A 105034-nucleotide genomic window follows, 5' to 3' on the forward strand; every position below is an offset into this window, starting at 1 on the left:
TAACAGTGTGTTGCTCTGGCATCAAGCTGGCCTCACTCCTGGTAGCTCAGATAGTATTTAAATGCTGGCTGAGTGGTCTGCGCTGGCCAAGGCACAAAGGAACATGTAGTCCCTGTCCCCAGGATCTTAGTTTATAAAACCACAGTCATTTTAACCATTCCAATCAAAATCTTGGGGCCTCACAACCACTCTCAGGGTGGGGGAGGGACAGAATCCAGCAGAAGGGTTGGGGAGTAAGCGGGGAAGAAACAAACTGGAAGATGGAGGCTACTGAAAAGCTGAATCTGAGAGAGGGAGAGGGTTCCTGCTGAAAGGTCATAACCTGAGCGCCTTTCTTCCAAGCATGGGAGGCAGGCTCATTCACTGACTGCAATCTGCCACTTGTTGGACCTGCTTGAGTTAGAATGTGTGAGGGGGTTTTAAACACACTCTGCACAACACACAGTGCAGCAACTTATGGGCTCCATCGGGTCAGCGCTTGGCTTTGCTATTTCCCTCAAGACTGCCCCATCTTCCAATAATGATTAAGACGTGCAGAGATCGTGGAGGGATGTGACTGGAAGTAACAGTGAAGTGTGAATGAGCTCATGGAGTGATTCATTACAAAGCACCTCATCTGTCATGTGCACAGCAAGTGTGCTAAAACTCAAGGAAATGTCAACAACGAACGATCCTGAACTAACAGGGGGAAGGTTGGTTTTTATTGCATGCAGTGTTGTGTCAATACTTTGCAGGAGACCAGTGCCATCTGCCTCTTAACTACAGGGAGCAAGCTCATTCTCTGTGCCTTGAAGCCTTACCCACACGGACCCTGTCTATGCTTCATACTTAAGACCCTACCAAATTCACGGCCATGAAAAATGAGTCATGGATCATGAAATCTGATCTTTTGTGTGCTTTTACCTTATACTATACAGATTTCACAGGGGAGACCAGCATTTCTCAAATTGGGGGTCCTGACCAAAAAGGGAGTTGCGGGGGGAGTGGTCCCACAAGGCTATTTTGGAGTATTGAGATATTGACACCCTTATTTCTGTGCTGCTTCAGAGCTGGGTGGCCAGAGAGCAACAGCTGTTGGCTGGGTACCCAGCTCTGAATGCAGGGCCCTGCCAGTAGCAGCGCAGAAGTGAGTGGCAATACCATACCTTGCCACACTTACTTCTGCGCTGCTGCCTTCAGAGCTGGACAGGCAGAGAGTGGCAGCTGCTGACTGAGGACCCAGCTTGGCAGGTAGCAGTGCAGAGGTAAGGATGGAACGGTATGTTATTGCCACCAGTGGCGTAGCCAGGTGGAGGGAACAGTGGGAGTGATTTAAAAAAAAAAAAAAAAAGTGCCACCCGCTGTGGCACTTTTACTCACCCGGCGGCGCTCCAGATGTCTTCGGCGGCACTGAAGGACCCGCCGCCAAAATGGCACCAAAGATCCGCGGAGCAAGTGAAGGTCCCGCCGCCAAAGTGCTGCAAAGACCCGGAGCACCTCTGGGTGAGTAAAATAAAAGCGCCTCAGCAGGTGGCACCTTTTTTTTTTTAATCGTTCCCCCGGGTGAGTACAAAGGCGCCAAGAAATTGACAAGGCGCCACTTGTGCTCAGTGGGGGAGCAGCCGCTGCCCCGCTCCCCCCTTAGCTACGCTACTGATTGCCACCCTTACTTCTGTGCTGCTACTGGCGGCAACTCTGCCTTCAGAGTTGAGCTCCCAGCCAGCAGCCGCCACTCTCCAGCTACCCAGCTCTGAAGATAGCGCTGCTGCTAGTGGCAGTGCAGAAGTAAGAGTAGCAGTACTGCAACTCCCCTATAATAACCTTGTAACCCCCCACAACTCCTTTTTGGGTCAGGACCCCTACAATTACACCACCATGAAATTCAGATTTAAATAGTTGAAATCATGACATTTACAATTTTAAAAATCCTATGACTGTGAAATTGACCAAAATGGACTGTGAATTTGGTAGGGCCCTATTCATAGTGACACTCAATTAGAACCCACCAGCCCTTTGGCTCTAGCACAGTTAAAGCTCCTGTAGTGCAGCTTCCCCAGAGTTTATCTGTGTCTCTAGATCATTCTACCAACTTGGACGCAGTTACAACACCCTTGAACTATGGGTGGAATGATGAGAGAAGTTACTGTTGCTCAGGTTTGAATACAAATCACCCTCTCCAGGTTGGGTTTTATTGCAGGAGTTCTAGCCTGACCCCAGATTGATACTAGCTGGGCATAGTCCTCCAGCTGCATTCTTTCCATGCAGTTTTAATGCAGCTTAAGGCCAGAAGGGATTAGCATGATTCTCTAGTGTGACCTCCTGCGTAATCTCTTTCTTATAAGAAGAAAACTCAAGAAAAAGGGTACAAACTATATCGTGTAGCTCCTGTTTCCCCACAGTGGATTCTGCCTGTACTCAGCATATTTTTCAAGATTTTTTTCCCCCCTCCAGTGCTAACATCTGGTGGTATGAGCAATGTTGGGAGCATTAGAGGCTGCCAACTGCAGATGGTACCAAATCCTGTAACCCTGCTCAGGGCAGGTGTTTAAGTCCCTGGCAGCAGCCACCAGCTCATGTACACTAGACCTAGCTCTGGTGGAGCTGAACTCTGCTTTCTCAATGGTGGGAAATTTTCCCTAGTGTAGAGAGGGCCCTTTTGTCTCTCTCCTTTCAAAGTAACACACCCTAATAGGCTTAGCTGTGCCTAATTAGCTCCCAGCTGGCAGGGCCTCTGGGAGCTGCCTCTGAACCCTGGCTGGGAATTACCACCCAAATTACTAAGCACTGTCTGTCTCAGCGCAGCCGCCTCCTACAGCCTGGTGGGGCAAGGCCTTGGGGTCCCCTCCAACAGAACTGTACACCCTGTTACAGTGTAAACAGGACCTAATCCTATGTAAGACAATTGTGTTTGAACCCTATCTGGCAGAGCCAGTGCTAGGCATAAGCAGACTAAGCAATTGCTTGGGGGCCCTCTATTAATTATTAGTATGTGTTGGGGGAAGGGCAAAAATATTCCTGCTTAGGGCCCCAGTGGGTTAGCCCTGGCACTGCTAGCAGGCAACTACAAAGTTGTGATGGGACCAGTAACACAGCGGAATTTGTAATGCAGCTGAGACAACTGGGGTCAAAACTGTATTAATCCTTACAACCTTGCTTAAATGCAGCTGTTACCCACAGGGTTCATGGAGTGGTTTCCCTGACATGGCTAGTTATTCCCCGGCCCTTCTTTACAATGATATAACTCTGTTAAAACACCATGGCTATGTCTACACTACAGACCTTACAGCGGCACAGCTGTATCACTGCAGCTGCACCACTGTAAATTCTCCTGTGTAGCCGCTCTGTGCCGACAGTAGAGAGCTCTCCCACCGGCATAATTAAACCACCCCCAACAAGCAGCAGTAGCTATGACTGTGGGAAAGTGTCTCCCGCCAACATAGCGCTGTCCACACCGGCACTTTTGTCAGTGAAACTCATTGGTCGGGGTGTGGGTTTTTCCCACATTCTGACCGATATAAGTGCTAGTGTAGACAAAGCCTATGCTATAGACTATGGGGCTATGTATTATAGAGTGACTAGGATAGTTTTATAACATAGTTACAAGAATGAAATCCCTGGTCAGACAAACTGCGCTAGAATGCTGTTAGCAATATCTTATTTAAGATACAGTCTGTAGCATGGCTCTGATCTCATAGTAAGAAGCAAAGAGCTGCCCCATCCTGTACCTGGGAACTTCTGAAACCTGCTGACTCATGTGCACTAGAGGCCAGACAAGAGTTCCCATGATATAAATATGGTATTGTACTAGTGAAGACCTATTGCACAAGAAAGGGGGAGATGATTCAGCCTCTCCCTTAGACAGGTTCCTTTTGCTGCCACATCATGTGATATCAGTTCCCAGGGTGACATGATGCCCTTTCCTTTCGGAGGTCTGCTCTGCTCTGTGTTCAAACAGGCCTAACTTGTTCTGGAAGGGCAGGGTGAGATATGGGCCCTCTCCTCCTTTCCCCCACCACTGCCCCAGGGCTGTGTTGTGCTCTGAAATACATGGGTTTCTTCTCATACGGCGATGCATCAGGTGCAGGAAATTTGGCTCAGAAACAAGTTTCACCACAAGTCACTGAGCCAGGGTTTTCTTTCCCATGAGATAATCCTGGGCGGGGCAGACAATCTATTAAAATTAAAATACAATGAAAATAAATGGCTTCCCAGGGGTTAGCGTAAATCTCCCTTTCTTGTTTTCTCAGGAAGCTGGCCGGGTTTTGTGAAACCGGCTCCAGGTTTGTGGCACAGAAGGTAACCCTGCAGTCTCGGGAGCTGCTCAGCATCTGTGCCAGGTCTCTACTTCTCACCATGGGGGGAGGGGGGATGTCTTCTGCACTCCTCCCACTGTGTGTCAGCAGCATGAGCCACCCTGTAAGAAACCCTGTGGTTGCCAAAGGAATCATACTTGATGCTGGCAGTGGGAAGGGTGAGAAATCATCCTTTTGATGGAGGGACCTCCCAAGATCAGTGCTGGATTGAGGATAAACAGGGTTCTGATGAGCCAATAGAGCAGGGCCTCAAACCTGCCCATTTATCTGAAAACTTCAGTATTGAAGACAAGGGGCAACTCCTCCTTCAGCACTAGTCCCTGCTGTGCCCAGTCTGGGATGTGTGGGGCCCAGCTCTGTTCAATCCACCTCGCACAGCTTCTGCTTAGAGTGCAAATAGTGTACATCTGAGCTATAACCTATTTATAGCCCATTGGTTGGGACATGCTCTGAATTCAGTGGCTCTGATTTTGCTCTTGTTTTCACTAAGTGATGTCATTGGAATGACACCCTTGCAAATCAAGAATAATTGAGAGCAGAGACTGGTCTAGTAGAAAGAACTAAAAATATAAAGCCCAGGTGGATGAGGTAATGTCTTTTATTAGACCAACTTCTGTTGGTGAAAGAGACAAATTTTTGACAGGTTTCAGAGTAGCAGCCGTGTTAGTCTGTATCCACAAAAAGAACAGGAGTACTTGTGGCACCTTAGAGACTAACAAATTTATTAGAGCATAAGCTTTAACAAATAAATTTGTTAGTCTCTAAGGTGCCACAAGTACTCCTGTTCTTTTTACAAATTTTTGAGCTCTTCAGAGCTCTGCGGGAAAGGGCCGATTCGCCCGATTCCCCGGAATTGGGCCCCGCACCTAAGAGGGCCCTGTGCCTTAGGCGCCTTTTTAATTTTTTTTTACTAACCCAAGGTCCACTCTGGGGTCTTCAGTGGCCCCACTCTCCTGGCTGGAGCTCCAGCCAGAGCGCGGCAGCCATGCGACCCCGGCCGGAGCGCTGCAAGCCCTGCGGGCCCACTCTCCTGGTTGGAGCTCTGGCCGGAGCTCCGGCCAGAGCGTGGCAAGCCCCACAGCCCCACTCCCCAGGCCGGAGCACCGGGCGGAGCACAGCAAGCCCCGCGGCCCTGCTCCCCTGGCCAGCATCCGAAGTGCCGCCGAAGACTGGGAGCACCGCCTGGTGAGTACAAGCCCCAGGAATTGGGCATCGCACTTGCTAAAGCCGGCCCTGCGGGAAGAGAGCCAGGTTGGTCCAATAAAAGATGATATCTCACCCACCTTGTCTCTCTCATCACCCAGGACCAACATGACTACAACAACGCTGCAAACAGTAGTAAGTGCAGGTTATTTTCTGTCCCATGTTACAACTCTCCTGAACATAATGCTATTACATTATTACGTGGTCCTGCCTTGAGTGCAGGGGCCTGGACTAGATGACCTATTGAGGTCTCTTCCAGTCCTACCCCTCTATGATTCTATGCCACTGAGGGCAGAGTTTGGCCCATGCTGTCTAACTGCTCTCTTTTGCCTTAGGCATGCCTTGGCATCTTACATCAAGTACAGCTATAGAGGAGCCTGATATGGACATGCTGTTTCTTTTTGTCAAAGATTTCACAGCATTGCTCCCAATGGTCCACTCACCAGTGGTGGCAAAGCACTAGTGTAGACAGGACTCCAGGCAGCTGCTGTCATTTTAAGCACTGTGTGGTCTAATCTTGCTCAAAGCAGGTCTCTACAACACAGGGACCACTGGCACCTTAATCTAAATGGAGGCTTCCATGATAGTACCCCAGGCACTGAACTGCTAGTGGCAATGGTGTGAAAACTTAGACATAAGAATAGTATAGACAAGGTCACTGCGTGGGGAAAGGCCAAGATTTTATTCCCCTAGGACAGGGTGGGACTTCCAGGGCTGGATTCCACTGGCCCAACTGCCTGAGAATGCCAGACAGCATGAAGCTGGAGACTGAATTCCCCTCTCATCCCAGGAGAAAAGTCAGTCCTGAAGTTCTGTGCTGGGCCTGTGTGTGGAAGCCAGGTTTTCATGAATAGTGAGACTGGGTTCCTCTCTGGAGAGGGTGATCCCTAAAAAGCTTGGTGGGAACATTTCTCTATACCTTTGGAAGAAGTCTTTGAATGAAGACAATATTGCAGAGCACACGATAGTCCCCTGCCAAGAGCAGTTAACAGTGGCAGGGAAGTTGTCGCCCTCTGTGTCTCTGCACCCAGAAGCTGCAGGTGGCTGGAAAATTGTGGGTCTGTGGTCCTTTGCAGGAACTGCATGAGATGGTGAAGATATGTCCCTGCAGTACTGCAGGGGCTTTGAAAGGCTGTAGAAGTAAGAATTTACATAGGATTCCAAGATTTGCAAATTCATCTTCACCTCAAGTCAGCCAGTAATGCCTTGGGCAGTACTGACATGCTGCATGCCTAAATCATCATTTTCATGGGAACAGATTCATGAGAGAGAGATGGAGAGAAAGAGTAAGGGAGGATCTCCCAGCACTTCAGTCATTGTCAGCACTCACAGTATGGATTTCACAAGATAACCAAAAGCCTTTAATAACCTCAGTGGATCTAGGCTTTGAAACCCTGCCAAATCCTTGCCAAGAAACAAGAGCAACCAAGAGACAGAATCCCAGGCCAGTGCCAGACCCACAGGTTAGTTAGATACTCAGCTGCTTTCAGTGAACAAGTTTGAGGGGGGAGGGAGTCTAAAAATTCAGATATTAATTGATTGTAACCAGGGCCGGTGCAAGCCCCTCACCCCCCTTCCTTCACTTCCCCCACCCCCGCTTACCCAGCCCCACCGTCAGCACTAACTATTGCACAGAAAACAGGAAGGCTCCCAGCACACAGAAGGGAGCACGACTGACACTAGGATCCACAGGGCAGCATTCAGCTGCAGAGGCAGCGGAGGCCAGAGGCAGCCTCCTTCAGCTGGGCAGCTCCACACTTGCAGAAATGAGGAGGGGGCAGTGGCATGTAACCTCATGTCCCCCCTGTTAGGGGGCTTATTCCTTCACCCTCTCACTTCCCTGGTCCTTTTCGCATGAGCAGAGAGCAACACTACCTGAAGTCCAAAGGCGCAAACAAGTCAATGTTTATTGGGGTGACCTTCCAGCAAGCATAATTCCAGTTTCCTTCCTCAGTGTCCCCCTTCCCAGCTCTGAAACCACAGAGCCTTGCCTGTCTCCCTGTTCCCATTTCCCACCCCACCCCTTTAGCAAAACGTGATTCCAGTTCCCCCACCCCTAGAGTTACCATACATCTGGATTTTCCCGGACATGTCCGGCTTTTTGGTCCTCAAATCCCCATCCAGGAGGAATTTACAAAAAGCAGGACATGTCCAGGAAAATCGGGAGGCATGGTAAGGGAACCACCTCCTCCCCGGGTTCCAACTTTCCGGGGCCAGGCGACAGCTGTTCGTTCTCCCCACCTGGACAGCTGGACTCGGGAGCAATCGCTGCTGCAGCTCCCACTGCCGCGGGGGGAAGCAGCCAAGCATGTGGCGCTCGGTGGCCGGGGCGTGAAACCCCTGAGCCCGGGCCTGCTGCGGGGACCCAGCTGGTGCAATCCTGCGGGCGGCCCCGGAGTGGGGGCAGCAGGCCCCAGCCCCCCTGTCCCGCTCGGGTCCCGCAGGGGAACAAACGGGGCTGCCCGCGGGATTGCACCAGCTGGGCAGCCAGCCCAGACACGACTTGCCAGGGACTGGGCGCAACGTGCACGCTGCTGGGTCCCCACAGCAGGCCCGGGCACCCAAGTCCAGCTGCCCAGGTGGGGAGAAGGAACAGCCACCGCCTGGCCCCGCGGGCCGCCCCCCTACTCTCCCTCCAGGTACCGCGCCCGAGTCCTGCCTGCGCTCGGGGCTACTCCGAACTCACTCACCCCTGCGTCTCCCAGGCCTCCCTCTGCCGCCGTTTTTTTTTTTTTTCCTCCTCTGGTCCCCCGGGGCCCCGTGGAGTGTCCTCTTTTTACAGGATTGAAATGTGGTAACCCTACCCACCCCCATTCCCTGTTTCCATTCCCCCCCTTACTTCCTGACTGACTGCAGACTATATAGTAAAACTTGAGTTCTGCTTAGCTATACTTTAACCAATCATTTTACTGAAATTTAACTAACCAATCCTGACACATTGTAACATGGTTATTTAACTAATTATATCCCACCATCTTAATTGGTTTACACCCAACAAAATTAATTATATAGTAGGGTTACCATACGTCTGGTTTTTCCCGGACATGTCCGGCTTTTCGGCAATCAAACCCCCGTCCAGGGGGAATTGCCAAAAAGCCGAACATGTCCGGGAAAAATACGGACGGGCACTTCCTCTCCCGCGACTGCTCTGCTCCTCCCCTGACTCAGACTTCGGCTCTGTTTAAGAGCCAAGCTGCCCGAGCCAGCGCTACCAGCTTCAGGCAGCCCCCTTGCCTCCGGACCCCAGCCGCGAGCCGGGCATTTCTCCTCCCCGGCTCCCTGCTCTGCTCCGGCGGCGCAGGGTCTGGAGGCAAGGGGGCTGCCCGAAGCCCATAGCGCTGGCTCGGGCAGCTTGGCTCTTAAACAGAGCCGAAGAGTCAGGGGAGGAGCAGAGCAGCCGGAGCCCGGGAGAGGAAGTGCCCGGCTGGGGGCGCAGGGTCCGGAGGCATAGGGGCTGCCCGAAGCCCGAGCGCTACCGGCTTCATGGTTTGCCACGCAGCCTCCAGACCCTGTGCCCCCGGCTGGGCGCTTTCCCTCCCGGGCTCCAGCTGTGCTGGGGAAGCGCCGGCAGGGGGCACAGGGTCTGGAGGCTGCCTGGCAAACCGTGAAGCCAGTAGCGCTTGGGCAGCCCTTTTCGCGTGGCTGGGAGGTAGGAGAGGGAGTTAGGGCGGGGACTTTGGGGAATGGGCGGAGTTGGGGTGGGGAAGGGGCGGAGTTGGGACGGGGACGGGGTGGGAAATGGGCGGGGCCAGGGCCCCGTGGAATGTCCTCTTTTTTTATTTTTTAAATATGGTAACCCCTATATAATAATATAACAGACAGAAACAATCACAGAGCCAGACAGAGATTATACAGGTCTGTCGCATCTTACGTGCATTTAACATGTGCAAATTCAGCTTTACGCGGTCGGCAAAAAAAAAAAGAAAAAGAACAATTTAAATACTGTTCCTTAGTGCGGGCAATTCCGCCCGCCATTACACTCAATGTAATTTTGACTATACGCGGTTTTCGCTTTACGCACTGACTGCGGAACGTAACCCCAGTGTAAGATGAGACAGACCTGTACAGACAAACAATAGGGAAGTGAAGACTGCAGTGATAGAAGAATACAGAAATGAGGATTTCACATCTCAGCTATTGATAAGTGAGTTCTTGCCAGACAGGATGCTATCAAACTAAGTTTCCTTTTACATCTTCTAGGCTCTTCCCTTTCTCTGGAGGGGATAGGAATAGCAGGACAGGATTGTATTCCTAACAGCTCAATAGCACCTTGTTTCAATGTGACTAGTTTGGAATGTGAGGATGTGACCACACGCTTCCCAGCTTATGGCTGCCTCTGCTGCTTAGCCTTAGCCTAAGAACCAGGCCTCAGACTGTCCCTTACACATACAGAGAGTGATTTTGATTCTCTTTTATATCTCTATAACTAGCTAAGTGATAAGAATACACCTAAATTCTTAAAGTATAGGCTTTTGCAGACAGGCTTGAATATCTATATCCTAACACTCCACCCCCTTTTTTTTCCCCTCTTTTTCTTTTGGGATCGTCCTGCCCAGGTATCCCTGGAAAAGCGTAGGGCCAGGCATCAAGGTGGAAGATATCGATAGTCCATTTGTCCCACTGCCCCTTGTATAGTACAGTGCTCTGCACCTTCTCTCGTACGGGCATACCACACCTATTCCAATTAGTGTTCCAGACTTCCCATTATAGTGGGCCCGAGAAGGTTGGGTCCGGGTTGTTTAGTACACTGCGGTGGGAGGAGGGCTTACCCCATTACTTATAGGTTATAATTAGTGACTGTTTTCTAAGGAGTTGTGCCCCCCGCTCGTTTCCATATGCAGCGTAACACAAATACAGTTAATAATACACCAGCTGCTATGACAATCCACAGCAACACCGAGTCCTGACCACTGCAGTATGGTCCAATATCCGAGCCACCACCAAACCACTGCCTCTCCTCCTTCCACAGGGTTAAAATCTTAATGTGTCCATTTGCTGGCAGTTGCAACAAGCTGCTCCTGCAGGTTTTGCATGCTTTTGTCCACATTATAAGTTCATTGAATGTTCACAGAGAAATGGGTTATTGTTCAAACCAACTTAACCACGTGGTATGGAATCAGGCAGTATGCCCTGGTTCGATTATTTACAGCAATAAGATTTACAGATTCATTTGTGCACCAAAGTCCAGATAGCAGCATATAGATGTGTATAGTTTGGTTAGGGGCTGGTGTAATTGTGCCCCCTAGTAATATGTACATTTTCAGCAAAACACCTTATACACAATACACCCAATTGTCCACCCCTTGCCATAGGCCATTGATTCTACTCCTCTATAGTCATAGGAGAGGGGCACATTCAAACATCATCTTTGATTTACACCATTTTACACACCCCTCCATTGATTCCCAGTGAGCTCCTCCCCTTCTCATTATTTCCATAGGGCTTGTGGGGCCCACCTTAGTTGCCATTCCATTTCCAGGTACCATGGTAGCTATTATACAGGTGCTGGCCCCCTAGTTGAGCATTTTGCATTCCCATACACATCTCCCCCCCAGGTCAGCCTTCTGAAGCCATCCCCCACCCACATCATGCTAGCAACAAGACAAACACCACAGACAAACAACACAAAACATAGATCCATGGTATTTTGGGTTATTCTTTTGCTGGTGCCAGCATGGTTGTAGAGTGTCTGAAAAACAAAAACAACAATTTCCACCCCCTCTGGTGGGGACAGATTATTGCTTAATGATAATAATACCAATTCCTTTTACAAATTTCCTTGCTAATTGCAGGAAAAACAGAAGAATTACCTCCAGGCTGTCCTTATGTTGTTCTATAGTCAGGCTAGTAAATTACCCCACTCACTGGTCATTTATGAAATTCATGAGGTGGTGTGCCTCAGTTTCCTCTCTTGTACAACAGACCAGATTTGCAATAGTTTCTCTGCTGTACCAAGCTTTAAGTTTATTCTCAGGTAATAGCTGAGAGACAGTTTCAGATTTCAGCTTTGTACACACACACACACACACACACACCCCCTCTTAGGGTTAATCTGTCCCCCTTATTTTCAGGCTTGATTGTTTTTTCACCTCCCTTTCCTGGAGGGCCATAATCTGAGTCTTCTAGTAGCTTGTTTGCTGACCAGATGTATTTATTATTTGCAGGTTCTTTGTGCTGCTACTTATGGGTAGTTTCCTCCTTCCCCCATCAGCTAGGTAATTTGCATTTACACAGAGGCTTTCTTGGGTTGCCTCTGGATCCAAAGCTATTAGCAGCTCAGAGACTGTCTTAAAAGGGACATTCCACTTCCACCAGAGTTCTGATTACTTTTTACTTTCATCTCCTGTTCCAAAACACACAGAGATCTGAAAAAGAAAACACAACCTATTGTGGCTTCTTTTGGAGCCCTAATAGGATTTTAATTAAGTACCATGTTTTGTTTGCTTTTTTTTTTTTTACCCCTTTTCCAATATACACTGCACATATCCTGGGAAATAGTTTAACCTTCATAACATTATATTAGCCATATTAATTTTACACAAGGTGTAACTGCCTCCCCCATGCCCACAGAGTTTTCATGCACCCCCAAAGTGACAGTTTGATCCCCCAGAGCCACCCCAAGGCTCAGTGTTCCCATCATTGCTCCTCTTTTCCTTTTCCTATGCGCACACACAAAATTATTTTTTGCCTAACATCCCTTGCACTGTGATTACTCTTTTTTACACAACTGTACCCCCGATTACACTCCCATCTTGTACAACCAGGGGCAGTAAAGTTAAGTTCCAATAGAAACCCCTGACATTCCTTTAGTGATTTTGATTACATTACCCAATAGTCAAATAATTTTGATCAGATTATTTATCCACCTGCTGCCTGCAGCAGTCCCTTATAGACCATTTCTGTGGGAAAAGGGCTCATTTTCCCTCAGAATAGCTGTAAAGGCTTCTGGGGACAGAAGCATAGTGGTGGTGGCAGCCACTTTTCCTGAACCCCTGGTATAATTTAATTACCGAGCTTCCATCTAATGTGACTGCACAGAGTTGCACATACATGGTGTCAAGTATCAGGGGTAGCCATGTTAGTCTGTATCTACAAAAACAACAAGGAGTCTGGTGGCACCTTAAAGACTAACAGATTTATTTGGGCATAAGCTTTCGTGGGTAAAAACCTCACTTCTTCAGATGCATAGAGTGAAAGTTACAAATGCAGGCATTATATACTGACACATGGAGAGCAGGGAGTTACTTTGCAAGTGGAGAACCAGTGTTGACAGGGCCAATTCAATCAGGGGGTGGATGTAGTCCACTCCCAATAATAGATGAGGAGGTGTCAATTCCAGGAGAGGAAAAGCTGCTTCTGTAATGAGCCAGCCACTCCCAGTCTCTATTCAAGCCCAGATTAATGGTGTTAAATTTGCCAATGAATTTTAGTTCTGCTGTTTCTCTTTGAAGTCTGTTTCTGAAGTTTTTTTGTTCAATGATAGTGACTTTTAAATCTGTAATAGAATGACCAGAGAGATTGAAGTGTTCACTTACTGGCTTATGTATGTTACCATTCCTGATGCCCGATTTGTGTCCATTTATTCTTTTGCGGAGGGACTGTCCGGTTCGGCCAATGTACATGGCAGAGGGGCATTGCTGGCACATGATGGCATATATAACATTAGTGGATGTGCAGGAATTTGTTAGTCTCTAAGGTGCCACAAGTACTCCTGTTCTTTCTTTGAACCCTTGATGGTGTGGCTGATGTGGTTGGGTCCTCTGATGGCGTCACCAGAATAGGTATGGGGACAGAGTAGGCAACGAGGTTTGCTACAGGGATTGGTTCTTGGGTTGGTGTTTCTGTGGTGTGGTGTGTAGTTGCTGGTGAGTATTTGCTTCAGGTTGGGGGGTTGTCTGTAAGTGAGGACTGGCCTGCCTCCCAAGGTCTGTGAGAGTGAGGGATCATTTTCCAGGATAGGTTGTAGGTCATGGATAATGTGCTGGAGAGGTTATAGCTGGGGGCTGTACGTGATGGCCAGTGGTGTTCTGTTATTGTCCTTGTTAGGCCTGTCCTGTAGTAGGTGATTTCTGGGTACCTGTCTTGCTCTGTCAATCTGTTTCCTCACTTCCCCAGGTGAGTATTGTAGTTTTACGAATGCTTGATAAAGATAACCTCTCCAGCACATCCACCCTGATTGAATTGGCCCTGTCAACACTGGTTCTCCACTTGCAAAGTAACTCCCTGCTCTCCATGTGTCAGTATATAATGCCTGCATCTGTAACTTTCACTCTATGCATCTGAAGAAGTAGGGTTTTTACCCATGAAAGCTTATGCCCAAATAAATCTGTTAGTCTTTAAGGTGCCACCAGACTCCTTGTTGTTGTTGCACATACAGTTACATTTACATAACTGGGCTTTATTATTAAACCAAAAACTTGCTTTTTGTAACACCAAAACTGTTACCTGTACCATTTTTACAACTCCCAAATGTTTACTTTTCTTTAAACCCTGTATTATCAATTTTTGCAAAAGGTATTTGTAACTTTTTACTTACTTCTTTAAATTACCTACTCCTATATTTAGTTCTTTAAGTTAGTGCACTTTGTTTTTAACAACTTAGCCACCAAGTACAATTATTGCCACACAGCTGCCTTAACCTATGCTGTTTTTACCTTGAGACTGTTTAAAAGGCAGTAAAACATTTGTCTCCATGGTTGCCCATGGATCTTTTACTCCAAAAATTCCAGTGGAATACAGCAGACCTCCATCATACTTTGTCCCAAACAAAACAAAACACCAAAAACATTTTACATAAGTATCCCTGGCTCTGGGAGAAGAGTGGGGGTTGTTACCTGCTCCTGCAAACCCTGCCATTTTTCACTTTGAAACTTTTCCCCCCCTCCCCCACTCTCCCAGGACCAAGTCCCAGCTCCTGTCTCTAAAGGTGGTCTGTTCACTCTGCTTCTGACTCTAAACCCTATTGTGCCAAATCATTTTTAACCACCCCTAACTAATTTACAACCCTTCAGCAGCCCTTGCTGACACAGCACCAAACTTGAAAGATTACTGTCAGCTTCCCATAATGCTGCTCTTACTTCAAACCTCTCACAAGTGGACTGAGTGCCTCCTTTCCCTGGAAGGCATTCAGTCCCAGTGGGCAGAGATCTTCTTCCACTACCCACATACCAAAGGAGGGTGGGCTCCTCAGCCACCCCCCCTCCCTCTAGGTCTCCTAACACTTCCTCCATTTCCTTTTTAATCTCATCCCAGGCTGACCGCTGCACCTGGTATGGGCCCTGGTTCTTCCTTATCCATTTATCCAAAAAATCCTTTACCCTGGCTTGCCAGAACCCACAACTAACATCACAAGGGTTCACTATACCCCCTCCAAGCAGCCACACGGACTGTTGGGGAGGGGGACTTACAGGCTGCCACTCACCTATCCGATGCATCCGAGTCACGGCACCAAGATGTTAGGGGCCTTATTCCTTCACCCTCTCACTTCCCTGGTCCTTCTCGCATGAACAGAGAGCAACAATACCCAAAGTCCAAAGGCACAAACAAGTCAATGTTTATTGTGGTGAACTTCTAGCAAGCATAATTCCAGTTTCCTTCCTCAGTGTCCCCCTTCCCAGCTCTGAAACCACAGAGCCTTGCCTGTCTGCCCGTTCCCATCCCTCTTAGCAAAACATGATTCCAGTTTCCATTCCCCCCCTTACTTCTTGATTGACTGCAGACTATATAGTAAAACTTGAGTTCTGCTTAGCTATACCTTAACCAATCATTTTACTGAAATTTAACTAACCAATCCTGACACATTGTAACATGGTTATTTAACCAAGTATATCCCCCCCATCTTAATTGGTTTACACACAACAAAATTAATTATACAGCAGACAGAAACAATCACAGAACCGGACAGAGATTATACAGACAAACAATAGGGAAGTGAAGACTACAGTGATAGAACAATACAGAAATGAGGATTTCACATCCCAGCTATTGATAAGTGAGTTCTTGCCAGACAGGATGCTATCAAACTAAGTTTCCTTTTACATCTTCTAGACTCTTCCCTTTCTCTGGAGGTGATAGGAATAGCAGGACAGGATTGTATTCCTAACAGCTCAATAGCACCTTGTTTCAATGTGACTAGTTTGGAATGTAAGGATGTGACCATACATTTCCCAGTTTATGGCTGCCTCTGCTGCTTAGCCGAAGGCCTTAACCTAAGAACCAGGCCTCAGACTGTCCCTTACACATACAGAGAGTGATTTTGATTCTCTCTTTTATACCTCTCTAACTAGCTAAGTGATAAGAATACACCTAAATTCTTGAAGTATAGGCTTTTGCAGACAGGCTTGAATATCTATATCCTAACACCCCCCATGCCTCAACTCTGTTTGGGGGGGCAACCCCCCCCCCAAAAAAAAAGGCACCCATGGTCTCACCCATCCCCCATGTGGCTTCCCTTTGCTTCCTTGCCATTTTTGGCAGGGAAGCACAGGAATTCTGCGGGGGGTGTTCTTTGGGCTTGCAGTCATGCAGAATCACCCCAGGAGTAAGCACCAAAGGTATGTCACCCTAAATTTTAAGTGTAGGCCAGACCTCAGCTTTCATTTAAAACAGAAAGTAAGGGGTTATGTACACTTAAAACGCTACAGCAGCAGCAGTGACACTATCGTTCTTCAGCGTAGATGCTACCTATGATGACAGGAGGGATTCTCCCGTCCGTGTAGGTAATCCACCTCCCTGAGAGGCAGTAGCTATGTCGGCTGAAGAGTTCTTCTGTCGACCTAGCTCTGTCTATAGCAGGGTTAGGTCGGTATAGCTACATCTCTCCAGGGTGTGGATTTTTCACATCCCTGACAGCTATACCAATGTAAATTCATAGTGTAGATCAGGCCTAAGTTTCTAACCCTCATCCAGAGCCGATGCTAGGCATAAGCAGACTAAGCAATTGCATAGGGCCTTGGGCAGTTCAAGGGGGCCCCTCTTCACTTTTTAGTATGTGTTATGGGAAGGGCACCAAAAAGTATTCCTGCCTAGGGCCCCTAATGGGCTATCTCCACCTCTGCCCTCATCATTGCAGAGGAAAAACCTTGAAAACATGAATCCCAAAGGTTCAAAAACTCAGAGGCAAATAAAAAGAAACCCTGAATGTATTACTTTTTAAAAACTCACGATTTTTAACCTGGTTGAATGATTTTTGGGGGCCTGACTGATGATTTTTGACTGCGTGAGGTTGGCAATAAGTGCAGCTGTGAATAACTGATTATCGAGTCACAGAGTAAATAAATAAAATCCTGAGCCTAGCAGATGTGTCTCCAGATCACAGATGCCAGAGACATGCCAGAAGGATTTGAAACCCTCCCACTGCCACTTGCTGAGGGCTCTGCTCAGATACACCTTTGCTGGTTTTAATCTTTAATTTTTAAAAGGGAGCTCAGTGCTGGTGGACAGGGTGTTGGTTGGTAGCAATAGAGGAGGGGGGTTTCCACGTTCTAGGACTATGTCTCTCATCTCAATTAACAACCTGCACAGAGACTGCTCCTGTGCCAGACGAGTACCCAGAAGTCACCTCCTACAAGACAGGCCCAACAAAGAAAATAACAGAACACCACTAGCTGTCACCTTCAGCCCCCAACTAAAACCTCTCCAGCGCATCATCAGAGATCTACAACCTATCCTGAAAGATGATCCTTTACTCTCACAGATCTTGGGAGACAGACCTGTCCTCGCTTACAGACAACCCCCCAACCTAAAGCAAATACTCACCAGCTACCACACATCACTGAACAAAACCACTAACCCAGGAACCTATCCTTGTAACAAACCCCGATGCCAACTCTGTCCACATATCTATTCAAGTGACATCATCATAGGACCTAATCACATCAGCCATACCATCAGGGGCTCGTTCACCTGCACATCTACCAATGTGATATATGCCATCATGTGCCAGCAATGCCCCTCTGCCATGTACATTGGCCAAACCGGACAGTCTCTACGCAAAAGAATTAATGGACACAAATCTGACATCAGGAATCAAAATACTCAAAAACCAGTGGGAGAACACTTTAACCTGTCTGGTCATTCAGTGACAGACCTGCGGGTGGCTATATTACAACAGAAAAACTTCAAAAACAGACTCCAACGAGAGACTGCTGAGCTAGAATTGATATGCAAACTAGACACAATCAACTCCGGTTTGAATAAGGACTGGGAATGGCTGAGCCATTACAAACATTGAATCTATCTCCCCTTGTAAGTATTCTCACACTTCTTATCAAACTGTCTGTACTGGGCTAGCTTGATTATCACTTCAAAAGTTTTTTTTCTCTTAATTAATTGGCCTCTCAGAGTTGGTAAGACAACTTCCACCTGTTTATGCTCTCTGTATGTGTGTATATATATCTCCTCAATATATGTTCCATTCTATATGCATCCGAAGAAGTGGGCTGTAGTCCACGAAAGCTTATGCTCTAATAAATTTGTTAGTCTCTAAGGTGCCACAAGTACTCATGTTCTTCTTTGTGCTTACTCTGAAAGTCAAATGTCAGTGCTGACCTCAGTGCTGCTGCCTCTCCCTTTCCACATGTTTTTATAGTTCATTGCAAATCTTGTGGCACAGCTACATTCTGAATACTTACAGCCTGCTTCCAAGATAGGATCAGGGTGCAGCATACCTATCTATGTTCAAAAGCTATAAATAGGCACACTTGGGTGAGGGTCTCATCTTTAAACGTTATCAAAATACATCACAATGGAGGAGTATGAATAGGCTGAGTCCTTAGCCTATCCTCACCAGAGTTCACCAACAACTAGTTTTAATTAGTTTCCACCACTCACCCCCTGTAAGGGTTTGGCTTTATTGATAACTTCAAAAGAAACTTCAGCCTAAAGTTTCCTCCCAAACTTGGCTGAACTTAGGGTTTTTCCTACAAGCTCTCCTCTGTCCTAGTCCTCTCTCTGAGAGAGAGAGAGGTGGCAGATCGTCTCACATCCTGGTTGGAGCTAACAAGAGCTCGCCAACATTAATCAGCAGCAACTACTTCTGTATCTTTGCACAGTGTTCCCACATCTGAGCTAAGGGTGACTCAAGCGAAGAGCTCTGCCTTCTTGTTATAGAGTTCCATAGAATCATAGAATCATAGAATATCAGAGTTGGAAGGGACCTCAAGAGGTCATCTAGTCCAACCCCCTGCTCAAAGCAGGACCAATTCCCAGCTAAATCATCCATGAAGTCTCCTTCCCCATCACGAAGATCTGCAGCCACTGCAGGTCATCCCAAGTCTTGAGAACAATCTGATTCCCACCACTTTTTAGCTGTGGGTCAGGCTCCAAAGCGCCACTCAGCCTTGTGCTCTTCTCTGGCAGAATAGCATGCCACCATGGACTCTGCAGGTGCTAGATGCAAGAGCCTTCCTCAATTTTATCTAGGTCCTGGCTCTCTGCATAGATTCTCATATGAACCTTAATCACCTAAACAGCACATACTTCATATACCACACGGAAGTTTTTCAAAAGCTACAGCACAAACTTTCTTGCTAGCCAAGAAGCAGAGCATTCCATAGGGTCTTCTCTATGTTTGCAAGCAGGTTGGACAAGGTGCCAGCACTGATGAGTTCTGGAATCTCTCTGTAAGGAATTGGAGTTTTCCAGGAGAGAGTGGGAGTTTGATTACTCCTCCCATAATTCTCCTGCATCCATAGAGATATTCCACTATGCTTATTGTGATGGATTTGGAGCTGCTCTGTAATAATCTATGAAAACTGTATGTTGACCTGGCTCTTGAGATGTATACTATATGAATATATTGGTTTAATTTATTAGGGGGCTGTAAGGAAAAACAAGTATAAAGGAAAAAGAATGACTCTAGATAAGCTCCTTCTCTGCAAACAGCTAAGGGTTGTTGCAGGGTAATGCATGAACTGTTAACTTTGAAGATTTTACTCTTTTCGCAACCACCTGCAAAACTAATTCTGTCCAGAATGGCCAAAGCCCAGGAATGCAAAAGAACGCTGGCCGTTTGAAAAGGGTCTCTCCCAAGTGGGTAGTTGTTTGAGGAAAGCAGGCTGAGACCCAGGCACCTGGAGAACGTAGGCCTGCCTAGGTAACCCTCAGGGCAGGGGCGATGGAACAGGGGGACCAAGGGGCCATGGCCCTCCCACTTTTCGCCACAGGCCTGGCCCCCTGCCCGTCCTCTTTCCCGCAAGGCACTGCCCCCCCGGCCAGGCTAGAAACTGGAGCCCAGCCTGGGTAAGAGCAGCCCAGGGAGCCCAGGCAGCTGTGGGGAGCCTGGGGCCTTCCACCTGCCTGAGGTGGGGGGGCCCAAGAGCAGCCCCCAGCCCATGTCCCCGCACCCCGCACCCAGGGCAGATGGAGGGTCCACAGCTCCCCACATCTGCCTGGCCCTCTCTTACCATGGCCCAGGTGCAGCTTTTTGGCCCCCAAGGGCCCCACCCCTAGGCCAGACTGGAAGTTGGATCGGGGTAAGAGCTCTGCGAGCAACTGTGCGGAGCCGTGAACCATCCACCTGCCCTGGGTGGGGACACTGGCCGGGGGCTGCTCTCGGCTCCCTCACCCTGAGCAGGTGGAGGGGCCCAAGCTCCCCTGCCCGGCTCCAGCTTGGCTGGTGGGCAGGGCCTTGGGGGGAAGAGGTGGGACCACAGAGGGGGTGGGGCCTTGCCCCCCCCCCCCCCCCCATGCACGCATGCATGCACACTTTTAGGAAGAATCCGTCACTCCTGCCTCAGGGAAGTCTTTAGGTAAGAAACATGCTTGTAAACTGTTGTTTGAAAACCCTTTTCCCCTCAGTCCTTTGTTCCTACTGCAAAGTAAACTGGGGGGAGGGATAGCTCAGTGGTTTGAGCATTGGCCTGCTAAACCCAGGGTTGTGAGTTCAATCCTTGAGGGGGCCACTTGGGGATCTGGGGCAAAATCAGTACTTGGTCCTGCTAGTGAAGGCAGGGGGCTGGACTCGATGACCTTTCAAGGTCCCTTCCAGTTCTAGGAGATGGGATATCTCCATTAATTTAATTTAATTTATTTATTTATGTTATTGTTTTAAGAATGCAGTCTGATCACTGAATACTACTGGTCACAGACTCCCAAACGGAAAAACCACTGGTGTCCAAAATCAGTCAGACCTGCTGGGTAAGCACAGTTGATGCACATGGTATACTATAGGCCAAGCTGAGAGTGGGAGAACTGCACTATTCCACCCAAGGAGAGGTAAAGGCAGGAGGCCTAAGACCTGTGAGTTGCTCTCAGAAAGACCAGAAAGGGAACAGAGGTGCAGCCAACTCTGTAGCCATGACAACTATCAAAAGTCTCCCAGAACATACTGAATCTGGAAGCTGTGCCAGGAATGGTGGGATATATAATGTATCCAGAAAATATTGGGCTTCAGATGGATCAGCAGAGCGCTAGAGTAGATGCAAGGCAAAAAAGCAGATATCTTTTAAATTTTATTTATAAATAAAATATATTAATTATATTTATATTTAATTTATTATAGCAAGGACACGTTCAATTGTTTGTGCTTCAATCAGTGCAAAACAATTGATTCTTGTATGGAGAATTGATCTCCCCAGTGAAGAGGAGGCCAGGGTTTGCTCAAGGGACAAAATAGAAAAATGAGAAGCCTTTTGTTAATAGGAACACTTCTTCCTAAATGTGGATTGCTGGATATGGAAGTGTTTTTTTTTATCAGATTAGACCAGGGGTTCTCAAACTGGAGATCGGGACCCCTCAGCGGGTTGCGAGGTTATTACATGGTGGATCTCGAGCTGTCAGCCTCCACCCCAAACCCTGCTTTGCCTCCAGCATTTATAATGGTGTTAAATATATTAAAAAGTGTTTTTAATTTAGAAGGGAGGGGGTCACACTAGAGGCTTGATATGTGAAAGAGGTCACCAGTAAAAAAGTTTGAGAGTCACTGGATTAGACCTTGTTCCTTGCAGACAAGATCCCGATTTTCATCTCCTTCTCCGCTGTTGCTTTGCTAAATAGGCATCAGCCACACTCTCTGCTCCTATTGCTGGATTTTGGGAACTACCTGCCCTATTTGTATTGAGTTATAAAGGAGGTAGTCCTGTGAAATCTAAGTTTGTCTTTACATCACTAACGCCTCTATCATGACAATACTCGGATATGTCACAACACATTGCAGTGATGTTTTGGCCCAACATCATTGTGTTGCATCAAAGCATCATTGCAGTGCAGATGGATAATGTTGCATCAAAATGTGATCATGGTGCATTAAAGGCCCTGTTAACAGAAAATGTTCATGCCATTGCGAACACCAGTTCAAAGGAACCTGAGTTAGCAATGATGGGAACCCTGTTGTAGGCAGTTCCCCAACCACAGATACTGTTATCTGCACTGCATCAGGTAGACTTGCTCCCCATAGGGTTAGGGGATACGGTGCCATATTTGTCTTATACTTATGCTGTTAAGCTCTTTGGGGCTTTTTGTTCTATGTTCATACAGCGCCTAGCACAGTGGGGTCCTGGTCCATACCTGTGGTTCCTACACACTACTGCAATACTAATAATAACAGTGTCAGCAACCAATGGGCTATCTGCACTAGAGATCCTAATACTGGTTGTGTAACGTGCAGCTGAACCTGACAAGATGTTTCACAGGCCAGTGATTTGGGGAGCTGAGGGAACTTTGCCTGAGGGCAGAGCTTCCTGCCATTGTCAGGAGGTTTCAGCAAAACTCTTTTCAAACTACATGAACAAACAGGTCCAACCAAGCTAAGAAAACATCTTGCTGCTGGAGTTTGAAGGTTTGTCTTTCCTTCATCCTGTTTGTACTACAGCTTGAGCAGTGCGAGCAATTGACCAGCAATTCAAAAAAGGCTATCAAGCGTGCTAGAACCGTGCTCAATACCTGCCTCTGCTATAGGAGGAAGCTGTGGTTTCTTTGAACTTTGTCATTTTGTTTTTGATGACTGCGATACTCCAAACCTTACGCACACAGAGGATTTTCTCAAATCTCCCAGCCTGTGTTACAAACTGTGAGAGTGCCAGACTGCTGTCTTTTTACCACTGCGTCATCTAACCTTGCAGGGTTAGAGGACTTGGGGGCAAAACACCAGGGGCCTGTCTACACTAGTCAGCAGCAGAGAAGAAACTGAACTGGTGGGGAGAATTTGAAAAAGGCTTCAATGCAGACATAGCCAATGACTATTTGCAGTAGTTGATAGTGTGGTCTTGATAGTATGGCTTCTGACCATGTAAGATGTAGGACACAAACTCTGTCTACATGTTTGAAAATGGTTTCGAAGGCCTAGTCTACCTTACAATTATAAATGAGTAGGGGACACACCCAAGGTGTTAGCCCACTTATGCAACACTTAAGGTCCTACTACATTACAAATTTGAACCATGTTGTAAGTGACATCCATGACTTCATTGTAATTGCAACATAGACAAGCAGAAACTTGATTACAAACCCTAATATGGATTAGTTCACTGCTAACCTCTGGTCTCCAACTTTCAGTGGCTGGTTGTATAAAGCTCCCATGTGAAAGCTCTTGGTTCCTAACTGAGACCTTAATCAGGAGCCTAGTGTCATTATCCTGTTTTCACCTGGGTGGGTGTGGGAAGCAAGCAAGCTGAACAGTGAGTTAATTCCCTGGTTGCGGGGCCTAGGGCAAGGGCTCTGCTGCCATCAGTCACTCAGGGACCTTTAGGCACCTAAAAATTAAACTTAGTCTTTAATACAGTCTGACCACTCAGTCCAGCAAGTAATGATTTAGGGGAGGTGGGAGCAGGGCCGGCTCCAGGGTTTTGGCCGCCCCAAGCAGCCAAAACCAAAAAAAAAAAAAAAAAGCCGTGATCGCGATCTGCGGCGGCAATTCGGCGGGAGGTCCTTCACTCCCAGGCGGAGTGACGGACCCTCCGCCGAATTGCCGCCGAATACCTGGAACTGCCGCCCCTGTCCGGAACGGCTGCCCCAAGCACCTGCTTGAGAAGCTGGTGCCTGGAGCCGGCCCTGGGTGGGAGTGGCATCTGAGCAAATGTGTGTCTCATCTAATAGCCCTGGAATCAGGGACCACAGGCTGGTGTTTTCAACTCCCTTGGAGCATGCATGGGAATATTTGGAACGTGCTAGGATTCTGTTCAGCGAGTCACTTTACTCTCCATTCCAGAGAGCAGGTGTTTTCTATCCCTCTGAGAGCTTGTCTACACTGGCACGTTACAGTGCTGCAACTTTCTCGCTCACAGGTGTGAAAAAACACCCTCCTGAACGCAGCAAGTTTCAGCGCTGTAAAGTGCCGGTATAGACAGTGCCCCAGTGCTGGTAGCTGCGCCCCTCGTGGAGGTGGATTTTTTAGAGCACTGGGAGAGCTCTCTCCCAGTGCTGTGCCGCGACTACACAAGCCAAGTTAAAGCGCTCCCACGGCAACACTTTAACGTTGCCAGTGTAGACTAGCCCTGAGTCAGCCTTGAACCAAAGCCCCAGCATGGGGCTAAGGGGCTGTGCTGCTGAAGGTGCAGTCTGTCACATGAGACATAAATCCAGGCTCCTCACTAGAGCCGGGCAAAAGTTGGTGGTTGCTCTCCATGTTTGATTTTTAGTTTCTGGCTCAAACAATCCCCCATACTCAAAGTGAAACTCAGCTGAAGTCACCAGAGTTTTATCCTGAACCATAATTTTGGCCCGGCTCATCCAGAAGGTGTCTGGCCTTTTGAATGAATGTAGGCCGAGTTGCAGATTGATACAGAACCCCCTGTAATGCAACAGGGTTTGGTTCTGAAAGGTTCATGCACAGTTAGACTTAGCCTTCACAGCAGACAAAAGTGTGTTTTTTACATCCAGTTAGCTCTTGATGTCAAATCCTAACAGAGACAAAGCACTGTAGTTTTTACCTCAGTGTAGGCAAGATCCCTATACCTCCCACTTGGGATCAACCCCAACTACTTACACTGAGGGAGAAATTATAGTGCCTTGTCTCCAGCTGGATTTTACACTGAGATAGCTAACTCCAGTTAGCTCTCCTGATGTAAAGCAGTGAAGAGACAGCCTCAGTCTTGCGGTTATTAATGCTCCCAAGGCCTTTTTGCAAGGATAGCTAACCCAAGTGCCCAGTTTGGGTTAATTGCACTATGACAAAATTCCCCTACCAGTTCAAACTGGAGAAATTAGTTTTCACTTCCCCTCCTGAAACCCCTACATAGCATTACTGGTGCAGAAAGTCTGCTGGGTCCCAGCCCAGTGATGGCTGCACTTCAGTGGTGTGTGAATTGAAGACGCTACACCCTCTAATGTTGGTGGGATCCTTCAGAATGAACGGTGCTACACAACTAGATGGTGTTATTACACGTTTGATTGTACTGCACACTATCTGAACACTTTCAGACTTCTGCCTGGCATATCAAAGCTCCCTCCTCCCCTGGGTAAAAACCCAGGCACATGGGAAGGGAAGGGAGTGTGCAAGTCAAACAAAGGCCGAGTACATGGGAAAGTGAAGGGGAGAGGGGCAAACAAGAGAGATAAGAAACTATACTTTGAACAAGCCCAGTCATGCTCCAGATACCTGTTTTACCTGCCCTAAGTGTGACCACAGCTCAGTCTGCCCAGCAACTGCTGTAAGAACTGGGACAAACCAAAATCAGGAGAACAAGGTTAATCTGCTGGGTGATATCACTGCAGAGCTGAGCTGGCCAACCCCTTGTGTGATGAATGCATTAGTCATCTAGCAGCCTTCACCAAAAATCCCTGGGTTGGCATTACAGGAAGGAAGCGCTTGTTTACATATGACGTCTACAGGAGCGAAGTCTTTGGAAATGACTGATTATGGGAAAGTGAGAAGAGAAAAGTCACTGCTCAGCATCCAATCTACTGGTGCATCTGTCTACACAACCCTACAGGCACAGCAAAGGGGTTTGTGCAATGGGGCTGGCCAATACTGTTTCAAGACCTGGGTGACCCATTAGATCATTACCTCTATCCCCACCAAACCTCACCCCGAGGAAATACAAGAAGATAAAAACCTGTGCACAGAAAATCTCCTTCCAATCTCTCCTCAAGCCTCTCCTCTACCATGCAGTCTGTAAGAAATTGGCCAGTTAATTATGGCTAGGATGAGGGACAGGTGGGATTGTATTGCAGTATCTATTTATCATATTATTTTAAAATAAGTGTATATAAAATGGTGTGTATTTGATTATATCTCTCTCCCTCCTCTCTTCATTTGTTACTTCTCTTCATAGATCATACTGTTATGCTGAAAGATCTGGTTACAGCATGGATCAACAGATCTTTTTAGGACCTGGTGTGAGCACACCATTCAATTAGCATAACTGTCAGGATAAATGAATCACAAGCCCCTCACCTAAGACAAAAGGGAGTTGTGAACCTATCCTGGAGTTTTTGGACTGAGTAGTCTCACTGGATATTGGGAGGGGACAGAAAACATAAAGGCGAGACAGACAGACACCCTGACAAAGCAGCTGAAAGCATAGTGTCTGACCCTGAAAGAAACATGGATAGAGATTTTTGGGTCGGGGGTGCAGGCTGAAAAGAGCATTCTTGGTCATGTGAGCAAATGAAGCATTTTTCTGCTATTTGGTTCCTTCTGTGTTCAGAGATACAGGATTTCGTACATTCTTTCTAAATAAACAGAACTGTGGCAAAGAAATAGTGGACTACCTCCAATTTCTACTCCCAGCTGAGACACCCCCAGGGCCCTAAGTTAACAACAGGAAGTTATTTGAGGAGAGGACTGTGTCTTTATATGTGTGTATTCAGCTCCTAGCAAGGAAAAGTTGGGGAGGAGACTGAAGACCCTACATTCTAAGGGTCTTCCTAGAGCTGCAGGATACTTCTATTTCTAGCTATCAGCAATAAGAATCTCTGCAGAGACATTACTATAGTCTAGTGATTAGCACAAGGTACTGAGGGCCTGATTCTCCACTGCCTTGAACCTTAATGTAGTCATTTATAGCTATATAAACTGCCACTACCAGTATAAATAAGGGTGAATTCTAACTTGGTAGCATTTCATACGCACTTTATACAGGTGCAAGTGACTCTACATGGTACAAATCAGAAGGGAGTCAGGCCACTGGCATGTCAGGACACCGGGGTTCTATTCCCAGCTCCACAACTGACTCAGTGTGTGGCTTTCATTTAGGCAAATATGTTCAAAGGTGATCTTTGATCTTGGTGTCTCAAAGTTGTGCACTGCAAAATTGTGACACCCGGAACCAGAGACCACTTCTGAAAATGTTTGCTTTAAACCTCACTGCACTTCACTTTTCCCATCTGTAAAATTGAGATACTATAAATCATTATTACAAGAACACCCAGAAATGCTGAGTACAAAGTCTTATTTATCTATCGGTGTAAGGATTTCAGTAATAGCTCCATCTCAAAGTCATTTAGATCCATTCTTTGGGCTGTGATTCCTTTTGCCCTTCCGGGAGCAAGGGAGACTGCGTGGCTGGTCTGTGCCCCAGCTCCGAGATGCAGTTTCAGTCTGCTGTGTCTCATTTTTAACTTCATGTCTGTGTGTCCTTCACACCCAGCTGTCCTTTGCTGTGGAAATCCAGGCTGCCAATGAAAAGCTCCCATGTGTCCCTAAATCAGCAGATCTTTACCTCCATCTCCACCATCATTTCCCAGATATTTCCTCACACCTCTTTTGGGACTGGCTTTAATAATAGGTCCAGCCCATGGAAAATTAATCACCGAACAAATCAACATAAACCAACTGCACTAAGGAAAGTGAAGGCTGGGAACTCCCCCCCCCACACACACACCCTTTCCTCACAGCTGGATCAGGCAATTTACAGAAAGTTCGGGGGATTGGGGAGGGGGTAAATCCTTCCTGAGGTTGTTGCTGGACTCCATAAGGAAGGAGCGGACCTACAGCAATTTCAGAAAAGTTTCCCAATGTTGCTAAGGCAGTTTCAGCTCCACTGCTATTGGCAAAATCAGGAATCTCCTAGGGCAGACATCCTGCCAGCTCTCACTACTGTTTTAAACACTGGGGAGGATCTCAAATACAAATGTCAGTAATAATAAATACCTAGCTATTGCATAGTGCTTTTCATTCCCTAGAGCTCAAAGCACTTTTATCCCTATTTTACAGATGGGGGAACCGAGGCACCACAGGGAAGTGACTTGCCCAGGATCACCCAACAGGCCCCTGGCAGAGCCAGAATTAGACCGCCACTGTCCTGAATCCCAGTCCACTGCTCTATCTGCTAGGCCACACTGCCTCTCTGAGTTAGGCACCTAACTCCCACCGACAGTCAACGAGAGTTAGGTGCCTCTGAAACTCACCCCATCTCACTCAGACCTGTCTGAGCAGGGTTACATGATGTGGTGGTAAAAAATGCTGTTGATAATGGATAGCCACTCTGTACTGCGGGCAGGGGGGCAATGTGCTAACACTACGGGAGCCAAATTACAGTTAGCAAGGGTGGAATGTTTTAGAAATTTTCCCTCCCTTGTTAGACAAGGCCAGTGTGTCAGTGGTTGAATGGGAGATGCCAATACTCCCCTCATTGTCTATTTGGTTGGAGTTTTCTTCTCTGGGTCAGAGATTTAAAAATTTTATTAAGATGATGTTTAAAAAAAGTGAACGGTACAGAGTTTAAGCATAGAAGTTTCTGCTTATCAGGGAGTAACATACAGATTATTGTCCCTGACATCTGATTGGCTAGCTGGGTGTCCAAGTTTCTACAGCACTTGGGGGGGGGGGCTGGGGACATAGGCATAGTTTGACTTTGATATTTGGGGGGGCAGCTCCAGTCAGGCCAATAGGGCCATGCGTGGCGGGGGGACAAATTCCATGCCTGCCTGAGGCTTGCAGTTTGGGGAGGTAAACTACACCCATGGCTGTGGGTTCAACAGAAAGTGAGGAGGGGGGTGGTTTGATGGCTGAGTGCGTATGAGAAGTATCAATGGGGGTGCACACATTATGGCAGCTGTTCACTTTAAATAGCTCCTTGCTCTCTGAGCAGATCCTAAGCTTCTAAGAGAAGCCTATCCAGCTGACTGGATAGAGAGAGAAATGAAGAGGGGGATGGAAAGTGTATGACTGGACATGGGCAGCAGGTATAATGGGCCAGGGGAGGCTAAGCCTCTTGTGCATCTCTGCTGCTTCCCCCGCAGTCTCCAGGCAGTGAGCAGGGGCTTAGGGGAGGGGGCCAAGTGGGACCTGGGCCTGGGGTGGAGCATGGGCAGGGCCTCAAGGGGAGAAGGCAGAGTGACAGCAGGCCTCTGGGCGGAGCAGGGGGTGGGGCCACAGTCCAGGCACTGGTGGCCCTCCCCACACTTCCAGGGAGCTTCCGGCACTCAGGCCCAGCCTCCCCAAATGTGGGAGTCATGCACCGCCCATGTGGCTGGATGAATAAGTTAACAATGGCTGAATGGGTATGGACTCTGCTTGGGCAGACTTCTGCGAAGGTTCAGACTTCAAGGAAAGGGAAGAGAAAGAAGCAGAAAATACAAGGCCAGCTAGAGAAGGGAAGAGACAGATTCAAGTACCTATCTTTGCAAAGGGGAACAAAGAGAACCCTGGGAATTACAGACCAGTCAGCCTAACTTTCATACCTGGAAAGATACTGGAACAAATTATTAAACAATCAGTTCGTGAGCACCTGGAGGATAACAGGATGATACAGAAAGCCCCATGTTTTTTGCAAATATGAAATAACACAAAATAAAATGAAAAACAACATATCAAATGAAAAATTCCCCCCTCAGTGGCAGTTCCCATCCCACAAGGCTGGGCCTGGCTGGCTTCCTGCTCTGGACGTTGTGACCTGGTGCACAGAGTCGCAGAACCACTCAGGTTGGCACAGCTGCCTCTGTATCACAGTTGGGTCAAGCATGAGTGACGTTGACACCCTGAGTGCCAGGGCACGATGCCTGGAGTGGGAAGCTGGGCCCAGCCCTGCAGGACAGGAGCCGTCACTATATGGTGAGCGCAGGGAGGGCTCATTCTGCAACCCCCCAGCTTTGAGTGCATCCCGCTTCTGTGGGGGCAGCCTGGATAAAATGAAATAACACAAAATTCCCCAAAAATAAAATGGAAAATTAAAAAAGAATTTCACAGGGCTCTAGTGATAAGTAAAAACCAACATGGCTTCGGCAAGAACAAATCATGCCAAACCAAGCTAATTTCCTTTTTTGACAGAGTTACTGGCCTTGTGGACGTGATATATCTCATTTTTAGTAAGGCTTTTGACACACTCCCGTGTGAGATCTCATAAGCAAACTGGGGCAGCGTGGTCTAGATGAAATTACCATTGAGCACTGGTGCACCTCAGTGCCTCCTGTTCTCTGGCTGTGGCACATAATAGTCTAGTCTCCTGTGAGTTTCATTTCTGTTGTTGGGTTTACTGGGCGGGTACTGGGTGGTGTTGGTGGCCTGTGATATACAGGAGGTCTGACTAGGATGAACTAATGATCCCTTCTGGCCTTAAACTCTATGACAGGCGTCGGCAAGCTTTCAGAAGTGGTGTGCCGAGTCTTCATTTATTCACTCTAATTTAAGATTTCGCGTGCCAGTCATACATTTTAACATTTTTAGAAGGTCTCTTTCTATAAGTCTATAATATATAACTAAACTATTGTTGTATGTAACATAGATAAGGTTTTTAAAATGTTTAAGAATCTTCATTTAAAATTAAATTAAAATGCAGAGCCCCCCGGGCCGGTGGCCAGGACCCGGGCAGTGCGAGTGCCACTGAAAATCAGCTCGCGTGCCGCCTTTGGCACGCGTGCCATAGGTTGCCTACCCCTGCTCTATGACTTAATCATCTGTGCCTCAGTTCCTCATTAGTAAGATGGGATAATAACACTTCCCTACCTCACAGTGGTGTTGTGAGGAGAAATACATGAAATAGAGTGATGTGCTCAAATATTATTGTGAAGGGGGCCACATAAGTACCTTGGGTAGATAGAAGGATGCATTAAAGGGGATGGGATGGAATGAGAGGCTGTGGCTCCTTGAGCCTGAAGAGAGAAAAGGCTCTAGTATGTTAATTTCAGTACAGTACTGGTCTTCATTAAGCCAGAAGTCGCTGGGTGGAGAAGTGAGTTTCCCACAGGGGTAGAATTGGTGTAATGAATGGTTGGCTGGAAGTGTGTTCACATACAAATTGCTGTAAAGAGCAGAATTTCTGGTTCAGGGAGTTCAGAAAGCTCCAATTCTCAGGCTAACAGAATAAAAGTTTCTCTTCAGAAATGTTTGCAGGCATTTTTCAACAGACCAGAGCGCCTGGGTACTCCTTGGGCGTGTCAGGGCTGAGAACAAAGACGCAGACACCTTGTCTACATGGTGAAATTTGTGAAAATATCCCTATCATATGTGGCTCCACCAGCAATTGTGGATGGGGGAGGGAAGGAAAGAGCACCAGTGTCCAATATTTGCTGGCATTTTAAATATCATCTTGTCTAGATCTGCTGCGGGCAGCTTAGACAAAACCATGGTAAAACTGCCAGTGGCTAGTCAACACCAACGCTCCCAGTCTCGCTAGCATCAGTGCTCCAGCAACAAGGGGAGGTTTTTCATGAAAACCACATCATGTATACAGCCAGAAATGGGCAAAGGCATTTCTGAGTGCCGATCAGTGACAGAGACTCCACAGGGACTCCAGTCTCACCTAGGCTGGCTTATGAGCAAGGAAACCCAGAGTCATATTGCACCAAGTCATACCCATAGTCAACCAACTCCTTCCTTGTAAAAAGATACTCCAGTACTTTATATGGGCCACATTACAATAGTGATACTGTACTGCAGAATACTGTAACTTCTTTTTAATAAGGGCTCTAATACCCACAGGGAAAACCCATCCTATATTATATCTCTGTAATGACACTCAGATCTATTCCTGATGACCAGGGGTCAGTATTTCCAAGCATTCTCTCATTGCTCCAGCCAGGGAATAAAGGCTTGTCTTCATAGGGAAATTGACCCGAATAGCTCCCTGTCTTGACACTTTTTCTGGAATAAGAGTGTCCGCACAAGAAGCTATTCCAGAATAGCTCTAGCATTTTAAATTCACACCATACCTTATTCTGGAATAACTGCCGCATGTAGGCAAGCCCTAAAACAAAGGTCCAAGAAATAAGGGGTTTAGGGTGCAAACTGTAGCATCAAACCACTCCTTCAGCATAATTAAACCCCAGGTCTGAAGTCACTGACACCCACCTATTAAGCCATGCCCCATGCAGTAACTTCCCAGATACACCTCATTTAAACACCACACTACTGAGTTACAGAGAGGTGGAAGAGAGAGAAGAGCAAAGTAATGGGAGGAAGATGCTGGGTCTGCCAGATGAGCACCACACCCTGAAAAGGACTTGTCCAAATAACTGAGTCCCTACCTTGTGCCCAGACTCATGAGTGTGCATTCTACATGTTACCACAGCTGAGACTCAAACAGGATCATGATGATTCATAACTGGACATATTGGCAAGTGAAAGCAGACCAGTGTCCTCTAGTGGTTGGAATCAGAAATACATAAATGTGGCATAGGCCCTATACTGCTCACCAGTAACAAAGATTCTTCTTTAGCTCCAGTGATGGATGCCTGTGCTTTTGGAATACATTATCCGGGAGTTCCAAGTAGTCATGGAATTGATACAATAAGGAGTGAATTTAAGAGATGAGCCAAAAAGGAGCCTCTCCCTGGCTAAGCCAGCAATAGCTGGGCCAAACTGGAAGTTGTTTTGCTTTCCTTAGCGAAGAGTGCAGAGGAAACTAACAGAGAGCTACCTTCATTACAGTGCCCAAGAAGTTAGCTCCCCATCCCACACTGGGTATATCTACACTGCAGTGTAAGCCCAGGGTTCAAACTCAGGCTCAAACCTAACCCCCCTTCCATTTACACACAAAACTTGCTAACCCAAGGCTTAAACACACAGTCCCAGGGCCCCATGGGGGCAGAAGGTCTGAGCCTGAGTCAGGCTGGAAGCCAGAGTTCAAGCCCTATTGTTTCGCCATGTAGACGCAACCCCACTGAACTCATGCTCTGGGAGTCTGCCAAAAGTATTCCACAGTCCCACTGGCTGACTTTCATTGTCCTCTGGACAGTCACATTTGATAGACATTCAGTTTTCCCCACACTGAACCATGGAAAGGGCTAGAGTAGCAGGGCCGGCTCTAGCATTTTTGCCACCCCGAGCACCAAAAAAAAAAAGCCGCGATCGGCAGCAATTCGGCGGCAGGTCCTTCGCTCCGAGAGGGAGTGATGGCCCCGCTGCCGAACATGCCACCCCGCTCTTCATTGGCCGCCCCAGGCACCTGCTTGCTAGGCTGGTGCCTGGAACCGGCCCTGAGAGTAGCCACCTTTTGGGAGGGTGCCAGGAAGGCTGGGATATGGCTGGTTGGATTCAGGCCTACATAATGCAGTGTAGGTACTAGTGCCCCAGGTTGGTACCCAGGTTTAAACAATTCCTAAGCTCAGGTTACAAATGAATGTAGATGCTTAAGCACTAGGTTAACGACCCCAAGGTCTGCTGACTCAAGTTCTAACAGGTTTCAGAGTAGCAGCCGTGTTAGTCTGTATCCGCAAAAAGAACAGGAGTACTTGTGGCACCTTAGAGACTAACAAATTTATTAGCGCATAAGCTTTCGTGGACTACAGCCCACTTCTTCGGATGCATATATCACACACACACAGCTGCTTTCGTTGACACCTATTTAACTGCAACACTGTGACAGATTTAACACCTATTTCCCTTCAGCCAAGGGCTAAAAACTTTCTCTGCTCAGATCTGAGTCATCCAAGGAGTCCTTCATCAGAACAGGCAAAATGAGCTTTTGCATTCTTAACATTCCTAAAGATAAAAACACAAGCAGAGTTTAAACAAACACAACTTTTAGGCCTTCTACAAAGAGCCCCAAAGGGCAAAAACCTATTCCCCCCCCCTTGTACTGGTCAGCTTGCAGTCTCACTAAACTAGCATCCAACTTGAAATGACTATTCATTTAAACAATGAGATGGCTGAAAAGCTAGAGTTATCATTACCTTAAAGTACCACATCAGCCTAGTTCTTTGCCCACAGAGATAATAGTCTACCTATTGCAGTGTTGTTGTGGCCATGTTGTTCCCAAGATACTAGAGAGACGAGCTAGGTGAGGTAATATCTTTTATTTTTCAAAAGCTTGTCTCTGTCACCAACAGACCTTGGTCCAATAAAAGACATTACCTCACCTGCCTTGTCTCTCTCATATCCCACCTTGTCAAGGTGGAGCCATCCCATTGTCATGTGATGGTTTGCTAGTTTATTTATTTACATAACATAGTCATTGTGCCATAGGGAACCCAGACAGACCTGATATCATTTAAGTGTGAGCTAATGCTTCCTGGCTTAGGCACAGGGACTTGCACAGAGAACATGTGTTTCTCCTCAAGCAAATTGTGACTTAACTCACCCTCCCCAAGTGGGAGTGGGACTTCTCTCTTGCTCCCAGCAGGGTGGGCCCTGCAGGACAGGGTTAGACTGCTTTGGTGGAGCAGTATAAGCAAGGAGTTTCAATTCCTCTCATTCCATGAAGGCACAATGGTTCTAGGAAAGGGTTGAAGTCCATTAATGGAGCAGAGTAGGGAAGTCCAGGGTTGACTGAACAAACAATTTTTCCTCACCCCAGCAGGGTGGTGAGATCATATTTATAAAACCCTGTTACATACAATACACAGTGGTTTCTTTAAGACCAACTGGTGCCCTGACCCTGCCTAGGGCAACAGTGACAATCTCAACTCACAATGCATATAGGCCTTCATTAGCCTGTGAGGACAGGAGGCCCAGGACAGGCTCTACCACCCCCTCCAGAACCATATTAAGCATCACAGGCTGCAACTCAGCAGAGAGGATTCCTTAAGACACTGTTCTGTTTCCACAGCAGTATTAACACAGCTCAGTCTGAATAGGAGCAACTCAGTCTAAAAAGTAACATGAGAGAGACAAGGTGGGTGAGGTAATATCTTTTATTGGACTAACTTCTGCTGGTGAGAGAATCAGGGCCTGCAGCGGAGCCAGTCTCCAGGCAACCTAATAAGTGCAGCTGGCCTGCAATAAGCTGCCTGAGAGATGGGAAGAGTCAACAGACCGGCTCTCAAGCCCAGCAGCAGCAGGCGGTTCAAGTGGCTGCTTCTCAAAGCATTTGCCCAATGTCCATGGCTGCGATAACCCCTGCCCCGCCTCACTCCTGGTAACCCAGTTCTGACTCTTGGCTCTGACACTGGCCTCTGACACCAGCTCTGCCCACTAGGGATGACCACCCAATTCCAGTCACTGACAGACGCTTCCTATGTTGACGGAAGGGGTTTTCCATGGATGTAGATAATCCACCTCTCCAAGCGGCAGTAATGAGTGGGACACCGGGGGTTAGGTTGGCTTAACTAGGGTGCATGGGTGCCAAGTTTGTAGAATTTTTGGTGGTGCCCAGAATGGGTCCAAACAGAGATTGGCACCACCTGGACAGGACGGCTCTGAAAATATAAGCCCAAACATTGATGGAGCTGGGCCCACCTTCCTGAATATTGGTGGAGCATGGGCACCACAGGCCTATATAACTTGCTGCTTATGCTAGGGTGCTCAGGGATGTGAATTTTCCACACCCCGAGTGATGTAGGTAGATCAGAGGATTCTCAAACTGTGGGTTGGGACCCCAAAGTGGGTTGGGACCCCATTTTAATGGGGTCACCAAGGCTGGTGTTGGCCCTGGGCCCTACCAAGTCTGAAGCCCAAGCCCAGGCCCCACCGCTCAGGGCTGAGGTTACATGCCCCCTGCCCAGGGCAGAAGTCTGGGGTGGCGGGGCTCAGGCAGGCTCTGTCTTCGGTACCCCCTCCTAGGGTCATGTAGTAATTTTTGTTGTCCAAAGGGGGTCATGATGCAATGAAGTTTGAGAACCACTGAGCTATATTAATCTATGCTTAAAATTTAGACCAAGGCTCAGCAACTCCTACCAAATATTAGAAGCTACTAAGCCTGTCTTTACAGACAGTAACTACGTGAGAGCCACCGGTGACACCACCTGACCAAACTGGGAATTGCAATTTTCTGACGTGTATTATATCCTAAAGGTACCATGCCTGGAAACCTGTGCATGGACCAGTAACAGTGCCTGCCCGTTTCTGAATTCTCATGGGGGCTGGTTTTCACGTGCTGAGCACCCACAGCTCCAGCTGAAATAATGGGAAGTGCAGGTGCTGAGCTCTGCTAGTTCATGTATCTTGCATGCTCTATAAAATTCAGTGTACCACAATTATTTTGTGGCCCTTCCCCCTTCCACAACATGCCCCCACTCTCACCTCCTAGCTGCTGGGAGGAAATGGAAAGGATGTCTGCTGTCCAGGAGAAAGCACTTTTATGAGTGCAACACGAGCGGTCTGCCTTAACCTGCAACCTCCATGAAGGCCACCTCAGGTGCCCCCAGACATGCGAATTTGTTTTAATTGAAAGAAGACTGCTAAATCTAGGCAACCTTTGCCTTATGAAGTGCCCCCAGAGAAGCTGCTTTGCTTGCCTACAATGCAGGTTCTCACAGTGGATTAGCTGCTTGCTAGTCTGACTAGCAGAGGTCTCAAACTCAAATGACCATGAGGGCCGCATTACTGACACCCCCCCCACCCTGCCGCCCTCGCCCCCACTTCACCCCTTCCATGAGGCCCCGCCCCCGCCCCGCCACTTCCCTGCCCCCATTCCAACCCCTTCCCCAAAATCCCCACCCCAACTCTGCCCCCTCCCTGCCCCCAGGGGTGCAGGAAGGGTGTGGGGTGTGGTGGGGGCTCAGGGCAGGGGTCAGGGTGCAGGAGGGGTGCAGGGTACGGCAGGGGGTTGGGGTGCAGCATGGGGCTCAGGGCAGTGGGTTTGGACGCAGGAAGGGTGAGGGGTGAGGCAGGGGGTCAGGGTGCAGGGTATGGCAGGGGGTTGGGGTGCAGGGGGCTCAGGGCAGGAGGTTCAACTGCAGGAGTGGTTTGGGGGGCAGGATCTGGCCCGGCGCGTACCGGGGGCAGGGCAGGCTCCCGCGGATCCTTGTTCCCGGCCAATGGGTGCTGCTGGGGGCGCTGCCTAAAGCAACAGAAACACACAGCCCCTCCACCCTCCCTTCCCCACGTTCCAGCCTCTTCCCGGAGCTGCACAGGGCTCGTCCAGTGCACGTCCGGCCGCCACTCTGGTAAACACTGTGGGAGGGAGGCTGCGAGGGGCTCGCGGGCGGCCCGCGTGTTTGAGACCCCTGGACTAGCACTTCTAATGTACTGCACGAGCACGCATTGTTTGTGAGCAAAGCAGCTTCTCCTGAGAGCTCTTCATAAAGCAAAGGTTGCCTAGATTTACCACAAAGGGACATTATGCGCTCAAGAGCAGGACATGGCAAAGCCAGAGGCAGCGTTAACACTGGGGGATAGACCTGCAAAACACTTTGGGCTGATGCCATCTACCCCCATTCCCACAAAACCAACTCCTTACCACCTGCGTGCACAATTTCTCACCCCCATGCCCAGGTCTGGTCTGAGCCTTTCAAGAAGGGTGAGCGACACTATTTGGGGGGCTCCTCTCAGACTGACCCATTTTATACAGGCAATGTAGATGTAGCTGTGTCAGTCCCAGGATATGAGAGAGACAAGGTGAGTGACAGAATATATTTTATTGGACCAACTTCTGTTGTTGAGAGAGACAAGTTTCCAGCCATACAGAGCTCTTCTTCTTCCTGCTGAAGAGCTCCATGTGGCTTGAAAGTTTGTCTCTCTCACCAACAGAAGTTGGCCCATTTTATATATTTAACATGAGGGTGCAAGAAAGAAGTTTAGCTTTACACCACACCGTTTTTAATGTATATTTCCTCATTGATTTGCCAGAGTCCCACAGACACTCTGTGGTAAAGCAGAGACTTGAACCCAGGTCTCCAAAACCCCCGCCTAGTGCCTTACCACCAGTTCACCCTTCCTCTTATTGCCTACTGGTGGTGGTGTCTGTGCATAGTGGGCAAATTAAGCCTCGCAAGGGAAAGCTGTTCAAATGAGCCAGGGGTCTGCATGCTGCAAGGGACTCTGGGCGCCATGCTGAATTACAGCACTGCTGCAGGGCTTTACAAACATTAACTAGGAACCACAATGTGGCAGGTACATTTTGTTATCCCCACTTTACACATTGCGGGAGGGTGTAATCCCAGCACTGAGCCTGACTGCCCTGTCGCCTAGGTTAGCATTCACTCATGACAAATTTCTGCCTCCACTATCCAAAGCCAGCACCTAGGCTCCCCAGGATTGCTGGTAATCACAAGGACTCCCCAGCATAGGTGGATGGCTTTGGTTTGCCAGGCCTTTTTTATGCTACCGCGTCTCTTATTAAAACATGAATGTCAAGAGAGGGAGGGAGAGAAATAAAAAGGATCAGTTTCTCCTAGAGGAAAGGAATTGAAGAGTGCACTTTGCTGGGCTGGCTTCCAGCTTCCTCCTGGCACAGCTCTGCTTCCCCAATGACAAAGGAAGGAAGAAGACGGGAGCACAGCTGTCCTGGGAGGGAGAGCCCAGCCATTGACATGTGATGAGCAAGCCCTACTGAGAAAGCCAGCGCTTTGACCGGTGACTATTACTGTTCCCCAGGCTGCGGGTGTGAGTGAGGTAGGTACAGGCACAATGTCTTGGCAAAGTATAGGCCCCACTGAAAAGAGTTGTTTAGGGTGGTCTGGGGTGGGAGGAAAAACAGTGGGAAGAATAGGTTGAAACTGAACAAAGAAGAATTGGAAAGAGAAGGTGGGTGAGGTAATAAACTGGCAGTGGTGCGAGGAGCACCAGGAGCTGGGAGTCTGAGTGCCTCAGATCAGGTCGGACGACAACACCATCGTCATCCCGACGGCCAGGGGCTTGCTGGAGAGGACTCTGAAGGCCGCCATGCTCGCTGTACGTGGAAACCCTGAAGCGTAAACCGGACCCGGGTAAAGCCTTTGAGTTGACCAGCAAGTGGGACGCTAGCAACTACTTCCTTAGGGTTACCATACGTCCTCTTTTTCCCGGACATGTGCGGCTTTTCTGCACTCAAACCCCCCTCCGGGGGGAATTGCCAAAAAGCCGAACATGTCCGGGAAAATGGCGGCTCTGCTCCTCCCCTGACTCTTCGGCTCTGTTTAAGAGCTGGACATTGGGGCTGCCCGAAGCCGGTAGCGCTCGGGCAGCCCGGCTCTTAAACAGAGCCGGGCTGCCCGAGTGCTATTGGCTTCGGGCAGCCTCCATGCCTCCGGACCCTGCGCCGCCGGAGCCCGGGAGGGGAAGTGCCCGGCTGGGGGCACAGGGTCCGGAGGCAAGGGGGCTGCCCGAAGCCCAAGCGCTACCGGCTTCACGGTTTGCCGGGCAGCCTCCAGACCCTGCGTCCCCGGCTGGGCGCTTCCCCTCCCGGGCTCCAGCTGCGCTGGGCAAGCGCCGGCCGGGGGCGCAGGGTCTGGGGGCTGCCCGGCAAACCGTGAAGCCGGTAGCGCTCGGGCAGCCCTTTCCCCGTGGCTGGGAGTGGGAGGGAGGAGGGGGCGGAGTTAGGGCGGGGCCAGGGCCCGTGGAGGGTCCTCTTTTTTTATTTAATAGATATGGTAACCCTACACTTCCTCGCTGGGGGTGGCTTCACCCGTTTCGCCAACTGGCGGTTCATTCACCGTGCCCGGCTCAACTGCGTCCCGCTCAACGGAGCCGTCCGCCACGGGAACCGAGACAAGCGTTGCAGGAAGTGCGGCTACCCCAATGAGACCCTGCCCCACGTCCTGTGCAGCTGCAAACCCCACTCCAGAGCCTGGCAGCTGTGCCACAACGCCATCCAGAACCGCCTGGTGAAAGCCATCGCGCCACGCCTAGGGGAGATCTCCGTGAACTGCGCCATCCCCAGTACTGACAGCCAGCTACGACCTGATGTGGTCATCACCGACAAGGCCCAGGAAAAGATCATCCTCGTCGACGTCATGGTCTCCTTTGAGAACAGGACCCCGGCATTTTGCGAAACCCGAGCTCGTAAGCTGGAAAAATACGCCCCCCTGGCTGACACCCTGAGAGCGAAGGGCTATGAGGTGCAGATGGACGCCCTGATTGTCGGAGCCCTGGGCGCCTGGGTCCCCTGCAACGAGCGTGTGCTGTGGACCTGCGGGATCGGTCGACGCTACGCGCGCCTCATGGTCTCAGATGCCATCCGATGGTCCAGGGACATCTACATCGAGCACATCACCGGCCACCGACAGTACCAGGAGGCGTGAGCCAGAGTGACATCGTTCTCCCACTATGAGAAAGAGACCAAGTGACCTTCTCCGTTGGATCATATGAACTGGAACCATAAACTCCCGGACCATTAAATCTCACCAAATGAGGATCAATCCATCCTCATCATCATATCCACTCATTATTATCCACACCCGAACATAGCCACTTTATGAACTTCATACCCTCATATCTCAATGTCTGTACTTTGACCCATCAACCTTTTACCCCCAATCGGGGATATTGCAGATTATGTATTCCTCATGCCACTTTATCTTAAACCAAACTTTGCACCCTCGATAATCTGTATGTTATTCCCTGATAACCAGAAACTTCTATGCTCAAACTCTGTTCACTATTTTTTTCTTTAACATCTTAATAAAATTTTTAAATCTGTTGGTGAGAGAGAAGTTTCGGCTTACACAGAGCTCTTAGAATTGGAGCAGACTAGCAGGAAACATTTGGTAATTAGTGCAGTCTACTGAACTGCACCATGCAAAACATTTCCTGGCTGCAGAGTTACTGAACCTTTAGAGCCTAAGGAGATCAGTGTGTGAGGAGGTGGGGGAGGGTTATCCTGGTTTTCACACACATCCGTCAGGGATATAAGCAAAATTTCCATTACAGTGGCTGACTGATCAACAGCCCCAAGGTATAGAAAGAACTACACGTGGGAAAAGAAGAGCATGTTTGTGTTTGGTTTCAAAGACCCAAAACCAGTCTGACTAGCTGGAAGCCCAGTTTCAGGCTACACCCTTCCCTTGCTTCCCATTAACACACACAGGGAGCAATCTCATTCCCAGAATGCCTCACATCTAGTCATTATCTATGTAAATCAAGCATTTCTGCTGCATTCATCACTATAGTATTTTGTGCTTAACAACTCCCCCCACCCCAACAGGGTGGGCTCATTCCTCTCCCCTGAGGCAGATACCACAGAGCCACTTCAGCCCCATCCCCCAAGCCACTACAACCTGAGCGGGGATGCTGGTGCTGGGGGAAGACTCCTCACTGACATGGAGGACAACATTCCTCAGACACTTCTCTCAAGCCAAATAAAGACGAACAACATTTTATTAAAATCTGCATTTACAGAGGGAGCAAAATCAAGAGTTACACAGGCATGGGGGGTTGTAGAAAAGCGCAGGAGGCTGGGTGTGGAAGAGGTGATACAAGGCAGACCAGAAAAACATAAGAGAGCCTGGCAATGGGCAGGTGCTCAGGCAGGCGTCTGCATGCCCTTTGCCATCCCTTCAGGGGGCATCAAGCCTGCAATCAGAGCACCAGCAGCTTGGGGGCAGTCATCTCTCCCCACTCATCATCCTCCCAAGAGAGAGACAGCCCTGTTGGACTCACACCTGAGGGGTCCGAGCATCACTCCATTAGAGAAGAGATTATAAATCACTTCATAACCTTCCCCAGGACATCCACCAGTGCCAGCCCACCACAGCCACAACCCTCTAGGGACGGGTCCCACACGCTTGTGTCCAAACATAAAAAAAAATAAAAATAAAAATCCTGTACATTTAAAATTTTTAAAATTCATAAAAGAAAATGATCCAGGTTATCACTTCATAGTGGATATTTCCAAAGCAGCAGACATGGGGAGTACAGGCTCCAATCCCAGTATTAACCCAATGCTTCAGAAGCATTTCACAGATGACAACTCCTCACCCAACTAGAGAAAGTTGGGTTCTGTTCTAAAAGCAGCAGTAGCCTGGACTATTAGGTGCATGGCTGGGGTGACAGGCCCCATCACGGTCACTGAGAGAAGCAGGAGTGCAGAGTAAAGGGCTTAGTCTCTGCCTGGGGTTGGGACTTCGTACTCAGCTACTCAACAAGAACGTGAGTGAGTACAGGGACTAGTGTCTGGGCAAGTTCTCAGAGCCTCATGTAGCTAGACTTCAATGATAGCAGCTGGGCTCATCTTGTTCCAGTCAGAATAGGGATGGGAGAAAAAAGTGGCATGAATAAGAAAACCAGGGCGGTTCGCTTTCCTCTGCACAGCCCGAATTGGGGCTCTCTCAGGTATGTTGATCAGCAGAGGGGCACTCTGGCACTGCGTAGGATTGTCAGCCTCAAAATATTAAATAAAGGAAAATTTACAAAAAAAGGTTACAAGCTAACCACACTGGGCTGCTCCAGACAGCCGTCCCCAACTGCAGAGCCAGGCCATCACCTGGGCAAATCCAGAGGCCCATGAGCAGTTTCACCAGAGCTGGGACTAGTACACCCTGTGGTTTGGGACATGAGACAATGGACCAGCATGCTTACTCACCCTCCCTCCCTCAACTTCACCTCTATCCATCTTTGGAGCATGGGTGGGAAGCTGCTCATTTCTCCATATGTGTCCTCTTCCTCCAAAAAGCCAATCAGGGTCCTTTTGCCAGGATACTACCTTGTTCCCATGCTGTGCTGACTGACCCCTTCCCTATGGCGGAACTTACCATGAGCAACCAACAGGTGGCGCTAGTTCAGCACAGGTGAAGCAAGGGTACTGACTGAACCTGCCAGGGTGGAAAGGCAACTCTTTCCATCTCCCCCTAAGACTAGCTAGAAAACTAGGGACACAGCCTTCCATTCACTTTAAGTAAGAATATGCACATTTGCAAAGAGTGTTCAGAGACTAGACTGTCATCCTGAAAAACAGACACATGGCAAGCCTTGAGAAGGGGAAGACAAAGGAGGGCGCATGTAAAACTCGTACTGCAGATCGTTTGGGGAGATAGTAGTTGCACATTTATGTAATATCTGTTCAAAACTCAAACAGCAATCAAAATGTAGACAATCCTGTCTTTCCTGTCATAGGAAGAGAGATCATTTGAAAGACTGGCACATAGTTCACAGCACTGACTGAGCCAGTCACGTGAAGCATGCAAGCCCAGACAAATTCTCACTGAGACCCCCAAGTTTGGCATTGGGACAGGACCACCTAGGGAAGGTGGTTTGGGGACAGGATGGATATGAGGAGATGGTTGGATAGACCCAGAGTGGGCAGTTTTACATGTCACAGGGGAAAAAAAAAAAAAAGCTGGCTCTGGTGGGCCTGCAGAAAAATTAATGCCACATAAAAGTCAAACCACAGCCCCTTCAGTAGGTACAGCAAATCCTTCTGCCGCTCTTGCTTAGAGTGGAAGGCACTTAGAGTGGAACCATTCAGAGCTGTGATTAGATTGCTCGAGATGAAGAAGGGGAAAAAGTCAAGAAATGAACTAAAATCCTTCCCCATACCTTCAGCTTCAAGAGCAACCACGAGCACTTGGGACATGGCTAGTGTCTACTGCCATGCTACAAATATCTTCTAACAGAAAAGGAGGCAAAGAGTCCTTCAGGCATAGGCCTTTGTTTCTAATACAAACAGTACATGGAACTGTGCCCAATCTGAGGGAAGTGCTTGGGGTCAGATGGGTTTGGTTGTACTGTTGTAAACCAGGTGCTCAGTATCCTCTGTGGTGGAGAGGGTTGAGTTGGTAGCAGTGGTAGGTTGGCGTCGCCGGCTGTTCTTCTTTCTATTCTTCAGGAAGAAGTAGCCAATGATGACCAGGACTACCATTATGCAGATACAAAGGAGCACTGCAATAGCCACCTCGAAAGCACCTGTAAGGGGGACACACACAGTTACAAGGGCTGCTCTGCTACTTCTGTTGCGGCATTAACAGGCAGGAAAAAGCAAGAGGTACAGAGCTGGGTCACCACCTGGTGCTGGCAAAGGACATCGTATGAGCTTTCAACAAGGACTAGTGACTGGACAGCGGGATGTTTAGCTCAGCAGTTGGTGGAGATGAAGAAAGAGCATGACTGGATGACTCAAGGAGCTGGTAAGGATATACAGAGCCTTTCACTTCCAGGTCATGATTCAAGTTCCACTCGAGTCAGTTCTCAAAGTTATTACCATCTGAAGGCTGTTCAGCTACTTGGAGGTTGGACATCTGTATTAAACATACAACCTTATCCCCAACATCAAGTGGAGTCTCTGCAGCATGGCCAAGAGATGGCTGAGCTTAAAGGAGGAACTACTTAGGGGTAATTCCTCCAGATAAGGTAGATTAGCAGGGGAGTGTCAGGAAACTCATAGTACTACTGCCCAAGCTATTGCTGTTCTGCGCATCAGTCTCCAGTGACGTTAATCGGGCGCCTGTCACCAGCACTGAAGTCATTTAAGTTTGGCACATTTGAGGACCGTGGCAAATCTGAGAGGAAGGTTCAGTCTCTGGGACATTGGGAATGGAGAAGAATCACCTTAGGAGCAGTTTGCTCTGGGAGAAACTCTCTCTCAACACAGGTTTGAGATGAATGGTAACTCACGTTAAAATGTGAGTGTTGTATGTTTAAGATCATTAACTTCAGGCCCATTGCAATTGTAGCTTGGAGCATTAGTGTTGTTAAACACATACAACCCTGCTCCCATGTGAACCAACATTATTCAAATACCCACCTGTGTCTAGCCTATCCTCAGCTATCCAGGTCAGTGGGGGACATGCCAGCCTGGCTATGAGGGGAGAGTGTCTTCCCCACTGTTCTTTGATGCCTACAGATTATAGGGCTCAATTCTCTTCTCACTTATACTAGGGTGAATTAGGAGTAACTACAGAGGTTAACTGAGTCACACAGGAGTGAGAGATGAGAAGGAATCGCACAGATCCATTTCCCTTGTCCCATGAAGACCACATTACTTCCTGTAGTTAGATGTGATGTTCCTTCCCCCCCCGCCCCGCCGGTTATGAAGTGCAATACATTCCACGAGACAGGGAAGGAGAGGTCATGACAAACATGTCACTTGAGTAGAATTCTTACTTACTCAAGCCAGCTTGCTGGGTCCCATATGCTCCCCATCTCTGGCCAATCACATCTGCCTCTGCACAAGGTACAAACAAAAACACAGTCTCATGAGAGAGCTGGGAACAATGGAGTGAGGCGCCAGCCTCCCAGGACAGTTTCATGCTGGAGTCAAACTGCATACCTGGAATTAACCACCAGAGTATTCCCTTCCAGCATCCCCTCAACCCATCCAGGGCATTATTGTCCATTTCTTTAATTCTGGCTTCTCTCTTTCTCTACAGATACAGGAATCTGGGGAGGGGAGAGTCTCCCTTCTGATAGCCCCAATGGGGGGAAAATGTGCTCTTGGGGCAGGCCAGAGAGGGATGGTATTGATCCACCCAACACTTCAGAGAAAGCGTCAGAGCAGGAGTCTCTCTGCTTCCTTACGGACGCAGCTCAGTGAAATCCCTTCTTTGGGACCTCCTCCCCACCCACTCAGACAAGACACAATCTGCACTAGATGATGTAAAACTAGTTTCTAGATGCATGTTTTAGCACATTTGAGTCAACAGTCCTGACAGAGAGGACCTACAGGTTTGGGGGCATGTGTCTCCCCACCACCAAATATCCAGTTTTGCCTCCTACATTGTTGTACTAATGTGATGACCCTGAAAAGGGCAAACAGATACCCGTGGCCCCTAAACTGGGCCATTTCACTCCAGTGTCAAGAACTATTGGAATTCTCTCTGGCTGGACAGCCAAGAACCAATGCCTTGCACATCGATATCCAAAATGCTCTTCCAGTTCACAGCAGTAACGGAGCTCTAGAAACTCCCAAGAAAAGTAGGGTGGCCTGGGGGAAATTGTACTGCAGAGTGTTATTTTCTGGGTGCTCCACGTGAGCAACCAGACAGAATGAGGAGCTTTGTGGAGAGAGGCCGGGGTTAGAGAGCAATGCTCCATCTCATGCTTTGCAGAGCTCTGGCCTATTTGGAGCCAGGGAATTTAACTTGGAGGGTTTCACTGTGGTAGAGATGCTGGCCCCCTCACTCCACAGCCCTGCTGCTTACTTGTGATGCCTGCACATGATTTCAGACACTCTTCTTCTTCCTCAAAGTTATTTCGGTTGCCTTCACAGCCCCCATAGGTGAAGCGGTCACATTTCTCGGTGAATGGGTTGTAGTACCAGCGGGGGATGCTCTTTTGGCACATGCCAGTGTCTGGTAAATCCACACAGTGACCTGGCAAAGCAAGAGAGGTGTTCGGGCTCAACCAGCACATTTACACAGCATCCGCGCTTTGTAACTCCTCTAGTGCCCCGTGTGCCACTCTTCAGTCTCCAAGCCACTTTGTGGCACCTATTTCCTAGAGTTAGCAAAGATTATCAACATCTGATTGACATAACTGCCAACCAATTGCGACGCACTGGCAACAATCACCCTCACAGCCCCGAAAGTGCATGGGGGGGGGGGGTGGAGGATGTAGCTAATTAGGGCATTTTAGCAGAGGCTGGAAGAGGATAATGCTGTTCCCATCAGGAGAGAGAGAGAGAGAGATCAGTGCCCCCCAGTAAGGGCTTGTCTACAAGAGGAATTAACTGCAATAGCTACTCCACCAAATAGCTCTAGCATGTTAAATTCACACCCTACTTTATTCTGAGTATATTCTATACTTCCCTGTGTAGACAAGCTCTAAGCATGGCGGCTTAAAAGAAGGGAAAGTCTCCCCTCTCCACAGAGCAGGGAGAGCACTCCACCAATCATTGCAATGAGCAAGAACTAACGAACCCAACAGCTGCCGTTGGTCGGTTAGAATGGATATTTGAACAGAGAGAGGGTGGGGTAGAGTCCAAAGTTAATCCTGAGGTTCTCATCCATCTAACATTACACCAGTGCCTGGCTGCCAAGGGTTCAAAGTTCACTTAACAAACAGGACACTGACAAGCAGAACTGCCACTTATCCATAAATTTCCCCAGAAGGCATCCGAGTGTGGTCTAGGCATCAGGTCTGGCATTAGAACCACACACTCAAATCCTTGCAAAGTTGACTGAGCAATTCATCCTCCCATGTTTAGACAGATGGATGCAGTGAGTGCCATGCAATTTACTGCCTGGGGGAGGAGGAGGGTGGGAGGAGCTCTCTGGAAGAGCATGGCACTACTTACCGTGTTGAAGCGGTTTTACTCTGGTTATCCCTCCTCTATACTATTCAGGCAATCAAACAGTGTTGAAATAGATTCGGGAAATGCTTTTAGACCCAGTGTCAATGGGATCAGTCAGGCACTGACTGGCTTATGCTAGGCAAGAGTCCTTTTCTGGGATAGGCAATTTCCCACTATGCACTACATGGAAGAAGGCTAAACTAGCCTTTCAGGATTTGTAACATACATACTGTGACAGACCCAGACCAGTGGGGTACAGGAGTCTGGTAGAGGGCAAATATACTGGTCACTGGATGAGTAGTTTTCTGTTCCCTTAGTGACCAGAGAAAGGGCTGCACTAGAGTAATCAGGAACCTGCTAGAACCAGTTAAGGCAGGCTAATCAGGGCACCTTGGTTTTAAAAGGAGCTCACTTCAGTTTGTGGTGAGTGAGTGTGAGGAGCTGGGAGCAAGAGGCACAAGGAGCTGAGAGGGTGATGGTGAGTTGCTGGAGGACTGAGGAGCACAAGCGTTATCAGACACCAGGAGGAAGGTCCTGTGGTGAGAATAAGGAAGGTGTTTGGAGGAGGCCATGGGGAAGTAGCCCAGGGAGTTGTAGCTGTCATGCAGCTGTTACAGGAGGCACTATAGACAGCTGCAATCCGCAGGGCCCTGGGCTGGAACCCGGAGTAGAGGGCGGGCCCAGGTTCCCCCCAAACCTCCCAATTGATCTGGACTGTGGGTTCTTCTAGAGGGGAAGGTCTCTGGGCTGTTCCCCAACCCACATGGTGAATCTCTGAGGCAAGAAAATCTGCCAATAAGCGCAGGACCCACCAAGATAGAGGAGAAACTTTGTCACAATACCTTGTGTGGTTGTAACATTGATTTTCCGTAGTTTATTGAACTCTATTGCATCTGCAAAAAGAAACAGCTCATAGGATAGAAATGTACAATCCCCAGCTCAAGTATGAAACTCCTCCACCCATCCCAAGGTATGTGGAGAGAGAGGTCTTTGTGGGACACTCCCTAACTACTTTCTTCTCCCTTCTGCTAGTATCATACATAAGGCAGGGAAAGAAGCTATAAATCAAGGTCCACAAATATTTGAAAGTAGTTAAAAAAAAATCAAGGTGGAAAAGGAATTACGTATGGAAGTGTGACTAATAATAATGGGATGAAGTTAAGGAAGGGAAAGTTTAGGCTCCTTATCAGGAAATACTCCCTGACAGCAAGATGTATTTGACTGTGGAATAGCCTCCCGGGGGGGGGGGGGGGGGGAGTCATGTCACTCCAGACTTTTAAAATTAATACTGGTTTGATGCTCAAGAGAAGAGAGAGGGGAATCACAGAATATATGCAGGCTGTAGGATCAGAAAACAAAGGATCCCAGGAATTATCTGTCATGACACAGAAGCGAGGAGGTGGTTAAGTAGTTCAGCTTTTTGCCATGTCAGGTGCAAGCTGTTAGCAGGACATTCTTGTAACGTTTAAGAGACTGGGAGAAGTCGAGGTGGCAAAAAGTATTTGGAGGTGGTACATGAAACCATGAGACCAGGTAAGGTCACTCAGGGATAAGATATAGAGGGAGAAAAGGACAGAACCCTGAGGGTCACAGACAGAAGAGTAGACTCCAGAGGAGAGAGAGCGGAGAAAGAATCCAGGAGGTAAGGGAGAGTCATGAACAACGTGATCAGCAGTGTTGGGCCTCTCAAATGCTAGTGACAGGGCAGTGCTGTGGAGATGCTTATGTGTGAGAGATACAACTGGGTTAGGAGACCAGAGTACTATGCTACAGTGAGATGTATCCATCTTCAGGTACTAAAGTTGGAAAGTTTAGGACCCAGACTCTAAGTACTTACACAGCTCACAATACGCCTCATCTGATCCATCTGCACAATCTGAAGTTTCATCGCATTCCAGGAAACTATCAACGCAGCAGCCATCTCTGCATTTGAAGTGGAAGGACTCACAGTTCCCATTGCACACTGTAATAGAAAGACAGATTATGGGTTTTTTGGGGTGGAGGAAAGGGTGTTCACCAGAAAACCCTCTCCTCCTGGCACCCAGATACGTCGTGAAAGGCTTGTGCCTCCCTGTGAGCTTCCTGGGGCATTGGAAGCCTGGACAGGACTCTCTTCAGAGTCCATCAGTGCCACTCCGAACTTGGTCCAAGGAAGTCAGTATGGAATGAAGCAACGTGTCTCCTTTCCCCAGGGAGTGAACATGCTGCCTCTTTCATGACTTGGAAGTGCAGAGTGCTAGCTATAAAGCTACAGAGATTAGATTTTAGTCTCTATACACCCCTTTCTCATTCACACTTACTGGAGCACACTGCATTAGACAGAGAGGTATGAGACGCCTACCTGGCTTGGCCCGCCTTCCAAAAGAACCTCGAGAAAAGACATAAAAAAGCTACATTATTTTGGTGAATCAGAGTCTGTTCTATACTGTCACTATGCCTCCCCCAATAACCAAGGCTACCCTAGCACAACGGCTACCCAGGACAAACATTTTGATTGTTTACCAGAATCCCATATTGCATTTTCCAGGAAGTCTATACCCTGTGTGGGGAGGGAAGGTGGGAAAGATACTGACTGCTCTGAAGTCCCTCCCATCTCACCCCTCCTAAGCCAGTCAAGCTATTCCAAATTGTCTTTCCTGTCTCCATTCCTCTGCCCCCACCATAAGCTCAATATGAAGCACAGTGGCCTGGAAGAGGCCCCATGAATTCATCACATTGCAAGCTTTGCTGATTGGCTCTTAACAAAGGCTCAGCTGTGCTACTGCTAACGAGTGTAAGGAGAAAGCTGAATTTCAGGCACCTCCAGGGCAAGACACCTTGTTCTGTGGCTACATTTATAGGTAGCAGGAATAGGATTTTGAAAGTAAGTCTGTGGCCACTGAAGTGTAGTAAACACCAGTTCCTGAATGAACTTCTTTCACACCATGGTGAGGAACATTGATTAGACAGAAACTTCAAACTAAATACCAAGTATATGCCAATCAATGGAACCATGAGATCCCACTGACCCAGGGGTTTCCTCTATAGATGGACTCACCTTGAACATTCTTGCAGGCAAGTTTACACTCTTCCTCCCGTACGTAGTTATTCTTGTTGGCCTTGCAGCCCCCAAAGGTGAATTTCTCACATTGCTGAGACGCTGGATTGTAGAACCAGCGGGGAAAGGACCCACGGCACCGACCCACCTTACTAGGAGCCAAGCAGAACTCTGGAATGTAAGAAAGGTACCCCAATGCAAAAAGTCTGCATACGAGGCTGGAGCTCATTTTACTTCAACTCCACAGCTGGGGTATGGATGCTTGGCCTTGCTGAAATATCAGGAGGTGAGCTGGATCAGGAGCAATGACTGCAGCTTGCTACCAAGGGCGGAATCAAGCACTAGCTAATCTGGCACCAATTCTCCCATCTTTGTAGCTGCAAAGGGAGGGCAGGAGCAGGCACTGGTGGCTTGTGGGAGGGCTAGGGGGAGTTCTCCCAAAGGCTACACATATCTTGAGCTCAGTCCAAGGAGGTTCCGCCTAAAAATGTTTTCTTGTCTGCATTCTAGGGAAGTCTATTTACCGTGGGGAGGGAGGACACCTCTGCTTAAGGCACTGGTGCCAAATGGCCACCAAGAACCCACACTGCCTCGTTGATGCATAACTCTGAACATCTTGATTGCCAGGCACAAGTCCTTTGTAACAAATTTGATAATCAAATCCATGGCAATTTAGGATTTCACACTGACAGCTGTCACTATGCTGCACACCATGGTTATTTGGCACTTTACAGTGTAAGCAAGGAATTAAAAACCACACACACACACACACACACACACACACACACACGTACTGCTTCTCCAAAAGCACAAGCTCTTACCGGAGCTAAAGGACAATCGTAAGGTCTATGATATAGAGCTGATCAGTTTTGGTCCCATCCGATAAAGGGCAGAGTCTCACACACACAGTCAGTTCATTACCCATGTGTTAGTTCTGCATGGGGACTGGAGAAACTGAGACAGGCAGTGGTGGGCGGGGAGACTTTATACTTATAAAATTTAGGCATGGTAGGTTGAATTTTCATCTCGAGAAACTTCATACAGTTATCCTGCCTCCAGTCCCTCAACATATGGTATTCCCATGCACCATCTCCCAGAAGAGTGCTGGTAACATACTTTGTTGCTCTAATAGGTTATTAGCAAGCTCTCTTAGCTGGGACCCCTGAAGATTCTAGTTCAAAGGTCTATCTGGGTAGACTCACCTTCAGTCTGTTCAGCTGTCAGGACCATGATCGTGATGTTGGTGGAGTCCTGCTGGCCAGCACTGTCTGTGACAGTGAGCTGGACGACATACTGCCCCTCCTGCAGGTTGGAGATCTTGGCTTGATTTTCCTCTTCCTTCGAGAAAGCAAAACAGTCATAGAAGGAGCTGGCATATCAAACCATAGGGGGGTATGTGCATGTGTGTGTGTTGCATCAGGAGGAGAGCCGCTGAGCTAAACCTGGAATAGGCTTCCACCCATTGTCATTTTGTAAAGCACTCTGGGATTCTTTACAACTATGGGCTAGATTCTGGCTGCCCATGCCCAAGTGGGCTAAGGGAGGCAGATAACACCACAGCCTCAGCACCGTAGCATGCTCAATCTAGATACTGGTGGTCTTTGGGGCACTACACTTTGGACTAGCCAATAAGCCCAGTAGTGCTACAGGCCCTGATGATCTTACAGCCAGACAGGAGTCAGGAGGCATGGGTTGTATTCCACACTCTGCCACTGATTTGTTGTGCAGTTTTGAGAGTCACTTAGCAGCTTTGTGCCTCAGTTTCCCCATCTGTAACATGATGATAAAACCTTATGTAAAGAACGCCTCAGTGACAGGCGTTCTAAGTGTGTTGCTGTTGCTTACTAGTCTTTGTGTACACTAGCCATGCCATCTGACAGCAGGCATCAATGGGTCCTGAGTCTTGGCTTTAATTAGCTCATAGGATTCTATGATTCTATGTAGCCTTTCAGGCATGTAAGGATTGCAGGATTCGAACAGGGAGAAGCAACTATCCAAGACAATGATGAAATCAGAGAACATCCCAATGAGAACAGGAGCAGAACTCTAGGGACAAGCCACAGGGATAAGAGCTAGCCCATTTGCAGAGGAGAAGGCTAGCAATCAGAGCATAGCAGAACCAGAGTATGGGTCAGTTACCTCGCTCAAAGACACGCACTAAGAAGCAAAGATGGTTATAGCAATTTATATACTGTTTTCTCTCTCTTCCCCCTCCCGTAGACCACACAGGGGATGAGAGTCTAGGAGCATTCACTGGATTCTTGACTTCCTGTGCTGCAAGAGTTTCCTGATGGAGAGGAGGAAGGTTAGCTCACTAAGCAATGACAGCACCACTGAGTGACGACAGCAGGGAAGTACACCAGACCCTCGCTAGAATGCGGGATTTGGGATCCATGCGCAATACTGCATTAACACGGGGACTGCGTTATAGCGGGGACCTCCTTAAAATGAATTGCAATTCAAGTAATTACATTTGGGATCCATGGCCGCGACCGTGTTATATGCGAATTTGCGCTATATAGACGCGCGTTCTAGCGAGGGTCCAGTGTATAAAGTATGGAAGATGCATGGGCGAGAGCGGAAGAGACAGAAAAAGGTAGCATATGATAGGAAACTGTCATTCTAGCCCAGCTTCTTCCCTCAACTCCTCTGCCCTTAACTCACTCTAAAGAGGGGCGAGATAGAGAGCAGACGCTTGGCTGCAACAACATGAAGAGGGAAGGACAAGGTGACCCATAAGATATTGATCACTTGCAAAATATTTGGTGTAGACAGCATGAACCTCTGGGCAAGCAAAGCAGCAGGCATTCCGCTCCCTACCTCCAGCACCGCAGAGGTGTCACCACGCAGAAGTTTCCAATCATAACTGACAATCCCATGGTCATCTGAGCTCTCTGTGCCTCTCAGTAACACTGGCTCCTGAGGCTGCACCTTCATGTCCATCCCAGCACGGGCTTTGGGAGGCTTATCATCTGGAGAAGAAAGGCAACAAAAGGCTTAGGTAAGAAGCAGAAAGACTTGGGTCTTGTCTCAACCAGGAAGAGGGTGGGATTCCCCCAGACTGAATACATGTGGGTTCCAGTCAGTTAAATAGGAAGATGTTTCATCATTCTGTGTTTGTAAGCAAATCACTCTGAGACAGCAAAGTGGTGCATGAGGAATGCTGGGTCAGTTTCAAGGGTCTGGAGCAGAATTATTTCTCTTACCTCACCCATCTCCTCCATTATTAAATGTGACTGGTCAGTAATCCATACTGCAGCCAGTCTCTTTGAGCCAATTGCAACTACTTAGAGATTTCACCTGTAGGAAGAAGTATAAGTGACAAGGGAACACCTTGTTCCTACAGCTGTGGACTCCTAACACTCATGAATTTCACATAAACCACACACACACACACACACACACACAATTTAATGTTGGTGTTAGACAAGGAATCAGTTCAACATCTTCTACCAATTAATTCCCTCCAATACCCAATTTAAGGAGACACTTTTGGGGAGGAAGTGGGAGGCAATACAATTCACTTATTCCATGTTTCTATTCCAAACTCATATTGTCTCTGGAGAATATAGCCCCTCCCTTGAAAAAAAAAATCTTGCACAGCATTCAAATGCCATCCCATGGACCACACCCCTCCCTTTGCACCACTAACACAATCTGGATCAAAAGGTCACTCTGGAAAATATAAAAGGCAAAAGTAAATCCTCATCATGGGAACAGGCCAGTGAAAACAGAATGCAGGCCATAAAACTTCACCCAATAATTTCTGCATCAAGCTCAATAATGTATACTCAAATTCAACCACATCTTTTAAGAAGTCATCCAGTCTTGCTTTATAATCCAGCTATGAAAGCCTTATACTGTGCTATAAATGGTTACTATAGAGGGAGGATCAGAATCCAACAAATCTCCAAACTATTCCAATGGTTAATTACCTTCACTATTAAAAACTTACACCTTATTTTCAATTTGAGTTTTTCTAGATTCAAGTTCCAGACATTAGATCTTGCTGTGCCCTTTGCCTACTAGATTAAATAGCCCTCTGGCATTAGGCATCTTCTTCCTGAGTAAATTCTTCTAAGCCATGATCAACTCACCTCTTGGCCCTCTCTTCAATAAACTGAATAGACTCAATCTCCTTAAGTCTCTCATTGTGAGATGCATTTTCCAGACCACAATTCTTTGCAGCTCTTGTCTGAACTGCCTCCTATTTTTCCCCTCCCCAAATCCTTTAGAGTATTGACACAAAAACTGGACAAAGTATTCTAGTAGCTTTGTGAGATCCTACTACTACTCTATATCACCTCCCCACTAAACAATCCTGTTGATACAGCCAAGCATCACATGAACCCTTTAGCCACAGAATTACAGTGGATACTCAAGTTCTTTCCATGGCCACTGCTTGCCAAACCTCAGATCCTGTAATTATGGCTTACATTCTCTGTTCCTCGATGTAAGACCTTGCATTTGGCTGTATTAAAATGTTTGATAGAAAACTGGGCACAAAAGCCATCCAGAGCACTCTGTATAAGTGACACATCCCTGTAATCAAATGTACTACTCCAGTCTTTGTCTCACTTGCAATCGTCATCAGCAATGATTTTACATTTTATTCCACAGAATTTTTGATCAAAATCATTCATAAAAATGTAGGGCTGGAAGGCACCTCAAGAGGTCAGCTAGTGCCATCCCCCTATGCTGAAGCAGGACCAAGTGTACCTTGGGCACCCCATCTGACAGGTGTTTTGAATCCCCATCTTTGGGGTTTTTTTAAAACAGTTTATGCAAAGCCTCCCTTGGAAGCTTATTCCACTACTTAACTATCCTTATAGTTAGAATGTTTTTCTTAATGTCTAACTTAAATCTCCCTTGCTGCAGATTAAGCCAACTACTTTTTGTCCTACCTTCAGTGGACATGGAGAACAACTGATCTCCATCCTCTTTATTACAGCCCGTAACATATTTGAAGACTTATCAGGTCCCCCCTCAATCTTCTTTTCTCAAGACTAAACATGCCCAATTTTTAACCTTTCCTCATAGATCATGTTTTCTAAACCTTTCGTCATTTTTGTTGCTCTCCTTTATACTCTCTCCAATTTGTCCACATCTTTCTGAAAGTGACACACCCAAAACTGGACACAGTACTCCAGCTGAGGCCTCAACAATGCCAAGGACAGAGGAACAACTACCTCCCTTGTATTACATAGGACATTCTCATTAATACTCCCCAAAATGATATTAGCCTTTTTCACAACTGCATCATCTTGTCTGCATCATCTTGTTGGCTTATATTCAATTTGTGATTCACTATTGTGATTCACTATAACCTGTAAATCCTTTTCAGCATTACTACCACCTACTCAGTTATTCCCCATTTTGTAGCTGTGCATTTGATTTTTCCTTCCTAAGTATACTACGTTGTGCTTGTCTTTACTGAATTTCATCTTGCTGATTTCAGACCAATTCTCCAATTTGGCAGGGTCCTTTTGAATTCTAATCCTTTCCTCCAAAGTGCTTGCGAACCCTCCCAGCTTAGTGTCATCCACAAATTTCATAAGCATATTCTGCCCTCCATTATCCAAGTCATTAATGAAACTATTGACTAGTACCAGACTTGGGATAGACCTCGGGTGGACCCCACTAGATACGCCCTCCTAGTATGACAGTGAACCACTGGTAAGTACCCTTTTAGTTCAGCCTTTCAACCAGTTGTAAACCCAGTGCCCCCTTGGGGACGAATTAGCGCGACTCCTGAGCGCTCAGCGGGCGGCTGTTGAGGGGTCGTGGCGCGTGCCTCTCCCGCTGCTGCCAGCCATCTTCTCCCCCTCGCGCTCCTCCTGTGTCTGGGCTCAAGCGGTAGTGTGTGCCCTGTGGCAAACCGCGGTCTGTCGCCCCATCTCCAGCACCCAAGAGTTCGAGGAACGTATCCCTGTCTCCGAGTGCTGCTGCTGGAGAGGAGGGGAGGAGAACGAGACTGCCCCTCTCAGGGCCCTGTGGCCTGTTGGGACTCCTGTGCTGCCTCCCCGCTAGGGTCCCAAGAAAGCGTATGAAAAAAGTGTCTCTGTTAGGCAACTGTGTGCATGCATGCATTGTATGTGTAAGGAGGGGCATGTATTGCCACATGTACGTATACCTGTGTGAATGAAATTTTCAGCCTAACTCTGACTTTTATTCCTTTTGCTGGCTTGCACACAGAAAAATTGATGTTATGAAATGAATACACAAGTTTTATGTCAAGTTTTTAAAAGAGAAGGGAACGCTAAAAGAAATGTATTATTTCTTAAAAAGTGAATGTTGTTGACTAGTAATTGTGAAGAGCCAAAGTATCAGACATTTCTCCCCACCTTTGTCTAGCTACATTATAAATTCTTTGTTGCAGAATCTCTTTTTACGTGAATATCCAGCACCTACCACCCTGGAGCCTTGATCTTAGTTGAGGCGTCTAGGCACTAAACAACAATTGTAATACTAAATAATGTGGAAGTATATTTGTTAGTGCATGTTAGATGCGTACAAGAGAATACACGTGTGTATCTGCATGTAGGTGTGGGAGTCAGTTTCTACACGGGGCCAGCTCCAGGCACCAGCTTGGCAAGCAGGTGCTTGGGGCGGCCACTCCGGAGAGGGGCGGCACGTCCAGCTATTCGGCGGCAATTCAACGGACGGTCCCTCACTCCGGCTTGGAGCGAAGGACCTCCCGCCGAATTGCCGCCGCAGATCACAATCGCAGTTTTTTTTTTTTTTTTGGCTGCTTGGGGCAGCCAAAACCCTGGAGCCAGCCCTCTTTCTACAGCTTTAATTATATAGGTATATGGACAGGTGCACATTTCTGTAGTTGTGCTCTATGGATTTGTATTTGGGTTTCAGGAGTGGGCCATTAATGGACCCATTGCAGCTGTACAGGGTTGCCAGGTGTCCGGTTTTTGACTGGAATGTCCAGGCAAAAAGGGACCCCGGCAGCTCCGGTCGACATCACTGACCGGACCATTAAAAGTCCGGTCAGTGGCATAGCGGGGGCCCAGGGCTAAGGCAGGTTCCATGCCTGCCCTAGCTCCGCGTGGCTCCTGGAAGCAGCCACCTGCTCCCTGGCTGCCCGTGCCCCGAGTGCCAGCTAAGCAGCTCCCATTGTCTGGGAATCGCTACCAATGGGAGCTGCGCAGGCAGCGCCTGCAGATGCAAGGGCAGCGCTCAGAGCCTTACTGGCTGCCCATGCATCTAGAGGCTGCAGAGACCTGCCAGCAACTTCCTGGGAGCTGCAGTAAGCACCTCCTGGACTCCTCACCTGAAACCCTCTCCCATACCCCAAACCCCCTATTCCAGCCCTGAGCCCCATCCTGCACCCCAAACCTCACATCCCCCACCCCACCCCAGAGCCCTCACCCCCAGCTGGAGCCCACCCCTCCCCACTCCAAACTCCTTGGCCCCAGCTCAGAGACCCCTCCTGCCCCTCAAACCCTTCATCCTTGGCCCCACCCCAGATCCTGCACCCCCAGCCAGAGCCCTCACCCCCTCTCAAACCCCTGCCCCAGCCCGGTGAAAGTGATGGAGGGTGGGGGAGAGCGAGTGATGGAGGGAGGGGGGATGGAACAAGCGGGGATGGAGCCCTCGGGGAAGGGGCAGGGTAGGGGTGTTCGGTTTTGTGTGATTAGAAAGTTGGCAACCCTAAGGTCAGCAGGAGGTGACATATCTCCAAAATGTTCCCTTCAGGCAGAACACAACAAAGACCTAGCTTCCTGCCTGGCCATTTGTGTATCAGATGCCTCATTATGTATTTGCATATGGAGCCACAGGCAAAAGGAGAGGAAATCTACAGGACTAAACAAACAGTTTATCACTACAGACAAAGGATTGTTCTGGTCTATCAGAGTGCAAAGTGACACACTGGGTCCTTCACCAAGGAGTAGGGTGGCCAACTTTCTAATTTGTGAAAAACGGATACTAAGCGCTGGAACCTCCCCCACTCCGTCCTGCCTCTCCCCCTCAGGCCCTCTCCCTGCTCTGCCTCTCCCCCTCCCCGCCCATCACTCACTGCTCTCTCCACCTGCCTCCCTCCGACAGCTGAGCAGGGCTCTAGGGGTGGAGGGGTGACCAGGGCAGAACATTCAAAGGGAGAGCCAAGTTCTAGGGTGTGTGACTGGGGCAGGAAGAGCCATGATCCAGAGGTTGGGGGATGGGGCGACTGGGGGTAGCACTCCAGGGGCGAGGCACAAAGGAGGCTGAGAGAGGGGCCCGGGCAGTGAACCCAGCCACCAGCCCCACTTCTCAAACATCATGTGCTTCAGGATCCCTCTCCCTGGGGGCTGGCCGCTGGTACCTCTCCCCGCTGGACAGGGCCAGTGCAAGGATATTTCACGCCCTAGGCGAAACTTCCACCTTGCGCCCTCCCTCTGGCCCAGGGAGCCAGGGCCGCCCTAGCTATTTTGGTGCCCTATGCAGCCCCCCCGGGCCTCCACGGGGGGGCTGTGTGGGGCCCAGCCTCAGGCCTCCATGGGAGGGAGGCTGGCCACTTCCTGCGGGAAGTGGAGTGACCCGGCCCCAGCCTGCTCCGCTCCCCTGGCTCCCAGCCACGCTACCGGCGAGTGGGGGGGGGGGGGGTGGTTCCCCTCTCCCACCTTCCCCAAGCCTGGGAGTCAGGTGAGCGAACCAGGCTGGGGCCAGGTTGCTCCACTTACCATACGAGGTCGGGCCTGGCTGCAATCTTCAGGGGAGTGGGGGTGGGGCGGGGGCGGGGCAGGGGTCATGGGGAAGAGCCGGGGAGCCCCCTCCGCGGCAGCTCCCCTATGGCAGCTCCCAGCCCTGTGGCTCCCCCCCCCCGCCACCCCGCGGCAGCTCCCTGCTCCCCCTCTGCCTGGGCAGCCCCCCCGAGGCAGCTCCCTGCCCCAGCTCACCTCCGCTTCGCCTTCTCCCCTGAGCACGCCGGCGCTGCTCCACTTCTCCCGCCTCCCAGGCTTGCGGCACCAATCAGCTGTTTGGCACGGCAAGCCTGGGAGGGGAGGAGAATTAGAGTGGGGGCTGCTGCTCAGGGGACAAGGTGGAGCGGAGGTGAGCTGGGATGGGGAGCGGTTCCCCTGCATGCCCCTCCCCCCGTTACTTGCTGCAGGCAGCCCTCCCTGCACTCCCCTGCCCCAGCTCACCTCCACTCCACAGCCTCCCCTGAGTGTGCCTTTTTGGTGCCCCCAACCACTTGGCACCATAGGTGGCCACCTAGTTTGCCTAGTGGTTGCACCGGCACTGCCGCTGGAGCCAGGCAGTTCCAAAGAGCTCCTCCAGTTCCAGCAGCAGCTGCTCTTCCCACTCTCCCAACGGTAGAGCAGAAGCTGACTGCGGATGGTTACTCAGGTAACCAGACTTTTGATGTCTGGTCAGTAGTACTGTCAGGTCCCCTTTTCGATCAGACTTTCCGGTCAAAAACAAGACACCTGGCAACCTGACCACAGAGGCAAGATGACAGCATGCTTGTCTCATGAAAGAAGGGACATAGCCAGCCTGGCTGTAAAGTGCTGCAAGCATTTTGAGTGAGCAATATTTGGTTTGTTATACTTGATTTCACTGTAAACATATCCAAGTGCTGTGTGTTCAGCAGAGCGGTGCTCTGAAGTGGAACTGGTAAGCTGGGGTGTACTGTGTCTTTGGAAGCAGTGAATCTGGGAATGCTGGGAGGGTCCAGTGGACAAGGGACTGAATGTGCTAATCGCTAACCTGTCAAGTGACAGCAGAGCCTGTGAGGCCTAGAGGGGAGTGCTCGTATTGCCTGTGGAGGTGGGGCGCTGACCCACAGCAGGCACAGACAAGGCTTCCTCACGCTAAGGGCAGGTGAACTAAGGTGCCACACAAGGCTGGGTATCCCTGGGAAGTGTCTCACCCAGGTTGTAGCAATTTCACCTAGACTACATTTCCCTAGTTTGCTTATGAGAACATCATGTGGGACTGCATCAAAAGCCTTCCTTTAAAAAAAAAAATCAAGATATAGCACATCTACTGTATTGTGTCCAGTTCTGGGTGCCATATTTCAGGAAGGATGTGGACAAACCAGAGAAAATCCAGAGAAGAGCAACAAAAATAATTAAAGGTCTAGAAAATATGACCTGTGAGGGAAGATTGAAAAAAATTGGGTTTGTTTAGTCTGGAGAAGAGAAGACTGAGTGGAGACATGATAACAGTTTTCAAGTACATAAAAGGTTGTTACAAGGAGGAGGGAGAAAAATTGTTCTTCTTAACCTCTGAGGATAGGACAAGAAGCAAATGGGATTAAATTGCAGCAAGGGCGGTTTAGGTTGGACATTAGGAAAAACTTCCTAACTGTCAGAGTGGTTAAGCATTGGAATAAATTGCCTAGGGAGATTGTGGAATCTCCATCATTGGGGATTTTTAAGAGCAAGTTGGACAAACACCGGTCAGGGATGGTCTAGATAATATTTAGTCCTGCCTTGAGTGCAGAGGACTGGATTAGATGACCTCTCGAGGTCCCTTCCAGTTCTATGATTCTACTGCTTCTCCTCTATCCACTAGGCCAATAGCCCTGCCAAAGATGGAAATTAGGTTGGTTTGGCATGATCTGTTCTTGACAATTCCATGTTGGCTATTATTTAGCATCCTATTATCCTCTAGGTGCCTCCAAATTGATTGTACGTTAAATAGTATTGGGCTGAGAACTGGTACATGTGGGAACCACTAAAAACACCCCCACTGTTGATGATTCCCCATTAACAAGTCATATGTAAAAGATATTGGACTCTCAGCTAGACTGAACAGAAGGTAGCCAAGATTAATATATTTGTATCATAAGGCAAAATGATTTTTGAGTTATTAGCCAGGTTGGGCAGGGATGGTGTCAAAAGCTGGGAATGGGTGACAGGAGATGGATCACTTGATGATTACCTGTTCTGTTCATTCCCAGAGGGAATACTGGGCTAGATGGATCTTTGGCCTGATCCAGCATGGCCATTATTATGTTCATATTGTGGGAGTGCACCAGAGTCCTTCCGTGCTGGCAGGAGACACAGCCACCTACAGAACTTTACACTGGGCTCCATACCAGAAGATCTGAGTCTTTCCAACTGAACGTTTAGTTTATTCTAGCAACTATCATTCCCCCAGAGACATGAATGCTGTCAAGGAATAGATAATGGTGCATGGAGGTGCACAGCCACTTCAACAGCACAGGTCCCCATGTACAATTAAAACTGGCATTTCATTTGCAAGCTGTACACAAAATAGCAGCACCGCGTACCCCGCACACAGCACTTAAAGCCACTGAATAAGAGGCATGTCACTGCCAGCACTCCCATGCTCACCGTATGAATTGGACACGCTTATTTTGAAGACTCTTTCCCACCACCTCCCCTGTCAACATAAAGGTCTGGTTGATACCATGACACACCTATCAGTAACCATTAGGATAGAATAATAGACTTTAAGGTCAGAAGGGACCATTATGATCATCTAGTCTGACCTCCTGCACAATGCAGGCCACAGAATCTCACCCACCCACTCCTGTATCAAACCTGTGTCTGAGCCATTGAAGTCCTCAAATCATGGTTTAAAGACTTCAAGATACAGAGAATCTTCCAGCAAGTGACCCGTGCCCCACACTGCAGAGGAAGGCAAAAAAAACCCCAGGGCTTCTTCCAATGTGCCCTGGAGGAAAATTCCTTCCCGACCCCAAATATGGTGATCAGCTAAACCCTGAGCATGTGGGCAAGACTCACCAGCCAGACACCCAGGAAAGAATTCTCTGTAGTAACTCAGATTCCACTCCATCTAACATCCCATCAAAAGCCATTGGGCATATTTACTGCTAGTAGTCAAAGACGAATTAATTGCCTACAGGACCACATCCATGGCAATGGGCTATGAACTTGCAACAAGTCAAGTATTTTCAGCTGGCATTTCTACATGTTTCCACAATTAATGAGAGCCTTAAATGACCTCCGGAAAAGTATGTGCTGCTACTTATAAACCAGCAAGGTTAAGGGCACTCAGTGTAGTGCCCAGACACCCAGCGTGTAGCATTCAGGCCAGGGACCGAACTCCCCCCACACGAAATGAAAAGGCCTAAACCCTGTGGAAGTGCTGTGGGGCTATTTCACGGGCTGAGGTTGGGGCAGGCAGAAGGCTGCACGAGAAGATCCCCCCTTGAGAGGAGAGTCATGTTGGCATGGCAAAGGCACTGCAGGGAGATTTGCCACTCTGTGGATCAAAGGCCTGAGTAGGGACAGACAGGAGGCTCCAGCTGCTATATGATCAGGGCCGGCTCTAGGATTTTTGCCGCCCCAAGCAAAAACAATTTTGGTCAACCCCCCCCCGTTTTTTTCTTACCCCACCCCCGCCTCAACTCCGCCCCTTCCCCAAATCCCCAGCCCTGCCTCCTCCCCCCAGGCTCTCAAGCCTAGGAGGGAGGGAGTGGGAGAAGCAGCGCGCGCGCCGCGGCCACTCGGGATCTCCCCCTCCCTCCCAGGCTCTCAAACCTGGGAGGGAGGGGGAGCAGCGGCACGCCAATCAGCTGTTTCGCGCGCCGCGGCCGCTCGGGATCTCCCCCTCCCTCCCAGGTTTGAGAGCCTGAGAGGGAGGGCCATCAGCGGCGCGCGAATCAGCTGTTTCGCAAGCCGTGGCGCACGAGCGGCAGCAGCGGAGGTGAGCTAGGGCGGCCGGGGCACATTTTTAGGGGCGGCATGGCCGGTGCCAGAATGCCACCCCTAGAAATGTGCCGCCCCAAGCACCAGCTTGTTTTGCTGGTGCCTAGAGCTGGCCCTGTATGTGATGAGTTGTCAGGGTTTGGTTTGTTTGCAGGGCAAGGAAGAAGGATTCATTTTCCCTGCACAGCCATTTGGGCTTTGCATTTGCCAGGGATAGTATGGTTTCCAAGAAATCTAATGAAGGCCATTCACATGCCAAATATTTCACTGCTGATCAGTTTATCACTTATATCCATCTCCCCCCCCAGAATTCTGGGTAGAGAGGCAGCGCTTTCTCCTCTTTGGGTCACCCTGACTAACAGGTCAGTTCAGTTCTAGATTCCATCTCTAGGATTCAGTAAGTTCCCCCATCACCATCCCCATTCAAAAAAAAAAAAAAAAAAGAGGCCAATCACTTGCACACAAGCAAAGTCTCTAACAAGGAGAGAAGGAATTTTACCAAACATTCAGAGTCTGGTTTTCAGAGTGCTGAGAATCCTCTTCCTTCCTCCATGGACCTCAGCTGGAATTGTGACTACTCAACATCTTCAGAAAGAACAACAACAAAAAGAACAGGTTTTTTTATTTATTTAGAGAGAGCCCTTAATGTCAACCCAAGTCATTCAAGTAGGAACCGGCTCTAACTGGCACTCGTACAAGCTGTAACATTCTTCACCTGCAGCTGGGTGAAATTCATTTTCCAGCTAATCTTTACAACCAAATGCTCCTTGGACTGAGACAAACCTCAGCAACAGGAAGTGGCTTTTGGACGGTAATTTTCCTATGTTAACCCATCAGCAAACAGAACTCCACAAAGTTAAGAGAATTTGATACTTACATCTTCGAAAAGTCTCCATTAAAAAGGAAGACAGCCTGGATTTTTAGTGCTCTTTTGAGTATAGAAAGTTTCAGTAAAATGTACATAAACAAGGTGATTAAAATGTTGTCAACTTTCATGATTTTATGAGTCTCGTGATATCTGATGTTCTTCCAAAAGGTCCAGCCTCATGGAGCCATGCAGTTATGTTAGAATCAAAGCTTTCATTAAAATAATAATAAGCCAGTCTCATGATTTCTGAAAGTGTGAGACTGGCAATACGGAGATTATAAAGCAGTATTTAAAGAGATACCTGAAAACGATTTGAAATCTGCACTGATCAGAATTAGGAAGTTTTCCCACTAGAAATCTTAAGAGTCAAAAGCCACCCAAACAAACATGCTGAAAAACAGACTAGCAAGGTAGTTTTATACACATAACCAGGCAGGGACCAACAATGAAGTTGTGTACCACTGCTAAACAAACAATCCCCATACAAAGTACACTGCTCTTTCATCACTTCCCCAAGGAAGGTACTCAGAAGCAAATAATTTCCTGAGAGTGTTTATTCAGCCTCCCCCATTAACACTAATTCTCTCTTCATAGTAACACGCCAATGTCATGAATGGAAACATTGAGGTTGCCAGGTAGAAGGGAGTTGAATTTCTCTAAGGAAAAAAAATGCTTCTGAAGGAGGTGGGGAACACAAATCAAACTGGGTGGGAGAGAGAGAAAATGCAATATTTCCTTGTTTGGAAGCAATTTCTTAGGAATCCCTCCTATTGACCATATCAGAGATGAAACAGAGTTATTATAAAAAGCACATAATTTAATAGAGAACGATCCCCACTATAGAAGCATTATAAAGGTTGGTTTAAAAGTTCTGAAGAAAAGTTTCAGAGGGATAGCCGTGTTAGTCTGAATCTGTAAAAAGCAACAGAGGGTCCTGTGGCACCTTTAAGACTAACAGAAGTATTAGAGCATAAGCTTTCGTGGGTGAATGCCCACTTCATCAGACGCATCTGATGAAGTGGGCATTCACCCACGAAAGCTTATGCTCCAATACTTCTGTTAGTCTTAAAGGTGCCACAGGACCCTCTGTTGCTTTTTGAAGAAAAGTTATTACCGAATGAGAACCTATTAAGGATTTTTCCATAAGAGTTTTTAAAAGGGTGCTCACTGCAGTTCAAGCCAATCTCATTATAACCATAGGGGCAACCCAACAGGACTCTCAGTGCTTCCGCCTTGTTGAAGTGTTTCTCAAGGGTCACTGCTTTAGAATAAAGCAGCTTGCCACACCGCTCAGGGTTTGTGAGAGGCAAACATTATTTCCTTGAAGCTTAGAGAGGATTCCCAGGGGAAGGTTCTTCTGCTGATCTTTGTTTTTGCTTGTTTCATTAATTTGGAATCAATTTGCTAGCGTGGTTTGAGTCTTAAAACACGCAGGACCTCAGTCAGATTCACTACTCCCAGCATGGTCAGTCAATAGTGACCATGCAAGTGTGCGGAGAGGTCAATCTGTGTACTGCACCTTTAATTATAGAGCAGCCGCCCCACCTGATGCAGGGGCTCTTTCAGCTGAAAAAATGCCTTAGGCAACAGGCTTAATGAGCAGTCTGGCTTGTAGAAGCCAGCAGACTCCATTAGGGCAGCATGATGTATCTCACATAGGGTTATTCACTAGAGGTAGGAGAGAAGGCCCTGTTAGATAGGCATAACTGTGCTGTATTTATTACAAAATGGAAGCTAGTCCAGAGCATCTGGGCTGGGTGTCAGCTCAGAGAAGTATCCTACAGTTTGGATACATAGATGAACCTTGAATCTGCAAATCTGGGTTGGAAATTTGGTGAAAACAAGCATTTCCAGAGTCCTGCAGGTTAACAGTCATGAGCCACAAACTGGAAGCAAATCAAGTGTAACCAAGTATTTCACAATATTAACAAAAGATTCAGTTCTAGAAATGGGCAAAGTTTCAGGGAAGTTATTTTCCACTCCCAAACTGGTTTGCCTAGATCCAGAATAAACCTATGTAGTAGTTACTTAAACTTTGCATGCTATTATTGCTAGTAAAACTCACGGTGAGCCCGGCCTCAAGAGCCAGAGAGAAACCTTAGAACAAAGTTTGTGCTTGAAATGGCAGAGGAACACATGCTGTGCCTTCAAGGATAATACTATGACCAGAGACTTAGGAGAGCACTTAGCTTGTGTGTCAGAGGGAGCAGATGATGATTGTTGCCTTGATATGGGACCTACTTAAATCAGAGCATCCCCCTAGCACAGTGAAAACACTCTTAGATGAGACCCCAAAGTTGTATTTTAGACTCAGTGTTACCAACGCTTGCAATTTTATCCTGAGTTTCATGATTTTGGTGTTTTTTCTAAAAGTCCCAGCAGCTGGAATCACAAGTTGGCAGGAGAAACACAGCTTTCATTTTGAAAAGTTTCTCGCCTTCATTATTGCGAGGGGACTAGAAAAATATAACCCAAATGCTTAGTAAAGGCTCAGAATCCAGAAGAAAAAGAGACCCCCAAATATGGTTTTTAAATCTCATGATTTTTACATCAGTCTCCTGATTTTATTAGGGCCTGACTCATGATTTTTAAATGTTTGGGGGTTGGCAATAGTGTGTAGTCTCAAGCAGTGCTGCATTCTGGAGCTTTAGCATGATAACTGTAGTACAACTTGTGAAGACTGTATGGTCTGTCTAGTCTCTACTGCAAGACTAAACCGGGAATGTCAGTATTATTTAGGGTTACCAACTTTCTAATAGCACAAAACTGAACACCTCCACCCCTTCTCCGTGGCCCTGTCCCCACTCACTCCATTCCCCCTCCCACTGTTGCTCGCTCTCCCCACCCTCACTCAGTTTCACTGGGCTGGGGCAGGGGGTGATGGCTCTGGCTGGGGGTGCGGGCTCTGTGGTGGGGCCAGCAGCGATAAGGAGTTTGGGGTGCAGGAGGGTGCCCTGGGCTGGTGCCGAGGGGTTCAGAGGACAGGAGCAGACTCAGGGCTGGGGCAGAGGGTTGGGTGCGGGAGGAGTGCAGCCTCCAGGAGGGGGCTCTGGGCTGGGGTGCAGGCTCTGGGAGGGAGTTAAGGTGCGGGAGGGGGCTCAGGACTGGGGCAGGGGGTCGAGATGCAAGAGGGGTGAGGGCTCTGGAAGGGAGTTAAGGTGCGGGACGGGATTCCAACCTGGGGCAGGGGATTGGGGTGCGGGAGGGAGATCAGGGCATGGTCTCCAGAAGGGCGGCACTTACCTCCAGCAGCTCCGAGTCGGTGGCGCAGCTGGGCTAAGGCAGGCTCCCTGCCTGCCCTGGCTCCGTGCAGCTCCCGGAAGCAGCTGGCACATCCCTGTGGCCCCTAGGCTGCTCTGCCCGTGCCCATAAGTGCCACCCCCACAGCTCCCATTGGCCGCCCAATGGGAGCTGCGGAGCCAGCACTGAGGGGTGGGGGGGTGCAGTACGCAGAGCTTCCCTGATTATCCCTGCACCTAGGAGCAGGACATGCCATTCGCTTCTAGGAGCTGCACGGAGCCAGGGAGCCTGCCTTAGCCCCGCTGTGCCGCCAACTGGACTTTTAACAACCCGGTCAGCAGTGCTGACTGGAGCCAGCAGGGTCTCTTTTCAACCAGGGGTTCCTATCGAAAACCGGACACCCTAACAGTAGTATAAGTAGTAATACTATGATAGCTTCCCCAAAAAGTCTTAAAGTAAAAATGACTAATTTCTTTTTCAGCACCAGCAAGGTGCAGTCATTGCCTAGAGGCAATCTGCTGTCCTGGAAATACACCCTTGCAAACTTGCTCCTCTCTCCCATACAGCGGAAGTGATGCACTCACCTCTCCTGCTAAAACAAGCCCTTTATTTTATGCTGAATTCCTCTTCCGCTGACCTAGTTATGTCATCATACTGTGGAATATTTTTTGGCTCTGAACCAAAAGTTCTAGAATGTCCAAACAATCCTACTGTAAACTAGGGACAATCTAATATAGTTTGATTGGTCATCCTTTATTTTTCACCCCTCTTCTCAGGCTTGGAATGTTAGTCAGTAATCATCCTGTGTCTCTTCTCAGCAACCCTTCTGTTTCACATAAGGTAAACTACAAAGGTTTTGCTGCAAGTTAAAAACTAGTTTAAGAGGAGGAAAACATGCTTTCCATCCAAGAGTGTCATGAGCATTGTAGTTTAACAAAGTTGTCTCACTAGGATGCTGAGAAAATAGGAATTGCAAACTTCCTGGTTTCTGTGCTATGGTATGCTGTCACAAGTACCGTACAAGAAGGAAATGAAGACAGGGGATGTTGGATGGAATGAGTCTTTTCAACATCCATGTGGTGTAAATCCAGCATGAGAGAGGAGCTGAACGCCCTATTAAGCAGTTTTTGGGTGGCATTCCCAACAGAACCTTTCAATGATTTTCTCTCCTCTGATTAGTCTCCTTAGTACTTCCTGTTGCAGTGGAGAAATCCCAGAATGCATTGTTCTGTGATTTCTGAACTACCATAGAGTGCGGCTTCTGGCATTGCTTATTTTGGGATAAATTTGTTGAACCAACAAGACTTAAGTGCAGCGGGAAAGAGGATAGAACATAACATTTAAAAGTTAGTTAAGATTAATGTCTGTGCCCCACACCTTGGTTTGTAGGATATCGATTACAGAGTAACGGGTTTAACTCATCTTTGTTTTTGAGAAGGAGGCCCTCAGCCTACAATCAAGGCATAGAAGAGATCCAGCAGAGATGAACAAGAGACATATTACAATGAGAGAAGATACACATCCCAGCAGTGGTGTGAGAGAAGCGGTGAGAGGCAGTAACATTCAAGGCTCAGCATGGGAGGATTACTAGGCGTTGTTTCGGTAGCTACACCCTCTTGAACTTCCTCCTTTGTGTTGTCTTCTATAAATAACAGAACTAATCAATTCCACATTTCCCTGCTCTTGAACTTATGTTTCCAGCACATGGGGTCTTTTTGGTATTCTTGCAACTTCCCATAGAAATCATGGCATCAGAGACCTCTCATCTCACCCAGGAGAGCCTATAACTACCTGCCCATACACCTGCCACACTGGTGTCCTTAGTAGCTGGTACTCTTAATAGAACCATCCCCGCCATCCCACAGCTGTTTTGGGAGGAGAGAAAAAGATCGGCATATTCAAATAACCTCGGAACAGCCTCTTGTAACTACCAACTTGTTGGGTCCAAACCACATAGATTCAAAAAGCCAGTAGTGACCAGAGACCTGATCCAACTACAAAACAGGCTCCAGTACTGCAAGACATTTTGGGGGTGAGAAGGAGAAAAGTTGGTGCCAGACCCATAGCTATATATCTTAATACTTTGCATGTTTACGGTACCATTCAGCTGGAGACTTCAAAATGCTTTACAAGAGGTCAACTACAGGTGATTTTACTTTCTGAAAGTGCTTCCCATCCAGTGCCCTACACACAGATGCAACCTTTATAAAGTTTTCACTTAAACAGTTATGATCCAAAAATCCAAATAAAAGACTCCCTGAAACCCATTCAAAAAACTCAAGTTCTCACATCCAACCCATTCAAATAACAATTCATTCCTGCCCACAAAAAGCCAAAAGCCTAGCAAACCAAAGGCCTTGCCACCTAAGTGGATCCAGACGTTGGCACACCAAGAGGGGAAATGGATTCCATACCTGAGAACCCCCTCACTGCCTCCAGCCCCTTCACAATTGAGGTATTAGTGAACCACAGCTAAAAACATTACAATATTTAGATTTAATGTGATTTCAAGTTTCTATTCTAAATTCCTTGTGGGAAGGACCACATCTTGCTCTATTTTTGTACTACACCAAGACCATTTTTGGCACTCAGTTAATTATTAAGCCCCTCCAGAGAAGTACTGTATTACCCCATCTCCCCTCCTGGGTAAACTGAGGCACAGAGTTTTTAAGACATCCGACTGACGTTGGGGAGTGAACGAGCGGCAGAGCCTTAACTCTCAGACCCTTACTCCAACTATTTGACAACGCAGCCACCTCGTTTACAATGGAAGGGGGAGAGAAGGACCTGGGCGGATTGAAATGAACACACCCAGCCATGAGTTCAATCATAGGCTTATTGTGTCTGCTCACCACCATGTCCTTGGTCCCGCACTTTCACGTAGGCATCGTACACGTCCCTCTTGACGTAGTTGAGAAAGCCCACCTTCCTGGCAAACTTGCAGACAAAAGCTTGCTCGTAGAGGCAGTCCAGGAGGAAGCAGGCTTCGATGCTGTCTTCCCCCTCGTGTGGCTTCTGCTCCACCAGGGCCAGGTTGCAAGAAGGCTCCTTACAGCAAGCCCGCACGCACTCCTTGCCCCGACGAACCGGGGGGGAGGGCAGGAAGGTGGCCCCATTCTGCACCGAGGCATCAGTGTCCAGCACGAACTCAGGCATCCCTGTAGTGAAATGGGCCAGGCAGGTTTCGCCAAAGGACGCTCCCTCCTCTCCTCCCTCCTGACCCAGAACAGCAGCCATCAGCAGCTGGATCAGGAAGCCAGCCTGGAGCAGGGCTCTGTCGCTGGCCATCTTAACTCGGGTCTTTTCTCTCCGTCTCCAAGCTCTGAGCTTCCTGGTGGGGCGGGAAGAGCGGAGGTGAGAGAAGACAAGTTAAAAGACTGACAAAGTAACCATTTCTCTGGCTGGCTCTTTAAGACACACTAGGAGGAGAGGGGTCATATTTCAGCCCCCTCCCCCGGTTTTCCGTTCCTTGTGGCCCCATTTAACTTATTAACGAAGCAGCATGAATATAAAACCTACCTTTCCAAGCGCGGCGGACCCGGATGTTCTGCTCCGACACTAGGTTCCAGGTGCAGGTGTGACGCCTCCGGGTTCTTCTTTGTTGAGTACAGCCCAGTCCTCTGCCTGCTTAGTAGCCGAGATAGGGTCCTCCAGCCCAGGTTCCTACAGCTTTGTCTGACTTTCCCCCCCTTCCTATTGCATGGGTCCCACTTCCCTTTCCCCCGCTTGAGTAGCTACTCTGTGTGCCTCTTCTCTGTTTTTCTCTCCACCACCTGTAGAGTTTCAGGTGAAACTGACTCAGAGCCTAGCAGTGTAGGGTGTTTCCCTTTCCTCTGAGCACATCCACGTTTAACCCCTTCTCTGCCTGCACCTTAGGTGTGCCCTTCAGGAGCAGACAGGCAGGAAGAGACAAAGGAGGAGATCCGGGGCCAGGAAGTGGAACCCAAGTCCTTGAGAGGGGGGAAAAAATCAAGTCACTCCCCTCTATACGTGACTAACCAGACAAGAGGGAGGAGAAGGGGAGAGAAGAGGCTGCTAAGATTCTTTCACTTCTTCAAAGGAGGAGAGATCTGTTGAGCAAAAAGTAACAGACTGCACACTCCCAGTGAGAGACATGCATGGTGAGAAAACTTCCAAGGAGCCTGCACTACACTACTCTCCTCCTGATTCCTACGGGGGTAGACCACCTTGAGATGGGGGAGAAGGCAGTAGTGATGCAATTCTGTTTCCCTCACCAGGGACCATGATTATCATTTGGGTGTGTGTGTGTGTGTGTGTGTGTGTGTGTTATTTCCATGCCTGCTAGAAGTCTCTATTAGATTGTAAACTCAACTGTCTTTATGTGTACGTTGTACAGCAGTGGTTCTCAATCTTTCCAGACTACTGTACCCCTTTCAAGACTCTGATTTGTCTTGTGTACCCCCAAGTTTCACCTCAATTAAAAACTACTTGCTTACAAAATCAGACATAAAAATACAAGTGTCACAGCACATTACTGAAAAATTGCTTACTCCCTCAATTTTACCATATAACTATAAAATAAATCAATTGAAATATAAATATTGTACTTACATTTCAGTTTATAGTATATAGACAAGTCATTGTCTGTATAAAATTTTATTTTGTACTGACTTTGCTAGTGCTTTTTATGTAGCCTGTTGTAAAACTAGGCAAATATCTAGATGAGTTGAGGTATCCCCTGGAAGACCTCTGTATATTCCCAGGGGTACGTGTACTCCTGGTTGAGAACCACTGTTGTACAGTGTCAGCAATTAGTTAGCCATTAGAATATTATTAATAATTATTATTATTATTTTGGTCAGTTCCTATTTTATAAGCAAAATATTGACCAGTTTCTCTCTGTTCCTCCCACCAGGTGTATTTCAATGGAGTTAAAAGGTATGCATCAGTTTTTTCCCCAAATGTCTCTAATAGCTTTTAGGTGTTGTCAGTTATGTATTCACTGCTATCCTTTAAAATACAGTATAGCTCAATCTCAGATACATCTGTAGTGTCTGTTTCCTCTTTGTGCTGGAACCTTAGGGGTGTGAGAACTGCATACTGCAGCTTGACAGATATTATTTGATATATTTCCTGTACTTCTGCTTGTATTTGTGGATCCAGGCTTAATTCTTCCTCTTCCTACAGGCTGGTAACTGGAGTCTCTGTACAGTGTATTACAGGCTGGGCACCATTGCGTCCTGTAGAACATGCCTAAAACCCCTCACCTGCTGTTAGTCCTCTGACCTTATCCCTGCGTTGTTCATAAGAGCATAAGTATGGCCATACTGGGTCAGACCAATGGGCCATCAAGCTCAGTATCCTATCTTCTGACAGTGGCTAAATCCAGATGGTTCAGAGGGAATGAACAGAACAGGGCAGCTATCAAGGGATCCATCCCCTGTCGTCCAGTCCCTGCTTCTGGCAGTCAGAGGTTTAGGGACACCCAGAGCTTGGGGTTGTGTCCATGACCATCTTGGCTAACAGCCACTGATGGACCTATCCTCCATGAAGTTATCTAATTCTTTTTTGAACCCAGTTATACTTTTGGCCTTCACAACATTCCCTGGCAATGAGTTACACAGGTTGACTGTGTGTTGTGTGAAGAAGTACTTCCTTCTATTTGTTTTAATCCTGTTGCCTATTAATTTCTTTGGGTGACCCCTAGTTCTCGTGTTATGTGAAGGGTAAATAACACTTCCCTATTCACTTTTTCCACACCATTCATGGTTTTATAGACATCTATCATATTCCCCCTTAGTCATCTCTTTTCTAAGCTAAACAGTCCCAGTCTTTTTAATCTCCCCTCAAGCTGTTCCATACCCCTAATTATTTTTCCCCAAACAGTACTTTTTCCAATTCTAATACATCTTTTTTTGAGATGGAGTGACCAAAAACTGTACACCGTATACAAGGTATGTGGGTGTACCATGGATTTATATAATGTCATGATGTTATTTTCTGTCTTATTGTCTATCCTTTTCCTAATCATTCCTAATATTCTGTTCGCTTTTTTGGCTGCTGATGCAAATTGAGCAGATGTTTTCAGGGAACTATCCGTGATGACTTCAAGATCTTTTTTGACTGATAACAGCTAATTTAGACCCCATCATTTAGTATCTATAGTTGGGATTAAGTTTTCCAATACGCATTACATTGCCTCTATCAATAGTGAATTTCATCTGCCATTTTGTTGCCCACTCATCCACTATAGTGAGATCCCTTTGTAACTCTCTGCAGTCAGCTTTGGACTTAACTATCTTGAGTACATTTGTATCATATGCAAATTTTGCCATCTCATTGTTCACCCCCTTTTCTAGATCATTTATGAATATGTTGAACAGCACAGGCCCCAGTACAGCTCCTTGGGGAACCCTGCTATATGCCTCTCTCCATTGTGAAAATTGACCATTTATTCCTACCCTTTGTTTCTTATCAGTTACTGATCCATGAGAGGACCTTCCCTCTTATCCCATGACTGCTTAGTTTGCTTAACAGCTGTTGGAGTGGGACCTTGTCAAAGGACACTGTATCCACTGGAGCACCTTTGTCCACATGTTGACTCCTTCCAAGAATTCTAATAGATTGGTGAGGCATGATTTCCCTTTATGAAAGCCGTGTTGTCTCTTCCCCAACATATCATGTTCATCTATGTGTCTGATAATTCTATTATTTACTATAGTTTCAACCAATTTGCCTGGTACTGAAGTTAGGCTTACTGGCCTGTAATGGCCAGGATCGCCTCCAGAGCCTTTATTAAAAATCAGCGTTCTCTTTATGAGAACACAGAGCACTTGTAATTAACACATGTTATATTTATGGAAATATTACATAACTCTAAACACAGCCTAGTGCTGACTGCCCCTCCTTCCAAAATGGAGGATGACCTTTGGCCTCTGCTGCTGTACCTACAACCTTACACACCGCAGTTACTCCACACAATCCCTGGGATCTTTTTGTGCTTCAGCTCCCAATGATTGTCACTGTGGAGAGGGCAGATACTGTACCTGTGATCTGCTATTACCAACTTGTGCCATCTTACTGTGAGTCTTGTGTGACTTGTGTTTGTTTGTTTTTCTTATCAGGCTTCCAGTTCCTGGAAGCAAGTGATCATGTGAGAATCTCAGCTTTCATTTATAAAAGAGAGAGGAGAGTAAGTTTATAATCCTTATGATTGCAGATAAAAGCTTGAATATGTGAATTGAGTGAGCCCTAAAGGCTCAAAACCAGAAGGCAAATAATAACCCAATTAAAAAAAAACTCATGATTTGTAAGCCAAGCTCATGATTTGGAATGCTCCCAGTTGACGATAGTGCTGAATTGTGTACAAAAGAAAAGTCCTTTAACCTAACTCCTTTGCCATGCACGGCAGAGATCTGAGCAGCAAGTACAGTCTGTAGCCAAGAATGAATCCATGCTGGGTCAGCAGAACAGGGAGGGAGGAAGAGAGAAAATTGAAATGTACACATCTCCAGACCTGAGAGAAATAATTATGTTTCCATCCCTAGGTAGAAAGAATCTTCCCTAGAAACAGCATGAATCTCTTCTATTGAAAGTTCAGATCCTGTTCTGATGTAACTCTCTCTTTTTGATCTCGGACTATTTTTCTTTGGCACCGGATTGAAGAATTTAAAGGAGTTGAAGAGAACCGATCTTATAATTCAGGAGTTATAACATGGGATCTTTCAAATAAAACTAATGATGCACTAAGAGTGAAAGATATTTTCCAGGCTTTCAAGAATTCTTCCAAATTTCAGTGAGAGTTAAAGCTTTTAGCAGTTAGTCTACAAATGGGGATAACCTCTTCCTTTTCTGCCCCACCCAGCTCAGCTACCATACAATAAGGAAAGTATTTGTATTTCATTATTATTTGAATAATAATGAGCAACAACCTGATCTACTAGGTAGGTTTTAAGACAACAGCTCTCCCAGGCAGGCAGCAGCAGAATCCATTCTGGATGAGTACAGTTTGGGATTTACCTTTGGCTGTCCCAGGATAACAAATCCAACCAGTATCACAAAGGCTGCAGGCAGAGGACTCCCTTAGTCTGTTGATTCCTTAGAAATAACATAGCTCTGACAAAACCAACATTTGGACCTGAAAACCAGCCAGTGGGTTCCAGGTACTTAAAGGCAAGGCAAGGCCAGTCCAGACAAAGTTACTGTCACAGTTCAGGGCAACTGCCCCTGTATTTCCCCTCAGCAGTCCAGCAAGGGCACCGGCTCTCAGGCTGCTGGCTCCCCTGACCCTCACCTCTCTTAGGATATGTCTACACTAGGGGATTATTCCGATTTTACAGAAACCGGTTTTTAGCAACAGATTGTATAAAGTCGAATGTATGCGGCCACACTAAGCACATTAATTCGGCGGTGTGCGTCCATGTACTGGGGCTAGTGTCGATTTCTGGAGCGTTGCACTGTGGGTAGCTATCCCATAGCTATCCCATAGTTCCTGCAGTCTCCTCCGCCCATTGGAATTCTGGGTTGAGATCCCAATACCTGATGGGGCCAAAAACATTGTCGCGAGTGGTTCTGGGTACATCCTCCGCCTCCCTCCAGGAGAGCAATGGCAGACAACCGTTTCGCGCCTTTTTCCTGGGTGAACAGTGCAGACGCCATACCGCGGCAAGCATGGAGCCCGCTCAGCTCAAGACAGCAGTCATGAACATTGTAAACACCTCGCGCGTTATCGTGCAGTTTATGTTGAAACAGAACCTGCAAAACCAGGCGACGAGGAGTAGGCTACGGCAGCGCGGCGACGAGAGTGATGAAGACATGGACATGGAATTCTATCAAACCGCGGGCCCCGGCGCTTTGGAGATCATGCTGTTAATGGGGCAGGTTCATGCCGTGGAACGCCGATTCTAGGCCCGGGAAACAAGCACAAGGAAAAGGCCACTAAAAAAGTTCAAAGTAATGACAGCCTTTTGGTTGGGCTATCCACTGGGGTGGAGTGGGAGGGTGCACGGAGCCTCCCCCCTCACGTTCTTACACGTCTGGGTGAGGAGGCTATGGAACATGATGGGGGGGGGAGGGAGGTTATACAGCGGTGCAGCGGCACTCTCTGCTCCTGCTGCCGTTCCTGAAGCTCCACCAGACGCCGGAGCATGTCCGTTTGATCACGCAGCAGCCCCAGCACTGCAGCCTGCCACCTCTCATCTTGAGCATCCCTCATGGCCTCACGTTCACTGGCATCTTTCCTGTACTTTGATACCGTGTCCTTCCACTCATTCAGATGAGCTCTTTCATTGCAGGTGGATTCCATGATTTCCGAGAACATTTTGTCTCGTGTCCTCTTTTTTCAACGCCTTATCTGAGATAGCCTTCGGGACGGAGGAGGGAGGCTTGAAAAATTTGCAGCTGCGGGAGGGAGGGGAAAAAAGGGAGAGAAGTATTTTAAAAGATACATTTTACAGAACAATGCTTATACTCTTTCACAGTGAGCAACACTATTCACATTACATAGCACATGTGATTTCGATACAAGGTCACATTTTGCATCTTAATATTGAGTGCCTGCGGGTTTGGTGTTAGAAAGCACAGACGCAGGTCCGGGCAACAGAATTCGGCTTGCATGCGGCCATGGTAAGCCATTGTCTTTCGGCTTCTGCAGCTTTCCTACAAGCAGCGCCCTCCTTTCCCCATACCAAGCAAAGCCCTTTGAGTGCTGCGGTTTTCCTGTTAACGTGCAGCAGCAGAAACCAAACTACCCTCCCCCCCATCCAATTCTCTGGGATGATCGCTTTATCCCTCCCCCCACCGCATGGCTGGTATCAGGGAAGATTCTCTCCCCGCCCCCCGCTTGGCTAACTGCAGGGAAGGATTTCTTTTCAGCCACAGGCAAATAGCCCAGTAGGAACGGCCACCTCTGTCCCCTTAATTAAATTCCTGTATTTCAACCAGGTTACCATGAACGATATCACTCTCCGGAAGATAACACAGTGAGATAAAGAACGGATGTTGCTTGAATGCCAGCAAACACCGGGACCATACGCTGCCAGGCTTTGTCATGTAATGATACCAGATTACGTGCTACTAGCATGGCGTGGTCAAGTGTCCTACCATGGAGGACGGAATAAGGCTGCAATGCCAAGAAACCTTGTGGAAAGGCTTTTGGAATACCTCCAGGAGAGCTTCATGGAGATGTCCCTGGAGGATTTCCGCTCCATCCCCAGACACGTTAACAGACTTTTCCAGTAGCTGTACTGGCCACGAATGCATCCCAAGTCCTCAGGGCAAATTAATCATTAAAAAATGCTTGCTTTTAAACTATGTTTTATATTTACAAAGGTACACTCACCGGAGGTCCCTTCCATGGCCTCATTGTCTGGGGGTTGGGAGGGTGCTTCAGTCAGTCTAAGAAAAAGATCCTGGCTGTTGGGGAGAATGGAGTGCTGTGTGCTCTCCGCAAGCTCGTCGTCGTCGTCATCCTCCTCCTCCTCCTCTTCCCCATCCGCAGAATCCTCAGGCATGGCTGAGATTACCCCCGCCTCGGAATCCACGGTCAGAGGTGGGGTAGTGGTGGCGGCCCCCCTACAATTGCATGCAGCTCAGCATAGAAGCGGCATGTCTGCAGCTCTGACCCAGAGCGACCGTTTGCCTCCTTTGTTTTTTGATAGGCTTGTCTGAGCTCCTTAACTTTCACGTGGCACTGTAGTGAGTCCGTATTGTGGCCTCTCTCCATCATGCCCTTGGAGATTTTTTTCAAATGTTTTGGCATTTCGTCTTTTGGAACGTAATTCTGCTAGCACTGAATCCTCTCCCCATATAGTGATCAGATCCAGTACCTCCCGTATGGTCCATGCTGGTGCTCTTTTTTTCGATTCTCGGACTGCATGGTTACCTGTGCTGATGAGCTCTGCATGGTCACCTGTGTTCTGCACACTGGGCAAGCAGGAAATGTAATTCAAAAGTTCACGGGGCTTTTCCTGTCTATCTGGCCAGTGCATCCGAGTTCAGATTGCTGTCCAGAGAGGTCACAATGGTGCACTGTGGGATAGCTCCTGGAGGCCAATACCGTCGAATTGCGGCCACATTAACCCTAATCCGAAATGGCAATACCGATTTCAGCGCTACTCCCCTCATCGGGGAGGAGTACGGATATCGATATTAAGAGCCCTTTATATTGAAGTAAAGGGCTTCGTTGTGTGGACGGGTGCAGGGTTAATTCGGTTTAATGCTGCTAAATTCGAGATAAACTCCTAGTGTAGACCAGGCCTTAGGTGGAGACACAAGTCTCTCTCCCTTCTAAGATCAGTTATCGCCAGGTTGAACAGTTCCCTCCCTTAACTGTGTTATTCCCAGCAGAGACAGATTGCCCAAGCACTCCTGCTTGCTTTCTCTTCAGAGACAATTAACAGTGTGACTCCCCAGAGTAGCAAGTTACCACACAGGTCTTTTAAAGCAGCCTATTTTATTCTTAAAGGTAAAAAGCACTTTGGAGCAAGCAGATGAAAAACAAAAACCAACACGCAGGCTAATAAGCTTACCAGAGATAACCCAACCCTAACGTGGGCTTCTCTGGCAGAAGGAGTCCTTCATCCAAACCATCCAAGGGGTTTCCCTGTGATTTCAAGTACCTCACAAGCACACAGTCTTGTGGAGACTCAACAAGCCCAGTCCTTCCAACCCTTTCTTCAGAGCTGCAGCCCTCTGTGTGGACCAGGATCCTGTCTGTTTGCTGGATCCGGAAGAAGACCCTGAGCCTGTTTTAAACCAAGCTATTTATCCAAAAATCCTTTCTTGTCTGTTGGTCCCCGGAGAATCCAGTTTGAATAAATATATGCGTACCTCTCCAGAGGGGTGGCTTCAAAGGGCTAAGTGGAGGAATTACATTAGCATCCCCCCCCCATTAGAGAACGTACATACAATGCCACAATAGCAGATACACAATTGGATTTTAAATACAGTGGACCCCAAAGATATTAACCCTAATAGAGTACGGTTTAATTTAATTCAATAAAGTTTATCTTAATTCTATAAGATGTGTCCAGGATATTGCAAGATAGCATCAGTCTAACACAGCTACCAAACTTACAGCTGCAAGAATCCCCAACCATGCTGCTTTCTGCTCATGTTTCCATACCACATGGTGAAAGCTCAGTGGTAAGAATAGACCCTGGAGATTAGGATGTCTCCTCTTTTTCACAGCACTGGCTGAGACACAACTTGTCCCCTCTTCCTGTTTAACTAAATCCACTATTCTCTGACCTCGCACCACAAACACATGAAGCATTTCTGGACATATGGTTATCTTCTTCCTTCTTAGCCCAGTGAGACTCAATCTTCTGCAGTTTGCCTGGAACAGGAGTTTATGACCCACTGTGACATTTGGCATCTCTCTCCTTGGAAAACTATTGGCTATATTTGGGCTCCCCATGTGGCAAGCTAAAATAAAGTTGATACAAAGCTGTACGTGGACTCTCTAAACAGTCAAGACTGTTTGCATAGCTGGCTGGTGAATTGTGGGTTTTAATATATCAGGCTTATCAGACTGCCCATTGTGCTTACTTATCTAAAGCAAACTGATTTGTGCATTCCCACACTCTCTCCTTGTTTGCTCCACAGAGCGAGACAAAATTGTGCCCATAGGCACACACATAGGCCATATCCTGGCCTTCTGTCGAGCTGTGGGATGAAGGCACTGCATCTTTCACCCAACTCTGCATCCACTCATCAAGGATAGTGTAGTCTAATGGCTGTTAGGGATGGGGCCTAAGAGATCCAACTCTACCACTGACTTGCTCTGTGAGTTTGGATAACTGGCTTAACCCCTTGCTGCCTCAGTTTCCCCATCTGTGAAATGAGAATACTAGTTGTCTACAGTACCAGGATGATCATAAGGCTTAGTTAACCAATGCATGCAAAGTACTATGAGATCATCAGATGAACGGTAGTATATAAATGCAACATATAAGGCATCTGCACTGGTTTTGGAGGAAGATCTGGCTGTAGCTTTGGAATTATAGGCCCTGATCTTGCAGATAGGTCTGCACAGGTGGGTGCTTGCTTCTGGGAACTTCTGGTGCTCAGCCTTTTGAAAAACAGGCCACATCTTGCAAGTGATCCTATCTAATTTTGCATTGACAGTGCTCTATATGGTGTGGAGGGGAGTTAGTTCCTGACCCCTACAGACTAGTGATCATCTTATGCCCTGAAGGCTGACGTTTGATTGTTCTCAATGTAAGACACATAATGACAAATGTTATTAATGGTGATAACTTTATACCGCCCTTTTGAAAGCCATCAGGCACAGTGCTTGATGAGATGTAATTGATTATCTTATCTCAGCTTGCATAACGAGAGATGTTATAAGTGATCGTAGCATTACTGAAGTGTCAGAATGTTTTAGCTCAGCTGGGCTATATTTTCCAAATGTGTCTGACTATTTCTCACATGGAATGATAACAATTTTAGTGCTCCCTCACATGCTAGCTCTGCTAGACTTTCCTTACTTCCTACCCCATGTACAAATTATCCCATCATTTTAAAAAAAATGTATATATCAGTTTACATTTATAAAGTGCTTTGGGATCCTTTGAGATGAAAAGTGTTATATAATCATTAAATCCTCATTTAATATCGAACCTAATTTACTTGGTTTACTGAGAGACAGTGTGGTCTAAAGGAGGAGGCATGGGTGTGGGAGTCAGATGATATGGGTTTTAGTCCCAGCTCTGACACTTCATATAGTGTATTGCATTAGGCAAGTTACTTAATTTCTCTTTGCCTCAGTTTCCCGCTCTGTATAATGAGAACAACAACACCTAACTGAGTACTAGTATTCTCTTTCCATCACTCATTGAGTGGATCCATATGAATTCAAAGGTCCTGATTTTTCTCTCACTTGTACCAGTTTTATGCTGGTGTACCTCAATTGTCTTTAATTGAGTGACACATGATTTATACTGCTGTGAGATGAGAATAAGGCTTATAGTTTTATATCTTGATAGTTTCCGGAGGAGCCCAAGTCTATGAATCAAGAGCCACCATTGACTCACAGACTTATAAACTTTAAGGCCAGAAGGGATAATCATGATCATCTAGTCTGACTTCCTGGGCATCACAGGCCACAGAACCTCACCCACCCACTCTGGCAACAGGCCCATAACCTTTGGCTGAGTTACTGAAGTCCTCAAATCTTGATTTAAAGACTCCAAGTTACAGAGAATCCACCATTTAAACTAGTTCAAACCAGCAAATGACTCATGCCTCATGCTGCAGAGGAAGATGAAAAAACCTCAGGGTCTCTGCTAATCTGAGTTGGGAGGAAACTCCTTCCCAACCCCAAATATGACAATCAGTTAGACCCTGAGCATGTGGGCAAGACCTGCCTGGGAAAGAATTCTCTGTAGTAATTCACATCCCTCTCCATATAGTGTCCCATATCTGGCTGGTGGAGATATTTGCCAATAGCAGATGTGAATGGGCCACCTGCCATTGTAAGCAAACTCCTCTTATCATCCCTTCCATAAACTCATCAAGTTCAGTCTTGAAGCCAGTTAGCATTTTTGTCCCCTTGGAACACTGTTTCAGAATTTCACTCCTTGGATGGTTAGAAATCCTCATCTAATTTCAAGCCTAAACTTGTTGATGGCCAGTTTATATCCATGTGTTCTTGTGCCAACATTGTTCATTAATTTAAATAACTCCTTTCCCTCCCTGGTCTTTATCCTTCTGATGAATTTGTAGAGATCGATCATATCTCCCGTCAACCTTTGTCCACAATGGGATGAGGAGTATCAGTATTACAGTGCTAACTGCATTCAGCAGCTTACACGGATGTATGGTAGTTTAATATTTATCTAACACAATAGCTCTTAAAGATATATTGCCTGTAACAAACAGAACCCAGGTGTTGCTGGCCAATCTGTCTGACTCACTTATCTTGTTATTGTGGTTGTTATAGGAACAGTAGTACCTTGATCAGCAGGTTGATGCAGTTTCCAGAAGGAAGTGACCTAGTGGCCCTGTTGCAAAGAATGAGACAGAAAGAAGGTTTGGCATGCTTCTTCTCTTTAAACTGTCCTATAACACAGCCAAGTGGCACCTTCCCCCATCATCTGCTCTGACTGCTTCCTGTCACCTACTTGTCACGCCACCACCCACTGTGGCTGAATCCATCCGGCCTTGTTTTATCCCAGCACTGCTTTGTGTTTAAGTGATAGCTGGGTTGGGGAGATTGATTTGCTTCCTGTCCCCACCCCCATCCCCATCCAGATTAGTTCTGTTGAGATGGTCAGTGTTGAAAGGTAAAAGGGGAGGAACCTGGAGATACCTGAAGACACAAAGAGGTGGCAAAGGAAGGAGACAGGGAGGGATCTTAACTGATAATGTCTAAAGCTGTATTGTGAAATGGGGCAAGGGAAAGGATGACAGGGTGCTGAGTCCTCAGCAAAGCATGTGGCTGAGGGGCATTCCCTCAGCATGAAGTGTCCTTAGACTGTTTTTTCACTGCCCACAAGAGGTGTGTGGTTATAGCGAGTTAGTCTTCTTAGCATAAAATCCTAGTGGAGACAAGGCACTTTGATTTGTACCTCAGGGTAGCTAGATGAGGTTACCCCAGATATATGTGTATGGGAGGGGTATAGTGTTGACCTCAACTAGCTAAACTGAGGTAAAGCCACCTGTGCGTTGTCTCTGCTAGGATCTTACAGTGAGCTCACTAACAATGTAAAAAACACACCAGAGGTGCCAACATCCTGAGTTCCTGGGGAGTGCTCAACTCCTGCTCCATCCCAGGCCTCGCCCCCACTCTACCCCTTCCCCCAAGTGCCCGTCCCCGCCCCGTTCCGCCTCTTCCCACCCCATTTCGCCCGCTCCCCCGTCTCTTCCTGCCCCTGCCCCTCCCCTCCAGCGCCTCCTGCATGCTGCTGAGCAGCTGACCACGGTGGGCGGGAGGTGCTGGGAGGGAGAGGGAGGAGCTGATCGGCAGGGCCTGCCAGCGGGCAGGAGGGTGGGGGGAGGGGGAGGAGCTGATCAGTGGGGCTGCCAATGGGTGCTGAGCACACACTATTTTTTTTTCTGTGGGTGCTCCAGCCCCGGAGCACCCATGGAGTCAGTGCCTATGCAACACACTGTTTTTGACAGTGAGGACTGCCTTTGATTTGATTTGCCTTTAGCAGCCCTCCTGCATTATTCCTTATAGTAGCTCCTGCTAAGAGAGCCTGGGACTAGAATGGCTGAGTGCTCTCATATTGCCAGCTTTCCTTTGCCATTCCTCATATTGCCGCCTGCTAGGAGAGGCTAGGATGAGAGTAGCTGAGAGTTCCCACATCACCCATGCTCCTACATCATTCCCTACATACTGAGCTCCCCACAGGCAGAACTCCCAGGCCGTTCCCTACAGCAGTGGTTCTCAACCTTTTTGGGCTCAGGACCCATTTATAAATGTTTATGACCTGTCACAACCCAGTAAATAATATGGGGGTGGAGGCCCTGGCTGGTTTCCATTGTATCCTGCCCCCGCAGGGGAGTTGAGTCCTCCCCACCACTCACCCCACAGTGGTGGCTCCTGCAACTTCTGTGCTGCAGCGCTGGCTGGGCTTGGCTCTCCACTCCGGGCATTGCAACCACCGGGGTTGCAGCGCCACTCAGGTTTGCTCCCCCTCCCTCCCTGACTGGACCAAATTTGTGTGAGTGGAGTTGTGACCTGGCTCATGGGATTGCAGTGCCACTCACTCAGATTTGGCCTACCTGGACTCCTGTCATCATGACGGCTGGGCCAAAGCTGAGTGGTGCTGGGACCCCAGAGGTTGCAGTGCCTGGAATAGGGAGGTGAGCCCAGCTAGTCCTGTGGGACAGGAGCCATTGAAGCTGCCATGGGACCCTTTGAAACATTGTGGCAATCCAATTTTGGGTCCCGACCCACAGCTTGAGAAACTCTGCCCTAGAATGACTCCTTCCTACTCGGACAAAAGTAGCTCTGGGCATTCCACAGCCTGCACTCCTTCATCTTTCCCTCCAGGGAACTTTGTTGGGAAAGGCTGGGAGTATATAAAAGCCTTCCCGCATGCATTATTCTGTGCCATTCCTCACAGTGACTCCTACTGAGGACTGGTCTGCACACAGGGTTTTGTAAATGACATCTTCTCATAATTCTAGGGGAATCAGCTAGATCAATACTGGTACCAAGGTGCTTGTATAACCACATCCACCCTGACTGAAAACAAACAAAATCTGCAAAAACACTAGAGTTTTCAGTTGCCTAAGTAGTCCTTGGAATCACGGTTAAAGTTGTGCCCCCTCCCCAAAACGGAAATGGCACCCCGATGAGCAGGCACAGAATTTGTCCCCCCCGCACCCCAAGCATGGCCCTGTTGGCCTGACTGGAACCACCCCCCAAACCTAGAAGTCAAACTACACCTATGATTTGCCACTGCTTCAATTGTTCCCAGCCACACCAGCCAAGACACTGTTAAATTTTAAAAGGGAAAATGTAAGACTCTTTTCCAAATGAAATGAGCAGGTAAGAATTTAGACCCAGGTCCTTAAAGGTATCTAGGGTCCTAACTTCCATTGACATCAATAGGAATTAGAAGCCTAATACCTTTGAGGATCTGGTCTTGAGTGCTAAAAATTTTTGGTTGCTATGCTTCTCCCTCTCCCTGCCCTGCCCCCTTCATGCTCTTTACGGGAATAGGAGAAGTAACTGGAATATTTTATAATCTGGCATCAAATTCATGTAATCAGCCTCTCTGGGAGATGGGGGTGGAGGGGAAGGAATCATCTGCAGGGTAACACTTGTGCCTCCTTATAAAAATATTATTGCAACAGACAGTCCTGGTACCGTGTAGTTACCAGTAGATGGAGGCTGGCTCCTCTCTTCTGCCAGTAATTACTAGAGTCTGTTTATTTTATGAGCTGTATTTTGAGGCGGACATCCAGGGCACTCAGAGCTGGGGGTAGGCGTTCTTTTGCACAAAGCAGTATAAATTTGAATAGATAAATACAAGGAGGTGGAAAATTCCCCCTTCCCTCTCTCTACTGGGGTTGGAGGAGTTTATCTCTCCCAGAACTCCCCTTCTTGTCTTTTCACTGCCTGATGAATTCAGGACTTACCAGATGGGAGAATCTGAAGTGGGAGCAACAAGAGAAGCTCGTGCTTGACTGGGGAATTTATAGGGTTCCAGCTCTTCCCACCAGTAGGTGCATCAGCACTGGCACCTCCTGAGAGGTGACTTGTACAAGCTGGGAATCCCCTGGCTGCTCCCTTTCTTCTACAGAATCATCTGGACCCCTGCTGGGAAAGAGCAGACCATGTCACCACCTCTCCCCTCCCCAGAGTCCAGGGGAAATGGGACATCTCGCTCCTCCTGACATTCTATAGAGGGGGGTGGGGTGGGACAGGAAGGGCAGCTGGGAGTACTATGATGTTCCCCCAAAACAGTTCCACATTCTTGGCATGCACATGTGCTCACAGACATATGCACTCTCACCCCTTTGACTGTGGGCTTTCACACTCTTTTGTCCATGCCACATCCTACCCCACAAGATGATAGGGTGCCACAGACATGACCATCTCAATGAGTAAACTCCTATCTTGCTCTACATGAATCTCCACGTCTCTGGCTGTGATGGTTTCTAAAGTGCATGGAGGTGTGGGGTGTGCGTCCATCTCCCTCACAAAAAGTCATTCCTCTCCCTTCTGGGATTTGAGGAGAAGAGACTGACCTGTTCTCTAGAAAGATGAGCTGGGGCCTTTTTGAATTATTCAGTGTGTATATAACAGTTGTTACGCTGACAGAAAGATACAGCAGCTTAGGTCACAGATGCAGGCTGTAGCTTCTGAGTTTCAAGAAAAGAATGATGTAACTGTATCCTCCTCCTCACAAACCTGACTGCTTCAGGGCCTGGATGTCACAACATCTTGGCGCTGTGACACAAATGTTGCACTTGGAGGTCCTTTTGGAATGTGAGGCCTGGCTCTGAGTTGACTGAACTTTCTACGCACATGCCTAATATCCCAATATGAAATTATATGTTAATTTTAATAATTAGCGCTTTTTGTCTGCAGAGACAAATACTAACTCCTCACAACACTTTAATGAGGGAAGTCAGTAGTATTGTTCCTATTTTACAAATGGGGAAATGAGACACAGTGGTTAAATCTAACATTTTCATAGAATCATAGAATATCAGAGTTGGAAGGGACCTCAAGAGGTCATCTAGTCCAACCCCCTGCTCAAAGCAGGACCAATTCCCAGCTAAATCATCCCAGCCAGGGCTTTGTCAAGCCGGGCCTTAAAAACCTCCAAGGAAGGAGACTCCACCACCTCCCTAGGTAACGCATTCCAGTGTTTCACCACCCTCCTAGTGAAATAGTTTTTCCTGATATCCAACCTGGACCTCCCCCACTGCAACTTGAGACCATTGCTCCTTGTTCTGTCGTCTGCCACCACTGAGAACAGCCGAGCTCCATCCTCTTTGGAACCCCCCTTCAGGTAGTTGAAGGCTGCTATCAAATCCCCCCTCATTCTTCTCTTCTGGAGACTAAACAATCCCAGTTCCCTCAGCCTCTCCTCATAAGTCATGTGCTCCAGACCCCTAATCATTTTTGTTGCCCTCCGCTGGACTCTTTCCAATTTTTCCACATCCTTCTTGTAGTGTGGGGCCCAAAACTGGACACAGTATTCCAGATGAGGCCTCACCAATGTCGAATAAAGGGGAACGATCACGTCCCTCGATCTGCTGGCAATGCCCCTACTTATACAGCCCAAAATGCCGTTAGCCTTCTTGGCAACAACAGCACACTGTTAACTCATATCCAGCTTCTCGTCCACTGTGACCCCTAGGTCCTTTTCTGCAGAACTGCTACCTAGCCATTCGGTCCCTAGTCTGTAGCAGTGCATGGGATTCTTCCGTCCTAAGTGCAGGACTCTGCACTTGTCCTTGTTGAACCTCATCAGGTTTTTTTCGGCCCAATCTTCTAATTTGTCTAGGTCCCTCTGTATCCGATCCCTACCCTCTAGTGTATCTACCACGCCTCCTAGTTTAGTGTCATCTGCAAACTTGCTGAGAATGCAGTCCACACCATCCTCCAGATCATTAATAAAGATATTAAACAAAACCGGCCCCAGGACCAACCCTTGGGGCACTCCGCTTGAAACCGGCTGCCAACTAGACATGGAGCCATTGATCACTACCCGTTGAGCCCGACGATCGAGCCAGCTTTCTATCCACCTTACAGTCCATTCATCCAGCCCATACTTCTTTAACTTGGCGGCAAGAATACTGTGGGAGACCGTATCAAAAGCTTTGCTAAAGTCAAGGAATAACACATCCACTGCTTTCCCCTCATCCACAGAGCCAGTTATCTCATCATAGAAGGCAATTAGGTTAGTCAGGCACGACTTCCCCTTCGTGAATCCATGCTGACTGTTCCTGATCACTTTCCTCTCCTCTAAATGTTTCATAATTGATTCCTTGAGGACCTGCTCCATGATTTTTCCAGGGACTGAGGTGAGGCTGACTGGCCTGTAGTTCCCCGGATCCTCCTTCTTCCCTTTTTTAAAGATGGGCACTACATTAGCCTTTTTCCAGTCATCTGGGACCTCCCCTGATCGCCATGAGTTTTCAAAAATAATGGCTAATGGCTCTGCAATCTCACCCGCCAACTCCTTTAGCACCCTCGGATGCAGCGCATCCGGCCCCATGGACTTGTGCACGTCCAGTTTTTCTAAATAGTCCCGAACCACTTCTTTCTCCACAGAGGGTTGGTCACCTTCTCCCCATGCTGTACTGCCCAGTGCAGCAGTCTGGGAGCTGACCTTGTTTGTGAAGACAGAGGCAAAAAAATCATTGAGTACATTAGCTTTTTCCACATCCTCAGTCACTAGGTTGCCTCCCTCATTCAGTAAGGGGCCCACACTTTCCTTGATTTTCTTCTTGTTGCTAACATACCTGAAGAAACCCTTCTTGTTACTCTTAACATCTCTTGCTAACTGCAACTCCAAGTGTGATTTGGCCTTCCTGATTTCACTCCTGCACGCCTGAGCAATATTTTTATACTCCTCCCTGGTCATTTGTCCAATCTTCCACTTCTTGTAAGCTTCTTTTTTGCGTTTAAGATCAGCAAGGATTTCACTGTTTAGCCAAGCTGGTCGCCTGCCATATTTACTATTCTTTCTACACATCGGGATGGTTTGTTCCTGCAACCTCAATAAGGATTCTTTAAAATACAGCCAGCTCTCCTGGACCCCTTTGCCCTTCATGTTATTCTCCCAGGGGATCCTGCCCATCTGTTCCCTGAGGGAGTCAAAGTCTGCTTTTCTGAAGTCCAGGGTCCGTATTCTGCTGCTCTCCTTTCTTCCTTGTGTCAGGATCCTGAACTCGACCATCTCATGGTCACTGCCTCCCAGGTTCCCATCCACTTTTGCTTCCCCTACTAGTTCTTCTCTGTTTGTGAGCAGCAGGTCAAGAAAAGCTTTGCCCCTAGTTGGTTCCTCCAGCACTTGCACCAGGAAATTGTCCCCTACACTATCCAAAAATTTCCTGGATTGCCTGTGCACCGCTGTATTGCTCTCCCAGCAGATATCAGGGTGATTAAAGTCTCCCATGAGAACCAGGGCCTGCGATCTAGCAACTTCTGCTAGTTGCCAGAAGAAAGCCTCGTCCACCTCATCCCCCTGGTCTGGTGGTCTATAGCAGACTCCAACCACGACATCACCCTTGTTGCTCACACTTCTCAACTTTATCCAGAGACTCTCAGGTTTTTCTGCAGTTTCATACCGGAGCTCTGAGCAGTCATACTCCTCTCTTACATACAACGCAACTCCCCCACCTTTTCTGCCCTGCCTGTCCTTCCTGAACAGTTTATATCCATCCATGACAGTACTCCAGTCATGTGAGTTATCCCACCAAGTCTCTGTTATTCCAATCACATCATAGTTCCCTGACTGTGCCAGGACTTCCAGTTCTCCCTGCTTGTTTCCCAGGCTTCTTGCATTTGTGTATAGGCACTTAAGATAACTCATCGATCGTCCCTCTTTCTCAGCATGAGACAGGAGTCCTCCCCTCTTGCGCTCTCCTGCTTGTGCTTCCTCCCAGGATCCCATTTCCCCACTTACCTCAGGGCTTTGGTCTCCTTCCCCCGGTGAACCTAGTTTAAAGCCCTCCTCACTAGGTTAGCCAGCCTGCTGGCGAAGATGCTCTTCCCTCTCTTCGTTAGGTGGAGCCCGTCTCTGCCTAGCACTCCTTCTTCTTGGAACACTATCCCATGGTCGAAGAATCCAAAGCCTTCTCTCCGACACCACCTGCGTAGCCATTCGTTGACTTCCACGATTCGACGGTCTCTACCCCGGCCTTTTCCTTGCACAGGGAGGATGGACGAGAACACCACTTGCGCCTCAAACTCCTTTATCCTTCTTCCCAGAGCCATGTAGTCTGCAGTGATCCGCTCAAGGTCATTCTTGGCAGTATCATTGGTGCCCACGTGGCATTGGTGCCAACTTAAGGCATTTTCAAACTTAAATGCCTTAAGTTGGGCACCTAAATCCACAATTAGGCATCTAAATAAAAGCATTTGCTAAGCATATACACGTTCTAGAGGAGTCAATTAACACTATGGTTGCTCAACACCTCTGAAAAAATCAGACCAGGTGACTAACTTTTCGGCAACCAATCATGAAAATTTTGCCCCAAACAACTTTCCCAAGGCCATGAAGGGAGTAAGTTGGGATGAAATTCATGATCTTCTGGCTTCCAGTTTTGTTCTCAGACCATTCGATCACCAAGCTCTCCCTCCCATCAGCACGTTAAATAGACCACTGAATGTTCTTCTGTCTCTCGAGTTCTGAGCTTCCTATGTCATGAGAATAATACAGTACGGGAGGTGAGATGACAAACTCTACAAGTGGAAGTATGTCTATGGATATATTGTTATCATCTTCTGAAAAAGGGGCTAATGATAAAAGAGGCATAGTCCATTGCACTGTAGTAAACTTACAGTAATAATATATCACAGTTGGGCTTGCAATCCTTTTACCTGGAAGGGGGATTAAAGGTCTGTGATATTTACAGCACTGTTCCATTTTACAAGGCCACGTCAGCTGCACAGACACACACAAAACGGAGTAACTTTGATTACAGGTACCAATCCACTGTGACGCTTGTGTCCCTTTCAGACACTGTAACATGTCCTTTTATTCATGTATGGCCCAGGAGCATTCTAATGTCCTTCCTCACCCACCCAGAAATCTCAGCCTCTTCAATAAGGGCGGATTAAAGTCTTGTCAACTGGACAACCTGACTGGGGCTCTATGTTGCAAAGAGGGATCCAACAGTTGCTGTTTGGTAGTCTATGCAGATGAAGTCAGGTGGGTCTTTGCCCTGATCCTAATGGACTGTGTCAACAGAACAACCCACTACAGAAATTGGCACCAACTGGCACTCTCGGTTCAGAAACCAAGCACTGGATAGACCAATGGAACCTAGAACTAGTTCTTCAGCCATGGAAGTGGTCTTTCTAGTCTTTCTGCAGGAAATTCCCCCATTTCAAAATTGATTTTCATTCCACATTGGAACGAAATGTCAGCATTGGAAATGGGGAAGTTCCATAAAATGTTAATTTAGAAGCCTCAAAACATTTCATGTGGCTAATGTCACATTGTTTCAACATTATCAAAATGAAACTATTTGACATTATCAACATGAAACGTTTTGATCCTTCCAAGTGGAAATTTCTCATTCCAACATTATGTGCAACTGACAACATGTGCCTGTAAAATGGAACAGGGCTGCAAATAGCTCAGATCTTTAACCCCCTTCCTGTAAAAGAAGGATTCCAAGCCAAACTTGAATATACTATAACTGGATGTTTACTACACTCTAGTGGACTATCCCCCTTTTATCATTCGTGCTGAACTGGGGTATTACTGGTCTTTTAAGGCCAGGGGGGGAAATTTGGGAGCCACAGTTACCGTGTTCCAGGAGTTCTGGAGCAGAGGATGGCCTAGGAAATGGCAGACGCAGATACTGGGAGAGAGGAAATGATCTTGGTGTAATAGTGTTGCAGGGTGGGGTGCGGAGAAAGAAATCCAGGTTAGTGTCTCTTTAAGGGACAAGGAGCCTTGTAGTAGAGGGTGGGACAAGGCTCCTCCTCCCTCTCAACCAACCAGGACAAGTTCCGGGAAGGAGGGTAGCATATAATTTGCCTCTTCACAGAGGGAGACATTAGCAGGGGAAGGACTGCTTGCCTGCTGATCTCTCCTGGCCCAAGGAGAAAGGCCTGAGGTAATTTGACCATGCCTCCAAGTGGTGAGATTGGACCCCAGTAGATGCACTTGGGAGGACTTTGTTAGGAAGGTGTTGTTTGGAGTTTTGTTTGTTTGAAAGACTTTTGCTGCCAGTCTAGCTGAAGCTGGGCAAGAGTAATTTAAAGGACCCAGCTAAGAGAAGACACCTAGGGGTGCAGCCTGCTACAAGCTCCTTTTCATAAGGTGATGATACTATCTCCCTAGACATACGTCTGCTTCTACACTATATCACCTCCAGCTTTGTCCTGTTTGAGTGGCATAGGAGGCTCAGCAAACAAGAGAGAGAAGAACATTTCCTGGGCTATTTAACATGGATTGGTGAGCTAATAGTGTGAGAATAACAGTGAAAGCCAGAAGCTACTGAGTTTCATCCCAGCTGACTTTCTCCGTGTCTTTTGAGCAATTTCTTGGGCCAAAATTTTCATAGGTGGTTGCCTAGTGTTAGGCACCTAAATAAAGGGCCTTAATTTTCAGAGATGCTAAGCAACCACATCTCCAGCTGACTTTTGTACCAGTGGTGGGTGCTCAACACCTCAGCAAATCAGGCCGTTTATTTAGGCATCCAAGTTTTAAAATGCTAGACTTAACCATAGTGCCTCAGTTTCTCCACTTGCATGCTAGGAGTAACATTACTGACCTCCCTCACAAAGGTGTTGTAAGGAGGAGTTAATATTTCTTTTTAAAGAGAAGTGCTCAGTGAATGTATAATTCCAAACTGGGCTATTAGGCATGAGTAAAGAGTCCATTCAGGTCAGATCCAGCTCCCACTTTCCAAAGGGAACCCAGGGCACAACATTAGTGTCATGGAACCAAGAGGTTGTCACATTGATGCAGGTCCTAAAGCAGCCAGGTTTGAAAAACTGCTTATTACGTGCGCACTGCCTGTCCTGTGCACTCAGTGAGGCAGGGGTCCTTGATAACAATAGCATGTGATCATGTAGTTAAAAACTGTGTCCTACTACATATGCACCAGGGGACTGAATTAAGGTGGCATGGTCAACCTTAATTTTGGCCCCTCCCAACTTCTGAGTGCTTGACTTTGCAACCTTATTAATGTTTGGGAGATTTTCTCCACCAACTATTTATTATTTAGGAAGTCTTACCATGTTTACATAATGTTCTTTTAATGTAGTTTTTGTATATGTATACACAATGTTTATATACAATTCATTTTATATAATAGAATGAAATTAATTGAAGTGAAAAAGTTGAAACAAAATGTTTTTACTTTATCAAAACATTTCAACGTTATAAAAACAAAAACAACAAAGTCAAAACAATTCACTTGGGCTTTCTCCCATCAAAATGTTTATCATAATCAACATGTTCCCTTGAAGTGTTTTGTTTCAGCTACATTTTCTGATTGAAAAAATTTTGAGGAAACTTTCCCCATCAACTCTATTCAGACCCTTTTAGAATATTGGGTGCACCTACAGTTAAACCTGTGGAAAGAGAGTAGAGTACAGATCCATGCAAATGTACAAATGAGTTTTTTCTGGCTCATCACGGCAATTTAAACCACATTGTACAGCTAACGTTTACCCTAAAGAAGTTTTTCCAATATTGCTTCTCCAAAGGGGCAACAGCTGCTGAACAACAGTTGAGATTAGTCCCAAGCAGGTCCTGTTAGTTTGGGAAGTGACAGGAACTGAGTTTGAGCCCCAGGGATACTATAACTTTTTTAAAAAAATATCATAAAATGTTGATGTCAAATGATTTTTAAGGGTCTCGTGGGAACCCCTGGCTTAAATGCCTTCAAATTTGGACTAGTAACTCTAGCCTAGACCTCTATGAGGCCCCGTAATTTTCAAGACAATCTGAATAAACATATGGACTTTAGAGCACTTAGAAAAATGGGCTAGACGGTAAAGTTGTCTCAGCCTTACAGTGGTGTTACATCGTGCTATAATCCAGGACTTCTGTCTCCAGCAGAAGCTAATTCATCACTGCTGAATTCACTTTTAAAAAAGAAAAACGTAAGATAGTGTTTCAGCATTAGCTATCCATATAGGAACTGGGGTAGGCTAAAGAGATCAATGCACTTTAAACACTATAGGAGTCAATGTATTATGTAGGGACAAGTCCTGTGGAATTGTACAGGAAGTATGTGCTCATGTACATACATATGTAGAGAAACTGTCATTTAAAACCTGCTTCTCCCACCCTCCCACCTGCTGGAACGGGCTTGTATTAAATATTAACAAACTTTGTTCATCAGTTCCGTGGGCCTCTTTTAACAACAGACTTATTACAACAGCTTTTCTCCCTCCCACATTGCTTTTGTCAGCATTGCCAATTCTGAAACCTAAGATTGTTTTTCCTGTAACTCTGCCTGCACTGCCTTATTGCTTCTCTTGCTGTGCAGTTGCTCTCTACCTTTCTCACTCTCTCACTGGGACCATTGATGCTACCTATCTGCCTTTGGCCATTGTAGGCAGCTTGTACTGCTACTCACAATTGCCCAATGAAAATATATTAAAGGGGAGGGAGAAGAGTGAAACAAAAATACAAAGCCAGAGAGAGCCCCTGCAGTAGGAGTGGAAGACAGAAGAGCAGGTGGAAGGGGTGATGAGCATGGCCAGTAAGTCCAGAGATTTGCCTCGAGTTACCTTCCAGGCTCCAGAGAAGCCTGGGGAGGAATCATCCCACAAGAAACTGGGCAAGCTAACAGTTAAGTACAACCGCAAAGACCTTCAACGCTGGCTAGACCTGGAGGAATGGATTGATGCCCAGTTGCAGGAGCTGTACCAATACCAGGTAAATAACCGGGGTGGATCAAACTTTCCTTCATTAGGTGTAGGGGAGCCTAGACCCTGTGGGCTATGAAATGTTATCTTTAATTTATTGGGGACAAGTTGGGCAACAACCCAGGTTGTGACGATTGGGGACTCTGTTCTCTATCAAACTTCTTCTTATCACATACTAGAGCTCTCTCTCTAAGTGACGCTGCTGTGTTAGCGCTCAAACTATGGGTAATGGCATGCCTGTCAAGGGAAATAATGGGCACTACAGGCAGAGAGGAAAGAAAGGGGATGTGGGGATTCAGGCATTGTAGGTAAAGATTTTGTTTCCACCCCCCAGGCCTCCAAAGTTCTCTCCCAACATTTTCCATAGCAGCAATGTTACTTGGTGGGAATGTATGTGAGCACATACCTATATAGATGGCAGTGTTTATCCTGAACTGTCTTGGAGCCATGGTACTTAATTCTGGCTGGGTCATTTGGGGTTTAAACCAGGGATTTTTCATTGCCTTTGTACAAAAGTTTCCAGTACAGATTGAACACTGAAACATTAACCTGATGTCACTGAGTCTATTCATATTTTGTACTTACGTGGCACATTTGTTGGTAAATCTCAAAGTACTTTGACAAAATGGGTGAATATGTTTTAGTTTCCCTAAATGGGGATAATACTAGAGAAGTTACAGGATTTGCCCTGATCCAAAGCCCATTGAAATGACTGGATCAGGCCCCAAGTCACTAGCAGACACAGGAACAGAACCCAGCTCTCATAAGTCCCCTATCCAGTAGACCACTGTTGCCTTCAACAGAAAGTGTGGATGGGTTTAACAATTTGTACAAAATAAGACACACATCTTCACCCCCACACATCTTGATTTAGTTGGGGATTGGTCCTGCTGTGAGCAGGGGGTTGGACTAGATGATCTCCTCAGGTCCCTTCCAACCCTGATATTCTGTGATTCTAAAAAATTTGGTTAACTCTTGGATTTCACAGTCTTCCATTTTTGAGCATCGTTGCAATTTCACATAGGGTTGGAAATGGACATGCCAAAATATCCCTCTGGTAATTTCTAGGATCACTTGCTTTTCTATGTGCACTGGAATTTATTAGGTAAACTATTCACTATTTGAAATGAGAAGACAGCTCCCCTTGTATTCACACCATTTACAAAAGACAATTGAAAGAAAAGAGTATATATAGGCACTCTGTTTTGCAGTACGTGTGGCACCTCTAAGAAGGAATGTCTGGTTTCCTGCATTATTATTTCTGTCTTTTTATTAAGCAAGGTTTTAATCTTCTTGAAGTTAGTAAAATGACTATTAGACTAGTAAAACGATCACTAACTAGGCTAGATGATCATAATTGTCCCTTCAGCCCTTAACTTCTATGAATTTCCATTTGAAATTCAGTCATTTATTTTTGTTTATAAAATATTATTGGGAGCTCATCCCATGCTCTGGGTCCCTTATAATACATTAAAATGTACAACAGCACATTCAGTGTAAGTACATTCAAATACACTGCCTAAACCCACCCATCAGTAAAATCCAAGTCACAGTATCCTGAATGGAGTCATTAATGTGATGTTTATGAAAGGTACCAGATCGATGGCCCTGGTGAACAAAGTCTGTTATCCATGGAATAGGTACAGCAGCAGTGCCAGCTTCCCTGCCAATGTTCCTGTCCTGGCTTTAGGGGACGGGACCATCTCTAGAGGTGATAGGTTAGTTCAGTATCCAGACTCTTTCTGTCCTGCGCCTCTCTGCTGAGATTGCCAACAAGAATGGTGATTCTTTTTGATAATTTTTGTGATATGGGATCTGGACCAGGACCAATAGACATCAAATGGTAACCATTTTTGGTCATGACTCTCTACCAACCAGAGCTGGATCTAACCCAGCAACCTAGAGATAAAAAGCTCTTTAGTCCATTAGCTATCTAATTCTCCAGTACTGACCTTCCTAGCAAGTCTATCCCTAGAACTTATTCTTTTCTGTCTCCATTTGCCAGAGATGTGCTGATTGGTTCCTTCTTGATCATGTGGCTTGAAGAGATATTGAAGCTGGACACTTTTTGGCTTCATCCTATCATCTAAAATAATAATGAAACACCCCTATGTATGTGGTTTTACTTTCTTTGGCTTTAGTCAAGTCTTTGTTCAATGCCTCTTTGGCATTCAAGACCAGCAGTTCCAGGCTCATGTGACAATCCCATCATGAGAAACATGTTTGTAGAGCATGTCTATGCACGTGCCCCGTAGGAACAGCAATGTAGAACAGGGAGTGGCACCAAGATGTCACTGTGCTCATGTGACAAGATCAATGACATTTGATATCATTGGGCTCCTGAGAGCCAATGCCTACGGTGGAGAAAGATGAAAGGAACCCACTTCCAGCCTAGAATATATAGACCCTTTCTGTACCTGGTATTTGTGGAACTGGCAAAAGTGGAGTTATGGACGGGACTGACAGAGTATTTTTATGAGGGAGTTTGAGGTAATGGGGCACTACTGTAAGGAAGCTCACACCCTGGAGGATTAAGTGGAGGTGACAGGAGACAACTCTAAGAAAGACAGAACAATTGTTGCTTCTTTAAAGAGTAAGGTTTTTTGCTACTCAGAGGAGCTAGTAACATTTAAAGCACCTGTTTCAAAAAAATTCACAAGTGGCCTACTGGCAGTTCTTGGTGGTACCATGTGCGAGACCAAGGTGTAATTCCCTCTCAACTCTCACTATGCCGGGCCCACAAATGAGCATTTTTAAAGGAGCCATAAAGGCAATATTAAAATCCCTTTTTCACCTATGATCTCCTGAGAGTTTGCATTATGTAATCAGAGTCTGAAATCATTAACATTGCTGGTGGGTCACCACGTCCAAAGGTACAGATTCAGAGACTTGTTTTCCTTTCATTACTGCAAAGTCTTAGCAGGAAGAAGGCATTTCTGGAAGGTGTTGCCAACTGACTGGGGCATGTGCTGCTGGCTCCTCTCCTGCACAGGAAATTCCCCAGAATTCAGACATGCATTTCAGGCTCCATAATCTCAGGCTAAGCATCCAAACTTCCATCCCTAGTTCTAACAAATCTTGATACCTGGTCCAAACACACTTGGAAGTACCGCATCGCAGTATGTGCAAGTTTAGAAATTGTTGGCACCGGTACAGCAGTTTCTTGTAAATGTTTTATGAAGGATTAAAAAAACAACAACCTACCAGACAAATCTTAGAATCACTCGGGTCTGAAGGAGTCTCTAGTGGGCCATCCCATTCCGCTCCCAGCATGAAGGCAGTACTATCTTTGTTAGCCCTGATAGTCTAGTCTTCAATAGCTCATTCCACAACCTCGTTGGCAGCTTGTTCCATTGCTCTGTATGTCCTTAGTATTATTCAGTTTCCTAATGTATCTTAGATGTCTAAGCATCAGGGTTGAAACAACCAGGCTCCCTAGAATCACAGGTTCAGATTTTAGCAGGATCAAGTCAAACAATCATATTTCTGCTATGGGCAAATGGAGTGCTGCAGACCTTGTGCTTAGAGCTTTCAAAGGAGAATTTAGAGTGCCATGTTGATGTGGCCTTTTGGGACCCAACTCCCCTGACCTTTTGGGGGGGCCTGATTGTTACTCATTCCATTTTGTAAAAGATGGTTTACCCCAACTGGGGTTCATCCTATTTCAGCTGCATTAGGTCCTTCCATAGGGTTTTCTCATGATAGCATCATGCTCCTTGGGCAGGTATTCGGTGTTGTGGTGGGACTGTTTGACACCTCTGGGAGCTAAATCTGGAGGAGCTGAGAGATGTTGCTTGTGTCAAGCCACAGTCTACATGTTGGGATGTGGTGCTGCTAGAGATGAGACTGAATCAGAACGCTTGTTCTAAATACCCTCACATTTCAGGATGATTCATATCTTAATCTAGACTTTGCTGCGTGGGCCTCTCTAACTAGAAATGAATCCTTCCCCCACCCCACTTTCATCCCCCCAGCAGTTCTCCTCACAAAGTCCTCTTGAATGCTTATCAGTTGACAGGACAGGTTTATTTACTATGTATTTCTGCTCTAGCTGCAGGAGGAAGCAGACGCAGCAACCCCTGAACCAGAAATTGACATTGAAGATCTTCTAGAGGTCTCCAACGAGGAACAGAAATCAAAACTACAGGTCAGACAGACTGTCCGTTCTTATTTATATTAAATATGGGAGCTAAGACCCTGTCTTCACTCGAAAATTGACCTATTACTGAACAGGTCAACAGTAGGTCGCTCTGGATTGGTGTAAATGCTTATGTGGATAATACAAAACCATCAACTCCATTCCAGAAGCCAGGATTAAGGGCTGCTTTATACTCCGCTTTTGCACTGATTTAATCAAACTGGAAGAGAAAATGATTTAGTTCAATCCTAATGTGGTTGCCGTAATACTGATATAAATCACTTATACCCATATAGCCACATCCGCACTAAGGGGTTGCACTGATTGAACTAACTTGGGTTTTTTTTTCTACCAAGTTAGTTAAATTGGTGCACAAACTGGGTGCGCTAAGACTCAAGTTTGACTGCACAGAAACTTATCAGTTCATTCCACCAGGTGTCAATCTGTAATAGTTTGGAAAACAATTTTGTTCCTGTAAGGTAGAGAACTCATCACCACAGCACCCCCTTGTGTCAGGGTGCAATGCTGCAAGGGTCATTATCTCCTGTGCCGTCTGCCACTAGTCAGGTTTTTCACAGCTCAGCCCTCTGGCCCAGTCGCATGAAGTTCAGTCCCCTTCCAGGTTAAAAAACAGCAACAACCAAATAGTCTTACAACAAGAAAGCCTTCAGCCACCTCTTGAGCTATTCCTCAGCCTGTCCATTGGGCTGAGTCTTTGGCCCCACCTGGGCTCAACATTCCTTCTGTTTGGCTTACATACCCCTTCCTCAGGGGCTGGTAGGGGAAGAGAGGCCCCCTCTGTTCTGGGTTCTGGTCCAAGGACCCTGTATTAAGAAGCTAGGTCTACTCCATCAGACATGCTGCAATTTCCCTGGGCGGCTTCCTATCTCCAAGCCATATGTGCTGCTTCTCCACAACTTGTATTTAACACAGCCTCCCTTTGGTTCCCAGGCCTCTCACTTCTCCCTAGATCCTCCCAACTCCTCCTTTGCTAATTTATTAGCTTTTCTGCCCCTCTTGGGCTCCGCTAAAGTGTTTTTACTGACCCTATCACTAGGCCTCTCCTACAGGAGCCTGACCTGCTCCTGCAGACTTCTTCCTCTGTTCCTTCTGGTTTTAACAGGTTTCCCTCACTGCTGCCCTTCCTCAGGGACTCTGGCAATTTCCCCAAGGCTCTTCCTGCTCCTTTTAGGCCTTTGCTCAGGGTTTCCCCCCAAAGTAACCTGTGCTTCCTCCTCCCAGACTTCTTGCCTGTTTAAGTCATCTCTCAGAGCTCCTACCCTTGAGAGCCAAAGAATGACCCCTCCTCCTACCTACAGGGTAGTCCTGCCTTTTCTGCAGTCTCTCCCCGCAACTGAGTTCTTTGACTCTGTTGACTTTTCCTAACCCTTTCACAGTTGGGATCGCTAACTAGCCTCAAACTGCCTTATAACCATCAGGTGTGGGATAGCTGGTAGGTCACAGGCAAGGCTGAGCCTGGCTTATCTTAAAGGGCCAGCCAGCCTGTGAGTCCCATTCACACCCATTGGGGGGATCAATTGCTGACAACCATTGTCAGCAACAAGTCCCTATACCATTGTTCACAGGGCCAAAGTGTCCTATTTTTTACAGCTTATACACTTCTCCCATTTAATATGTGAACTGAAAAATTCCTTATTCACACTAACTGTTCCCAGTGATTTATTAGGGTTGAGTGAGCTACTTCAGAAGTAACTCAAACTTTCACCCAAAGTTTGAACTAAAGCTATTCTGAATTAGAAAAATGTTGGTTACCTTTTAATGCAGTGGTTCTCATTCTCTCAGAAGGCTCTGTACTTCTGTGTTCCTGGCAGCAGCCAATGCAGAAAGGCCAAAAAAACCCCAAACGGAATAGCTGTTCTTGAGGTATTTCTTGCCCAGACAGAAGCCTGAAGTAGCTTAAATCACATAAGATTATGAGGCCTGTTCTTATGGGGTTTTGCAGCCCAGTTTTGCAGATACTCGAGGCTGGGTTAAGCCTCCAAATGCTTACGAGTTGATCCAAAATAACTCCTGAGAGTTTTGCAGTAATACTTAGCTCCTATGGGGTTTGATACAAAGCCCATGGAAGTTAATGGAAAGAGTCATGCTGACTTCAGTGAGCTTTGGATCAGGGCCACACAGTGTTCTTCAGATATAGGTCTCAGAATGGAAGTATCATTACTAAAAACCATACTGGCAGCAGACTCTCTACACATCAGACAACGTACACACTGTGAAAGCTTCTGGAGCCCTCTGGGATGACGCGATTGAAATACAGAACTGCTAACACGATCCAGTACTGTGGAACAGGAACAAAGTACAGAGCTCTACGTTGTACGTAACAGTGTTTTGGTGACTGCGGGTCCTGGGATCTCCTGCGGCATTCAGTACAGAACAGCGGTGATGAGTATGGATTGGAGTCCCTGAATGGTGTGGCATGATGCAGGTGATGGTGCTCTCAGGCTCTGGAACATCATTGGATCACATATCACGCTAGATATGGCAGCCTTAAATACTCTTCTTGTAGCTTAAAAAGGAAAAACAAATAGACAAACTCCTAAGGAACTAACATGAGTTTTGCCTTGCAGGAAATTCTTCATGAGTGTTCCAGGCCTACAGAGGTGAGTGAAGCATCGTCAATGAGCATTCAGTCTCAATCTCATACTGTGCTGTGGCAATGTGGCTTGGCTCCATCTGGTTAAATAGCCGGTATGCGCTGCAGATAGTTGAAGCTTGAGTTACCAAGCTTGTTTACTCTCAGGAGGTTTTTTTTTATACTTTATTCCACACCGCTGTAAAAACTAATTTAAATATATAGGAGTGAATGTAGAGCAGTGACCAATGAGGTTAATTTCAGATGTGTGTTTCCTACTCAGTCTATTTCCTAGTTATGGGTCAAAGGAAATATCAGAAGCAATGATGATCTCTGAAAGAATAGACCAAGAAGGCAATGTGGTACTGTTAGTACATAATTGTAACTTGCCTCTGTAGTGTATCTCCAGTGTACCTTGTCCAGTCCTTGTAAATGGCTGCATGAAGTTTAATGTACAGAAAATAGGGCTGGCGAATGATTCACATGGAAATTAAACTAGTCTGCAGAAATCTGCTAACTCAGGTTGGCAGGCAGCCCCGCCATCAAGGCTGTCTGTGGGACTCTGAGGCTTGGTCTACACTACCCCCCTAATTCGAACTAAGGTACGCAACTTCAGCTACGTGAATAACGTAGCTGAAGTCGAAGTACCTTAGTTCGAACTTACCTTGGTCCACACTCGGCAGGCAGGCTCCCCCGTCGACTCCGCGGTACTCCTCTCGCCAAGCTGGAGTACCGCAGTCGACGGCGAGCACTTCCGGGTTCGACTTATCGCGTCCAGACTAGACGCGATAAGTCGAACCCAGAAGTTCGATTGCCAGCCGCCGAACTAGCGGGTAAGTGTAGCCAAGGCCTGAGAGTCCATCTCCAAATCACAGGAAAGAGCACAAGGCTAATTGTGCCCACATGGATAACCAGCAGGAGTTTGTGTAGTTCACCGGCTTAATGAATGTAATCACGTTGCTGTTTAGTGGCTGACCCTAGCAAGTAGGACAACCATCTAACAAGTAACTGAATTAGTGTTTTCTTAGCCCAAGAGTCTGTGTTAAAGGTCTTGTTCAATCCTCTCTGCTGACCCCGGTGTCTGTAATCTGTGCAGCCATGTGTCCATTACACTCACATTTCAGGAGTCCATATACCTAGCAAGCAGATAGAGAAAAGCACCAGATACATGGGAAAGGGGCTGACTACATGCTAGCTTCAGATGCCTAACTGTCACTTTAAGCACTACTCGCATTCACAAAACCATCGTTCAGCTGCTGCCTAACTTTGTAGGCACCTACATTTCTGCTTGTGGGGATGCACAAAGCTACCCAACCCAAGCTGCTCACTGCCTAATTCATGCCTAACCCCTGAAGGCTTTGCAAACTAGACCTTCCCCTCCCTATTTTGCTGTGGGGCCTGATCCTGTGCTCAAAGCACAAGTATGCCCCACAAAAGACAGCAAGGAGGAAGATATGGTGCTAGTGCCACCTCCCAATAGCCCAGTGGTTAACTCATCCCTAATCTAGGAGGCCAGGGTTCAAATCCACCTTTGCAGGATTCAGCGCAGCAATTTGGACCCAAGTTGCTTACCTTCCAGGAGTGTTCCCTGTGTGTTAGATGGGCATGAGAATGGCTCTATTGGTTGGTTAGGCATCTCAGGGTGCTGGCCTCTGTGAATCCCTTTTTTTAGGCACCTCATTCTCTTCAGACAATTGCTGGGGACCCTGGGCACCTAACTCAGGGTTGTGAATTCCACTAGGCAGCAGGTCACCTGAAAGGCTGAGCAACACCTAAGACCCCCCTGGTGAATCTAACCTTACGATATAGTTCTGCAAATTCACTGGGAACATGCAGCGGTAGATTAAGCTTAGCTCTGTGAAGTCAGGCCTCCAATACACCGGCCTGATTTAAGCAGGAGACTTATCATTCCACTGTGTGCACAGTGGTTTCTGCAGAATGCAAAGACCTTAGAGTGACCTGTTAGATGGGGAGGGGTTTAGGTTACCTGATCTATTTTGGTCATGTTGGTTGTTTATGAAGAGGGTGAATTTTGTGCTACTTACAGTGGCAGCCATGTAGAATGACCAGATGCCTCAGTTTTGAGGGATAATCCTTGACAGTTTGGGTGAAACCTCGGTTTTCTCTCAGTTTCACTAGAACTGGTCACTGCCCTTCCACCTGGTCAGCCCATCCTCACCCCCTGCTAATGTTTGTCCTCAAACACACACGTGTTATTTCCCCCACCACCACCACTACTACTTCCTCACTGAAGCAAGCCAGCTATTATGGGTCACAATGTGGGATGCCCTGTAATCCACTACATAGTAGTATGGCCATTTCAGCGAGGAAGCATCAAGCATATTATGGCCTAGATATTGAGAGCAGCAGGACGTGGATGGGAGGTTGCAGTGGAAGTAGGGGACTCGGTGCAAAAACAATAGAGGCAGCTGTACCCTGAAGTCATCTAATGGTGGGAACAAACAGGCTCCATGGAGAGGAAGGGGTGGGCTGCCTGGGAAAGAGACAAAGCGTGTGTGACTTCCCTGAAGAGAGTTGGAAGAGGGGGGAGGCTGGGGGATGAGAAAAAGGAGTGGGCATCTTCTCCACTCTACCTGCCCCCTCCCTCACTGACAAAAATCTTGCCCTCCCCTCCCCTCTCCAAGCAAAACAGGACCTGTTCTGCATTCCAACATTCTGGTCACTGGACCTCTGCTAAATATGAAGGGCAATAAGGGGGAATGCAGCGGGCATGTGACTCTTAGAGCTGTGTCTGAGCACAATAAGCATTAAAGCCTTCTTCTGACTGACTCTCATTCCAGGACTTCATTACGGAACTGCTCAGTCGACTGCAAGGTCTCAGGAAAATCCCTCAAAGGAAATGATCCTATCCATCATGAGAGACACCCCCCTTCCATCCTGTATCGCTCACATGGAAGCGGGCGTCTCCCCAGGACAGAGAATCAGATTCACATGAGAAGATCATTTTACAGTTTTTCTAGGACTTGGTGTTCTGAGAAGCATCTTAGATGTTTTTAGCATCACATTCCAGCTTCATGTTCACAGGGAGGGGCTTGTGTGTATCTTGCTGATATTTAAAGAGCTGTTACGTTAAGGGAGAGGGCAGATCCCCTTTTCTTTTTCATTCATTTTCTTTTTGAAGGAACCTCTCCTTTGGCTGAGGCTTGGACATAGCTCCCTTTGGAGCCAGTCAGGGCTGCTCCTGCTGCCCAGTGACAGAAGGGAGAAAGAAGGCATTGGCTGTTATCCACCCTTCACCAGGGACAGGGAGGTGCTAGTCCACTGTTCCCAGCCCCTGCCTGTGAACAGACCTCCTGGCTCTAGGCCAGCACATGGACAAAGGGTCACTTCTTATATTTTTCTAATCACTGTTTTTATTAATCATCCCTCCCTGGTGGAAAGCTGGGCAGAAAATACACTCCCTGGAGCTTTTCCTTCCATCCTACTGTATATCCCACAGGTTGATTAATATTTGTGGGGCATAGGACTTTTTAATGCGCCAGCAGCACCTCAAACGAATACGAGGACCTGCAATGGATTTTTAAGGGACTGTCCAGCTGCCTCTGTAAGGGCATTTTGAAAGATGCTCAATTTGTATATTAAAATGCATAGAAATCCAGACCTGCTTGTGATGTGAGGGTTTTTGTTCTGCTTTCAAAGAGGAAATGCAGAGAGGGAAGAAAAATCTAATTAAAAGCCTATCAATCCAGGGCTGGCTAAGTGCTCTCTTCGTGGGGGGTATTCAGGAAGAGAGAGGCTCAGCAGCCCAAAGGAGATGTAGGAGCTGGAGCCTTGTGCCTCTGTACCATCTCTTCTAGGTGTAGCAGGAGTGGGACTCATAAACCACAGCCAGAGAGACAGTAACTTGGCAAGAGTGGGATGAAAATAAGATGGTAAATGAAGGGTAGAAGAGACTCTTGGTCTCCCCCCCGCACATACACTCTCCTAAACAGAGGTGAAGCTAACTCTCTGTGAGAGAAAAAGTCCCATGTCCCATTATGCTAGTGATCAGACTACTGGGTTTGTCCTTGTGCCGTTTTTTTTTTTTTTTTTAAATGGAGATATCCTATCTCCTAGAATTGGAAGGGACCTTGAAAGGTCATCGAGTCCAGCCCCCTGCCTTTACTACCAAGACCAAGTACTGATTTTTGCCCCAGATCCCTAAGTGGCCCCCTCAAGGATTGAACTCACAACCCTGGGGTTAGCAGGCCAATGCTCAAACCACTGAGCTATCCCTCATACAGTGTTGCAAAAAGAGGGGCCAGTGCCAGGGCCGGCTCCAGGCACCAGCTTAACAAGCAGGTGCTTGGGGCGGCACCTGCGGCAATTTGGGGGCGGCAGGTCCCTCACTCCCTCTAGGAGCGAAGGACCTGCCGCTGAACTGCCGCCGCCAATCGCGACTTTTTGTTTTGTTTTGTTTTTTGCTTGGGGTGGCAGAAATGCTGGAGCTGGTCCTGGCCAGCACAAAGGAGCCCTGCAGCGTTAAGGCCAGCGCTGCTGACAGCTAACAATAGAAACTGACTGAAACTCTTGGGCTGGACCAGAAATCTCTACATGTTTTAAGTCTTAAATGACATCAGTCCCGGTTAATGACAGGGTGCAGACTGGTACATCTGTCCCCCACCCTAGAGTTCAGAGCACACCACCAGGAGGGCCAGAGAAAATGGCTATTTCCTGGCTGAGAGAAGCATGCGTCCCTGGGTTGGTTGGTTGGTTCTTGCATTCACACCCTTTTTGAAGCCGATATGGCATATAGCCAGTCTTGGGAGACTTATCCCACCAAGTTCATCCCTAGCCCTATAGGTACTTCAAGCCTCATCTGCAATGTGATGAAAGCATGGCTGTGCCACATTCGCTATGTGCCAGCTGCATGCCCATCAGTATGCCCATGTGGGAGTGTTGGGTCA

The 105034-nt window shown here is 47.4% G+C and overlaps 2 protein-coding genes across 6 annotated transcripts; one reads left to right on the plus strand and one right to left on the minus strand.

Moving 5' to 3' along the window:
* Positions 1 to 40749: 40749 nt before the first annotated feature.
* SPINT1 (serine peptidase inhibitor, Kunitz type 1) lies at positions 40750 to 70301 on the minus strand. The gene is made up of 11 exons (XM_065593136.1): positions 69915 to 70301; positions 69248 to 69726; positions 52473 to 52624; positions 50855 to 50990; positions 49653 to 49823; positions 48957 to 48983; positions 48453 to 48578; positions 47458 to 47508; positions 45525 to 45695; positions 44492 to 44548; positions 40750 to 43290 (listed from the first exon to the last, which is right to left on the minus strand). The coding sequence occupies exons 2-11, from the start codon at positions 69681 to 69683 to the stop codon at positions 43094 to 43096; spliced, it is 1524 nt and encodes a 507-aa protein (XP_065449208.1). The 5' UTR covers positions 69684 to 69726; positions 69915 to 70301; the 3' UTR covers positions 40750 to 43093.
* Positions 70302 to 70325: 24 nt separating this feature from the next.
* PPP1R14D (protein phosphatase 1 regulatory inhibitor subunit 14D) lies at positions 70326 to 103748 on the plus strand. Of its 5 annotated transcripts, none has more exons than XM_065593142.1 (9): positions 70326 to 70516; positions 71272 to 71294; positions 72835 to 72983; positions 73481 to 73548; positions 81304 to 81392; positions 93131 to 93406; positions 97448 to 97543; positions 100123 to 100155; positions 102929 to 103748. In XM_065593142.1, the coding sequence occupies exons 6-9, from the start codon at positions 93218 to 93220 to the stop codon at positions 102989 to 102991; spliced, it is 381 nt and encodes a 126-aa protein (XP_065449214.1). In that variant the 5' UTR covers positions 70326 to 70516; positions 71272 to 71294; positions 72835 to 72983; positions 73481 to 73548; positions 81304 to 81392; positions 93131 to 93217; the 3' UTR covers positions 102992 to 103748. The 5 variants fall into 5 exon arrangements, with proteins under 5 accessions (XP_065449214.1, XP_065449212.1, XP_065449210.1 ...); XM_065593138.1 differs by having other exon boundaries at positions 70343 to 70516; positions 93084 to 93406; XM_065593139.1 differs by lacking the exon at positions 72835 to 72983 and having other exon boundaries at positions 70343 to 70516; positions 93084 to 93406.
* Positions 103749 to 105034: the final 1286 nt, after the last annotated feature.

The sequence above is a fragment of the Chrysemys picta genome, chromosome 4 (genome assembly GCF_011386835.1).
Source record: "Chrysemys picta bellii isolate R12L10 chromosome 4, ASM1138683v2, whole genome shotgun sequence".
Classification (NCBI taxonomy): Eukaryota; Metazoa; Chordata; order Testudines; family Emydidae; genus Chrysemys; species Chrysemys picta.

Bases quoted from the DNA above. Each gene is read 5' to 3' on its own strand.
- SPINT1 (XM_065593136.1), bottom strand. From the start codon at position 69,683: ATGGCCAGCGACAGAGCCCTGCTCCAGGCTGGCTTCCTGATCCAGCTG. The intron at 49,824-50,854 runs GTGAGTCTACCC...CTTACATTCCAG, and splicing joins GACAGCTGAACAGACTGAAG to AGTTCTGCTTGGCTCCTAGT. The intron at 48,579-48,956 runs GTAGGCGTCTCA...TTTCTATTACAG, and splicing joins TGGAAGGCGGGCCAAGCCAG to TGTGCAATGGGAACTGTGAG.
- PPP1R14D (XM_065593142.1), top strand. From the start codon at position 93,218: ATGAGCATGGCCAGTAAGTCCAGAGATTTGCCTCGAGTTACCTTCCAG. The intron at 93,407-97,447 runs GTAAATAACCGG...TTTCTGCTCTAG, and splicing joins AGGAGCTGTACCAATACCAG to CTGCAGGAGGAAGCAGACGC. The intron at 100,156-102,928 runs GTGAGTGAAGCA...CTCTCATTCCAG, and splicing joins AGTGTTCCAGGCCTACAGAG to GACTTCATTACGGAACTGCT.